The sequence below is a fragment of the Girardinichthys multiradiatus genome, chromosome Y, assembly GCF_021462225.1.
Source record: "Girardinichthys multiradiatus isolate DD_20200921_A chromosome Y, DD_fGirMul_XY1, whole genome shotgun sequence".
Lineage (NCBI taxonomy): Eukaryota > Metazoa > Chordata > Actinopteri > Cyprinodontiformes > Goodeidae > Girardinichthys > Girardinichthys multiradiatus.
Window position 1 is genome coordinate 20,068,434 of NC_061818.1, and position 144,179 is coordinate 20,212,612.

General features: G+C 40.5%; 5 protein-coding genes across 6 annotated transcripts; 1 reads left to right on the plus strand and 4 right to left on the minus strand.

Annotated features, from left to right (window-relative positions):
• Nucleotides 1-5,891: 5,891 nt before the first annotated feature.
• On the minus strand, nt 5,892-11,895 carry LOC124863900 (protein Njmu-R1-like). Of its 2 annotated transcripts, XM_047358454.1 has the most exons (10): nt 11,552-11,894; nt 11,280-11,354; nt 10,780-10,905; nt 9,714-9,842; nt 9,514-9,574; nt 9,305-9,424; nt 8,360-8,424; nt 8,136-8,275; nt 7,638-7,741; nt 5,892-7,064 (listed from the first exon to the last, which is right to left on the minus strand). In XM_047358454.1, the coding sequence occupies exons 1-10, from the start codon at nt 11,692-11,694 to the stop codon at nt 6,855-6,857; spliced, it is 1,173 nt and encodes a 390-aa protein (XP_047214410.1). In that variant the 5' UTR covers nt 11,695-11,894; the 3' UTR covers nt 5,892-6,854. The 2 variants fall into 2 exon arrangements, with proteins under 2 accessions (XP_047214410.1, XP_047214411.1); XM_047358455.1 differs by lacking the exon at nt 11,280-11,354 and having other exon boundaries at nt 11,552-11,895.
• A 3,039-nt stretch (nt 11,896-14,934) lies between these two features.
• LOC124864686 (sterile alpha motif domain-containing protein 9-like) lies at nt 14,935-18,815 on the minus strand. Its single transcript, XM_047359561.1, has one exon. It carries the CDS (start codon nt 18,554-18,556, stop codon nt 16,976-16,978), a length of 1,581 nt encoding a protein of 526 aa, XP_047215517.1. The 5' UTR covers nt 18,557-18,815; the 3' UTR covers nt 14,935-16,975.
• A 26,952-nt stretch (nt 18,816-45,767) lies between these two features.
• LOC124864532 (zona pellucida sperm-binding protein 3-like) lies at nt 45,768-48,152 on the minus strand. Its single transcript, XM_047359344.1, has 10 exons — nt 47,700-48,152; nt 47,510-47,625; nt 47,340-47,443; nt 47,100-47,274; nt 46,847-46,964; nt 46,700-46,782; nt 46,478-46,635; nt 46,204-46,359; nt 46,059-46,130; nt 45,768-45,989 (listed from the first exon to the last, which is right to left on the minus strand). Exons 1-10 carry the CDS (start codon nt 48,075-48,077, stop codon nt 45,796-45,798), a joined length of 1,554 nt encoding a protein of 517 aa, XP_047215300.1. The 5' UTR covers nt 48,078-48,152; the 3' UTR covers nt 45,768-45,795.
• A 1,520-nt stretch (nt 48,153-49,672) lies between these two features.
• LOC124864404 lies at nt 49,673-54,606 on the plus strand. The gene is made up of 4 exons (XM_047359180.1): nt 49,673-49,777; nt 50,407-50,763; nt 50,867-50,973; nt 52,324-54,606. Exons 1-4 carry the CDS (start codon nt 49,729-49,731, stop codon nt 52,534-52,536), a joined length of 726 nt encoding a protein of 241 aa, XP_047215136.1. The 5' UTR covers nt 49,673-49,728; the 3' UTR covers nt 52,537-54,606.
• On the minus strand, nt 52,607-102,698 carry LOC124864405 (trinucleotide repeat-containing gene 6C protein-like). Its single transcript, XM_047359181.1, has 20 exons — nt 102,555-102,698; nt 98,561-98,582; nt 85,033-85,383; nt 72,173-74,665; nt 70,563-70,757; nt 70,074-70,240; nt 69,807-69,884; nt 68,556-68,774; nt 68,296-68,445; nt 67,922-68,041; nt 67,708-67,791; nt 67,325-67,559; nt 67,077-67,241; nt 65,305-65,481; nt 65,008-65,157; nt 64,534-64,644; nt 61,803-62,021; nt 61,311-61,384; nt 61,081-61,220; nt 52,607-60,999 (listed from the first exon to the last, which is right to left on the minus strand). The coding sequence occupies exons 1-20, from the start codon at nt 102,615-102,617 to the stop codon at nt 60,612-60,614; spliced, it is 5,601 nt and encodes a 1,866-aa protein (XP_047215137.1). The 5' UTR covers nt 102,618-102,698; the 3' UTR covers nt 52,607-60,611.
• Nucleotides 102,699-144,179: the final 41,481 nt, after the last annotated feature.

The following is a 144,179-nucleotide window of genomic DNA, read 5'->3' on the forward strand; positions in this document are numbered from 1 at the left end:
GCCGCTTTAAGTGTTTTGTCATTTGTATTCTTTAAAGTCGGGATCAGAGCTTGGTGTTGCCACACATGCAGTTTCTTTGATAGCAGAAAACATTTCCTGACTTCTGTGTTGGAAGTTCCCACCATGCGGCTGATCTTTCCACTTTAGATGTCTAATGCACAAAAAAAGTAGCTAATCAAAGAAAAGTATTAAAAAGGAGCAATCCCGAAAAAGCAGAAATACTTCTGAAAGCACAGAAATGTTCAAAGAACTTCCTGACACTGCAATATAGAACCCGACGCAACAGTTTGCTGCGCACATAAAGTCTCCGCCAGAGAAAAGCAAAACAAGCAAAAGGGCTGGAAAAAACCAACTACACTGTAAAAAATATTTTCCATCCATCCATCCATCCATCCATCCATCCATCCTCAATAATAATAATAATAATAATAATTGTAATAATAATGCATGAGCCAACCTTCAGAGGAGTCAGCTGAGGTGCTTTGAGCCTCTGATCAAATTCCACATAGGAGGAGACCCCAAAAGATATCCAAAACTTGATAAGATATCTTCTGATAGGCAGAAGACAATGGATGGATGGATAATACTAACATAAAATGTACTACCATTTATTTTTGCTTCTCTGTTTTGTATCTTTTCTTGTTTTTTTCCTATTTAATCTATGCCATTGCACTTCAGGACAAACACAGTTTTAGTGTTGTAACAGAGATGATCGGTAATGGTCCAAACCTTTGGCCCAGTTTCACAGAAACATTTAGTAAAGTAAAAGGTGAAAGCATAACCTTTACTTCAGGCTGCAGCTCGCTGTGGTGTAGCAGTTTTTTTTTTTTGCATACTTCCTCTTCTGTCTGTGCTTTTCACCAATTTGGATTTCCTGGCATTTATTTACATCACTAATGGCCAAACTTTCCATCTCCAGTTACAGTCGGTGCGAGAGGTCCAGAAAGCTGACAAGAAGAACTTTTTATTTGAAATCATCATGACAAATGGGAAGACAAAGATGTTAGTGAGTCCTCCCTGTGGTTTGAACGGCCAAGTTTTTACTCTGAAAGCTGATATTGATAAATCTGAGTACCAGCCTTTGGTTGATTTGTATTTATTTGTGCGTTTGAAGGCAGCAGAGACAGCCACTCTTAGAAAAGAGTGGGTTGGACACCTTTGGCAGGCCATGCAGCTTTCTTCTTCGGGACATTTGGACTCTAGAGATCCAGAGTAAGTCCAGTAGTGTAAAAAATATATATAAGTGCTTTGCACATATATTCACATCCCGTAAACTTCAGTGTATCTTACCTGGATTTTATGTAACTGTCCAACACAAAGCAGTGTATAATTAAAAAGTGGAAGAAAAATGTTTTTTTTTTTTTTTTTTACTTTGACACCCCTCAATAAATCAAGCACAACCAATAGTCTTTAAAAAGTCACCAAACTAATAAACATAGTCCACCTATGAGTAATTTAATTTCTGTATAAATCCAGCTGCTATGTGAAAGCATCAAAGGTTTGTTAAAAAAGATTAATGAACAAACAGCATCATGAAGACCAACAGCAGATCTTCCAAGACACGGCCACCTAACTAAACTGACCAGAAAGGTAAAGCGTTATTCAGAGAAGCAGCCCATGGTAACTCTGGAGGACCTGCTAAGATGGCCTTTTTGGAAGAGTAGCAAGAAGAAAGCATTGCTGAAAGAAATTCTGTTTGAAGATTTCTAGCCATGCAGGGGGAACAGTAAACATGTGAAAGAAGGTGTTTTGGTCAGATTAGACCAACATTGAACTTTTTGACCTACATGCAAAATACTTGTGTGGTGGAGAGCTTTATACCAGACTGAAGCATATTCGGGTGTTAGAATGAATTTTTTTGTATTGTAATGTTTTTATAGACTGGGCTTTCAATTATCCCATAGATCTGATGATTTGTTTTTGTGCGTGTTGTGTCCTTACCATGAGTTTTTTTTTTCTGTGCTCCTCAGCCTTGAGATGTTTGATCAGCGAGGGAGGGTAGACAGCAGCAAGTCCATCTCCATGTGCAACGACAGCATGATGGAGTTGAAGCCATCTCGACCTCTCTCCACCTCCTCAGAGCACATCTACTCAGAGGCCCGGAGCCTCACTCCGTCCGTCTGTCGGCCTGAGGAGGAGGATAGTGACGAGGCAACATACCAGAACCTGCCAAGACACCTGAACTGCCATTATCCCACTGAAGATCCTGGTTGGTCCATTGAGATGAGCTATGAAGAACCACAATCAGATGGCCTCTATGATGTTTTACCAGTCAGAAAAAGTAGAAATATGCCTAAATTAACTCAGATGTTCTGGTGACAAATCATGAAGATGTGTGTAGCTGTCATGTTGTGTTTTTTTTCCTTCAGGTACATGTGAAGCTCTTCCAGCACAAACACATGATATTGTGTATGACTTTCCTTTGTCTTACAAGACATCTACTCAACAACAAGGTGATTTAACGTTTATTAAAGTGGCTTGCTTTCCATTAACTGCTCCATTCAAACATACACCTATTTATCAAACCCATTTTTGTGTAATTTTGTGTAAATACTTTATCTGTTTTTCACCCCTAAGATACAGTCTATGACATCCCAGCCCACCTGTTGAGGAAGAAGAGTGAGCACTCTGAAGGTAGTGTTCATCCCTTTTTCTTTTATCCTTGTCTTCTTAATGCATCGAGAAACCACACATGCATCAGCTGCAAACGCATTCTCGCTTCTGCTGTTTGCAGACAATCAGCCAGAGGAGGGAACCTACTGGAGGATATGAAGAGAAGCTGAAGAAGGACAGAAACAAGTCAGGAACACGTGCTTTATTACTTCCATCTACGTCTAACTTGCCGAACCAGAGATGCGCAATATCTTGTATTCTATTCGTATGAATGTCTGCAATATTGCAATTGCAAAAAACAGGTTGGATGCAATATTCGGTGGGAGGGTGTAATTTAATCACCCTGCATGCTGACAATGTTTTTGAACAGTTGGACTGACTTTTAAAGTTGAATGAACTTCAGTGACCTAGATTTTAAAGCTCACTGGTGATGATAGGGAAGAAAGATAAGATTGAGGAAAATGTGGGTTAATCACAATGTATATCGATAGGTCAATAGTCAACAAACAACATCATAACTTTATTGTTTTCCTAATGTCATGCATCCATAGTCAGTAATTGCCCTTTTAAGCATACAGCTGTGGTTAAAGGTTTGTGGAGGAACACAAATTAGTTTTGTGGATTAAAATTTTGTTTGTTTTGTGTGTCTTTGTGGTATACAGAACATTTAAAAACATTTCATATGTTTTCAGTGATTGGGACATGGAGAACGTCTCGATAAAGCTTACACCCCATGCATGGGTTGGACAAGTAATGGTGTATAACCCATAATTCTCTACACACACCAGTATGTAGAGAAGTCATAAACAGTGAATCATTTACTTCAGCAGTTCATTGTCTACTAAATCATATTGATGTATTAAAATCATATCAGCCTCTTTAAATAAAATGTATTATTTTTAATGAGTCTCACATCTTGAAAATGTCTTTTCAGAATCACAGTATTAACATCTAAATTGAAAATTGAATAATTATACTGGATGTAGACACTAAAAGAATCAGTATTGAACCTATCAGTAATTGCCCCACTATATTTTAATTCTACATTCAGAGTCAAAAACATAACATCCAAACATATCTAACTAAGAGGGGAAAGTATAAGGGGAACTGAGAATGATCATTTAGATTATCATTGGCTGATAAAAGATTTATTTTTATCAAATTTTCTCTCTCAGATTTTTGCACACAACATGGATTTTCTAAATACATGTCGTATCTCCTGGGAAAGTTTGGGAAAGGCATGAGGAATTCAACAGAGAGTCAAGTTTCGTAAGCAATTCTAAAAGTAAAAAAGAATATTATGGCAAATCAAAACCACACAATCAATTCTATGTACACTGCTCACAAAAATAAAGGGAACACTCAAATAACACATCCTAGATCTGAATGAATAAAATATTCTCATTAAATACTTTGTTCTGTACAAAGTTGAATGTGCTGACAACAAAATCACACAAAAATCATCAATGGAAATCAAATTTATTAACCAATGGAGGCCTGGATTTGGAGTCACACACTAAATTAAAGTGGAAAAACACACTACAGGCTGATCCAACTTTGATATAATGTCCTTAAAACAAGTCAAAATGAGGCTCAGTAATGTGTGTGGCCTCCATGTGCCTGTATGACCTCCCTACAACACCTGGTCATGCTCCTGATGAGACGGCGGATGATCTCCTGAGGGATCTCCTCCCAGACCTGGACTAAAGCATCCACCAACTCCTGGACAGTCTGTGGTGCAACGTGATGTTGGTGGATGGAGCGAGACATGATGTCCCAGATGTGCTCAACCAGATTCAGGTCTGGGGAACAGGCAGGCCAGTCCATAGCTTCAATGTCTTCATCTTGCAGGAACTGCTGACACACTCCAGCCACATGAGGTCTAGCATTGTCCTGCATTAGGAGGAACCCAGGGCCAACCGCACCAGCATATGGTCTCACAAGGAGTCTGAGGATCTCATCTCAGTACCTAATGGCAGTCAGGCTACCTCTGGCGAGGACATGGAGGGCCGTGCGAACCTCCAAAGAAATGCCACCCCACACCATTACTGACCCACTGCCAAACCGGTCATGCTGAAGGATGTTGCAGGCAGCAGATCACTCTCCACGGTGTCTCCAGACTCTGTCACGTCTGTCACATGTGTTCAGTGTGAACCTGCTTTCATCTGTGAAGAACACAGGGCGCCAGTGGCAAATTTGCCAATCCCGGTCTTCTCTGGCAAATGCCAAGCGTCCTGCACGGTGTTGGGCTGTGAGCACAATCCCCATTTGTGGTCGTCGGGCCCTCATACCATCCTCATGGAGTCGGTTTCTAACTGTTTGTGCAGACACATGCACATTTGTGGCCTGCTGGAGGTCATTTTGCAGGGCTCTAGCAGTGCTCCTCCTGTTCCTCCTTGCACAAAGGCAGAGGTAGCGGTCCTGCTGCTGGGTTGTTGTCCTCCTACGGCCTCCTCCACGTCTCCTGGTGTACTGGCCTGTCTCCTGGTAGCGCCTCCAGGCTCTGGACACTACGCTGACAGATGCAGCAAACATTCAAAAGTGACCAAAACATCAGCCAGAAAGCATAGGTACTGAGAAGTGGTCTGTGGTCCCCACCTGCAGAACCTCTCCTTTATTGAGTGTGTCTTGCTAATCGCCAAAGATTTCCCCCTGTTATCTTTTCCATTTGTACAACAGCTGTGAAATTGATTGTCAATCAGTGTTGCTTCCTAAGTGGACAGTTTGATTTCACAGAAGTTTGATCTACTTGGAGTTATATTGTGTTAAGTGTTCCCTTTATTTTTTTGAGCAGTGTATTTTCACCAAGTTTTATGGATTATGTTAGTTCCCATGGAGCAAAGGTGAGAACGGCTCCTTGGATAGTAAAGCTGGCAGACCCATGTTCTAATATGTCAACGTTAAGGATCAAGCGCTCATATGCTGCTTATTATATCCCTCCCACCAAGAACTGCCTTGATGAAGAGATAATATTCACTTCAGCTGTTAGTGGTCATAATGTTAGGCCTAATCAGTCTGACTGTTTTCAAATTAAGTTAGCTGACAATTTTGTAAGAAAACAATAATATTGAGTGTTTCGTGACAAAACAAAGCTATTTAAGCCTTTTTAAATGAATGATCATATGTCTGAACAAGATGAAACGTCGGCAAAAAGCCCGAAGCTTCAAAATGTGCAAAACAATCATGTGACCGTACTCTAACATCTGTATCTTTATTATAGAATTATTGATAACCCTTTATATGCTCTAAAACTAACATGACCAGACACACACCCACAATGCGTCTTCAATGTGTTTATTTTAATCATCATAGAGAGAACCATAAAAATATTTAGAACAGAGAACTGCATGTACAGAAATGTCTTCACAGATGCTGCATGGGTCAGTCACACTAAAACAAAACCAACTTATTTACGCACCAACAACAGTGATATTGCTCTATTACATGCTTTGGACAAGTCTTCATGGAAACTCTCTGAGCTTAATGTTCCAACTATTTATTGACTTTTAACCATTTAATTATTATCATTCTTCTTTTTTTTTTACATTTTCTATTTTTATTCATCTACATAAACTCAACAAATCTTGTGGCAGAGTCCATACACTTCACATAAACTCCAGGAAATAATCACATTTGACAACATTTGTAAAGACTACACCAGAATTACAACACAGCATTCCCAAAAAAGCTGATTTTATAAAACACAAAAATGAAAACAGTGTCAGAATTAATGAGAGGGTAAGGTAGTGCAGGGACTGGGCTGGCATATGTAATAAACAATGCTAGAAAGTGATGTGTGCATCATTCTCTAAAGAAAAACACAGTAAAATAACTTAGACGGCTATTACTAAAGTAATATGCAAGAGATCATTTTACCCTGGTTAGCATAATTTCCGATGTGTGTCAGTTCTTTTTAGTGGCCTTCTTGAGCACAATTAGTCATATTTACCCCTCAGCTTCTATATATACACACTCAACTCTTATATCTAGGATTTATTCCATTTTTTCTTATAAAATTCATTTTTACATCCTTTCCAAGTTTCAAAGCCATAATTGTTCTGGAGCCCATCCCAACTCTTCTGATCTGGAAGCAACAGTACCACCACCATCGATAGTTAATAAATTACATTTACTGTATTTCCTGCTGCCTTTTTTTTTTTTTTTTTTTTACATATTTAACAGCACATTTTTTCAACATATATCAGGAAATCTGGAGCCTTAGATGTGGCATTTACTGTGAGTCAGGCCTGAGCCTTTTCCCTGAGGAACTCATCCAGAACAGCGATGATGTTGCAGGCTTCAGGAAGGTCGCTGTGCTCCGCCCGGGCGTTTTGCAGCAGCACGTCCCCGTTCCCGCAACCCTGGAGGAACTGGCAGCAGCGGAACAGGGCGTAGTGACTCATCTCTGCCTGCCGCACGAAGCGCTTCAGGCTGTTCATGTCTTGGATGGCCTGCAGAGGTGGTTCAGAGGATGTAACGAGCAGGAGAAAAAAACAGCAGGAAACCATCAATGTTTATGGGAAGTAATAGAGGCTATGCAGAGGAAATGAAAGCAGCTAAATGTGGGATGTTTTTAAAAAAAATAATCTGAATTGATGCAGCATTTTCTCCTAACTGAAAAAAACATTCACATTTTGTATGTTTATTTTATTGGGGTTTTATTATGTAGAATAAGACAAAGTAGTGCATACTTGTTAAGGTCAAGGAGAATAATGCATTACTTAAAGGACTTAAAGGAAAAAATAAGAATCTATGTGTGTAGGCAAGAAGATCCCAGGTTCCAAATCCTGACTTGTCGTCTTTCTGCATAGTGTTTGCATGTCTTCCCTGTGCATGTGTGTGTTCCCTCCAGGTACTCTGGCTTCGCACCACAGCCCAAACACATGATCCATGAAAATGGATGAAAACCCTGTATGTGGTGTGAATTTCATTTCTTCTTCACAAAATAATTCAAACTCAAAAGTCAGATTTAATGGAGCATCTGTGAGGATTTTTAAAAAACCTACTGCATAATAATTTCTCACCTTGAGTTTGAAGTTCTCCAGAATCTGTCTGAGCAGGAACGGATTGCAGCGCTCTGCAGCATTTAGAAACGCCTGAATCCATCCGTCGCAGAAACGGTTACTCACTGAGAAAAAGACAACACCCGAATTAAGCTCATGGAGAGATGGTAGAAGTGGCCCTGGTTCTCTCCACTCTGTCTGGGTGAATGGTGCCAAAGCCTTTAACTGTGTGAATGTACTGTATCTGCACAATGCTTATAATGCTCTGGCATATAGTATCCATCTGCATTCTTAGTGGTTATTTTATTCTGAAGAGGTATTACACATGCATGTTGGGCATATGTAACATACATAGTTGCAAACTCTGTAAGCTGCATGCAGTCCTACCTCTGCATACTTATACAGATGACAAATATAACTCACATAAGCCACATCCCTGAGCAAGCACGGAAACAACAAACATGCTTTTGATCTGTGGTTATAAACAGTGAACGTGCATCTTCCTGGAACCCAACGCACTGGTGTTGGTGAGTGTGGGCGGGCAGGTGGAGCAGTCAATAATCAGGTCAGACTGCGTGTCCTCCGACAAGGCTTTGCACAGAGAGGCTGTGGTGGTGTCCTGCTGCGACAGGCCCTGCAAACTGGCTGCTTTGATGAACCTGGTACAGACAGACATTCATTACATACTGTACAGGCATTTATACATGTAATAGCTCTACTGAGAGGGCTGTCATGTGGCGCACCTGGATACATCAGCCTTTGTCCTCTCATCTGAATTGATGACTTCCACATGGGTGTGACTCAGAGCCTGCAGGAAGGAAGTTTTGCAGCTGAAATGTATTGTTCTCCAAAACATCATGTCTTGCAAAGAAGTACTGGGAGTAATTCAGGAAATTATGGTCAATGTACTGCAGCAGGTGGTAACATTCATCCTGGATTTGCAAGCTATGCAAGAGCAGGACTTAACTAAACATAACATGAAAGCAAAAACGTTTATGAATGTATTTAAATAAAGAAAGAGAGGGGAATTTAAAGAATGCAGCACCCCTGCAGACATGTAAGAAATGTAATCACGTAGCAATCAGCCTATTGCTTTAAAAAAATCATCTTTGTAAAACAATAGGCTCTCACACTGCAGTTCCAGAAGCCGTAATCCATATACGTCTAGGCTCTTTTTGTGTCAGAAAAGAGCATTTTAAAATTAATTAGCTGCTTTAAAAAATAGAAAGGATTAATTGTGATTAATTTAGATTTTCAAGATATTCACGTTTTATGGCTTAAGTATGACATCTGCCCTTTAAAGACAAACAGGGATGAACAACGGCAACCCAATTTATGTGTCAAAAAATGTTTTACTGTTTCAGTAAGTCTTAGGTTGTTATGATAGTATGTTTTAAATTATTCAAAGAGTTTAAATGACTTACAAATAATCACACCCTGCTAGAAGTCATTTGATTTTGGTGAGATCAATTCAGCAGCAACACTCTTCCTAACTTTGATGTAATATACTAGTAAGACAGCACTAAGAGGACTAAACAACTAATACTTCATGCATGTTAGAGGAATTTTTAGGAGATTCCACCTAATTCCACTAAGCTGTAATTCCAAATCTCAGCAATAAAGCCTTTCTTTTACCTTTTCATTTGATCACTTAATTTCACAGACTGATGATGAGAGAAATGACTCACAGCATGCAGCAAAAAGCCGATGCAGCTCTGAAAAAGCTGCACCACTCGATGAATGTGCATGACAGACTCCTCGTACCAGCGGCTCAGGTAGGGACGTACTTCCGTCTCAAGGTTCTGCAGCTACAACAGACACACACGCAGAGTAATATGTCTAAAAACAGCAATCTTAAAATACAGTCAGAAAGCTCTTTATTATCACTTGTTTTTACCTCTGGAGTTTGAAGGCTGCTGTGTAGGCCTTGGACGTATTTATCAAGCTCTAATCTAAATGTAAGTTGTGTCAAAGAATTTAAGAGGATTCAGAAGCAGTGCTGCAATTGAAACATATGGATGCTGGACTATATAAATACAGTCAAATCTTCTGAATTTGTTGTAACTTTTATTTATTCCATAAAAGAAACAAGGATATAAGTTCAGTCCCTTTTCAGAGCCCCCCATAAAGCAGATGACGTATCCATTTCCATCAGCATCCGGCTGCTCAGGAGACCTTTCCTGCTCCAGGAGACAGCAGTAGCAGCCGACTGCCTGCTCTGGAAGACTGCAGAGAACAGAAAGTGGTTTTCCGTGTGCCTTGTAAAAGTATTCATGGCTCTTTTGTCATGTTACAACCACAAACTTCAACTTTATTTATATGAGGAATGTTTATTCCTCATTTTAATTTATTCTCGCAATATTACGAGTTTATTCTTGTACTATTACAACTTTATTCTCGTAATATTCCGACTTTATTCTCGTAATATTACGACTTTATTCTCGTAATATTACTTTATTCTCGTACTAAGAAAAAATAAATAAAAATCTTTTAGCCTGACCCCAATACTTTGTTGTAAAAAAAACTCATAACAATATTAAAATTCGAAACAAACAACTGTCCAATCACAGCTTTAAAGACAGTCAAGGTGGGAAGATTATGTGTTATTAGGTCTTATTTATGCAAATCATCTATGTCAACACACTAAAAGGAAGAGAAATATCTTTCTCTTCTGTAAAACTTTCTCTGCAGCTGTCTGTGGCATGGTTTTGATTTACTTATCTCTGCAGTTTTTTTTCCTTTCAAATAGCATTGCTGTACTTGTTTCTGAATAGATTTTCATTTGTGTTAAGATTTCTCCCATAGCCCAATCACAAGCATGTCATTTGCAGTTTTTGAGGTAATGGTATGTAGGGTACATTGCAAAAATTGTCATATCCCTTTAAACGCATGTGCAATTCTGGCTGAGACAAACAGAAAAGACTTGAGAACTGTAATTTAAAAACTTTAATTTGTAAAAAATATGAAAACCATAAATAATACCCTTAAACTTAAAAGATTTGTATTAGTCTATTACATGAAATCTCAATAACATTCAATAAAGGTCATGATTTTAATGTCACAAAATCTAAAAAATACATCAAAGTGTATGTATACTTTAATAGGGCACTGAAGATCTAGGTTACTCCACATTAATCTTGTTGGACGTTTGATGAATAAATACCTGAGTTCCACGGTGGCAATGTTGCCCATGCCTCCAAGAAGAGCTCCCTTACTCAGTCTCCTTGAAATGTAGGTCCGCAGCTCCGGTTCTGCTTCTGATGGCAGGCTGCTGTCAATTAGTGTCAAGCTGTGGGCAAAACAAAAATAAAAACAGCCAAAATAAATCAGAAAGGAGGCGGGAAATATTCAAGCAGCCAGGAAAGACGATGAAGAATTTGGAAGCCGCTCAAATCGATGGAGAAAAGATGGAGAAAGTGAGATGACCATGACTACTCCCAGACAATCAGGGTCATCCATTCCTGAACACACTCTGAGGACACTGAGTGAGGAAAGCATTGTAACTCAGCAACACACTGATGAGAAATCAGAATAAATTCATGAGTGAAGTCAGCCATGACGAGTCCATGTTGACTGGATTTCCAGTGAAAACCCAAAGAAAAAAACAAAACAGTGACAGCCACTGAGGACAAGAAGAAGGTGGGCGGATGGCTCCTGTGTTACCTAAAGTCGTCGTGACTTGTTGTGGAGTCTGCCCGTCTCTCCTTCCACGCCACATTTTCTCCACAGGCCTCAGATCTAAGACGACCAACAGTTTACTCATCACCTGCTTACATGTTACATGCATGAATGACCCTATATCTGCATGGAGGGGACTGCTGCACAACAATAAATCCTGGTTTTATTTAAGTAGGAAAAAAGTAAAACACAGTTAAATAACCACAAATCGGTCCAATGCAGGAGCTGCAACAATATATATATATTTCAGTCTGTACCTTGTGCCCTGATAGAGATAGATGGTGTAGTAGCAGTTGAGCTGAATTTTCTGGCTGTATCCAGTAATGTCTTCGCTGTCAAAGTCATCTCTCTCTTCCACGTCAATTGAATCCTGGAAGGACGAGGTCTGGGAGGAAAACATGCTGCTGCTGCACGGAGGAAGCTAGCATCAGCGGAAACGAGCAAACAGAACGACCTGTTTTAGTGTTTGCTTCTGTTTTGTTGTTGATTGGGATCAAATATGTGTGAATCTGTAGTTAATTTTAAATAGAAGGGAAAAAATGAAGACTGAGCCAGTTCTCCTGACTAGATCCAACGTGTACTTTCAAAAATATGTCCGACGGAAAATGAAGGTCTGCTACAAAGGTTCCGGGACCACTAGTGCAATGAATACTGATCACAAATATTTTAATATTATTAAATGGTTAAAAAGCTTTGAATAAGAACTATTAGCTTATATATTCAACTGTACCTGCTTTTGTTAAATTTGTTTTTTGTTGTTCCTGCTGGCTGAAGGTCATTTAAATATTTGTCTTTTACTATATCTAGCCTTTGATTATTTTTGAAGCTACTTGCTGTTTTGGTGCTCCATTAATGAATTATGGAAGTTACATTTAGCATAATATCTTTCACAAAATGTACTTCTTGATTTTAATTTGTTTATTTCTTCAGTTGTAGCCACAGAACTGTGATATAAAATATCTCCTCCTCTCTTTGCTTTCTTTGCATTGTGGAAAGAATTGCAGGACTAGTTGATGAACTATACCTGATTGAAATCTTAAGATTTGCATTTTGTGCTGCTGGATTCTAACAAGGTCTAACAAGGTAGATTTACCTTCAAAAGAGAAATAGACAAAAAAATTTGGGCAATTTGATAAAGCCTGCATATAAATGCAAACAGGTTGTTCATCTGAAAAAAGCTTAATGTCACAGTGTTTAAAAGTCTAAAACAGAACTTAAAGTTCCACAAAAAATGACTTAGTTGTGAGTAGCCCTGCTGTTTTTGTTGATAACTTCATAAATGAACTAAGGCATGCTTGAAAAGTATTTCCAGGTGTCTGGTGGGAACATTGCTGCATGTGAAGGTAGTTCATGTTCACCCATATTCAAACATTTTCAATGGGATTTAAATAAGAGGAACATGCAGAATGGTTCAAAAAAGGAATGTTGATCTCCTAGAAGAAGTCCTTTTTCAGAAAGGTGTTGTGAACTGACCATCCAGGCACATTTGCTTCTCATCAGAGGATAAACATTTCTTAAACCTTTCAGTTTTAGTGCTTTCCAACGTCCAAATGATCAAGACTGTAGCATAGGAGGAGACATGGCCATTGAAGGCATTTTTTTCTTTAAGCTTTTTTCTTTCAGGTGCTATATTATTGTTACTGTGCTGCAGTCAGGATCAGAAAGGACCTTGATTTAGATCAAGGATCTGCTGCCTTCAGGGAAAAGCCACCACACCTCAGGTTCAGCACAAGTGAAACAACTGTCTTACTGTGTCCAACCTCATCAGTCATGAAGCAATTTTTCCCAACATTAATAATTTCTTTAAAGAAATTCAAGCAAAAATTGACTGAACATTAGATTTCTTGATTTAAAATTAATAAGAGACCAGATAAATGTCAATATCAGCAAATAAACCAAGTACTAAAAGTTTACCAGCAGATGGAGACAAAGAAACTCCTCAAATGAGTCTGAAAACGTTTCTCTAGTTTTCGCAAATTTCTAAAATGTTGATGGAAAAACCTGACAGCTGTGGCAAGTTTGCAGTTTTGTTAAGCAGAGCTGAATATTCGTAGCTTTTCCCTTTGAAAGCTTTTTATATACAAGAACCTTACTTAATTATTTAGTTCAGATTGCTGTTGGTAGCAAAGCAGAGAACACGAATTAGTGAAAACCAACATTTATCTATTTATTAATTTATGAAAAGGTCATTTTTAAACTTTTATAACAACCCACTTTTAAATGTGTTTCACTCAGTTCTAGTTGATCATTCACACTCTTCTTCAATTACTAGTATGACATCAGCTTAGTAAAACTCCTGAAATTCAGTTCTGGATTTTGGGTTTGGGGTGCCACTCTCACAGGGTGGCCCCCACCAGTCCACCCTCCGAAAGTGGCACACCATCTTTTGAAAACCATCTAATGGGGCCCCTTGTCTAAGAGTTCATCCAGTTTCTGGTGTCCGTGGCTTCAAGTGGGCGATGCTTTGCTGGTATTTTGTATGGACCACTGCCTATGTGTAGGAGACACCAAAACAGCAAAGTGAAGAGCTATGTAGTTTTAAGAAGGCCACTAAAACTAACCTCGAGCACACTTAAATCCCAGTGTTTTGATGTTGCTGGTATCACATGATCGTATGTAAAAATGCTTCTGCTTCCAGTTAAACGGTGAGGCCTTTTTTAACACACGTCGTTGATCTGATGTCCCTTAAGGTTAGTTTATGAGGGCTGCCAGCAACATTTACAAAGAACTGCCTCCTACAGATTTACTACTAAATAAAATGGTAAATGTATTCATATTTTGAAATAAGCTCTAATGTTGACTGAAGGCACCTTTTAATCAGTCAAGGCAGCTTTGTAAGTTCTGAATTATAACTTCTGTCATGTTTTTTGTGCTCTTATTCTACATGAAAACTGACCTATCTCAGAAATAAAGCCTTCCTTTTACCTTTTCATTTGATCACTTCTCCTTGGTCTATAGCACACATTAGTACAAATGCTAGATCATGTTGCTGGCTGCGTCTACTGTATAAGGTGAAATATCTGGATTACTAGATTCTGCATCACAAAACCACAGATTTATCTTCTCTCTGTGGCTCTTTCTCAGTATAACCATTATGAGTGGTGATGCTCACAGGTTTACACTCCACTAAACATCAGAGTCCCCAAATTTGCAGCAAGCGTAAGGAAGGTGTGTCACCCAATTTTACCAGGCTGTGATCGGTTATTAATGACCAGATTAAAATTACATCTAGGGGGAGGGAGTTGGGGAACAAAACAAAATGAAACTCAAACTAGGCTCCAATATTTAGCTGAACCTTCTATTTTCTGAGGGTATGCTGTTTCTTTTTAAGAACCATCTTTTATGATGTAAAGAATACAGAACCCCATTAGCAGAAAATATTTCATAGCTTTGAATCTTTAGAGGTCCTAAAAGAAAAATTGTATTCAGTATCTGTCCATAAAAGCACTTTGATGTTATAACTAACAATAATATAATCAGTTCACGGTGTTTGTTGGCCTGTATATATGTTAATCTGTAGATATGATAACCTCAGTGCAAATTATTGGATGTTTGAATTCAGGCTTTCCCTCCAGCAGCCATCTCACCATACATACACAAATGATGACAAACGGCTTCTCCTTTAAACAGTACTGAAACATTTATTAAAGTTAAAACAATAAATTATGCAAAACTTGATAAAAAACAGTGAAGACTGATGATCTTCATTTAAAGAGATGCACAATTACCATAAATGTTCTAATGTAAGTCACAACAAGGAGATAGCCGAGGCATAGGATTTCCCAAATAGGTGCTGATAACACGTGGTTAAGCTGATCTACAGCAAACTACAACAAAGGATACAAGATAGCAGATCTGGCTGACCCCATGTTGCTACATTTACATTTAGTTTCCTAAGAGCTATTCCCACTTTACAAGAAGGCAAAGGTGCAGTGTCTCAGATGAAATAAAGGAGGGTTTGTTATATCTTATATGTAGAATCTTATGCTGGTAATACAATAGAATGACTAAAAAGATACATTTCAAAAGCATTAAAATAGACGAAAACTAAACATATTTACTCCATATAAGATGTTTGCAAGACTTGCTTAGCTGCATGCTTAGAGCTAATTCTATGCTATGCTCAGTTTGTCTCTAGTCTGGACAATGTTTTACTGTTTGTTGCAGTCTCACTTTGCTTATGTAGGTAAAAAAAAATTGTTAACTTTCATTTTCCAGAACGTTTCTCCACAGTAGGTCATCTTTCTGAAAGAATATGGTTACTTATAATTTGAACACAAAGCAGGTTTCAGAAAATATTGCCACCATTTAAACATAATATGCACCAGTGAATTTATTCTGCATTATAAAACACACATTTAAAAGCTGAAGAATAAAATAAAATCTCATTGAACAAGACTGCTGTGCTGAACTTATCTATGCTGCTCACATTCACTCAAACTGATCAACAAATATATCTACAATAAAGTATTTTAATGTCGCTACACTTTTTTTGTTGCAGTTCATGTTTTTTCCAGATTAAGATCATTTAAGACAAAATAACTTCGAAGTTAATATTATTACATCACCTGAATGTCAAAAGCAACTATACCATCGAATGAAAAGCTTAAATAGAAAGTGACCTTTTCATTTCCGTGGGGCAAGGAGGCAGAGTAGCAAGGGATGACTCTAATTTTGCTGTCTTTATGCCTACATTGGACATACAAGTTTTCATTTTCTGTCCACCCTTCAATCCGCTTCAGTTGCTGCACAACTTCCTTGCTTTTCCACACTTCTCCTCCGAGCCATTTTAGCTTCTTCTCACTCAGAGTTCCTTTGATCTGCTTTTCAATAGCACTTCTATGGACAATCTTGTTTAGACCTCTGGCCTTTGCCAGGAAGAAGTGTGTGACTATTCTACTTTTTCTCTGAGACATGTATTGGATTTTTTGTTCACAGAGTCTCTGAAGAACATCAATGGCCAATAGAAGGATCTGGACATCAGCAGAACTCACTTCTTCACTGTTCTCAGGCCAAAACAGGAGAGGCAGAAGAAAGAGGGCACTTGCTGATGACATGTGTTTTCCTTTTGTCTTAAATCTCTTGCTGAGATCTTGTAGTTGTTTAAGGGATAAGAGCTTTGAGGAGCCAGGTAAGATACAGTTAAGAGCTATCTGACAAAAAAGGAAATTTATGAGTTCATTTTCATCAAGATCTTTACATGTCAGATTTCCTGAATACATACCTATGATGTCCTCAAGTTTTTTCCCTGCCCTTTGTGGTTTTTTGTCATAGAGTAACGAGAGGATGGATGTAACATTTCTTCCTCCAAGCTTGTACGAGGTGAGAGGATTTTTCCTTGATCCATCGTATCAGTGTTGGCATTTTCAGCTGCTTCATCACTCTCCTTTTGTGTACCACAGAAGAATCCCGCATATACAGCACTTTTCTTTGTCAACCATTTTCTTGGATTGTAAACTTGCTCTGGATCTCTTGCATCAAGTTCCTCATCCTCTTCACTAATGTCAGTCTGAAAGTAGCTCAGGTCTTCAGAAATGCATTACAGAGCCTGTCTCAAGCTCCTCTCCAGCCCTTTTAACTGCTGATGAAACTTCTGCCAGGGTGTCTTCACCTCTGATGGTATGTAGTCTGTTAGCAAGTACCTTAACATCTCTGAGTCTCCTGTGTTTTTTGAAAAAACATCAACTTCTGACAAGAACTTCAGCAGCCTGCAGCCAACATCCACCTCTCCATAGAATGAAGTGTTTAAGGATGAGTGTCTCTTTTTTTGGTGTTTGTTCAGAGACTCGAAAAGCAGATATTCCTTTAAGTGCAATGCTTATGATTTCAACTCCCATTTCTGGAGATGGCTGTTTTTCTTCAATGGTGTCATACAAATGGTAAAACCACCACTTGTAAACTTGGCCCAGTGTGTCAAGGATAAATGTGTCATATGGAGACAGTGATTTCGCTTGCTCTGCCCACTGAAGAGCCTCCTCAAATCTCTCATTTGTGTAAAGCAGCCGGGCAAGCTGTTGTGCCACATAAGCATCTTTTCCCAAAGCTATGAATGCAGCTTCCATCAGGTCAACGGCTTTCTGAACACCATCTCTTTCAGTCCTGACTTTCTGGATAAGTGGTGAAAACGTTGTGTCTTCTGGATCTCCTCTGCTTTTTTTATTGCGTCTAATGAAAAGAGCTGTTATAGTCTTCAGGAATTGATCTCTGTCAAACCTATGATTGATGAGTACGTCATCGTTGAGGAGCTCCATGGCAATAGAGCTTTGAGGCAAATTGACAGAGAGCTGACTCAGAATTTCTTTGGCCACTAGGGGATGAATGATGCGGATCAACTCGATGTGTGTTGAATTGTCTCTGATAAAAATAAGTTTAGCCTCATCACTGAGATTATCAACAAAGGCATGATACTTTGCTCCTCTCACAGTGGGAGCAATGCCAAGATATGCCTCGCAATGAGATACAGATATGTAGGAATCCTTGACGTAGCAATTTAAAAGAGCCCCAAATCTGATGAGTCGAGTGATCAGTGATGAATGATCAATTTTATCTAAAATATTTTTTATAAAATACTTTTTGTAACTTGGCTGGAACTCTTTACTCATGAGAACGAATGTTAGGATGAAATCAAAGTCTAAGTCTTTAAATTGGAATTTGAGTTGGTCGATTTTCTCCAGGAACAAGAATTTTTCTTGATCTGACAGTTTGTGGGTGACTGCAACAGTTTGAGACGGTGACGCCCAGCACATTTTTTCGGGATCATTTGATCTGTTGCAGATGAGCAGTATGAAGCACAACACTGAGGGATTAATCTTTTTGATTGCAATAACATTTTCAAGATGCCGTCGAAGATTATCAATGTAATCTGGGTTTTGGTCCTCCAGCAGGAGGAGCACAGGAAGACAGTTGTTTTTGTCATTCTCATTTTCTTCCCTCAGTTTCACTGCATGCTCACAGACAGTAGTGACTTCTTTTGACTGTTTCACAACTGCACATCGTACTTTTGTCCTCCTACTCCAGAGCATCTGTCGGGCCACTGTGCTTCCCCCACTGCTAAGATGATGATATATTTTCAAGCTTTCTATGGGACGTACAGCTTTGCGACGATGATTCACATTGTCCAGAATTCCGCTTGCTTCTTTGTAGGTGTCCCGCTCAATGATGACTCCACATTTATGCTTGTCAGCAAGCCAGAAGTTAATCCAGTTAATTTTTCCACCATGATAGAAGTAGAGTTCAGTTTCTTTGATTTCATCTTCACTCATGATTTCTAGGTTTGTGTCATCACATTAGTCAACACTGATGATTTCCAATGAGTCTAGCATTGCCTCGTCCACAGACTTTAGGAAACACAAACCTCCATTTGAAACCGGTAATTTCCTTTCTGGTTGGTTCTTGGAGAGCTGAATGCTTTGAACTGTTGCATCCACGTGACTCAGTGGCATGTCAACAATGCTAATTTCTTTGAGTGAAGAGATGGGACAAGAGAGCTGAGCAAGACTGGACCATTTTTTATAGTTTTCCTTTGACTGCAATAACTGCTAAGCAATCATGCCCATTCATTTCTGCATAAAACTCGTGGAAAGTCTCTACAAGTGGCTGTTGAACATCAAACATGAGTAGAAAGACTACAACAAATGAATGCCTTGGAAGGATTTCATTGCAGATTAGGGACACAGCTTTTTTCATCTTTTTCTTTCTTGTTTTAATCCAAGTGTTTTCATCACTGGGAACCTCCTGGCCATGAAAGTTATTTCGTCCATTGCAATAGATCCAACTAACTCGGTCAAAGAGCTTCAAAAAATCAATAAGATCAGAATTTCCCAGTCTTTTGTTGTTTTCATAGTCATCAAGAAAATGTGGGGTTACAGCCTTCTGCTCCTTGTATTTACTATAAAGGCCTTGTTTCAGAATCAGGGTCAAAGTCAAACACACAAAAAAGATTCATGTTGACCAAGAAGGTTATGCTGTCAAGATACTCTGGCTGTATTTTGTTTGTCACAATAATGTAATAGAGAGAATTGTCCATGTGTGATTTCCTCCTGTTAGAAGAATGGAGAGCTTTCTCTTCAGATCTTCTTTGAAATCCAGAGCTGTCTCATTACTTGAGGATTCTGCCTCCTCTCTTTGTTGGTCCTCCTCTCTCAGATCTTGAATGAAACGGATTAGCTCATCATCAGATATCCATGGCGTGTTGGCCCCACTCTGTAATAAGGGACCTGCTCTTCATATTTCACTTTGCCATCTTTCTCAGAAAACTTTGGGACACCAACAGAGTACAGTTTATCTTTAACAGTGCTGGCTTTTGGAACAATGTCATATTCGACGACCCAAGTTTTTTCAGCACTTTCCTTATCAAGAACCTCAATGAAGCAGGGGTTTCTGATGCATTTCCTTGAATCACATTGGTGATTTGATCCTTTAAAGCATTTTTCTATGTAATCTAATGCATCCACAAAATCTTCTTGACTTTGGACTGGTATCCCGATGATTTCACCATGCTGGTGAGTGCTTTTGACACTATCCATTATACCAAAATGAATGGTTCCATTGGCTCTCATATTCATACATGCACATGCAAATCTCAAGACTTCACTTGCTATTTTAGTTTTATGCCGTTTTGAGTCCAGTTTGTGTGCAGTTTCTAGTGACTTATATTCATGACATGGAACGATCATGTTTTCAGGTCCTGTCTCTGGATGAAGTATGTTATGCTTCACATATCTAAAGTTTGTTGGACGCTGGTCAAATTGCCGATGCTCACGGGAAGCCACACCAGACTTTACAATGTCTTTGCTTGCATTAGAGCTGCCCTTTTTCACCTCTCTGTCAAAGGTTTCTTCTGAAACGAAAACATTTTCAGTTTTGTCACGTCTTGTATTACCACTTGAGTCAGTCTATGTCCTTGTTTTGGACTGTCCTGTCTTTAATAGATCTTTTCTTTTCTTGAGTAAATTTGGCCACTTTTCATTCCAATGGTAATGCTGAGATAATCCTTCTGTAGAGTTGTGAGAACTGATCCGGTCACCTCCTCTTCTTTCAACTTTAGTATGTAGTTTTCTTTTATTCCAATAGATTCCAACCAGGAGCTCACATGATATTCTGTCCAGGAACTGTAAGGCAGTGAATGCCAGTCTGTTGGATAAAAGGGTTTAAATCAAGTGTTAAAAAAAGCTGTTCTTCAAAATTATTTTAAGTGCGTAGTTATTACAAGAACTCAAAAAGTAAAGACTGAGCATTGTGTACACCTTTTTACTTCAACTTAGGATAAACTCAGAGCACTGTACTTAAACTTTGAAAGAGATTCATGGACAATTAAACTATCAAGTTATCAAGTTATTTCTGTACTGACTGTATTAACTGGATTTCATTGTTTGTATTTTTAAATGTTGCATTTATCTTATCTTACTTACCCATATCTGCAGAGTGGCAATCCATTTTCATTGATGACTGTAAGAACAATAAGAGACAAACTATTAATTTCTATATTTCAACTATACAGGTCCTTCTCAAAATATTAGCATATTGTGATAAAGTTCATTATTTTCCATAATGTAATGATGAAAATTTAACATTCATATATTTTAGATTCATTGCACACTAACTGAAATATTTCAGGTCTTTTATTGTCTTAATACGGATGATTTTGGCATACAGCTCATGAAAACCCATGAGCTGTATGCCATGTGTGAGCATCAGGACCAGGTTTCAAGAAATGGTGGTCCCTAGGAACCGGAAGTGGTCCACAGTAGATAGTGTTGTTGGAGATGGTTAGGGCGGTAAGTGGAGGTGGTGTTCTCCAAACGTCCACCATCATCTCCATCCATCATCATAGCCCTGAGTGGGTATAGTTCAATGTGGTTCTGACCACCTCCTGTCTGTAAGCAGACTCATCACTGTCCTGGATCAATCCAATAACAGTGGTGTCATCTGTAAACTGCAAATTGAAAAGGAGTTTCACAGACGGGTCCGCTGAGGGGCAGTCATTTGTGTACAGGAAGAAGAGGAGTGGGGAGAGGACACACCCCTGGGGGCGCCGGTGCAGCTGGTTCTTGTGCAGGAGCAGATGCTCCCCAAATTTGGCAGACACGTCAGTCATGCGTAAAATTCATGTACATTGGGGGTTTTGCAATAGTCACATTAGAAATAGCTCCACAGTTTCAAAACACCCACTGCTTTTACCTTACTTTATCGTACAGGTATGACATTTGGTGCATTTGTAGACCTTCTCAAGACCCACACGAAACTCTCTTGCACCCATACTTTGCAACTGACAGGACGTCAGCAATCTTGGACTGAATTTGCGATTTTGCCATATAGCCTCTGTATTTGATCAAACTCCTACAGATTTTGATCGATTGGCTTGAAATTTGATCAGTTTGCTCAGATGTGATGGATGGGGGATCTAAAGTTATCAGAATCATGAGTTTTTGAGCATGTTGAAGAGGAGGAGCGAAACCTCGCCAAAAAAAAAAAAAAAATTGCTAAAGCTCCTACAAGGAAAGTTGCAGACACACGAAAACTTCTGGGATTGATCCACATCTGCCACTGAACAATATTCAATGATCAAATCCTGACATAATCGAAGTCCCGCCCCCCTGAGAACAAGAAGTGTAATGTTTTACTTTGGAAGGGCCGTATTTGATCCCCTTCACCTAATCAATATCAAACTGTTCCCAGTGACAGATAACAAGATGGTCTAAGTTGATCTCCATTACAGAGAGGTTTGGCTGGAGGTGTGTGGCCATGGCGGCATGGCGAAGTATGGCATCACGCCGTGAACATACGTTTGGCTCTAATTTCCATATTTCTCATCTGATCGCTACCAAAATCTATATGATCAATTCTAATCCCACCTCAAACAGGGAGGGATCCAGGACAACATTTGGTAGGTGTTGCCTAATTACTCCACAGTACCCCTTAGAAGCACTAAAACAGCCAGCCCCAAGCCATGCTTTGACCTAGGATTATGAAATTTGCTACACATATTCAACTTCTTAGGACCTATAAAACATCTCTTGGATCCATTGTTCAAACCCTACAGGAAGTCTGCCATTTTGGATCGAATCTGCAATTTTCTCCCTTTACACAGCTCGTATCTAAACAAACTCCTCCTACAGCTTTTGACTTACTGACTTCAAAATGACTCAGTTTACTCTGAAAATGTATCAAAACCTTTTTACTACATGAAAGCATGTGGGTGTTGTCAATGCTCAAAGTCTGCCTCAAGGCATTAAGGCAAGGTCCCCGCGTTATGCCTTGCTGTGGTGCTGTGTGGAGGGGGGCAGGATGTGGCAGCGTGCTTAAAGCGGGCTGTTTGAGGAGCTTGAGAAGTGTGGGTGTGGCTTCGTCAGCTTTTCAGGGATGGAACTCACCTGTGGGGTGTGTCTCCATGGGGAGGGGATTTATGGCGTTTGGGTTTGGGGGCATGTGTTCGATATTTGTGTCCTGGTTGGGGGTGGCCCCATGGGGAAATTCATGTTGGGGTTCATAGGGGGTGGGGGGCTCATGGGGTTGAGATCAGAATTCATTGAGGGGTTGGGACTGTTTCATCCTATGGTGGCTCTGGTTGGCAGGCTTGTTAGGACCATGTAGACCCGTCTTTTGTACATGGGCCCCCTCTCCGGATGAGGATGGGGGTTGTTGGGGACTGGAGTAGTGGCGGGGGTTGGTGTCTGGGCCTGGATCGCTCGGGTTCAGACAGTGCTGGCACCAGTCTGGGCTGGTGCTGGGGCAGTCTGCCTGTCTCCACCCCCGGAGGAAAGGGGACCACCTCCTGGGTCGGGGGCTGGTTGCCGCTATGGGGTATTGCCACCTGGACCAGGGAGTATAGAGTATGCATGGGGAGTGAATGAGTTTACAACGTCCATTGTTGTTTGTCTTCACATTGGGTGCGTGGGCTGTTTTTGGTGTCAGGTTAGGTCTTGGAATGCTGCCTCTCCTGGATCAGTTTAGGTTGCCCATCCAATGTGGGGCCTATTTCATCCCCGCCACACTACCTGCTGGTGGTTGGTGTCTCTGCCCACTGTGCTTGTGGTTCTCGGCGTCCGGGGCTGTTGGTGTGTGTCGACTCAGTCCTGGTGGCTGCTTGCCTGGACCCTGGGCTCTGTTGGGCCTGTGCTTGGGAAGTGATATATCCCGGGGTCTTGGTTCTCTGGGTCCATGGCTGGATCCGCTATGGTGTAGACACTGGCGGCGGGGCCTGTGGGCTTCTCGCTGCAGCTCCCTGGGGCTTCTGCACTGTGGCTGCTGGGTGATTCCCCTGGAACTCTCCCCTGCTCTTCTCTGGGGGGCTTGCGGTAATCCCGGCAATGGTTCTTCTGGGGTTCCTGTGCTCTGGGGGGCCTTTAGATGTCTATGGCTCGGATCTCCTCCGTATCTGTCCCAGGTCCAGGGGGGCAGGTCTGTGGCTTCTCACACTCGCTATTGCATATTTTTATGGAGAAACCTTGTATACACAAGCGCACTCACACTCAGACCCATTGGTGTTTAGATTCAGGTGTTAACAGATGCACAAATGTTCTTGTTGGATGGGTGCGAAAACTTGTTATCACTCATGTAAAAACTTTGTGCTGTAGTGCAGCTGCACTCTGCTTTGTATCATGCTCTGGTATGCAGTCCTCCCTGTGTGTGTGGGATCTCCGTTATCTATTTGTACACACACACACACACACACCAGAGGCTGAATCACATTCTGTGAGAACCAGCCTCTTCTCAGCCTCCCTCACACACACACACACACACACACACACACACACCCTGTCTGAACTGTCTGTTGAACTGTGCATATAAATAAAGAGATAAGGTGTCAAAACTTTGTAGTCTGCACTGCAAAGTGAGCTACCCTTGCTGCAAGTAAAACTGTCTCTGTATCGTTCTTGCCTCTGAGTTGACTTAATAATACCTAATATTATCTTGGTCCTCCGCAGCCAGAAAGATTGAATAACCTTATTTTCTTTGCTTTAACAGTGACTCTGGGATCTGTGGGGGAAGCCTGACGTCGAGCGAAGCACTGCTGCACAACCTCCATTAGCCGGAGTAGCTGAAAGTCCAGGTGTGTGAATTCACACCTGGCCAGTGGGTTACCGCCTTCCTCGGCGCGGGGTGACTCTCATAGGATCCAATCCAGAGAGTCACCAAGAAGTCAACTCCGAGGTGAGACAGTTTTAAAATACAGTACATAAGATAAGAAAAAGTCGTTGGTAGTGTGTCGCCGTTAAGGACACTGCATTGGGAAGGTTTTATTCCGCCGTGAAGGGAATAGCGAAAAAAAAGGTAGGACCCCGCCGGGAAGGGGGTCAAATAAAGCGACTAAGGGTTATTCCCCTGCGAGGGAATAGAATAAGCGCTATAAAAGTAAAAAGAACGGAATAAATTGAGCTCATAAAGTACACCAAGTTAACTTAGAAAAAATTACAAAGTACTTAAAATACTAACCGTATGACTGTGTTGTGTGTATATGGAGGACTAAGGATATTAAGAGAATCATAGAAGGATTCTGCTAGTCCTGTGTTTTCTTTTGCCCGAATAAAATTACATGCTGACGATCACTACGAGATACCAGACGGGTTTCATCCCTGAAAATTAACACCGCTGCGGGATAGCCGCAGTAGAAGGGCGTGTTAATGTCCTCTCTGTGATCTCATGTCAGTGAACTTCTATTCGGGACATTCATAGTTTGAAGAAAAATAACAAAGAACAATGGGGAAGAGACAGAGCAAAATCTCTGATTTAAAAGGAGATGTAAAGTTTATGGAAAATTATGTGAAGGGGGCCGAAGAAATATGTACACGATGGCATAAAAAATACGGATTTTCAGGTAACTTAATTATCACTGAAATCCTAAAACTACACGGGGATCTTAAACTGGAGATCATGCATTCAAAAGATTCAAGAAACAATAAAAAACCTTGCCAGATTATAATTTCAAAGGGGACCTTTCAGTCCCTGAGTGCTCACAGTTGATAAACAGATTAAAACAAAAAGATTAATTAAAAAAACAACAAGAGCAGCCTTTAATTGACATAGCCATAATACTGAGGCCTTAAGAAAAGCACAAAAAAACCAAAAAAACTTTCAGGTTAACTGAAAACAAATAAGGGGGGCGGACCGCCACCCATCCCAGTTTAGAATACCAAGGTAGCCCCAAATTATAATGGTGCTATACTACCAACAACACCATGATAAAATGCAAAAGATTCATTTTACAGGGAAATAATTCCATATTGTCTCAGATTGTGTGCATTCTTAATTTTTCCTCTTTGAGAGAAGTTAAATTTCAGCTCTGTGAAACGACCTTGACAAAGAGATGCAGCTGCCTGAAAACAAAGATAAAACTTCTGCAAGCAGCAAAAGCCTGTCTCTGCTGAGAAATGGGGATTGTAACTCTAACCTGCATGTGTCAAACTCAAGGTCCGCGGGCCAAAACCGGTCCCCAGAAGTTTAGTGATTCTCTAGAAGTAGAGCCTTTAATATGGTGATTGTGTGCTTGAATGTTATTTTGTCAATCAATAAGCAGTTTTGTTTACATTCTGCCACAATCTGCCTTTTGAAAATGTTTTGAATCTTGCTCTTTATGTAAAAAAAAAAAAAAAAAAAAAAAGAAATGAAAAATTGGCTAAAGTCTGCAGACACAAAATGAACCTGGATTGAAGCTCTAACTAACTTTATTTAATCTGAGATCTTCTCCAAATGCAACAGTATATGTCAGTCTACATGAGATACTAACAACTTAACCTACTGGTATAATATAAAGATCTGATTGAATATGTGAAACAAACAATGATGAAAGTTTTTCAACAGGTGATGCTCATCCAGGAGGAAGACAGTGTTCCTAGGAAATGCAGCTCATTCATTAACAATACATTTTTCTCCTATAGGTGGAAGTTTTGCTGACTAATCATAGGCTGGATCTATGAAACATTATGTGCACAGACCAAATGACCAAGGTTCTGACTGACCTATGAACCTCACTGACCTGACAATGATAACATGACACCCAACAGACAACACCTTTAAGGTGGACCCACTAAGAACACCTTATTGATTCTTGGTGAATAAAAAAGAATTGAAGCGTTCAAAACAGACCTTGTGGAAACAAAAAGGGTTATGAGGAAACTATGTGCATTTTAAGAATAATAGAAGTCAAATTATGTTCAAAGTTTTGCAAATAAAATTACTCTGACAGAGAAATAAGTAAGTAGTGTGTGAATGTGTGTGAATGGGAATGACTGATTTCATTGTAATGCATCTTTGAGGGACATTAAAAGCGCTAATAAAGGTCTGATGTTCTGATGATCTTTGCCAAATTTATATCTTAATAAGGTTTCCAGAATCTTTTCCGAAAAATCATATAAAGATATCAAAGGTTCTACCTGTATTGAAAATACTGATAACCATAAGAAAGTTCATAGACCCGTCTTCAATTTTTCATAATTCTTTTACAAACAGGGTATTTAAACTTTCATGTGGCCAAATGTCTGTGTTTGACTTTCTGTTTTTGTGAAATAAATGTCTGTTTCATGTTATGTAAAAATTAGAGTCCTCAACATTACCATAATAATATTAGGTCAGTTCTCTATGGTAAAACAAAAAGATTTTAACAGATGTTTAGACTTTTTCCAGTCAGGTTCAAAATGATTGAATTAGACTCAAACTTAACACAAGATGAAATTAACCTTAACAGAATTACTGAACTGGACTGAAATAGAGAAAACTTGAGTTAATTGAAACAAACTTTAGTTACTTGAACTAAATACAAAGCTGACTGAAACTGTATGTTGTATCTATAAAACTGGGTAAGACAAACTAAGATTATAAAATATAATATGCCCTTCATTTTTTGTGCTAATCAGTGAGTGAGTTTTTATTTTAAATAATCGCAACTACCAAAAATAGTGATCTCATTTTTAAATGTAATAAGGACTTACTTTATAAAAAATAAAATAAAGTCCCCAATAAAATAAAATATGATAAAAAAGAATAATAAGAATTTGGAAAAACAGAAGCTTTAAAACCTCTGCAGGAACAGCACTGACACTGTCGAAAGTAGATCCTAATACAGGAATCTAGAAGCTCACTCTAGGGTGGACAGTCAAAGTCCATCCAAGGACACATTTAGATGAGGCAGAGGGACAAATACAGGGTTTAGCTGAAAGCAAAGAGAGCAACATGCACCCTGCCTTAGCTGCTGTCCCACCTGAACTGTGGTCCCAATCATCAACTGATGTAGGGCTTATAAAGGGATTTCCACCATATAAGGTTAAACTAATATCTGAAAAACGACCATTGGTCCGCCAATACCCTTTAAAACCAGAAGCTGAAGAAGGTATCAAACCAGTAATACAAGATATGTTGAAGTCAGGAATATTAAGAGAAGCACCTGACGCTACATGCAACACACCTATTTTTCCTGTGCAGAAAGCAAGCACAGGAAAGTGGAGAAAGGTCCAAGACCTCCGACAAATAAATGATATTGTAGAGCATGCAGCTCCTGATGTCTCAAAACCCCCACACATTGTTGCATTCCTTAACTCCAGATAAGAAATGTTTTTCTGTAGTGGATCTCAGCAATGCTTTTTTCACTGTGTTATTACACGAGGAATCACAGCATCTATTTGGCTTCCAATTTAAAGGTAAAAAATATACCTACACCCAATTACCTCAAGGTTTCAGTGAGAGCCCTCATGTCTACACACAAGCATTGCAGCTGCAGAAGTTAAATCTTGGCTGAATAGAGGGGCCATAAAAAAAGATGACATCATTTGGAGAATAAACCAATATACCAAAGAATTTATACAAGACAGCAGCAGCCCATGTGACACATGGATTTTGCCATGTATCAAAAGGTGGAATGGTACACTTAGTAAATCATCGTTTCTACACGATACATTTTTCTGACTATGCAAATAACTTCTGTAGGTCATGCATCATCTGCTGTAAACACAATCCACAAGGGAACATGAGACCAAAAAGAGGCCAGTTTCCAGCAGCAGCACACCCCTTTCATACCATACATATGGATTTCATAGAATTATCATGGTCAGGGGGAAAGAAATATTGCTTAGTGGTCATAGATGCCTTTTCAAAGTGGGTCGAAATATACCCTGCCAAACACTGTGATGCACTCACAGTAGCCAAAAGCCTAGTGACACATTTCTTCCCCACGTATGGTATCCCACAGATTATAAGGTCAGATAAGGGAACTCATTTTGTAAATAGTGTAATAGAACTATGTTCTAAAGCATTAGGGTTTCAGTTAAAGATTAAGGAAAACAATGGAAGAAACAGGGAGGCCATGGCCCGAATGCCTATCCCTGGTTAAATTATGGATGAGAATAACTCCAAATCAAACTAGTCTTACTCCATTTGAATATGTCCCTGTTTGTGCGTTTGCTGTTTAACACGAGTCAAAACAAAATTTCTAAGAGTGTCACATAGATCTATTGCAGTTCTGTTTTCAGGATTGTCAATATGAATGTTTAAGTCTCTCACAATAATTAAACAGTCATAATCAACATATATCACAGCTAAAAGCTAATTAAAATCACTGAAAAAATGTGTTTTGGACCTATAAATATTCAAGAACATGGTTCGGACCGGGCTCTTTACCTGGAGAGCCATACATTCGAAAGAGTCAAATTTGCCCAGAAATACCTTTTTACACTTTAGTGAATCTTTAAACAAAGTGGTCACCCCTCCACCTTTTCTTTGCTGTCTGCTCTCACAAAGAAAATTGTAGTTCGGAGGCAGCAACTCTATCAGAATGGGAACTTCATTAAAGTCATGTAACCATGTTTCTGTTAAAAACATAACATCAAGATTATGGTCAGTAATTGAAGTCATTGATAAAAAATTATTTTCCTGACAGAGATCTAATGTTCAATAAGGCCAGTGTATATGCCTTAGTGGTTGATATTAACTCTGTGTCTGTCATGATTTGGGGTTGTTTGGTTTTTGGTTTTGGGGTTTTTCCTTATGTTTTTCACTGTTCAAGTTTTGAATCATGTTTCTGTATATTTTCCTGGTCATGCTTTTGTTTTGTCGTCTTGTTCATGTTTTGTCAAGTTTGGTTTTCGGATCTGGTTATGCTTTTGCTTCATGTTTTTCTAGTTTATGTTCAAGAGTCTCTGTTTTGCTCCAGTCACGTTTTGTTCTGTTAATTAAGTTTATTCAGTTCACCTGCTTCAAGTTAATCTGTCTCCTTGCTCCACCTGGTTTTCACTCCATATATTCACACCTGTTCTGTTAGTCGTCATGCTCATGTCTTGTTTTCATGCTCAAGTCTTGTCTTTTTGATCATGCCATGCCTGTCTTGCCAGCCCGTTTGTTTTGTTCCTGCCTCCTGTAGTGAGTGAGTTTTTTGTTATTAAATCTTTTGCACTTACTGTCATGCTGCCTGCTCGTCTGCATTCTGGGGTCCAATATCTCGCAAGCCCTAACAGAATGTCTCCGCCAACAATGGACCTCGCGGATGAGCATCAGGCTAGCTCCATGGACCTCTTTACCTTCCTGTCTGGGGAGGCGGAGAAGTCATTGTGCCGGTTTGCAGGGCTGTCAGTGCCGCAGTCGGCTTATGATGGATCCAGGTTGGCGATTCCATGTCCGGGGACAGGTCCCCTTCGTCGCCGTTCTCTGCCTGCTCCCCTGGCTGCGCACTCTGGTCCGGCAGTGAAGCCCTCGCCCTCCTCTCGCCGCAAGAAATGCCGGCGTCGAGCACCTTCCCGTGGTTCGGTTGGCGAGGAAGAGGTTTCCCAGCCAGCCTACGTGAGGGCTGCAGCAAGTGAGCCCGCATCTTCGTCTGCCATAGCACTGTCTCCCAGGCTCGCTGCACCTCCGCCCATGCCGTCTGCGCTCGCTCCAGCCCGGTGTTCTGAGGCAACACTTGATGAGCTGGAGCAGCGCTTGAGATTCTATGCACGCCAAATAAAGAGCCTCAGGACGACTGGTCTCCTGTATTCCTCTCCTGAGCTGATGGAGAGGATAAGGCAGATAGACATGGAGTATGAAACGGCAGTAAGGTTGTTTTACTGCCGTCCTCCTTCACCCACACCAAGCCACATGAGCGCTGCAGCAGAGCAGCCCACGTCAGGTCTCCAGAGCGCTGCAGCAGAGCAGCCCACGTCAGGTCTCCAGAGCGCTGCTGCAGAGCAGCCTGACTCCAGGCCAGACACACCACAGCCTGACATCAGAATCAGAATCAGAATCAGAAAAGCTTTATTGCCAAGTACGTTTTTGGACATACAAGGAATTTGTTTTGGCGTAGTCAGTGCAATACAATACAAATTAAACAGTATAAACATATCTACAATATAATATAAATATATGTGCACAGTTTTAAGTGAGTGAGAGTAAATATAGAGCAGTATAAGATGCAAGAGCAATACAACAGTGCAGGTGATCATTGTGCAAGTATGGCAGTGCAAGTAAAGCAGGAGTCCAAGCTGAGCGTCAATGTAACGCATAGAGTTACAGTTTACAAGTGTCCTGTCAGCAAAAAAAAGGGGGGGGGGAGAATGTCAGGGTGGTTTCCGGGCTTTGTTAACCAGGCTGGTGGCAGATGGGAAAAAACTGTTCTTGTGGCGTGAGGTTTTGGTCCGGATGGACCGCAGCCTCCTGCCAGAGGGGAGAGTCTCAAAGAGTCTGTGACCAGGGTGGGAGGGATCAGCCAGAATCTTCCCTGCCTGCTTCAGGGTCCTGGAGGTGTACAGTTCCTGGAGCAACAGTAGACTGCAGCCAATCACCTTCTCAGCAGACCGAATGACATGCTGCAGCCTGCCCTTATCCTTGGCTGTAGCAGCGGCGTACCAGATGGTGATGGAGGAGGTGAGGATGGACTCAATGATGGCTGTGTAGAAGTGCACCATCATAGTCTTTTGGCAGGTTGAATTTCTTCCGCAGGAAGAACATCCTCTGCTGGGCTTTCTTGATGAGGGAGCTGATGTTTGGCTCCCACTTGAGATCTTGGGAGATGATGGTTCCCAGGAAGCGGAAAGATTCCACAGTGTCAATTGTGGAGTCACAGAGGTTGATGGGGGCAGGTGGGGCTGGGTTCTGCCTGAAGTCCACAACCATCTCTACTGTCTTTAGAGCTCTGGTTGGACATTTAATAAACTGTCTATATCGGACCAACCCGATTACTAAGGAGTCCGGGTTGGTCCGCTCCACACTCAGTATCTGGTCGGCGAGCATGCGCTGTGCGACCTGCACGTTAGCGACATGACGCCTGACCCTAAGTCAGCCTCTGCTCACGCCACTGAGGGTCCGGCCGACGCCTCAGCTCCTGCTCACGTCACTGAGGGTCCGGACGACGCCTCAGCTCCTGGTCCTGGTCGTTCTGGCCGTGAACACTGGACCAGCTCTACACCCTCTACAGGGTACTCGAGGGTTCACAGGAGTTTGCCCAACCGGTTCACATGTGTTTTGTGGACCTGGAGAAAGCATTCGACTGTGTCCCTCGTGCTGCCCTGTAAAGGGGTGCTCCAGGAGTACGGAGTTGGGGGCCCTTTATTGGGGGCCATCCGGTTTCTGTACAAGCGGAGCAGGAGTTTGGTCCGCATTGCCGGCACTAATTCGGACCTGCTCTCGGTGCATGTTGGACTCCGGCAGGCCTGTCCTTTGTCACTGGCCTGTTCATAACTTTTATGGACAGGATTTCTAGGCATAGCCGAGGGCCGGAGGGGTTCTGGTTTGGGGACCAGTGGATTTCGTCTCTTCTTTTTGCAGATCATGTGATCCTGCTGGCCCCCTCTAGCCAAGACCTACAGCATGCACTGGAGTGGTTTGCAGCCAAGTGTGAAGTGGCTGGGATGAAGATCAGCTCCTCCAAGTTTGAGGCCATAGTTCTTGACTGGAAAAGGTTGGCTTGTCCTCTTCAGGTTGGAGGGGAGTTGCTGCCTCAAGTGGAGGAGTTCAAGTATCTTGGGGTCTTGTTCACGAGTGAGGGAAAAATGGAGCGGGAGATCGACAGATGGATCATTGCGGCTGCCCCAGTAATGGGGACACTGTGCCGATCCATTGTGGTGAAGAGAGAGCTGAGCCGAAAAGCGAAGCTCTCGATTTACCTGTCGGTCTACGTTCCTACCCTCACCTATGGCCATGAACTTTGGGTCATGACCGAAAGAACAAGATCCTGGATACAAGCAGCTGAAATGAGCTTCTTCCGTAGGGTGGCCGGGCACTCCCTTAGAGATAGGGTGAGGAGCTCGGCCATCTGGAAGGAGTTCGGAGTAGAGCCGCTGCTCCTCCACATCGAAATGAGCCAGTTGAGGTGGCTTGGGCATCTATACGGGATGCCTCCTGGATGCCTTCCTCGGGAGGTGTTCCAGGCACGTCGCACCAGGAGGAGGCCCAGGGGACGGCCCAGGACACGCTGGAGGGACTATGTCTCTCGGCTGGCCCGGGAATGCCTTGGGCTCTCCCCAGAGGAGCTGGAGGAGATGTCTGGGGAGAGGGACATCTAGTTGTCTCTACTGTCGAGGTAGGAAAACTTTACTGGCCCTCCGTTAACTCTTACATTACTCCTCACCTCTCATCGATTCTTTTTATTTGGCACCCCAAAGGACAATCCTCAGTCAGAGATCAGTTGTACGTTTCCACAAGTTTATTAAAACCAATCTGAATTCAGAGAGGAGACACACACTTACACGGGTACCTGGAAACGTCTGTGTGTTGTCTCCTTTGGAGGCGCGCCACAATACCTTTATATACCCCTCGCTGCTATGCAGTACACATACACAATCATTCTGTCTGTGGGTGTCTCCCAGCAACAATATAACCAATATAACCGTTCCTCATGTCCAAATAAGGAGTGCTTCTGGTTACATCCTTCTGGCAAACTCATCTTCTTTCTGCTTCACCCCCATCCTCCATCTATTTACGACCTTGCCCTCTCTCTGCCTTTTCTCCCCTGTCGTTCACCAATTTATGACCTTGCATTTTCTATGCTTCACTCCCTAAGCTTGACTCCCCTATATCTGCACACAGGTTACACACATAGATAGTTTATATTCTACACTACTGAGTCTGCTGCCCCCGCGACCCGGTCCCGGATGACGCGGAAGACAATGAGTACGAGTACGAGTAATTAACCTCTTAAACCCAGAGGGGTTTTGTGAAGTTTGAGCTCAAAATAACAAGCACAAATCTAACTGAATTTTTCTGTTAACTGTTTTCGGTGTTTGCAGAAATTGTTTTTATCAGCTTTTAGCCAAGATTCTATTATTTCTGTGGATACCACAAATGTTTATGTTTAACTGATGGAACTTGCAGTAAAGAAAGTAGAAGAAAACAAGAGTTAAATTCTTCTCCCAGTACTGGGGGTTGGGGCTTGAGAGGTTAAAACATATTGACAGGTGGGCTTAGGCTATAATTTGATCTATTACAACTTGTCTTGGAGTGGCTTTCCTTTTTTGAAATTTTGTTTTCTTTACGTAGTATTAATTTTAGTTTGTTTTCCATTTTTGTTAAAAGAAGAGATTTCAGAAAGGTGCTGCACACTCCATGCTCAATGTGTATTTAAACAACTTTATTCAAAAATCTGCATTCTTCACACTGAGAACGTTTTCCAAATCAACGCAAAGCATTTTTTTTTAAGTAGTTGATGCTTTACCTTCCCAACAATCCATACATTTGTATTTGAGTGGCCAAGGGCAGTTCTGTTCATCAACATGTTAATTCTTCCTGCCTTCTATCATTTCCTGCTTGGCTGTGTTATCTGGGTGTCTCCCTTGGAATAGCAAATTCTCTTCAAAATCAAACAACGTGCCGTTGTAGCATTTTTAGATTTAGACCCTTAAATACTTTTACTGTATGTTTTACAAAGACAGTCATGCTTTATAAGCTATTTAGAACTGGCAATTTGTTTATTACACAATTCTAAAAAGCTTTTAAACATGCAGTATTTAATAGCAGCAGCAAAGCCTTTATGTTATGATTATCTAGCTCACTGAACTCTATGCAGTTAATATTTTACTTGCATATTTCTCCTTGTGCTCAACAGTTCATGTGCTTTTACATAGAGGAAATACACGACCAGTATATAGTAAAACTGTATTAGGTCACAAGCTTCAAAAAAGGGAACTTTTTGCAAATAGTTTACACTTAGAAACTGAAGCAGGAATAAGAATAATCTATTGATTGCATTTCAAAAGTGTTTTGTTTTTTTCTGTATACATTCCCTGCCTCTACATACATACATACAACAAAAAGCCTAAACAAAGTGCTCACGATCTTTTTAGGTGTATAACTTAAATACATTAAAGCAGATTTTCTCTGCAGTATAATTAAAACATTTTTTGACAAATTTATTTTACTTACCAGTGTTAAACTTGTAGGCTAACTGTTTCCAACACCCCCACAGTTTAGCTTTGTCTGGTTTGCTTGACAAATAAACCTTTTCCTGTTCTTGTGCTCTCAGTGGGTGGGACTTTTGCTTGTCTTTGCAATTGGTTTCGATTGTGGAGCAATAGAAACTGAGCAGTAATTTTAACTGAAACGAAACAAGTAATGCAACTTGGTCAACTCTGCAGAACATTTGTTAATTTATCCATTGTTCTTTTGCATTTAATAGAATTATAAGTACTAAAAGCAGAAATAGCCCTATACGTAAGCTACGTAGTTAACTAATACTAATACTAATACACTAAAACTAATACACTCCTGTACAATATACTGTGTATTTCTGTGAAATAAACACTATTCTGACACTTTTCAAGCAGTTATTGGACTGGTTTATGAATAGATTACCTTGATCCGAAGTTGCTGAAGCACTATGATTTAGTGAACTGAGGGTCACAAGGCTTACAGTGTGTGTTATACCAAGAGGGAGGAAGCAACCCTGGATTTTAAGAATAGAAACTGGAAGAAACCGAATGCTTAAAACAGGTTTTATTCCCACTAAGATGTATAAATCAGGTATAAACAAGCCATTGTTCGAGCTCTAAAAAAAAAAAGCTTGGACAAGTCAAAGAAATTTAATGGAAATTTACAATGAAGAGTAAAACATAGAACTAGAAACAATTAGAAAGCCTTGAGCTAATTAATAACTTCACAGCTAACCTATCCAGTTTAAAATAAAATCAATGAACAGCCTTATTAAAATTGGACACTGCTGCTGGGTCATTAAAATGTTTAACCAGCTATCTGTAGAAAACATTCATAGACAGTTTTAATAAACTCCTTTTAGGAATTCTACTAAATTAAATAAGACATTTAGTCATACAATGCCTGGCCAAAAAAAAAGTCGCCACCAAAACAAAATAATATTTTGTTGGACCGCCTATAGCTTTGATTACAGCATGCATTCGCTGTGGTATTGTTTCGATAAGCTTCTGCAATGTCACAAGATTTATTTCCACCCATTGTTGCATTGATGTTTCACCAAGATCTTGCATTGATGATGGTAGAGTGTGACCGCTGCGCAAAGCCTTCCCCAGCAGATCCCAAAGATTGTCAATGGGGTTAAGGTCTGGACTCTGTGGTGGCCAATCCATGTGTGAGAATGATGTCTCATGCTCCCTGAACCACTCTTTCACAATTCGAGTCCGATGAATCCTGGCATTGTCATCTTGGAATATGCCCGTGGCATCAGGAAAGAAAAAATCCATCCATCCATTGATGAAATAACCTGGTCATTCAGTATATTCAGGTAGTCAGCTGACCTCATTCTTCGAACACATACTGTTGCTGAACCCAGACCTGACCAACTGCAGCAAGCCCAGATCATAGCGCTGCCCCCACAGGCTTGTACAGTAGACACTAGGCATGATGGGTGCATCACTTCACCTGCCTGTCTTCTTACCCTGATGCCTCCATCTCACTGGAACAGGGTAAATCTGGACTCATCAGACCATATGACCTTCTTCCATTGCTCCATCTTTATGCTCCCTAGCAAATTGAAACCTTTTTCTTTCGGTTAGCCTCACTGATTAGTGGTTTTCCTAAGGCTTTACAGCTGTTCAGTCCCAATCCCTTGAGTTCCCTTCGCCTTGTGCGTATGGAAATGCTCTTACTTTCACTATTAAACATATTGTAGCCCGGAGTTCTACTGTTGTTCTTCTTTGATTTGATTTCACCAAATGTTTAAGTGATCGCCGATCATAATCATTCGGGATTTTTTTCCGACCACATTTCTTCCTTGAAGACGATGGGTCCCCACTATCCTTCCAGTTTTTAATGCGTTGGACAGTTCTTAACCCAATTTTGGTAGTTTCTGCAATCTCCTTAGATGTTTCCTCTGCTTGATGCATGCCAATGATTTGACCCTTCTGAAACAGACTGACATCTTTTCCACAACCACTGGATGTGTCTTTTGACATGGTTGTTTAAGAAATGAGAAGCAACTCATTGCACCAGTTGGGGTTAAATAACTTGTTGCCAGGTGAAACATAACCACCCATGCAGTAATTATCCAATGGGAGGCTCCTACCTATTAGCTTAGTTAAATCCAGGTGGCGACTTTTTTTTTTGGCCAGGCAGTGGATATTGAGGGTTTTTTATTGATCATAGGACACCAGGACATGCTGGCTTGGTGAAAATCCTATGTAGTTTTAGCTGTTTATGGAGCTAAATGAGCACACTGGTGGTCACCTTGTTTTAAAGTGTAAGCTCTAAGGCAGCATGATACCTCAGTTACACAAAACCATCTGTGTATTAAATGTTTGTAGATGAGTTAAAGACTGTCAATAAACCATTAGGTGTTTGTCTTCATTAGCATGAATTTCAGTTAATGTCTGAATAATAATGTAGTTTATGTATTTGTGATCAGCAGACCTGTTCACATCCTGTTTGTTCCTCAGCTGACAGCCTGGTCTACTCCTTGTCATGTGGGTGTGTCTGCCCTCTTCCCTCACCCACAGTAACTCCTCTTATTACAACTGTTTCCAGCCCTAGCCTATCATGGCTTTTGTGCACAAAGATCTGTGCTTGCTTAGTGTAGACAAGCATGAAGTAACAAAAGGAATGCATTCATAGACTGTGTGAAAAGAAACTTTATTCTACTTGACCTAATCGTGGAAGCTCTTTACTGGAGCGTTTTTTTTGCAGGATTCTTTAAATTAAGAACAAATTCGCACTTTGCAAGCATTATATTTACCATCAGGCTAAAATAAATAAATAATAAATATAAAATGTAAGGCTAAACACACCAACAAACATACATACTTTGTAGATACACTTCACATTCTTTGGTTTAAAGCTGTTTAAAGATTACTTTTTTAACAGCATAGAAGTAGCCAATGTGTGTCAATCGCTACCCAGACAGCATGAGCGTGAAGGCACAATGAGAGAAGTATAAAATGTCTTAAAATCCACCAGCACATTCCTGGATCCAAGCCCAACAGTAACAGCTCATCAGTAAGCTGGTTTGATTAGACTGTGTTTACTGCCTTGCTGAAGTCAAATAACAAGTTTAATGGAGGTTTTTGGTCTCTAGTTGTGTCATCCTGGAGCAGGATGGAGATGGCATCAGCTGTAGACCGGTTTCCTTTCTCTGCAAACTGCAGCAAGTCTTGATTAGTTTAGATTTAGTGTAATGTTTCAAAATCTGCTCAAAACATTTGTCAGCTTTTGAAATCAGTGGTCCTGGATGGTAAATCTTCATGCATTTGTGAAGAAATAGTTAGGCTTTTGCATAAAGGAATTCTGGTGGTGTTCTTTTTGCGATGCTTATAAACTTTTGAGCCTCTTTAGTGAAAAAATCTATTTCTACGTATCACCAAAGCATCAGCTTTTAACAATAATCCATATTGGAAGAACCCAAACAAATCAGCAAATTACTGAAGTGTGTGAAATGCAAAGTAAAGGTGGAAATTTTGGCCTAAAACATTTAAGTTTCCATATTAGTAATTGACCCTACATCAAGAGAAGGGACTGACTCATGTTTTAATTGGCTTTGTTGTTAAGCAGTTTGGATTTTTTTTTAGCTGCCCTTTGTCACCAGGCTGTGTTAACATTGCATCCTAGATGCATTGTCAACACCCAGGTGCAGCTCTTTTCAAAATCTGTATTCTGTCTCAGCAGATTGACCCAGTCAAAGGTTTATTCCCCAAATGTCCTGATAGAGGTTCATGTTATAGATGAATTCTAGACAATCTGGAGGGAGTTAATTGTTTTCTATACTGTTTGAATCAGATTGTTAATTTTTCAGAATTCTTTATACATGCTTTAATATTTGAATTTGTGGAACTCACAATAACTACTAAAAAATAACTGGAATTGAATGATAACTAGGTTAAAAATAATGACAATGTAAGGTAGTAGAGCTTATGTAGCACAGTGGTACTGTGCATTTTTACATTGTAAGTTATATAAATGCTTTCTTCAAAAATCAAGATCATTAATTTCTTGCTAATTCATGAACACACAATTACAGAACATGATGTGTGTTTTTTTATTTCATTTATTTTCATGTGTCCTGTCTTGGCATTTCAGGCATACCATATAGAGAAGCTGGTTGCCGACATGTGCCAGGGCAGATTTGCTCTACATAAAGGATGTCTCAAGATGGAATCCTAATTGTGTGCCGTGAAATGCTGTTTGAACATTCAATCAATTTCTGTAGTTAAGAAATACAATATAATCGTGATTGCAGCATACTGATTACCATTTAAAGGGGGATTAAGCTGTGCATTAAAAAAGTATTTGCCCTTTTATAGATGTTTTTGCCACACCTAAATGATTCAAATCACCCAACAAATTATAAAATCAAACAACCCAAACTTGAAAAAATACGAAAAGCAATTTTTAAACAATTTCACCTGTTGAAGGCAAATATCTATCCAAACCAACCTACCCTGTATGAAAAAAAATATTGCCCCATAAAAACTGGTTGTGGCACCCTTAGTGAAACAACTGATTGATTGTGTGGACAGGTGTCTTTTATATAGGTAATGGGTGGAGGACAGGAGGCCTTCTTAAAGAAGAACCAACAGGCCTGTGAGAGCTGGGATTCTTACTGGTTGTAAGTTGATCAAATACTTATGTGAAGAAATGCAAATTTATGACTTAAAAATCACACAATGTGATTTTCTGGATTTTTGTTTTAGATTCCATCACTCAGAGTTGAAGAGTACCAATGATAAAAATTAAAGACTTGTACATGCTTTGCAAGTAAGAAAACCTGCAAAACTGGCAGTGAATCTAATACAGGTCCTTCTCAAAATATTAGCATATTGTGATAAAGTTCATTATTTTCCATAATGTCATGATGAAAATTTAACATTCATATATTTTAGATTCATTGCACACTAACTGAAATATTTCAGGTCTTTTATTGTCTTAATACGGATGATTTTGGCATACAGCTCATGAAAACCCAAAATTCCTATCTCACAAAATTAGCATATTATTAAAAGGGTCTCTAAACGAGCTATGAACCTAATCATCTGAATCAACAAGTTAACTCTAAACACCCGCAAAAGATTCCTGAGGCCTTTAAAACTCCCAGCCTGGTTCATCACTCAAAACCCCAATCATGGGTAAGACTGCCGACCTGACTGCTGTCCAGAAGGCCACTATTGACACCCTCAAGCAAGAGGGTAAGACACAGAAAGAAATTTCTGAATGAATAGACTGTTCCCAGAGTGCTGTATCAAGGCACCTCAGTGGGAAGTCTGTGGGAAGGAAAAAGTGTGGCAGAAAACGCTGCACAACGAGAAGAGGTGACCGGACCCTGAGGAAGATTGTGGAGAAGGGCCGATTCCAGACCTTGGGGGACCTGCGGAAGCAGTGGACTGAGTCTGGAGTAGAAACATCCAGAGCCACCGTGCACAGGCGTGTGCAGGAAATGGGCTACAGGTGCCGCATTCCCCAGACCTGGGCTACAGAGAAGCAGCACTGGACTGTTGCTCAGTGGTCCAAAGTACTTTTTTCGGATGAAAGCAAATTCTGCATGTCATTCGGAAATCAAGGTGCCAGAGTCTGGAGGAAGACTGGGGAGAAGGAAATGCCAAAATGCCAGAAGTCCAGTGTCAAGTACCCACAGTCAGTGATGGTCTGGGGTGCCGTGTCAGCTGCTGGTGTTGGTCCACTGTGTTTTATCAAAGGCAGGGTCAATGCAGCTAGCTATCAGGAGATTTTGGAGCACTTCATGCTTCCATCTGCTGAAAAGCTTTATGGAGATGAAGATTTCATTTTTCAGCACGACCTGGCACCTGCTCACAGTGCCAAAACCACTGGTAAATGGTTTACTGACCATGGTATCACTGTGCTCAATTGGCCTGCCAACTCTCCTGACCTGAACCCCATAGAGAATCTGTGGGATATTGTGAAGAGAACGTTGAGAGACTCAAGACCCAACACTCTGGATGAGCTAAAGGCCGCTATCGAAGTATCCTGGGCCTCCATAAGACCTCAGCAGTGCCACAGGCTGATTGCCTCCATGCCACGTTGCATTGAAGCAGTCATTTCTGCAAAAGGATTCCTGACCAAGTATTGAGTGCATAACTGTACATGATTATTTGAAGGTTGATGTTTTTTGTATTAAAAACACTTTTCTTTTATTGGTCGGATGAAATATGCTAATTTTGTGAGATAAGAATTTTGGGTTTTCATGAGCTGTATGCCAAAATCATCCGTATTAAGACAATAAAAGACCTGAAATATTTCAGTTAGTGTGCAATGAATCTAAAATATATGAATGTTAAATTTTCATCATGACATTATGGAAAATAATGAACTTTATCACAATATGCTAATATTTTGAGAAGGACCTGTACTTGTTCTCCCCACTGTATGTATTTTCATTGGATATTTTATAATAGTTTGATGATTTGAAACATCTAGCTGTGATGAAAATCATTGGCCACTTGGAGCACTAAACCCAAGTTTCTACATGATATTTAAACAAAAAATCTTGTATGTGTATTTTGTTAAATATATGTATTTGTAGACTTGTGTGAATTGGCTATTCTTCTACATTGTGTGTAGCTTTAATTTGGAATGGTAAATCTAAAAAAAAAAAGACCTAACAATTATCTGTGAGAATGATACAAATCCACTATTGGATTTAGTGGTTATTGAATTATTAGGAATCAGGAATGTGTAAAGCTCTGATTAACGTAAAGCATTGTTCACAAGAGTAAACATAACTCCCCTTTGGTGCAAATGGAGCATTTGACCAAAACCATTGTCCTAGAAATTTAGGTTAGTGAGGCACTGAGCAGGTTCCAGATCAAACAGACCTGGTTTAAATAAACCTGTTATTCTGAACTGGCCATACTTGTGGTTTTTAATGAGGTATATTCTGGGCACCTAAGAGGTTTCAGGTGTCCGATTAGTGACACCACTCTTAGGTTTAGATTAAGTTTTTGATGCATCTAGGTTCAGGGGGTGACTGAACCAGTTTGAAAACATCTAAATAAATCAGCCATTCATTTGTAACAAATAAAAAGTTACTAATTTTAATTAAGCTCTACAATAATTTAATTCAGTTGCTTTGAGACAACACATGTCTCAAGGCACTTCACAATAGTGGAACTTCTGATAGGCTCTCCAATGGCAAAATAAGCTGTGACCTGAGATGCTTGTGACAGGACACAGCACCTTCTGCTGGAATTTTGGAAAACTGCAGAAGGTAAAAACCTTAATTTTCAGTACAGTCAAAACTAAAGTTGGAATTAACCATGGTTTATAATACCCAACTTTCAGTGGTGTAATAAAACAAGTGTGCCATGTGCATGCATTACTAGCAATACCCACAAGGCTGTTTTAACCTTTTACATTAGGCTAAACATAAATACATTCCCACCAGCAGAAGCTTTAAATACAGGTCCTTCTCAAAATATTAGCATATTGTGATAAAGTTAATTATTTTCCATAATGTCATGATGAAAATTTAACATTCATATATTTTAGATTCATTGCACACTAACTGAAATATTTCAGGTCCTTCATTGTCTTAATACGGATGATTTTGGCATACAGCTCATGAAAACCCAAAATTCCTTTCTCACAAAATTAGCATATAATTAAAAGGGTCTCTAAACGAGCTATGAACCTAATCATCTGAATAAACAAGTTAACTCTAAACACCTGCAAAAGATTCCTGAGGCCTTTAAAACTCCCAGCCTGGTTCATCACTCAAAACCCGAATCATGGGTAAGACTGCCGACCTGACTGTTGTCCAGAAGGCCACTATTGACACCCTCAAGCAAGAGGGTAAGACACAGAAAGAAATTTGTGGACGAATAGGCTGTTCCCAGAGTGCTGTATCAAGGCACCTCAGTGGAAAGTCTGTGGGAAGGAAAAAGTGTGGCAGAAAACGCTGCACAACGAGAAGAGGTGACCGGACCCTGAGGAAGATTGTGGAGAAGGGCCGATTCCAGACCGTGGGGGACCTGCGGAAGCAGTGGACTGAGTCTGGAGTAGAAACATCCAGAGCCACCGTGCACAGGCGTGTGCAGGAAATGGGCTACAGGTGCCGCATTCCCCAGACCTGGGCTACAGAGAAGCAGCACTGGACTGTTGCTCAGTGGTCCAAAGTACTTTTTTTGGATGAAAACAAATTCTGCATGTCATTCGGAAATCAAGGTGCCAGAGTCTGGAGGAAGACTGGGGAGAAGGAAATGCCAAAATGCCAGAAGTCCAGTGTCAAGTACCCACAGTCAGTGATGGTCTGGGGTGCCGTGTCAGCTGCTGGTGTTGGTCCACTGTGTTTTATCAAGGGCAGGGTCAATGCAGCTAGCTATCAGGAGATTTTGGAGCACTTCATGCTTCCATCTGCTGAAAAGCTTTATGGAGATGAAGATTTCATTTTTCAACACGACCTGGCACCTGCTCACAGTGCCAAAACCACTGGTAAATGGTTTACTGACCATGGTATCACTGTGCTCAATTGGCCTGCCAACTCTCCTGACCTGAACCCCATAGAGAATCTGTGGGATATTGTGAAGAGAACATTGAGAGACTCAATACCCAACACTCTGGATGAGCTAAAGGCCGCTATCGAAGCATCCTGGGCCTCCATAAGACCTCAGCAGTGCCACAGGCTGATTGCCTCCATGCCACGCCGCATTGAAGCAGTCATTTCTGCCAAAGGATTCCCGACCAAGTATTGAGTGCATAACTGTACATGATTATTTGAAGGTTGACGTTTTTTGTATTAAAAACACTTTTCTTTTATTGGTCGGATAAAATATGCTAATTTTGTGAGATAGGAATTTTGGGTTTTCATGAGCTGTATGCCAAAATCATCCGTATTAAGACAATAAAAGACCTGAAATATTTCAGTTAGTGTGCAATGAATCTAAAATATATGAATGTTAAATTTTCATCATGACATTATGGAAAATAATGAACTTTATCACAATATGCTAATATTTTGAGAAGGACCTGTACAGCTCATGAAAACCCAAAATTCCTATCTCACAAAATTAGCATATTTCATCCGACCAATAAAAGAAAAGTGTTTCTAATACAAAAAATGTCAACCTTCAAATAATCATGTACAGTTATGCACTCAATACTTGGTCGGGAATCCTTTTGCAGAAATGACTGCTTCAATGCGGCGTGGCATGGAGGCAATCAGCCTGTGGCACTGCTGAGGTCTTATGGAGGCCCAGGATGCTTCGATAGCGGCCTTTAGCTCATCCAGAGTGTTGGGTCTTGAGTCTCTCAACGTTCTCTTCACAATATCCCACAGATTCTCTATGGGGTTCAGGTCAGGAGAGTTGGCAGGCCAATTGAGCATAGTGATACCATGGTCAGTAAACCATTTACCAGTGGTTTTGGCACTGTGAGCAGGTGTCAGGTCTTGCTGAAAAATGAAATCTTCATCTTCATAAAGCTTTTCAGCAGATGGAAGCATGAAGTGCTCCAAAATCTCCTGATAGCTAGCTGCATTGACCCTGCCCTTGATAAAACACAGTGGACCAACACCAGCAGCTGACACGGCACCCCAGACCATCACTGACTGTGGGTACTTGACACTGGACTTCTGGCATTTTGGCATTTCCTTCTCCCCAGTCTTCCTCCAGACTCTGGCACCTTGATTTCCGAATGACATGCAGAATTTGCTTTCATCTGAAAAAAGTACTTTGGACCACTGAGCAACAGTCCAGTGCTGCTTCTCTGTAGCCCAGGTCAGGCGCTTCTGCCGCTGTTTCTGGTTCAAAAGTGGCTTGACCTGGGGAACGCGACACCTGTAGTCCATTTCCTGCACACGCCTGTGCACGGTGGCTCTGGATGTTTCTACTCCAGACTCAGTCCACTGCTTCCGCAGGTCCCCCAAGGTCTGGAATCGGCCCTTCTCCACAATCTTCCTCAGGGTCCGGTCACCTCTTCTCGTTGTGCAGCGTTTTCTGCCACATTTTTTCCTTCCCACAGACTTCCCACTGAGGTGCCTTGATACAGCACTCTGGGAACAGCCTATTTGTTCAGAAATTTCTTTCTGTGTCTTACCCTCTTGCTTGAGGGTGTCAATAGTGGCCTTCTGGACAGCAGTCAGGTCTGCAGTCTTACCCATGATTGGGGTTTTGAGTGATGAACCAGGCTGGGAGTTTTAAAGGCCTCAGGAATCTTTTGCAGGTGTTTAGAGTTAACTCGTTGATTCAGATGATTAGGTTCATAGCTCGTTTAGAGACCCTTTTAATGAAATGCTAATTTTGTGAGATAGGAATTTTGGGTTTTCATGAGCTGTATGCCAAAATCATCCGTATTAAGACAATAAAAGACCTGAAATATTTCAGTTAGTGTGCAATGAATCTAAAATATATGTTACATTTTCATCATGACATTATGGAAAATTATGAACTTTATCACAATATGCTAATATTTTGAGAAGGACCTGTACAAATGCTGTCAGTACTCCAGGACAGAAAAGTAAAATTGCATAAGGCTTACCAACTTCCAGCTGCAGTTTTTAAAAAGCCTTCGGTTGTGTAATTTAATGAAAATTTACAATAAAGAGTAAAATATAGAGCTAGATTAGAAAACCCTTAGCTTAATCTAGCCAGTTAAAGACAGTTTAAAAAAAATAAAATAACCCTAGGGGCTTCTCCTTTAATTAACCTTTCAGCAGTATCATTTAGTTTCACCAAATCCCTGTACCACATTTTAATGAATTAGGGGTGCTGCTACATTCAAACAAAGATTAAAGTCAAAGTGACCTTTGTAGTACTTCAGTTTGGTAATTGTTCAGCAAGACGGTCTTCCCATCAATCAAAGTTACACTGTTTTAGACTTTGAAACAGGCAATTTTAGTACACAAGACCCAATGTAGATGGGTTTAAAGGCACATGGGCTTCCTTTACGCTTCAAATGGAAGCGACTAATCTTGTGGCATTTCATACAAGTCAGTTGTATTTCCCAGCTTAAGCGCTCATTAGCAGTGAGACAGAAGTGTCACTTTAGTGACACGAGTTTAGCTTTGAACTTAAACTGATCATTTAATTTCAAATTTTCTGCTGGATTTCACCTCATTAAAACTACAGCAACTCTTTCCTACATGGCATTGCCTCAGAAGTAACCAGTACGTGTCCATTGACAGAAACGTTGACTTTATTAGTGTTTATTTCTTTGGTTCAGTTAGATCAGAACGGCTAGTGTTGGTAGCAGTTGCATTCTTCACTGCAGGCTCCAACTGAAGAGGGGTGCTGCTGACATAACTGGAGTCAGTGGCATTCTTGTCCATTGGTATGTCTAAGGATTTCAGACTGAATTTACTGGCTGTGTCATAATTATGTTCAGCTTCCTCCAAGTCATCTGCAAATTGAGAAAATCATTTCAGGGTCAAAGTCAACTTTACAGGCTCATCAAGATAATTTAGAGTACCATTCAGTTCTGTTTCATTTTCAGCATCTAGTTCAGAGGTAGAGAGCTCAGGAAGCAGTCCTTTCTCCAGATCTGGAAGGTTAAGACAGCATTTAACCAAGATGTAAAGACTGAAAGCCTTTTAAATATTTTCTGTTAGACCCACCAGCTTTTTTTGATCCACTTCTCCAGTGACTGCCGTATAGAGCAGGTCTGTGAAGTTTTTGGAGAACACTAGGGAGCTCATCAAAAGGAGCAACTCCACTTTTACTTGATGGCAAAATTGTCAGGGGACCCACTCTAGCCTCATGGTCCCATGCAGCTGAGAATATAGGTCAGAAACCATTCAAGCAGAATGAGAATCAGTCAAGATTGTGAACAAACTATTAATTTGATCTCAGGCTGAAGCACTCTTAGCATACAGACAAAGGACATATTACCTTTATTAGTCTTCAGTCCAGTCCTCCACATGGATTCAGCAGCCAACATTCCAAATCCACGAGGACTGAGCACCCCAGGAATGCCAGCCTTGACATACATTTGATCTTTGGTTTTACAATAACCACACAAGTAGTCATTGCCATCAGCGGACCACCATCTGAAGAGAAGTCATTTCAGTCTCATTCCTACCTTCCACCATCTCATTTTATAATTTCACTTACCTTCCACCCATAAAGGTACAGGCTTTGTTTGGTGCTTCTGCATCATTTACTGGCACAGCAGTTAGGTGACATGTGATGTAGAGCTAAAAAGGAAAGAATGTGAGGACATGTCTTTAGCTGTACTTTGGTAGAGGAATGCATCCTCACCTGTCCTCGATCATCACTGTGGAACTTGAAGGCATCAATCGTTAACCGCAGCTCTTCATCCCGGGTTCTGGGTAAGAATTGTGCTTTTGAGTCTGGAAGCTGGGAGTCCACCAAGCATCTACAAAGGAGAAATACCAATTTCATGCATGGTGAAAAGATAACTGCCCTACATCCTGCTGGGTACACAGTGAATTCCTTGTCAAGTCAAACTTAATTTGCTCAAGATCAGGCCGTTTAACTCCTAGTTTCTCACCCATTTTCAATGAAGACATATTTGGGATCAGAGGTTATAGCTGGTTGAAGTGTGGCCACACAGCTGCTCAGAAACACCCTGAGACCCATGTGATGCCCTACCCTCACAGAGGCCTTAAGGTTGATGGGTTCACCGAGGTAAAACACATTGGCACCCTTTTCATTCATCCAGTCATCTGGGAAAGAAGATAAAGATAACCTGAAGCTTAAGCCAAGGAGTAGAGTAGAGAACTGAACTCACTGGTCATTAGCTTCAAGTTGAACTGCAGAGTTTCCACCCCAGCTTGGGTAGATGTGAAGGGAATCCAAGTTGGCATGATTGAAGAGCTGGATACACCATACTTCCTTTAAAGAGATTTTAAAAGGTTAAAAACCCCCAATAAAACCAATAGTCAATAGGAGAGGTCAGACCTTTCATAATGGCATTCAACTGGGATGACTGCCTCATCCATATAAACTATCCCACTAGGAGAGGCTAACGGATGGTACATGAGGAGGTTTGTGTAAACCAGGGAGTCCTTAGTCATCTGGACAACAAGCATAGACAAGCATTAGAAACAGGATGTACAGCATGAAAAGGCAGCAGAGAAGCCCAACTTACCCAATGTTTAGTGCCACAGTCATCCAGCCCAGCAACAATCCTGTATTCCTCTGCAGAAGTAGCCATAGCCCTGCAGAACTCATTGTCCTGCACTCCAAGACGCAGCTCCTGACTGTCCACTGGAGCTCCAACTGCAAACATATCAGCAGCAATCACCACCTCCAGAGAGTCAGAGTGGCAGATCACAGCAACTGTGTTGACCAGCTCTGGCTCATGCTGCTCCTGCTGAACCACAGGGGGCAGGAGGCTCTGCTGAGGCCGAGGTCTCAGAAGTGGAACATACTGCATATACTGCGAAGATGTAAAGGCAAGAGCTGCTTGAATGTAGAGCCCAGCAAACACAACCTCTAAAAGGAAGTTAAACCAAACAATCTCCATGAGGACTCCCAACAAACCAGATTAGCAAACAGGTTCAGACTACTAGTGCTTCTGACTGACCCACAAAACAGTGAACTAAATAGCTGAATGATGATATTTAAATTCCTACAGATCACACCTGAGCTGAATTACTCCCAATCTGCCACTAATTGGCTGGTTCCACACTTAACAAGCTGCTCGATGGCCCAGGCTAAATTTAAAACCAGAAAACAAATACATGCTTTGTCAACTCATCTAAAATTATGTGCACAACAAAACACAAAGTGTTCATCTGGATTCCAGCACATGTAGCAATAGTGGGAAATGAAAGGTCAGAGAAGATGGCAAAATTAGTTAATAAAATAAAAACAATGTAGACAGAAATTAGTTAAATTAGGAGTTAAAATTGTCCGAATTCGAAGGCAAAAGTATAGTTGGGAGGGAAACCCCCGAAAAGAAGTCAAGAAATTAATCCATTTAAGCTTAAGGTTTTGTGGTAAACATGGAAAAACTGCTTTATGAAAAAGGAAAAGATCACTAAAAACCCTGGTCACTTACTGATTTTGCCCTTTCTTTGGTCTATAATTTAATTTTGAATAACCTTAATTTGTGTGTTTTGAAAAGTCAGAAGTGATGTGTTATTTCAAGCTTTAAATGTAAAAACACAAAATTCTTACATAAAACAGAAGAAAAAATGTATCAAAGTCACCATTAAATACACAAAATCAGCTGAACTGATTAAATGGACTTATTTCTACACTGACGTTTAAAGCAAACATTTTTCCATAAGAAAGCAGGGCTGGCCCAAGGTACAAGCAGACTTTGGGACTCCAGAAGGTTTCCAGATGGCAGAGAAATACAGAGAAATAAGCCCTGAAATATGTGATTCTGTATGGGCTTATTTCAATACCAATGTCATATTTATTTATATAGCAGATTTTAAAGACCACTGAGGTTGACTCAGATACTTTAAAATTGAATAAATGTTTCATGTTCCAGGAGAAAATAAATGGTGAATAGATTAGATTTATGCAGCTCTGCGGTTTGAGCTGTTGCAACAAAAGCCAGGTCACCTTTTCATCTTAATCTGGACCCTAGAAAGTCTAATGTCAATGAGAAATTAGATACATATTAAAAACATAACAATAAAACGTAGCTATAAAATCTTTAAATCAGACTTTAAGCCAGTGAAAAAGATCAGGTATGTATTCATGCTTCTTTTCAGCAGTTAAACCACACTGCAGTGTTTTGTACTGTTTCATGCAAAGACAGCAGATCCAGACTTAGATACAGGGCGATACGATTTGTCAAATCTCAGAATGCCACAAGCATCAGAGGCAGTCTTGATGAACTACTCATATCTCTCCTTGATTGTTTAAATCAGTCAGTATTCTGAGATTTGGTTCCTGTTGAGGTGTTGTTTCTAAACTCTCTGGTTTTCCACCCTGTCTCTCTACATCATTTCAGACTTTATAGCTGCAGTCTCGGCGCATGCAGACCAACCGCTGTGTTCCAACAGCTGCTCTCGCTTTGAGGTTGTCTTCCTGTTCTTCAGGGTGAGGAACAATAAAAACTAAAGGTCTGTTCCAAAGTTTCACAGCAGACAGCAGAGCTAAAGACAGTATGACCTAACTCTGAAATACATGTCAAGCTCTCTTTAGAAGTAAACACCATGAAAACACATCTACAATTTATTTTCCTCTTTATTCGGTTCTTTGAAGGTAAGGCATTTTCCACTTTACTCATAGAAGTGCTCAAAAAAGTTGTTTAAATTTGTTTTTGATAAACAAATATGGGTTAGGACCTGTCTGTAGTGTTCGTTGGTCTTCATGATGCTGATTGTCCCTTAATGTTCTCTAACAAACCTCTGAGGCCTTCACAGAACAGTTGGATTTATACCGAGGTTAAAACACAAACAGGTGGACATGCATTACTAATAAGATGACTTCTGAAGGCAACTAGTTGCACTAGATTTTAATTAGGGCTGTCAGAAGAAGGGGGCTGAATACAAATGTTCTCCACATTTAGTTGGAGAAAATGTTAATGTAGTTTTCCTTTAATTTAGCAGTTATTTGCTGCTCTATCGCATGAGATCTTAACTAAATGATATTTGTAACATTTGCATTTTACTTAATTTGATATTACAACAAATAAAAATAATTTTAAGTGTTCATCAATCATGTTAAAATTTGATTTAATTTATGGAAGGATGTCAGGAAGCTCCATTTCATATTTCTCGACAAACATTGCGTTCCCGCAGGAACCTTTGGAACCACTCATCTAAATTAATGGACTAGCCTAATTTGTTTGTATTTTACCAGCAGCTGACAGTTATTGCTTTTTCTCCCAGCCTGTGTGGAGGTGGTCTTCAGGCGCCTTACAGAGGATCAGTCACTGGTACTCTCCTGCATCCCTCAGCAGGAACATGGTCACCTGGTGGGTCTCCACCTGTACCACCGCGGCCCCCAGAGCCAAACCACCCTGCTTTCTGTGGCTGAGGGCACCGCAGTCAGGGTGGACCCAGAGCGTGGGCCCCGCCTACATCTCAGTGGGGGACTCAACTCGCCAAGGATCAACGTTAGCATCTCTCACCTACACCTGAGTGACACTGGACTTTACATGTGGGAGCTGAGCTACAGACAGAAGAACAACTCAGATCAGATCATCCTCGGTGCGCAGAAGTACATCCTGCTGGTTGAAGGGGAAGGTGTGTAGCTTGACTACATCATAGATCAAATCACACAGCACCCTGCACCTTAAAATGAATACTTCGACAGATTTATTGTGAAGATGATGTGCTTCTGGTTTAGGGAGGTCATGCCAGTGCTCTCATGGTTACGTCCTTCTGCTCCTGATCATCTCTGCAGCAGTAGGACTTCTTCTGCTGACAATATGCTTGTTGGCCATGGAGAAATATGTGAGTATTTAATATTTTATTTCATTTAGATGCAGATTAATCAGAGAAAGCAACTTCTTTTGTATCTGAGCAACAACTGCTGTAGCTTTCTGTGTCAAATTTTCACCTTTATAGATTTTCTTTTGATCTTTTTGCGCTAAATTAAATGTTGATTGCAGCTGTGAGTTACAACTGAAAATCACTATTTAGGCCATAAGCTTATCATGAAGTTGTAAAAAAAACAAACTACAATCTATTATATTTTACATGAAGTAATATAATTTACAAATAGTTCAGATTAATGTTTTCTTTGATTTTTGGCTGCAGCTTCTCAGATAAAACTTGCTACAAAACGTATTTTGCAAGCCTCCCCCAACTGTTGACATTAGGACAAACATATCAAGAGAGAGAAGAAATTAGCGGTTTTTAAATACCACTCCAGATGCAAACCCCTGCAATTTCCAAGAAAGGGCAAAGAAGACAACTTCTATCAAGTCATTTTTTAATTTTAAAATCCAAAAACCTAAAAAGCAGCATATTTTTTAAAACAGCAAAATATCACATTATATTATGGTAAAGCTACAATGATCATGTTCTATTCTATAATCCAAACTGCAGTAACCTACTGATAGGTTGGAAAGGAGATATGATACAAAATAACAGTGACAGATGCAAACACATTTATGGGCATCCCTGGTTAAGATGTTCAAAACGCCATAAAATAAATTGCTAATTGTAGAATAATTTAACACCGCACAATTTAAATTAAGATAATTATTAAGATTATTCAGAGAGGTAAAAATCCCATTATAAGAAGGCCTACAGCTGCAGCATACAGAGAGAGGGATCTTTGGGCATTTCTCTTTACACAGTCTTTCCACATCATCCACAGCCCTGGGTCTCCTGTGGTCATTTCTCTTCAGCTCACCTCACAGGTCTGAGATCATCAATGAAAGAAGGTTGATTTAGTGTGTTGTGATTTTTTTTTCTGTGCTGATTTGGCCGTTTTTTACATCATTACCCTGTACCCAAATGACGACTCCTTTTCAGTTTCAATTTCAAAATGTTTTGGTTTCAAATTTGTAGTAGAAATCACTTATTTGAAACAGTTTGTAAATCTCTTCTGTCCCACTGCTGTACCTCTACTGTACTTAAAAGTGGGCACATATTCCTTCACTTTTTCAAACCCAGCCAAAATGAACCAAAAAAACTAAATTTTAGTCTGATCTGACCAAAGGACATGATTTTAGTTAAAGCCCCCAGACTCCATGTTTACATTTGTGATGGTAGGAAAAAACAGGCTTTTGTAATGGCATCTCTCCCAAAACATCTGTTTGGCATGTAGATTCTGAAAATATATTTGTGTTGTAGGTAAGGTTAAGGCACCATCGCCCACCGCAGCCTCATTCTCCTCTTTATGAGGAAATGAGCAGGAAGCAGCAGAGAGCAGGAAACCCCAAAATAAACCACGAGGCTTCCCCATGCCCGGATGAAGTCGACTTCCCAGTTTACGCCAACCCAAACATCCGGCAGCTGCAGGATAACTACTACGCCTGTCCCCGACAGCTGGCCCTCAGAGCCTGAACGCGCCTGTGGCATCCCGCCAACAGGAAGTGACATCAACATGCTCAATAAAAACAAGGACAGCTTAACAGACAAGAAAAAAATGCTGTTTTATTAATATTTGAAAGAAGCTCCATATTTCATGAAAACATTTGTTTCGGTGCATGTCATTTAACAATCACATTCTATGAGGAGAAAGAGATATACAGAGAAAACAAAAATAAAACATTACAAGCCACTGACTTCTCATTAACTCAGTAACAACATGTATACTAATAAAAAAGGCAAAAATCAAAAACAAAGCAGCCCTAATCCCACCTCCCACCCTTCATAACACAAAACTGAGGAAAGGAAACAAAGAAAAACCCGTGAGGGTGACAGGCTAGAATCCCACAGTGCTAAAGTGTGAGATGCTCATTGGTTTTAGGAATACACAGCATGGCGATGTAGCACTAGGACAATATGAAGAGAGACTGGGGGTGGAAAGGTGTAGGTGGTGGGCTTCACCCCATCCATCTGTTTGTCCCCTTAAAGAAAAACTAAAACACATAAAAACACATCAGAACCCCTGCAATAAAACAGCCACTTAGAAGAAGCAGGCCATAAAATTCCCCAACCCTTTTTACCTTCTGCCTCGCCCAACACTTGTGCATAGATTCATGATCCTTTTACAACCAGCTCATGTTTCACATAACATCCTCCGAAACCTTAAAAACAGAAATGAGCTAAAACAAGTCTGATTAATCTATTAATAATAATACCCGCCGCGGAAAAACAAAAGACAGAAAGATTAATGCACAATGTTCCTGATTCAGTCAGGGAGGGACCTCATTAAGAAAAACACAACAAAGATTCAAACATACAGAATTTGCATGTTATTTTTTTTTAAACAAACTCATTGACCACTTTTGTTTTTAAAAGTAAAGCAATTTTTAATATATAGATTTATATTATGAAGCACTCCATTTTTGTTTAAAAGTCCATTATTTGGTTATTATGTAACTGCTACGGATTTAGAAACAAAAAGTATTTTCTTCTGAAATCCATAACTTTCAGTGCTTAAAATTCTGTCTTTTTTTTTCTTTTTAAAACTCATCATACATAAGAAAATGTACATTAAAATGGCGTGGAGTTGGTACTCTGGAACCCTGGCTTTCCTGAGACAAGATCCACTTTAATCGTGTGTGTGCAAGATAGTGAGCCTCTTTTTTTTTTTCCTCTTTTCTTTTTCTACAAAGGAAAAAAAAAAAAACATAATACATAATCAACATAAAAACAAACAGATAAGTTCATGAAAATCAACATAAACAGAAGGAAGAAGGTTAAACAGAACAAGACAACACTGTTCAATCCCAGAGTTCTGAAAGTAGCACAGGAAATCTTCATTTTTGTGAAGTGTTTTTTTGTTTTTTAAATGGAAGCATTTGTCCTTTTGCTTTCTTTTTCCAACATTCGTGTTGTTTGATTCCTCCGTTGTTTTGCTGAAGAAATAAAACTGTAAACTGTCAGCGGCCTTGCAGGAAAACCCCCCCCAAAAAAACAATGACAGGACTTAAAATAATAAAAAAAACAAAAACAGAAAGGTAGGCACCTCTGAGGTGAGCCCTAGAAGCCAAGGCTCGGTCTGATGTCTCGTCCTTCACTCTCCGTTTGCTCAGATTAGGGAGAGTTAAAGTCCCTCTTACCCCCAATCTATGGCCACAGGTCTGAAAAATACTTTTTTTTTTTTGCTGTTTTTTTCTTTCCATATATAATTTTTTTTTCATTTTTTTTTTTTTAAGATTTACAGTCTGAAAAATGGTGCAATACTCAATTATGATCCATACTTTCTTGGATTATTCCACATTGAAAGCCACTAAGGTAGATAAAACATTACATTTAAAAAAAACCAAAAAAAAAAACAACACTTATTTTAGTCCTTGAGTAAACATTTACACGTGAACTGTCCCCCCGTTTCCCCCTCAGTACTTGTATCATGGTGTTCATGTAGCTGGGTGAGGGGCGAGGCCGACACTCAGTGCAGCGCTAGAGGCTAGTTACAACATTACAATATAGTTTCTGACAAGCAAAAAAAAAAAAAAAAAGCATACTGACACAAAATGAAATACGAGGCGGACGACGTTTTCCGCAGTAATCACGAGCTCTCGTACTGGTGCATCTCAATAAATGAGAAAAGCATCAAAAGTTTATTTCGGTAAACTATGAAACAGTAAAACTAACAGATTTATTGCATGCAGACTGATATTTTTTAAGTGATTATGTCTGGTAATTTTGATCGTTATGACAGGTAATAATCCCAATTGATTTTGTACCTTTTTCCTTCTACTACGATTCCATTAACGTCCCTGCATACAGCACTCTCAACAGCTACAGTGCAGTGAAAAAGTATTTGCAATCTCGCAGAATCTTGTTTTTTCTTTTCGTCTCTGAGGTTTTTCAAATAAACTAGTTTCACTGTCAGACAAAGGGAAAACTGAGGAAATACAAAAGAAGAAGGGGACAAAACCATCTAACAAAACCTGACTCAACTATGAAAAAGTAATCACCCCTCCTCTCACATTATGACTGTTAATAACCACCTTTTAGGAACATCGAGTTCAAATTCACCAAGAGATTACTCTAAAAGTAACTGTCAGAGCTAAAACAAATCTCATAAAGCAACACAACGTCCCCTAATCTAAAAAAATAATAAAATAAATACTTCAATCAGTCTGGAAAGAGGTACAAAGATATTTCTAAGGCTTTGGGAATAACTGGGAGCCATTATCCACAGAAGAGAAAAACATGGAGCAGTGGTGAAACTTCCCAAGCTGAATAACTAAAATATCCGGCCATCAGTTCAGGACCTTAATGTAAAGCGAGTTTGGGTTATTCAAGACACTGAACTGAAGCGCACAAGGTTCAAAACCCCCAAAAAGAAGAACCTTGAGGGGCCTAATTAAAGTCTGCACTTGAATCCAACTAGGATTATTATCAGAATTACCAGAAATAAACATCTGAAATACATCATTCTGTGTAATAAATCCAGGTTTGACTTTTTGTTTACGGAATTACTGCAATAGTTCAGTTTTGACGTCCTAACATAATGAGGTGCACCTGTACTTGGTTTTTTACACCTGACAGACATTCATTCATACAGTACAAGCAGCCTTGTGCAAACACACTGATACAAGATGTAAAATTTGCCTTTATAATCGATCTTTGCTTTCAAACATTTCAAATTTGAGTAACTCTCAACAGATGCTGTCAAAAATCTTTGAAGTGTATGAATCAGACAAAAAAAATACCTACAAAAAAAACTTTCACATTACATTGTTGGCGCTTCTTTTTTGATTCAAGTATTTGTTCTCATTATTCTGTATAACTCTGATATGTTTATGATCTCGTCTTCTGGGAAACATAAAATGGGGAGGGATGAAGCAAAGGGTGTAAGGGGGAAAACAGGTCAAGACTAGCTGAACACATCCATTATGTACTCTGGGTTGTATACTGTGTATGAGCTAGCATGTGCATATTCAACCCAGTCCTTTTGATTTCTTGGGTTCCTGCTAAAGACTCGTATCTGATCCGTGATTACGAAGCAGGCTTTACTCGAGCTCCAGTTGCCTTCAAAAGTAAAAATGTAAAAAGTAGGGAGAGCATTAGATTTCCGACACTTTACAGGTAGATAAGAGTGCAGATGAGGGTGTGGGAGAGGCTCTCAGTGCTGATGCCGCGCCAAGAAATCCACATATGAGAGTCGAACCTCTGGCCCCAACTTCCCACCCCCTCCTCAACTTCAACACCAGCTCCATGATTTAAGTCCAGTGTGGAGTTCATTAATGCAGGTTTTCAGGAACAATCTCACAAACAAACAGCACAGGCAAAAAGTGATTGTTTTTTTTTTTTTTTTGAACGATGTACGTCCAAGGCGACTCTGGAAGAGGGCAAGTCCCCAAAGTTTATTTACGTTTAAGACTTGGTACCAAACTTGAGGTGCGTCTCAGCTTCTGAGCGCGCAAATTTTTTTGTTGTTGTAGTTTCTAGTTTTTTGAAAATCTTGATGATAAAAAAAAAAATAATAATGTTTTTGGTTTTTAAAGAGATGTACCCGATGTGACCCATAAACAGTGCACAGACACATACAGGGACCTCCCTCCACCTCCTCCTACCGCAGCTGCTAAAAAATATCCCCGTCCACTGTTCCTCAGCATCATCTGTCCTGCCCTTCTGCTCCTCCAGTGCCCTGATGGGTACACCCCAGCAGCAATGACTTCTTTCATCGAACATAAAAGACATCGTGATCAAATGGAAGTAGACACCAGCAATCCAGTTGGCACGAGACTGAAGGTGCGACGGCCAACACGTAGCGTCTCCAGCAGGTTATTTAGTGTCAATCTAGGAGAGGCGGGAGTCTCTTTCAGTGTCCCCTACATTTAACCCAGTGAGGTTTCAGGAGAAGCTGCCTGGTAGTACAAGTTGTGAGATAATTGGAGACTGGCAGATGTAGAGGATGGCTGCGGGCAAACACCTCCTTTGTCGTTTGCATAGAAATGGAAGGCTTGCTGTCATTTGAGGTGGCTCTAAGTGTGACAGAGTGCTCCCAGAAATCAATGTGAGTGAAGCCCATCCACGCCAGAACAGGCCGACTGCATGCAGTTTTGATTACGCTGTTAAACATCTGCTGAGGCGGTTATCGCCGGTTCTGCTTCGGAGATGGCAGGAAGGACCAGGAAGGAAGCTGAACACTGCATAAAGACCAGTTTTTAAAAGCAATGAAATGATCCTCGTAGACAATCAGAAACTAGGTATGGACCGGTTTCCAGTATCAAGGTATACCAAAGTTTTGAAACAATACAAACCCACAAAGAAGTCCTTTTGATAAGATGCCAGAAGAAGTGCAGGAGTGACCTATGTTTTCACTGGCTGTATGGAGCATTGATTAACACAGCGTTGCCCCTCCCCTACCTGATGCTGCCCACTGCAAAGTTGTGTACTACATCTTCCTATTGCTTAGATAAATGAAACAATTTCTGGTTGCAGAAATTACAGATAGACAGTATGGAAATTAAAGGAAGTGCCACCCATCAGTCTTATTAAGGCTCAATTCATACTACCCAGTCTGCTGCACAGCAACATTTGGAGCAACCCAGACTTGTGGACCATGCTGGCTGTGCGTGTTGACAGCGTGAATAATACTATTAAAAGGATGGCGCCAAAACCGCAGGGAAGTGAACAATGATGCCTGTTTTTAAAAGAGTTGATCCTCTGATTCACTGCTGTTTTCCCCACTTTGAAAAGTTCCCTTCTACATGAATACAAAAAGTGGACTGATATCCTAGTGAGAAATCACTTAATTTTCTTCTTCTACTTCTCTTCTGAATAGAAAGTGTACAAACCAGTGCATTATCACCACTACTTCCTCCTGGATACAGTATTTCTCAGGTTCAGCATAGTATGAATATGGACACGTTCACTGACTCAGAGAGGTGTGTTATTGCTGTTAAACTACAGTTGACAAGCTAAAAGTTACTAAGGCAGCTGACTGCAAGCTGGCTACCAGAGCAGATAGCCTGACTAATACCAGCTTGTTACATTAGAGCAGTTTGTCACTTAAACAACTACAACTGAATTAGGTGGGTCAATATCACAACATTTAACAGTAAAAATCTAAATTTAATTTTTTCTAAATATTGCGTAGACCTAAATTATAATTATGACTACAAGATGTCATTTTGTTTTAGCAGCAGTAGGACTAATTGTTGCTTTTCTGTTTTAAATAAAACAATCTAGATCACGTTGTACATTTTTGTTCTAAAGGTTTTAGATAATACCTTGATACTGTGAAACCATGGGATTTTTCTCCAAAAAGAGAATCTCCCACAGACCTATGCCTATCAAAAACTATGTCATCAATAACTTCAGCAACAAAATAAATGCACAATGGCAATTCAGTAAATACAAACCCCTCGCCCTCCACCCTTAAAAACACACTCATCAAATGACTTGATCTTTGACTAAAGTGATGCTTGCATGAGAACGACAGACAGTGGAAGTGGTGCTTGCAGAAGACATGCTCTGACGTAGCAGTAGTAGTAATTTCTGAGCTCCTCTGGGCGCGAAGGTGGAGGAGGAAGAGGGATCCGCAGGGAGGAGGCGGGTTAATGAGACGGCGGCAGGGAGGGAAAGGTGAGGGCTGCTGCAGCTCAGCTCTCTGCAGCAGGCAGGCACTCAGTGGCCACACTATCACACCGGTTGGCAGGGCCTCCTAAAGAAAATCTAAATAAAAAGGGAAGGAGGAGATGGCGATCCTCCCTGCCGGATCCAGCTGAGCGTTCCCAGACACCAAGGCTAAAAAGTTCTCAAAGTTGCAATGTTAACAGTGATGTTTTACTTTGATGAAAGGAGGTGAGGATGAGCGCTTTGAGTTCTCTTTGCATTTCCCTTCACTTTGCTACCGTGTTTGACATCCTCTGGTCCCACTGACTTAAGAAGGAAAAACAAAGTTCCCATCCATCTCAAGTTAAAAAATAAGTACAGAGAGAAGCCACTGAACAGATTGCTTTGAAGTCTGTTGCTTTTGTAGTTATTATTTGCCAGTGTTGCTTCTCCTTTCTTCTGTTCGTTGGCATTGAGGGTACAAGGAGCAGCGGTGCTCTTGTTAAGTGCTATAACAGACCACCTATTCACAAGTCTTTGCCTCATTTTTTAACCTTTTAAACAAACATGGACAAAAAAAAGTGATCTTGTCTTCTGGATGAGGGGAAAAGATAACAAGCTCTTCTCAATTTGGTTTCTTGCCTTCTTCCCAAACACACACACACACAAAATCACACACGCACAATCTTATGGAGAGGTGGCTGGCTGAAGAAGTGCTTTGTATCGAAGTCCTTGTGTCTTGGACAGAAAATGAATGGTTGAAGACCAGCTTGCTACTCTCCTGAGTTCACACTCTCTCTGAGGGGAGATAAAGGGTAGTAGTGGCAGTTTTTTCCTCTCTTTCTGAGGGCAGATAAAGTGTTCGCAGTTCACTCTATCCTTACAGTCTGCTTTCAGTCATCGGGTGCTTGGACGGTCGAGTCTGTGGCTAATATTGCACGTCGCTTGAAATGGTGGGTTTGCAGGTGGAGTGGGCATGCGGAGGAGGGGAAGGAACAATTTGAGGTTTTCATTTCTTCCAAAATGTCACTGAGACAGTCTGAGACCAAACTGCAAAAAAGGAAAAGCCCAGGCTGAGGTGCATCAAAGTGTTTGTCTTTTACAGTTCCTTTGTATTAGCAGTGGTTCATATCATTATATGTACATCCTCCCACCAGATACGATTGACAGACACATTTGAATAACATAATTTCTAAGCTTTGTTTTCAAATGTTTCAAGAATACAAACCATAAAAAAAATCAAAATACTACAAAAATAAATGGCTTGAACAAGGCGAACAAAGTAGCATCATTCCCTTTGAGCGATGTGTTAGGGGAGCTCGATCCGACTGCAAAATAAAAAAAATAAAGATGCACTGAAGTTGTGAGCTGCAGCAGCATGTACTTTCCACTCAGGTTTCACTGGCTCAGAAATAAGGGTGTGCAAGTCCTCTGTAAGCTTCTTTACCGAGTAAAGAGTGAGCGTGGATAGCAGGGCAGGAAACAGTTTAAGGCTAATATTAGTGCTGAGAGAAATAAATGTCGGGTCTGGACCGGCTGACAGTGTGACAACCACTCTGATTGAAGGGTTTTTTGTTTACTTTGGGAATGATGCCTTTTCCATGGATCTCTGAGGTGCATTATGATTGCCTGAAAAGGCAGTGAGGGATCACACCAGTTTTAAGATGGCACTTTGTCGCCATGTCAGTTTAACTCAGGTTTGTTGAAAACAGCGACTTTCCCGTTTGTTTCTGTAAAATTCTTTCTTTGACAAAGGAAACACTGGGGTCCAAATTCACAAAAGAAGAACTGCAACTGAAATGTTGTTTAACACAAAAAGAGCAGAGGAGGTGGACAAAGCCAAGCAGCGAATATGAAGCCTTGTCCTCCTCTTGTCTCTCCTCCTCATCTTCACATCCACACTTGATTATCTCCACATTGATTTGCAAGGTTTTTGCTCCTCTTTGTCAGTTTTCCTCCTACATGGATTCTCCACTTAGCAGGTCGCCAGGCAGCAGCGTGTTGATTGGTGTGGGGCTTCCCATGACGCGTCCTTCCTCCCCACTCGGGGGTCCCCACAGGCTGGAATACTGCTGAACACCTCCCCAAAGCAACTCCCCTCCCGTTTTTGTTCCACCTGCTCCGAGCCCGCCGCCGCCACCTCCGCCGCCGTTGTTATTGTTGTTCCAATGGGGTGAGTGACCAATAGGATGAGCAACTCCGGATCCAGCCATCCTGGTCTGATTGGTTCCCGGGGTGGCCTGCCAACTCGTTGTTCCACCGAGCGACTGGCCTTGTGCAAAGAAGCGGTTCACCTCCTCTTCCCCGGCAAACTCTGCTAGAATGGTGGTGTTCCCCAGCACACACCTGGGTGGAGACACAGAGGATCAAGTGTTAAACCTCTTGAAATAAACTGTCTTTAAAGCTCTAAAGCTTCGGGGGACGTACATGTGCAGGGACTTCTGGGCTTTGGCGGCTTCGTCCTTGGAGCTGTACCGAACCACAGCGTTTCCCTGTGTCAGGTTGAGGTGGAATGTGATGAGGGGACCGTGCTGCATGCACAGTGTACGCAGAGTTGAACCGTCAATCTGGAAAAAAAGGTCACGCCCTTATGATTAGACAGACAGTTGATGTTCCTACAACAGGAGAAGAGTGAAGTCCTAAGAAGAAACCGTTACCTGTGGAGTTAGGTTCCTTAGAACCAGCCAGCTACTGGTCCTGGTGGAGCTGTCCGTACTCCATGTGGTACCTGCTGTGTATGAGGGTGATAGCAGCAGAAAGGAGGTCTGTTTACAGGGAGGTTCATACTTTCCAGGTCAAAAGTGAATCGGTAGTGTCAATAACATCGCTAAAAAGTCAGTTGACATGTTCAACCACATTAAGTCATCCTTATATTTTCAAGATTGCCACTCCCTCTAAGACCCGCCTGCTCTGAACTAAAGCCACATTAAAGTATCTTTTGCTCTTTGAGAAAATGAAGCACACACTTCATTACTATACAAAATTACCAGTACATCTCCATGATTTAACCTTTAGAGAGCCCACAGTTTGGAACAGAACAACACATCAACGCCAATTTAACTTCTTTTTTGATTTTCTATTAAAATCGAACAAAATTATTCATACTAGAACCAAACTTCGCTGGTAAGCACATTTCAGTGTAGCACTACCTGTGGTGTAAGAGCTGCTCCATCCTTGGGCCAGGCCCAGAGAGTTTCCGCCCCAGGTGGAGGAGGGCTTGGTATTTGTGAGGCCAGGCGGGGGGCGGGAAGGAGTTGTGGTGCTGCTCCGCGGACCCTGGGGGACCTTCCAAAGCTCGTGGGACAGAGACGCCTGGCTGTGAGAGATGGGACCTGAAGACCAGGTTGATTTCATCTCTGACAGCTTGCCTGGATGGAGAAGAGGAAGGGAGTTGTTGGTTTACAGAACCAGGTGGCTGAGAGACTGATGCTCCTGAAGGAGGGAAGACTCCTTTAAGTTCTTTAAAAGTTATTAAAGGACATTACAACCTCTGACTAAATATACACTCCATGCTGCTATACCTTCAAAACAATCTAGCAATCTAGCACTCTAGGTATAAGGAATAGAATGAGGAGAATATATTGTTTAAGACCACCAACGATCTTCTTATTATTTCCTATCACACAGAGCAGACAAAATGTATGGTTTGTTTGACAGAAAGATGGGAAAAAGGACAGGAAGGAAAGTATTTTAATGAAAACAGACTTGAAATGTAAAGAAGTGCCAGTTACACATAGGTATCAAAGCCATTTCATGGCTCCTATACAGTTGTTATATAAAAATTCATTACCTTTTCAGAATCAACTTTCCACACATCCTTTATTTCATTTTAAAATATAAAGAGTTTAAGTTCATTATAAATTTACTTCCATAACTGGCAGGCTTTGAATAATGAATCTGGAAAATCAAGATGCTGAAAAGAATGAAGAAAGGACAGAAGGGGACAAGGAAGTAAGAATGGACAGATAGGAGGAGAGACACAAGGAATGAAGTAACAACAGAAGGAAGGTCAGGTGGGAGGAGGGAGTGAAAGAGGCAAGGGTTAAAGAAAGGAAGGGAGGGAGTTAGGACACCAGAAAGGAAACAAAGAAAGCAAGGGCCAAAGCAAGGACATAAGGGAGAGAGGGAGCAAGGACACAAGGAAGAACAAATTGAAGAACAGAAGAACGAATGAGAGTAAATCAACAAGGAAAGAAGGACGGACAGAAGGAAGGAAGGGTCCAACCAAGGACAGGGGAGATAGGGAGGAAGGAAGGAAACAAGGAAGAACAAATAGAAGAAATGAAGAACACATAGGAGTAAAGCAATAAGAACAAATAGAAGAAATGAAGGAAGCAGGAAAGCAAGGAAGCAAGGTAGGGAGGAAGGAAGGAAGGAAAGAATTAAGGTCGAGGAAAAGGAAAAAACGAAGGACATAAGGAAGGAAAGGAGGGAGGACACATGGAAGGAAACAAAGGACAGTCATAAGCATGAATTGCAGGAAGAAACAAAATAAGAAATGAAGGGGAAGGACACAAGGAAGACCAGTTGGAAAGACACAACATTTAGACAAAGCACTGCGTAAGAACCCTGCCTTTTCCTGTGGGTAAATGTAGTTTATATCAGTCAGTCATAGCTTGCAATTTTTGACAGTGGTTCTGCATACTGGCAGGTTTATGAGAGGCAGTGACAGTACACTCAGGACAAAATTTTATAACTGCTGGTACTGCATACTGCTAAGTAGTGACCAACTCTGAACACTGATTTAGGAAAGACGACAATCTAAACAAGTTTCAAGCAACAGAAATCTGGATTAACACTGCAAGGGGAGTTTTCACTGGATAATATACAACAAGAAATCTCAAAGGAGCCATGTTTGATAAGGAGTGGTGATGTGAATGACATGCTTCTCCTGTTAACAGTCGTATTTTGCATGTTACAATGAAATATAGAGCCTTGCAGAAGCATTAAGACTGCTTTAACTTTTTCACATCTGTCTCATTACAATCTGACAGACAAACACAACGTAGTGAATAAATATGATGAGACAAGGAAAATCATACATGGTTTTCCAGATGGTGTGGTCAGCCCTCCTAAGTCAATACTTTATAGAAGCAAATTTTTCTGAAATAGCAGCTGCAAGACTTTTCGGGTACAGTATGTCTTCCTAGAGTTCCAAATCTCTGCCTATTCTTCTTTGCCAAATAGCTCGAGGTCATCAGAAGCATATGTGGAGATTGATTTTCAAGACTTGCCATAGATTTAAAGTTGGATTTAATTATGTACCTTGACTGGGCCAGCTCTAGCTATGTTTGGGTTCATTGTCCTGTTGAAAGGTGAATCTATGCTCCAATCATTTGCAGTCTCTGACAGATTTTCTGTCAGAATTGGCCTGCAACAAGCTTCACTGGTCCAGCTGAAGAGAAAGATCCCCACAGCATGATGCTGCCACCATTATGCTTCACAGCATGGACTTGTGTTCTGGGGTGCAGTGTTACTTTCCTAACACAGAGTTTGGCATGTAGGCCGAAAATTTCAACTTTAATCTCATCTGAGCAGAGCACCTTCTTCCAGATGTTTGTTTTCTCTGACATGAGTTATGGTAATGTCTTTCTTCTAAAGTGCATTAATAATACCCAACATTCTTTCACCTGAGCAGTGGATCTCTGCAACTCCTCCGGAGCTATCATTGGACTCTCAAATGCATCTGTGCAAATGCAAACTAAAAATGTCAGATTTCAAAAATCCCCCAAAACACATGGAAGTTTGTGGTTGTAATGTGACAAAATGTGAAAAAGTTCAGTGCTTTTGCAAGGCAATGCAAAGGAGGGAAGGATGCTTGACTGCAGGGATTCAGTCACTGCAATCTGAGAGGAAACGGGTGATGGGCAAACCATGTACCTGCATCGTCCATCTCCGGGGACGAAAGACTGAACGAGCTAGCATAGGCACTGACTGGCCAATCGGAGGACGGAGGCAGAGCCTCGCTCTGAGATGAGGTGGGAGAGGAGCCTAAGGCGATACCAGCAACACAAACAGAAAAACAAACACAAACAAAGAAAAAGTAGCAAATAGAGAAAATGGTATAAAGAAAAACACACACACACACACTAAAGATGGTGATCACTGAGAAAAGCGTCAACTTGTAAGTGACAATGGCAGAAGTTAAAAGTAGGAAAATGAAGAACACACAAAGAAGCAGGATTTCTGATAGCAGCTGCTGTACGCAATGTTTGAGTTTTCTTTGAGTTTACAGGATCCTGCTTGACAGGTACGAATGCTCTTTTAAAACTAAGACAAAAATACACCCAAATAAGGTGCCCTCAGACTCTAGCTTTAGTGAAACTATTTGTTTTCCTTATTTCTAATTCCTACCTCCACTCCTGTCCCGCAGCAGGTAACGGTTCACATCTTGGATGTTGGTGTTGATCGTAGGTCCGCTGGGGACGCTTCCTGGAGTCACGTTGGGGTCGGTCTCAGGGTCAATATTCTGCAGACCTTTCCAGGGTACACCAGGACAAAATTCTGAAATAAAAGAAACAATTTCATGCAGATATAATAGAAATTAAGCACAAAAAACATTTACAATGAGCTGTCATGTTTAACAATGCAAAACGCTTCCAAACTGGCTTGGAATATTAAACAGCACCACTAACAACCAGTGTTACCAACCTGGAGGCCAGTTGATATTGGTCCCATTGGCCATCTTGTCGCTGCTGTTCTTGCCCTGACCCCAGCTCTCTGGAGGAACCAAGGGGCTGGTCGGAGACTCCGAACTTGATATCAGATTGTAGGGGTTGTAAGAGTCGTCTATCTGAGGGGGCTTTCCGGGTGGGCCGAGGTTGGCACCTGAGAAGCCAGAAGTCAGAGGTCAGAGACTCTAATATAAGAAAAACAGGAAGGTTTGTTTCTTCTTTAAAGGAACTATACCTAATTTATTTTTGTCCGGTTAAGAAAAATGATTTTTACACAATGTATTATGAATTAAAACATGTACTTTGGGTTCAGGCTGCACGGTGGCGCAGTTGGTAGCACTGTTGCCTTGCAGCAAGAAGGTCCTGGGTTCAATTCCCAACCGGGGGTCTTTCTGCATGGAGTTTGCATGTTCTCCCCGTGCATGTGTGGGTTCTCACCGGGTACTCCGGCTTCCTCCCACAGTCCAAAGACATGCCTGTTAGGTAAATTGGTCACTCTAAATTGCCCTTAGGTGTATGAATGAGTGTGTGCATGGTTGTTTGTGTGTTGCCCTGCGATGGACTGGCGACCTGTCCGGGGTGTACCCTGCCTCTCGCCCATAGACTGCTGGAGATAGGCACCAGCTCCCCCGTGACCCACTATGGAATAAGCGGTAGAAAATGACTGACTGACTTTGATAATAACAATTGACTAACTGATTGCGCCATCGAACAAGTCCAGGCATTTATTAGGAATAAGCAGTGAACTGGGGACAACGGCACAACGAGGGGCGGAGCCTTTGCTAAGCAGCAGCTCCTCTAGCCGTGCTCGACAGGGTATATAAACAGAACAGCATGGCTGCCGTAGCACGAGGGAATGTAGGGATACCTCCACTGCCTGAAATATAATTTACCCGAGATGTAACCATTTTTATGTCAAAGAAAACGAAGTCCCTCGATGAAGCCTCGTTTCCTCCGGAGAACCGTGCATGAGCTTGAGGCGTGTGTTTAGTCTCGTGCATGTCGACTGGGAGGAGACCAGGAAGGCGAGAAGGAGGGTTTTTGGTGGGAAAAAACAGTTGGGGGCGGGGCTTACACCTCAAACTAAACTGTTTTTACTCATGGTTCAAATCTGTGTAGGATTAGAGATTGTTCCTTTAATAATAAGGGATCATCTTTTTACCCATTTTGATGCAAATCACTAATAGACTAGGGTTGAACTATATTTGAACTATTAGCATAAAATACCAGAATTTTGAAGAATTTAGCTTTCTTCTCTGAAGACATTGCAGGGTTACAACTTTATTTATGCTACAGGATGGTAAAAGAAAAAAATCTACCGCCTCATTTCAGAGACGAGTAGGAGAGTGGCTATTTTTAAATAATTCATGTCATATTTTCTACTAACTTAAATTACTTGTTTTAATTACAGCTCAGATTTGAATTTGTAGTCTGTAAATCAGCTGAACTCCAAAAATATATAAATTAAAATGTTTATTGTTAGTTCAGAAGATTATTTTGTCTCTTGAAGCTGAACTTCTAACATTATTTTTCCTTTGTCCAAGTCATAGTGAGACATCCAGAAAAGTATAAATAAATAAATAAATGCCTATATATAAAGCTGAAATAATAAATTAGAAGATTCACATAAACTGTTTAATTACTCTATATTTAAATGTATTCAATAATTCTATCAAATTAAGGCCAGCAGATGTCACTGTTTGTATCTGATCTTGTCATCTTTATTAGAGCTCGCTGTTTTCCTCTCACCATGCTTTCCCAGGTTGGGCTCAAGAGGAGACGAGTTTCCAGAAAGGCTATCAATGGAGTTTGGGTGTGTCCACTGTGACAGCCGGGACTGCGGTAGGGGTGGGTCCTTCAACGGAAGACTTCCCACATCGATACAGTTTGGATTCATGTTTGGATTCAGTCCAGCTGATGGCACAAACAGATAATATGAAGGATGCAGTAAAACACCACCCCTCTCAAAGTCCCAGAACAAGGTTTCAAACACTCACAGAGAGCATAGGGGCTGTAGGTGTTGGGAGATGACTGCGGCTCTTTGGTCTGCAGGTCAGGGAGGACTGGAGCCTGGGGGTGACCTGGATATGAATCCAGAGAGGTTTTGGTCCCACCAGGATGCAGGCCAGAGTGGGAGGGCTGCTGCTGTTGCTGTTTCATAAGCAGAGCCTGGGCCAGCTGACGCTGGTGCTGTTGGATCTGCTGCTGCATGTTATTGATTGTACGTGCAACCTGGGATAGAAATACGATGGAAACATAGTTAGGATCTAAAAGTATAGTGGAACATATACGCTCACACTGGATTTTTCTGTGATTAGACAAAGTGATTAGAGAAAATAGTGGGACATTGAAGAAAATAAAGGTTTAGAGCAAATCTTACTTGCTGCTCTTGTTGTCGAATAGGGCCAGAAACATTGCGCTGTGCCTGCAACATTTGCTGTTGAATTTGTAAACGCTGGTATGCCTGTGAAGGAGGTACAAACATGAATAAAAAAGATTTAACTAATATCAGAATAGAGGAATGCTTTAAGAAACATGGGTTTAAACTTTGATTTATCCAATGAAAGTGAGGCAGATGAAGCTAAAAGACTCACCAGCTGCAGCTGGTAAAGTTGATTCAGAAGGGTCATATGTTGAGGGTTTATTGGTGAGGTTAAAAGTGCAGGATTCAGTCCAATGTTTTTTGCTGCAAACTGTAAGAGCTGTGCTTGAACCTGTCAGAACACATTAGACATACAAGACTTCAATGAAATGTTTCTTAGTTTTCGGCCGGTTTTCATTCATTTTTATCCATGACTGTCACAGCTGAACACATTCTTAATTTCTATTTGATAATGCTATGAAGGCACCAATCCCAACTTAAAACATTTTCTATGCAAACACTTGGACGCTCAGCCTACATATAAGCTCATGTAGTGACGTGTGAATAAAGCCACATATAGATGTAAGTGATTTTTCACAAGTATACCTGAGGGGAGAGAAACTGAGGCACTTGAGCACGTAGACTAGGCTGAGAGGAGCTGAGAGGCGGCACTGGTGGCTGAGGAGGCGGCTGCGGCTGCTGCATGACCCTGGCTTGTGCTGCTCCACCGCCACCAAACATTCCACTCTGCATCTGCTGGAAAAAATTCACACAGCCAGTCAGTCTGCTCCTTACTTTCTTTCTGCAATTCTCTCCACCTATGTGACCTTCAGATTTACACAAATAATAATGGCAATAGTTATCACCTTATCAATGAAGGGCAGGCGAGGATCTGTTGAGGGGTCTTTGGATAGAAGTGGAGGCCGAGGGCAACTCATGCGCTTGTTGATGAGCCCGTTGTTGTAGTCGTGGCCGCCAATCCCGATCCCACGCTTGTCAAGCTCGGTCTTCTTCTCTAGCAGGGCACTCATGGCCTGATCCAAGTTCATGTTGTTGCTCTTCAAAGCCTCCTCTGCTGGATCCCTCTGAAAATAAAAGCAAAGAAACACAAATCTTATATATGATTTTAATTTTATGTGACAGACCAACACAAAGCAGTGTATAATTATGTAGAGGAAGGACAATAATATGTAGAGATTATCTTCAGACAGCTATATCCAAGTCTTGCTACAGAATTTCAGCTAGATTTAGGCCACGTGAATATGCTTTGATCTGAACTAGTGGTGTTCAGAGTCAGTCAGTCATTTTCTCTACCGCTTTTTCCATAGTGGGTCGCCGGGAAGCTGGTGCCTGTCTCCACCAGGTATCAGAGTTTTTAAACTAAATACCAGCTTAGTAAGAATAAAGTTTTCCAAGTACAACCAAAGCGACATGTTTTTGAAAAATAGCCATGCATTTCAAACATAGTTCAGCTGCAGTGATACACAAAGGTTAATATGTTGAACAGATCATGTTTTTGGCTGTTTGGGCTTACTAGCGTTGCATCACAACTAAGCCTGCATTGGTTATATGATCTTCTGAGTACAAGAGAACCTTCTTTATGTTTACTGTCTCTTACACAGCTACATGAAAACTGCAAACAGGACTCTTTCTGCCTTTTTTTTCATCATTGGTTTTGTCTTCAGACAGAGTTTTTTTAAGGTCAGCTTTATGGGGTGCACTACTTATAGTTGCCCTCTCAATAGATTCTCCCATTCGAGTTATGGACCTCTTGTAGCTGAGATTAAATTACAGGTGTACTCCATTTATTGACTAGCTGACTACTATTTAGATGTATCAGAGGAAGTGGAGCTGAATAAAAAGCATGCCACACTTTTAAGATTCTTACTAAAAGACCATGCATCATTTCCCTTCAACTACAGAATTATGCACAACCTTCTAGTAGTCCATCATGTAAAATCATAATACAACACATTGATTTAACGGGTATAATGTGACAAAATGTTAAAAAGTTAAATGTTACCATTATTTAAGCCACTGTATTAAACTTTTACAGTTTGTTTTGTACAGTGGTGAATATATTTAAACCCCTAAATGAGTAAAATGATTCAACTCACAGGGAAGCCCATGTCTGTGAGCTGTTTGATGAGCTGTTTAATGATCCAGTCATCTTCCTGTTTCCCTGGTATCTTCACCTGAAGGAAAAGATCAACAGGAAATTCTTATTCTTAGCATATGAACACTATGTAATAGGAATATAATAAAAGAGCATAAAAAAAGATTTAGACTACATGTGTACTAGATGTAAATTTATTAGTCTGCATAAAACGCTATGCATAAATGTAAAAACATCTACATTGAGTTTGTAATTAAGAGTTTCATACTTTCTGTGGGCCTTTTTTGGATGCATTGCCCCAGGAGTTACAGGAAGAGTTGCTCTCCTGGGAGGCTGTGCTGTTCCACATGTCTCCCTCCTCAGAATCCCACTGACCCCCTGAAAGGCTGAGCTCTTCACCTCCTCCTCCCCATCCATCTTGCATAGGTTTGGAGGCTGGAAAGCACACAACAGCAAAAAATGTAGATTATAAAACACATTAATATAAAAGAAAATGTAATGAAAATGTGAAATCTCTTGTAAAAAAAAATAATGCATTTGTAGAATGTAAGTTATACGATCATTTGAAATATATCAGCCACAAGGGGTCAGTGCAACTCTATGGGTGGAATCCAAAGGCCCGCTCCTATATCATACTCATGTCCTTGACTCGTCGCAAGAAAAACAAGAGTTTTTCTTGCAACGAGTCAGCAGTGGAGCAGATTATTCTTCAGAAATATTAAACAGTATAATAAACAGCTTTTCTTTTTTTTTTTACCAGGTTTGCCAGGTACTGTAGTCATCGCTGGGTTGCCCCTGCCGTAGTTGCCTGGGTTGCCATCTCCCCAACTTCTGGCGCTCCCACTCGATTTGCCCCAAGCAGATGTGCCATTATCCACGCTGACTGGAGAGGGTGCTGCTTCTCTCCAAGAGCTCTCAGACTTTGTGTGGGAGCTGGGAAGCTCTCCCCAACCTGGAGGTCACACAAGGACAGGAGCTAGTCCATGTAAAAAACTTCACAAAAGACCATTCGGATCCAGGAAACATAATTTTTACCACAGATACGTTGGTACTTCCTTTTAGCACTTCTCATGACTCTGAAAGCGTAGGTGACAAAAAACTTAAGACTTTGTATCGTTTTATACCAAACTATTAAGTGTCAAAGTATTTGAGACCTTGCAATGAGCCATTTTGTTGCCACCCTGACAAATCACCCCCTCCAACTTGTTGGACCATTATCTAAAGGTTAAAAACACAATTATTAGCTTCAGAGTTTTTATTGCAAACAGTTTTATCAAATTATTGAAAGAACAATGTTTGATTCTTTTGTCTATGTGCAGAGTTTAATTGTTTTACTGTTTGATTTAGATTTTTTAAGGTTTTATTTTGCATTTTATGTAAAGCACTTTGTATAGTATGTTCTGAAAAGTGTATTATTCATTTTAAGAAAACAGGATTGTCTGATGACGAATATCAGACATTTATCATATGTTTCGGTAAGTAGTGCCAGCCAGGCATGCAGGGAGGAAGAACACGTCTTGGCTGAGCAGGACTGTGGATAGAAGTAAGCGGGGCCCGTTTAGGATCTGGCTCATACCAGTGAGTTTTGGCATGAGAAGCACGACGCTGCTGCTACGCCTGCAGCACTGCCAGGCCCAACTTAGCTCTCCCACCAGGAAAAGGTCAGGTCCTAAAAGCTGCTCCAAAATTATAGTTAACATTGAACCTTCTGGTACGACTTGCCAGAAACTACACAGATCTAAAGAAATACAAGTTCTTATTATATCCTGACACTTGTGATGAACAAAATAATTATTGTTTGTTGTTTATAACCCACTTGGTATAAGAAACAAATAAAAATGCCTGTTCTGAGGTTTATTTACCAGCAGTAACAGCAGGTAGGTTCTAATGGAGAACAGCAGGGGGAATCTGCCCTTACTTGCTGCCTGAGGGCTTGTGCCACCACCTTCAACCCAATTATTGACAGATGGTGGCTTCGATATAACCACTTCTGATCTACCTCAAACTGTGGCATATTGTAAACCCTTTTTCTGCACAGTCTGATTTCCAGGGCTACCGATAAAGTTATATTCTCTGTTTTGAGGAGCAGGTTGGATGGCCGGAGCTGCCAGTGGCTCACTGATTAGGAGTAAATCCAAACAGAGCAAACTGGGTCAAGATTTACCTTAAGTGGATTAACAGATTGGAGCTTAAGGGTGCACTGTGCTAACTGCCTAAATAGCTTTAATGTTTGGCACCTCGAATAGTGAAAAAAGTAAAGATATTAAATCTGAAATGTCAGAGCAAATGCGTCTACACGGTGAGCAAATGAACCTAGCCAAGTCTCACTGTAGCAAATTGTAAAATTTCAATCTTATGTTACCTTACCTTGAGCTATCAGAGGACCCCTGATGTGAGACGTCCCAGACTGGTGTTGCACTGAAGGATCCACTGCCCCACTGGCAGGGCCTGGGTTTTGAGTGTTTTGGCTATGGTTCTGTAAGGGTGCAGGTGGCCCATGATAGGAGTGATTGTGAACGTGGGGATGGTTGTTGCTAGAACCTGGAGGGTTACTGCCCCCAGTCGTAGCCTTAGTCTGGACCAGCCCTGGGTTGTTCCTATCCCACAGGTTAACTGCCTTATTGTAGGCACCGGGGTCGCCCCAGGCCGAGGTCCCATCATCTATCTCCATCTTGCGACGGATTGAAGGCGGAGAGGGCTCTTCCCAGCCCGTTGGCTCATTTGAAGGATCTTTCTTACCACCACTCCATCCTGGACCTGGCTTTACAGAGCCTGGACCACCCCAAGAGCCTATAGTCCCTCCTCTGCTGTTACTGTTGGGCCCATCTTGGGGCTTGCCCATCCAGCCTTGAGGGGGACCACATGGGCGCTGTGGTGCAGAGTCACCCCAGCCCCCGCTGCTTCCAGCTGCAGAACCTCCATGTCCTGAAGTAGACATTCCCCAGTCTCGTTTGTTTTCCTTCCAGCTTCCCGATTCTCCTTCCCAGTCAGGGCCAGAGGAACTCTTTTTACTCTCTTCTGGTTCTCCCCAGTCCCCAGTGTTATTGCTTCCTCCACTGCTGCCCCAGGAGTTTGATGTTTTGGGTTGCTCTCCCCAGCCCTGGGATGTTGACTTGCCTTGTGAATCATCCCACCCAGATGATATCTCTTCTCCCCAAGACTGAGCACCATTCTTGGGTATGCTGTTGGAAGGACCTCCATTTGGAGGGTTACCCCATCCACTTGGCCCAACAGGGTGCTTTACATTGGTGGGTGGGTCTCCCCAACCAGAACTGGGTGTATGTGAAGCAGCCATGCTTCCACCCCAACCAGAAGGTCCCTGTGAACCAGGCACATCAGTTTTGTTTCCAGGGTCAGACCTCTGAGTAGGGCCCGTGTTAGTGTTTGAGGGTCCCTGGACATCGCTTGGAGTGGCAGGGCCAGGGCCCCATGATTCAGTACCAGCTTCATTCTTGCGTTTAGAATCCTCCATGACCCAGGTTGTGTGCTGGCGTACAGGGGTCTGTCCCCAGCCGGTGTTGCACAGCACCCTGGGGTCCAGATCCTGGGCAGGCAGCAGAGGAACTGTTTTTTCTCTGGTTGGGTCATCTCTCCGTCGGGGATATCCTTCCATGCTATCACTACTCCCTTCACTGGCACCCGTTGTGCTCACAGCTCTGCTCCAAGTATTGGCTTGTGAATCCTGGGGAGGAGAGCTGGGGGCATCCCAGCCTCCCTGGACCTCTTCACTGTGCTGTTTCCCCCTGTCTCCACTCGACGGTTTACCCCATCCTCCGGAGTTTCCAGCTCCACCCCCCACATGGCCCCAAGCAGAATCCCAGCCAGGTCCTTCCTTTGATGACGTTGGCTTTGAATTGCCACTGTTGCCCCACAAAGAGTTATCATCTTCTCCGTTGACCTGTAAACCCCCTGGTTGAGGCTGCCCCATAGGACTCAAGCCTACAGATGAGCTGCCCCAACCAGACAAGTTTTGGATCGGGCTAGGAGGTTCTTGTTTTTTAGTCTGATTTGGTCCATCAGTTTTAAGGTTTTGAGGTTCAGAACTGAAAGACACATTTGTGGATGGAGTGAGGTGTGACTCATCAGAAGTCATTATGGTACCCCATGCGCTGCCAATCCCAGAAGACTTGCTGTTATTGTTGGCTCCAGAACAGGCACTGGTTTGGGCTGGTGGGGGGCCAGGAGGGTTACAGAGATTAGGTGTAGGTTGAGGAGATGAAATGGTGTTGGCTCCACCTGAGCTGCCTCCCCCTGTGCCTCCTCCATCATGCCCCAACATGGGCCATGCAGATGGGTTGGCATTAGGGTTTAGGTTCAAGTTAAAGTTGGTGGTGGAGGACGACGAAGAGGAACCCCAGCCCCTGCTGCCTCCTCCTCCCACTGGGCTGTCACACTTCCCTTCATTACCCACTGAGGACTGAGCAGGGCAATGAGAAGATCCTGGCCCAGATCCCCAACTGCGATTGGTTGCAACCTGGCTAGAGAGCATGCTGGTTCCAGTATGATTGACAGGGCTAGGCCCACTGTTGGATTTGCTGTTAAGGTGGTTGGCAGGGAAGTGGCCTGTCTGACTATTGGCTCCCGTGGCCATACTCACTGCACTACAACTACTGCTTGAACTACTGCTGCTGGTGGTCAGGTGACCAGGGTCAGTGTCCAAAGGGCATCCTACTGGAGAAGCCTGGCTCTGACTGAGGGTAATAGAAGGCCAAGCCACTGAATCCTTCTGGTCAATTATCAGTTGATCCCAGCCACTGGGACTGGTGGAAGATGCAGCACTTGTGGCACTTCTGTTAGCTGGCAGGTGTCCCCAGGGGGGGTTATCATACTGGGTTCCTTGGCCACTATGCGGGGGCAGTACTGTAATTGGAGAAAAAAAAAAAAAATCACTAAGAAACAAGAACAGCAAGACATGATTTCATTACTTCAAATCACACTCAAAAGTCAAACTAATAGGCCATGTAGGCATCTAAGGTGCCTACTTACAAATGCAGGCATATTTGCTGGTTATCCTTGGTAAAGATGTGTAAAAAACGTATTAACTTAAAAATTAATTTTTCAATGCATTAGCATAATCTCAAACTGAAAAAGAAAAAAAGCTAACTTTTATTTTTTATTCAGTGTGTAACAAAATTCTGTGTTGAACAATTGATTTAAAAAAAAATCCAACTGCGGCACAATTATTGGTATCCCTTAGCAATCCTGAAGCATCTTTATTAATTCCTGGTTTGCATGGGAAGGAAGGTAAACATTTTATTCCAGAAGCTCATAGTTGGATATATATATATCCATACCATCCATTAGACACAATTTTCATGCCTGATTGTTAGGGAGGGATTCCAGGAAAAGTCTTTTCTGCTCTACCTTGACAAACGTAAAGAAAACATGCAGCGCTCTCTAAATTCTACTCTAAATATAACTAGAAGAGTGTGATATGGTCAGATGAATCCGACAGACGTTTTCGGCAACCATCTTTCCAGGTGGTTCTGGTGTGATGCAATAGGAGAAATAGAGAAAGCACTGTCAAGTATGTGGGCAGATCTGTCAGGCTGAAGGCCAGTTTATCTTCCAAAGATCCTGTAACCCTTGATACACTGCATGGTATCATGAACAACAAACTGAAAATAGATTGTCGTTGAGTTCTTAAGCAGGTAATTGATTAAAGGCATATGCCCAAATCAATACATAAATTCATCACTAGAACTAAAATCAACCTCCTTTCAGGGTAATTGCAATCCCCAAACCTAAATCTTGTAGAAAACCAGTGTGAAAAGATGAAAAGAGCTTAAGCGAGAATCAAGGACTCTGTATCTGAACTCTAGAAGCGAGATTGTGACCATTTCTTTTTGCACTGATTTCTTTTTATGTATTCAACTTTGTGAAATCTAGTAGGACAAGACTAAGAACTATCCTATAAACAAAAAAGGGGCCGTTCTAAGTATTGACAAGTACTGTGCCATCAGTGTTTTGTTAAAAAATAATTATTTCTTTACAGGATGTTTTCCCCACTGAATAAATATGCCCATATTAAAAGGCTGATTTGTTTAATGGTTATATTTTCCATAATTGAAAAGTTTTACAAATCATTAGTGAGCGTGCCAACAAATTTGTTCGTGCCTGTAGGTCTACAAAAACTGCAGAGAACTATTGGTTAAAATAAAAAAATCACATACATTGAAAATTCTCTCATTAAGATTGGCTGTCACAATGTTAAATACTGAGCAATTCCAGAAAATTGTTTTCAAATATGATACTTTATACTTCAAATTACAGTACATCAATTATTTTAAAGTCAGTTTTGCACATTATTACAAAGCAAAATAGGGTTGTATTTTAAATAACATAATGAACGTTTCAAACTGACCACACTGCAATTCTAGCATGATCAGATTTAATAAACATATATTATTTAGAAGCTTGAAATCAAATTTTTTAAACTATTTAAATCTTATGAGGTTAAAAAGGCAGTTTTTAAGCGTTGCACACAATCAACAGCTCTGGCATTCAAAAACCAGATTGGATTTATTCAAAGACAAGTTCTTACACCATGGTCATTTTTAGCTTATTAACTCAACAGCCATGACCTTTACTTAACCTGAAGCACAACTACTTTACTCCATCGCATCGACATCTGTGGAAACCCTGTTTTTTTTTAATCAGCCGCTAACCCTCAGTAAAACTGCTCCGACAAAGTCATGCTTATACTGTTTATTACAGAACATCAGAGACTATGATTATGAAGCTAATGCAGCCTTATTGCGTTATTACAGCTATCCCTCATGCTGCATTGCTTCTTGTTTACATACCCACTCACATGCTCACATAGTTTGCATGGAAATATGCTAATTATGTCACAAGTACATGAGGGAAGTGACAATATTTGTGTGGCACCTCCTGTTTTCAAGCTTACCACAATGCTCGCCACTACATAGGAGGGAGAGAAGATTTAGTGAGAGAGCAGAGAGGGGGGTAAGAGGGCAGTGTGTTTCTGACACACAACGCTGTCGTTCTGTGGTGTCTCTCTGCTGTAAAGTGCAGGGCCGCCATTTTCTCAGTGCTGAATGAGAGCCAAAAATCTCTGATCTACTGTCTGCAGCTCCGCTATTGCTTTGAAGGCACACATCTCGCTCGCAATGATAAACGTAGTATGCAGGAACTCAACACTGCACACACTCCAAATGCACTGTCGCTGCAGCTGAAATGGTGAACAGTACTCATCCAGACTGTATGTAGATACAAGCTGCCAAAACAATGCAGAGGAGACGGGCAGAAGCGAAATACACAGACAGGAAAGAAAAAAAGAGAGGAAAGAGAGAGCAATAAAATACCTGTGGAGAGGTGCCTCCCAACCATCCTGCACAGAGCTAGGTTTTGTGCAACGCAGTGACCATCCTTGCCTCAATATGTCTGCTCGGCTCACCAATCTTCTGAGGCTCATTTCTGAAATGCTGCCAAGAAGTTGCACAGCTCTTGCGCGGCATGAAACAACCCCCATCCCACCTCCTCCACACCTTCCTTCCTCCCTCACCTGTCTTGCTCCGTCCCTCCCACCAACACTGCTTTGGCTGGGTCTGTCCTCTTCTATCTATTGACTCCCTCTGGCTTTATTTATATTATGTTCTATTCCTGTCCTGACAGAGGATATTCTCCCTTTCTGGAAAAGCAATGAAACATGACTGGTTGGGGGAGGGAACAGGACCGTTAGAGAGAAATGGGTTAGACTGTAGACTTTCATTGAGCACTCTCAATCAAGTAAAACTAAACATAGGAGAGGACAATGCTACCACTCCAGGATTAACCTCATATCTTTCATCCATTCAAAACTGTCACTAAATACTTGGCTCTGTCTGCAATTAGCACCGCCGCCCACAATGGAGAGCCTCTTGTACAGCAGCGGCAGGCAAATGAGAGTAAGAGAAACTCCTAAAAAGCCCACTCCAGATTCGAGAAAGTAGTTTTCTTGCACAAGCTTACTTATGAAGAACATATGACCGGACTGTAAAATAGAAACAAAGTAATCCTATATTTATAAAGAAAAAATATGCTTTATTATGATTTAATCTGGAGATAGCTCACATTTAATTGCTAGATATATGTGATCTGATTACAAATAAGGCAATAGAGCTGCAATGAAGTAGACAACAGCGAGGGGTGCTAAAAAGATGGACAGTGTGGACAGACGTGGACATGGTAGTCATGTAGGCTGGAAAAAAAAAAGAGAGCAGGGACCCTTTGGATTAATGCCACAATTGTTTACAAATTATCCCGGCGTACTCACATCACAACAATAAGTCAATGTTAGATGGAAAACAGGGTCCTATTATGGCTGTGGTTCCATCCCTTCTCCCATCAACTGTGAAGACCAAAGGCAAAACTGGGTTAAGGCTAACCGGGCTTCCTGTCAATTCTAAACCCCATGGCCAGTCATTTCTGTGTGTTTCAGATCATTATAAGACTAAAAGAAACATCAATGCCTCATTTTCATGTTTTTCATAGAGTCCATAAGATTTTCATATCAAATGTCCTGGTATTTCAAAGAGATCACGATGCAATTTGCTCTAACAAGGATCCCAGGGCCTTTAGGAGAGAATCAGGCCTACAGCATCACAAATCCTCCACCATACTTAAGAGTAAGTATTAGAGGTTTTTCCACATAATTAATTTTTTCAAACCCACCTGGATTGCTTATTGCCAAAATGCTCGTTCTTATTTTTAACTCCAAACATTGACAAAAGTGATGGTGGGGCAGAAAAGAGCTTTTTCATAGCAACAACCAGTAGGTGTATGTAGATAGTATCTAATGGTTATTATGGAGACTTGGTGAACCCAAAGTGCCAGTGATTGCTGTAGTTCTTTAACAGTGATTTTTTTTTATTTCTTTGTACCTCCTTCGATTTCATCCTCAATGTTGATGACTTTAAGATAAACAGAAGTCCTTCTACAGCCTTATTAGTCACAGTTTGAGTCGTTTAAATTATTGTTGTAATTATTACTATATATAGTTTAGTTGAGAAGCTTTTTTATTGCAGAGGTTTCCTGATTTATGAAGATAAATACACATCTGGTTTACATGAAAGGAATATTCTCTTGTCTTTCCCATTTTAGGCAGTGGCTAAAAGATATAGGCCTTTTTGTCATGTTATATTTACAAGCCAGGGGAACAGGAAGTTGGTAACAACTAAAAGTAAAGTACAAACTACTAAAGAAGCTTCAGTTACATTTATTTTATAGGAATTTATAGTTGGCAATTGTAAAAGGTTCATGATAGATTTAAGTTTATTAGACTGATCTTGTGTTGGACTCTTCTGCACTGATTTATGCTTTCTTGTATAATTTAAAAACAAATTACTTTCCGGGAATGTTCTGGCTGAAATGATCAAATTTGTTTTGCAACAAGAGCTACATATAGTGCTAAGGGTAAATGGTGGTTAAGCATGGTAGAACGATGTGGAAGAAAGGAAATAAAAGAGAGATGGATGTCGGGAAACAGAAGTAGGAAGTGGTCTAGAGGGACAGTGTGGGCCTCAGCTGTACAGTTCCTGGCTTAATGAAGTCCCCAAGGGGCAGAGAGACTAGATGGTACAGAGCTGACAATGCATGCCGCCAGCCAGATGAACATCATCTTGGATGGGAACGTGCAAACCTCCCAAAAATGTATTACCTCTTTGATGATTAGAAAATTCACATTCTGTTGATGCATCATAAAAATCACCAACGAACCACAGTCAGTGCAAAAGAACAATGAAAATATGACTTTTCAGAATGACTTGATTGATTATTAAGTAACATCACAACACACAGCCCGCTTACTGAAATATTAAGTATAACAGCCTACATGCATGAATGGATTCAAATTACCATTGCTATTGAGTTTGGGAGCCCCAAAATGAATCCCATATATAATATAGAATTGCTGTTGTAGTTCTTTGAAACTGGCACATATCACATACAGGCTGGACACAAAATTTTGCATATCAGCAGATCCATTAGCTGCTCTGTGTGCAAGCACTTAGCATAATACTACAACATTTTTGCTTAACTGAAATAAAGAGGAGTGAGTGATGCAGGAAACATCCTGATTTCCAGACAATGTAGAGCTGTGCACATATAGCAAGCCATTGCTAATTAATAATGCTTTGGGAATGCATCCAAGTAGCAAAGATAGCATGTTTCTTTGGTAAACCCAGGGAAACTAAAAGAAGTAGAACATAGATTTTATAAAGATACAGTGCCTTCAATAAATATTTATACAAAACCAATTTGCTCAAACCAAGGTAGTGTATAGTTGGGAAGTTGAAGGAAAATGAATAAGAGTTTTCAAAATTTTTCATACTTACAAATCTGAAAGTAGTTATATTCATTAATACTTTTTTTTGGATAAATTGCACCTTTTGCTACAATTGCAACTGCAAGCCTATGGGGGTATGCCTTTACCAGCTTTGCGCATGCAGTGATTAAATTTTCTGCCCATTCCTCTTTGCAAAATTGGATTAAAAAAGCTTGTGAATGGCAATTTTCAAGGGTTACCACAGATTCTTAATTTGATTTATGTCTGGACTTAGACTGGACCAAATATTGTTTAAAAAAAAAAAAACGTTATCTATTTCCTTTCATCTAATATTTCTTTCTACTTTAAAAAAAAAAATTTTTTAATGTGACAAAACATAAAAAAAGTTCAAAACCGTATGAAGATTTTTACAATACATTCTATATAGTATAAACTGTTCCATAAGTTCAGTTTCTTTTGGTTTGGGCTAGGAGTGTCATCTACATATTATTACAAACGCCCGAGTAGGACAAACTGTCTTACAGAAGCTACACGACTAAGGAATTTCGACTTCATGTTTTCCCTCGCTGTCTCCCCTCTCTCCTCTTCCTCTGAAGGATAAACCAGGTCAAGGCAAGTCTTCAGCAAGCCAGACTAAAAAAAACTTCTTACATACCTTCATAACATAAAAGTGCCCTGGAATATGCATTGTTATCTTGCAAAAAAGGCAACATTAGAAAAGGTCTATAATCACAGGAAGATTGGCATAAATATAGAATGTGCAGTCTGACTAATGCCGCCCACCCTAAGGCTAGGTAGAAGGTGTGGAAGTTGGGTTTTTGATATATTGGAGATAGAGGAGGAGAACGCGTGCGTCACAGAAGACCGGGGTCTGCAGACCGAGTCAGAGGAGAAAAAGCAGAGAGAACATCAGCCAACATAGAAAAACAGAGCGGGCGAGTGTCGAACATTTGTGGTTAACACAGAGCTGATGCTTAATCACATCACAAGACATCCCAGCCCTCTTTCAGGGGATTCCCAGGGCTCTTTTACAGCATCATCAGCAGATTTAAAGAGCATATCAAGTCTATCGTGCATGTTCTCTCTCCTCCAGCAGACGAGCTATTAGCACATTAGCTGCACAGCTCCTACACACAACGAGACCTGTTTGCACTGAGAAGTCTTTTTGTTGTTCTGTTGTAGCGGGGGCTCCCTGCTGGTGTAGAAAACTCGTTAATTATTTTACAAGCTATAAACAAAAGCGTTTCACGCATGCAACAGGGGTTAGCTGTAAATATTTTTAGCAACCCCACAAACAGATTACGACAAGAATGTCAAAGTGAATGAGTCAAAGTGAAGCCAAGAAAGATGAATGCTTCTAAAAAATAGATGATTTGAGGAACAAAATTTTCTTATGTCACATTTTGGAAAAAAAAACAAATCTAAGTTTATTTATACCAGGAGAGACTGTGCATCATGTACAATAGGTTATCTGGAGCTTGAGGCTTTGGCCACCGGCTGCAAGGTGATCCAGAAGCCTCGAGTCTCGAGTCATTTGCAGCCTTATACAGCTTTTCTTTCCACCATACCCTGAATTTAGCTCCATTCATTGTCCCATCAAGTCTGATCAGCTTCCCTGTCCCTGCTGAAGAAAAGTATCCCCTCAGCATGATGCTGCCACTATCGTGTTCGTGCTCAGTGTGATGTGCAATGCAAGTATATTGCCACACAAAGTATTTTAAATGGAGGCCAAGTACCATAAATCATCCCAAACACATTTAAGACAAGAATTGAGAGCTCAACTAACCCATGAAAGGAGAATGCTTCATTGCAAAACACAGAGATGAGGCAAGAAACAAAATTATTTTGAATCTTAAAATTAAATCGAGTTAATAGGGCATATTTGAGCAAATTTAACATCTGAAACCTTAGCATAAACTTTCATTAAACAAACAAAAAAAAAAAACCCCACAAAGATTCTGCTGTTTTACAAGCCTTAATGACAGATTATTACTTTATGACACACAAATCACACTCATCTAGGGATCAGGATGGCTTTTCAAGAAAATCCCATGTAACCGGGTAATGAAATACCGAGCCAGGCAGATGGAGAGAAGAGCGGAAAGGAGGGCAATGAATGCAGCCAGTGTGTTAAATATCACCATTGGGTCAAGCAGAAGAGGGGACAATCATTCTTGTTGCTGTGTGGTTAGGATGTGAGTGAGGTGGGATTTACCTATAGGGCTAACGCTGCTTATTTTAAAAGACTGGTAACGAGCTTAAAAGGTTGTATTAGGAGAAGCAATGGGAGACACAGAATCAGGCTGATAGGTATTACTGGGGGGAAGCTGCCCACCGTCTGTCTTTAGTCAGGAAAGTAGACTTGTCTCTATCTTAATGCAACACATCGCTTCAAAGGCGCACAGAGAGCAAAAGCAGAGCCGAGCTGGGCTGCCAGAGAGGGGCGGAGAGAAGCAGCAGCTTTTACCGTAAGCCATGAGTCACTTCAGCCCACAGACCTGGACCTCTGCCACTTTTGCTCTCGACTTCTTTCTCTGCCTCTCTTGGTCTTAACAAGGCAGCGGGCCAACTAGCTCGTTCTGTATCGCTCCTCCTCCCAAACAGGAAACGCTGAAGCTCAGAGCACAGTACGAGAGTGTTAATCAGAGGAAGGAGGAGGAGGGGAAAGAGTCGACGACAGGGTAAACATCTCATCACCATGTAAATAAATGTACATTCACGCAGAAACAGAGGAGTGGAGTGATGCTCTGAGACACTGTTATGGTGAATCAAGTTTCACTACTCACATGATGCAAAATGCCCTGAAGAATCTTTATCAAGATCAGATAATTAATTATCTGTACATAATTGATCATTACCACTTGGAAACGCATAAAAGCAACACGAAGGAAAAATACACAGAGAAAAGATAGCCAGCTGTGTTTACTCTTCATCTACCTCAATCCCTGTTTCTAAATCCCAATCTGGCAAAGTGAAGAATAAACAGTAGCCAGCAGCACCTGTGATGCAAATGCTTCTGCAGAGCTTAACAAGAACAAAACCCAAGCATAAGACATACCATGGCAGATGTATTCCAAGAAAAAACAGCAAAGTTAAAAAAATAGACTACATATGGGTAGAGTTTCAATGTCAAAATGTTGAGTGTTTCATCTAAGGCACCATCAGGGGTGCAAAATTACCACCCAGCACTGCCCAAATGCAGGTAAATCTATGAAGTGGTGAGTAAAAGCTGATAAACCCCCAAGCCACAGTGTCTGCAGTACTGGGTCCAGCAATACGTCTGAGCAACGACTTTACTGCTCTAAATGCCATTATAAGCAGAAGAAAAACTAACTCATAAAGTGGCAATTAATATGATCAGCTAATATAAGGCTCCGCTCCGCTACAGACCAGCAGCCATGTGGGAGACACCTGTGTGCAGCGCAGCACCGTGCTATGATGCTACATATTGATCATGACGTTCAAAGCAAAGCGCTTGGTTTACACAGGAGTGGAACAACCCTCACTCTGACTTTTATTAACACGACAGAAACAAGCCACAAAGAAAACATGTTATGATGCCAAATGATCAAAACAGAGAGGAGGGGAGCTAGCATTAGCCTGCTGTGTGAATTTTGACTTCGAATTCATGTACTGGACAATCTTATGCTGTTGCTTTTGTTTCATAATAAATATGTGCTACTTTTAAAAAAATAAATATACTAACAGAATGGCAGATTTAAAAAACCTTCAAAAGAACATTTAATTATTAGATTATTTCCCTTGAAGTTGGGTTTTCTAACAAAATTAAGAACAGATGACCATGAGATTTTTAAAATACATTTTGAGTTCATTTGTTTTGTATTAAGGAAATATATTACGCATAAATGTGTTTTACAATCAATTATTTGTTTCAAAGTTTTAAGTACCTGGTATGTTTTTATTTTAAAGTTCATTAAAATTAATTCTACTGCTCAATTAAAAAAGTGAACATGTTCTTTTGTATCTTTTCCCCTAGAAACGTAAACATTTTAGATGCAAATTTAGATATCAATTTAAATATTTATTTAATTTAAAATCAAAATTTCCACACCTGAGTACCATATTTCCCATGCCAGTCTTCAGACACCAAGTTCAGTTATGGCAATAGGTCTGAAACACCATGAGCAAAAACTCCTTCAGTCGCTCCAGGTCAATGTTGCTTCTGATTAGCAGCAAGTTGCACCTCCATATTTTCCTTTATTCTTCTTATTAATGTTGCCTTCCTTTCATGTAGTCAGCCCAGTATGTGTATATTATGATATTTTTTACTTAGTGGAATAGTCAGTCAGTCATTTTCTACCGCTCATTCCATAGTGGGTCACGGGGGAGCTGGTGCCTATCTCCAGCAGTCTGTGGGTGAAAGGCGGGGTACACCCTGGACAGGTCGCCAGTCCATCACAGGACAAAACACAAACAACCATGCACACACTCATTCATACACCTAAGGGCAATTTAGAGAGACCAATTAACCTAACAGGCATGTCTTTGGACTGTGGGAGGAAGCCGGAGTATCCGGTGAGAACCCACGCATGCACGGGGAGAACATGCAAACTCCATGCATAAAGATCCCCGGCTGGGAATCGAACCCAGGACCTTCTTGCTGCAAGGCAACAGTGCTACCAACTGCGCCACCGTGCAGTCCACTTTGTGAAATACCGATTGCTAAATGTGCAAATTAACACAAAGGCTGAATAAAAAGTGAAATGTTGGCACGGTGTTCAAGATAAACGTTTTCAACAATAAAATAACATTTTTGAATTTGCATTATTTTAAGTCTAAAGACGTGCATTTATTCCATGTCCTCCCACAGATACAATAAGAAATATTTAAGCAATTCAGAGCAAACTTCCACCATACATAGTAAGCATCTGCAGTATTTATAGCAGAAGCAGTGATTTGCCAAGTGTCTAAGCCTGACCTGTGGGCAAGCTGGCCGAGGAGGAAGAGGTACAGGATGCAGAGGGGTTTATGGCTACTGTTAATGCTGCAGGTTCACTAGTGTAGGAATGTCCCGTGGTAAGGAGAGGCAGGGTCCCGGGTGGCAAAGGCTGGCCCCTCTTCAACAGCTGCTTCTGCTCCTGCTGACGGAAGCGAGGGGGCACCTCTCTGGGCAGGTAGCGCTGCTGCTGCTGGAGCAAGGTCTGCGGCTGCTGTGCTGTCTGCGGCTGGCATCCGGAGGAGGCGCGCTTCCCATTTCCACTGCTTTGGGGTACGGATGGGTTGGTGGGGAGAAGAGGAGGGGTGGGGTCGAGCTTAGCAGAGTCTGGCACTGTGGAAGTGGGGCAGGGAAAGGGCAAGTTAAGTTAAAACAAGGGAGTGCAAACACAGGATGAGGGGTTAAAGGAGCATTAGGCAAAAACAGAGCTGCTGAGCAAATTCTAGTGTCATAATATAGACTGATTATCTTTTAACATAAAAAACACAGTGGTTATAGCTCAAATGTGTTTAATATCATATCTGATAGTCAGAATTAAATAAAATATTAATAAAAAACGATTGTAATTGTTGGACATGAAAATTAGAGCATTACTGTTAGGTGGAAGGAAAAAACATGGCTTTCAAATCAAACAAATAAGTGTGGCTTGCATTTTCATTCAGTTACCTATTATCAACTTTATTAAATAACCTGCTGTAATTTTTGCATATTCTTCTTTTCATGGATAGGGGCCGTGAACATCAATTTTCAAGTCTTTCAAGCCACAGATTATCAGTTGGATATAGGTCTGGACTTTGACTGGGCCATTTTAACACAATAATATGCTTTGATTTGAACGATTTCACTTTAGTTTGGGCTGCATGTATAGTGTTGCTCTCCAGCTGGAACGTGAGCAGGATTTCTTAGCTCCATCCATATTCCCATCAACTCTTACCAGCAGCATCCCACAACATCATGCAGCCACCACCATGTTCACCATTGGGTTGGTGTATTCAGGATGATGTGCAGTGTTAGATTTCTACTACACTAAGCATTCTGCATCCATCTCCTTTCACTTTACAATTACATCGCCTAAAAGTAGTTTGTTTGGAATTTTATGTGATAGACCTCTATGTTGGTCTATCTCATAAAATCCCCTCAAATACATCGTTTGGTTTTGTAATGTGACAAGATGTGAAAAACGTCATTACAAGCTTTGTATTTACCAGCCTCTTTCTGTAAAACTTTTCAGTGGATCATTTCTTCACTGCTATTTTCATGCAAATCGTTGACGTTGAAGAAGCTAAATACAGAAATTAAGATCAGGAGACTACTTTAACTAAACAAAATTTCAGAAACCAGAGGACTGTAATAATCTCAGTGTGGCAGTGTAAAACATACACACATACAAGACTGCCTTTGGGGACGACCAAGAACTGTTATGTTGCCTGTTCACTGATTAAAAGTGATAAATAGGTCAAGTACCAGGTAATGGACTTAGAACTGCTTGCTTCATTATTGTAGGTTATTGTCTCCACCAGGGCAGAGTATTAAAGAGCGCCTAACTTCATCAACATAAGCTATTCATATTTGTGGCAGGTTATAGCCGCTGAAATGATTACCTCTCACTGTATGACAGAAGCTGTTAGGTATCAACTGCTGCCATAGCTGATGAAGTTAAAGTGCTCATGTCCCACTAGTTCAATTACCCCTGGCAACAGAGCTGGTCTTTCCGTCAGCTCTGACCAGCCATTTCTAATAGTCTGCACTCAGAATAGCTATGCTTATGAACAGCACTTCCCTTTCTGCTCTCTACAGAACCCCAAGGAAAATAAGTGCCTTTTAAACTTCTAAAACATCCATTATTTGGGCAAACTTACTCTGTCAACCTGTTATTGTGACTAAAGCAGGTAATGCAAGGTAGCATCTCAGAAAAGATGCTACAAAAAGTATTCACCGCACTGGACCTTTACCACATTTAATTATGCTACAGCCTTCTTCTATGCTACTCCTTCTACTCCTCCAATGGGGAAGAAGGGCCTTAACCAGGGAGGTGTCCAAGAACCCCATGGTCACTCTTTTAGAGCTCCAGCATTCCTCTGTGGAGAGTGGAGAACCTTCCAGAAGGACAACCATCTCTGCAACAATCCACCAATCAGGCCTGTATGGTAACGTGGCTAGACGAAAGCCAATCCTTAATAAAAAGGCACATGGTAGCCCATCTGGAGATTGCCAAAAGGCACCTGAAGGACTCTCGGACCATGAGCAACAAAATTCTCTGGCCTGATGAGACAAAGATTGAACTCTTTGATGTGAGTAACAGGCGTCATGTTTAAAGGAAACCAGACACTGCACATCACCAGGCCAATACCATCCCTACAGTGAAGCATGGTGGTGGCAGTATCATGCTATGGGGATGTTTTTCAGCAGCAGGAACTGGAAGACTAGCCACAATAGAAGGAAAGATGAATGCAGCAACGTACAAAGACATCCTGGATGAAAACCTGCTCCAGAGCGCTCTTGATCTCAGACTGGGGCGACAGTTCATTTTTCAAGAGGACAACGACCCAAAGTACACAGCCAAGATCTCAAAGGAGTGGCTTCAGAACCAGTCTGTAAATGTCCTGGAGCGGCCAAGCCAGAGTCTAGAGTGGAAATGTCTCCCATCCAACCTGATGGAGTTTGAGATGTACTGCAAAGAAGAGTGAGCCAAAATGCCATAAGATCAGTTTATTAAGCTTGTGGCGCTAATATTAAAAAAGACTTACGGCTGTAATTGCTGCCAAAGGTGGATCAACAAAGTATTAAGCAAAGGCTGTGAATACCTCTGTTAATGTAATTTCTTAGTTTCTATTTTTTTTTTTTTTTGCAACAATCTCAAACAAACTTCTTTTGCATTGTCATAATGGGGTATTGTGTGTGGAATTTTGAGGAAAGAGATTAATTTGATACCGTCTGGAATAAGGCTGTAACATAACAAAATGTGGAAAAAGTGCAGCGCCATTAATACTTTCCGGATGCGCTGTACATGGCGTGCAAAGCAAAGTCCACATCAAACCTGTAGCAGGACAGCTAAACATTTAAATTAACTTTAAAGACTCATAACCCTATAAACAGCAGCAGTAGTTTAACTACAGACAACCTATGCCCCCACGCCTGTGTACGTGCACACACAACATATATCCATGGACAATATTACAAAATACCACGGACACACAAGGAGCATGCAATATCTAAGAAATCAGCTGTTACAAGTGGCTTTCATATGGCTGTAGATGCACTAGACACATTTATGTGTTCTGTGTGTTTTATTACTTGTAGTGATATGAACCCTCAGATATCTGACTTTGTGAAGAATGTTTCACTCTCTGACCAAGACTTTATCAGAAGGCCTGCTCCTCAGATTGTCGAAACCATGCAATATTTAGAACATTGAAGTCAAACACTATTTAGATAAATGTCAGCACTTTTCAGAAAAAGAGCTCAGTAATGATCTTACCCTGCTAGTTCAGAGCTCTGTGACCTTTTTATATGAGTTCTATGCTTTAAATTCATGTCTCTGACCTTGAAGATTGGCGTAAGAAGCTCTAGCCATAGGTATATGGCACCTAGGGTTCCTAAACTGGGTTTGATGTAAATAGTAGAAGCAATTTTTTCTCAGTAGAGGTCTAACGCAAAATTACATGCAGGGAACAGACCTAAGGTTTCTGCCCTTTTTTCCTTCCAAATATTTCAATTATATTTAGGACAAGTAAAATTAATCCAAATCATGTGCAAAAACCCTGGATTTGAATTTCTAGAGAGCAACATCGGTAGAAATTCGATAATTAGCTGACCACAAATCAGCTAATTATGCTCTGATTGTTCCTTGTTTGTTCCCTTTTGGAGTCTGTCTTTATGCAGTAGATTATGGGCAAAAACCTGTGCCATCAGAAGCTGAATTTGAATTGCCAATACTGAATCTTCATTCATATACAGTACCTTGAAATTAAATGCATTTGTTTCAAAATGAATTTCACAAAACTGAAACTGAATTTAATGCTTTGAAACCGAACTGATTTGCTTTAAAAATTTATTTAATTTAATTGAAAATTCGGTTCACCTTCAGTTCTATAATTCAATTTCAGTTCCAAAATTCTGTTATTTTGTGTCACACATCCGGGTCCTTAAAGCCACAGATTAATCAAACACAGATTCATCGATTTAAGTTTCACATCTGGTTAAACTTCCTTTACTGCATTTTGAGCTGGAGCAGTGCTGCATACACGAGCTTGGCGGATGTCATTCCTTATGTCAAACATATCGATGGAAAAAACACAGACCGTGACACCGGTGGCACACTATGCTAAAATAGCATGTTTAGCTAATAGCTACAGGTAGCATTACTGTTACAGTCAGTTCATCATTGGTTTACATGACACGTCCTATAGATGATCATGTAGCTGCACTGCTCCAGCTCAAAATGCTGCAAAGGAAGTTTAACCTGATGTGAAATTTAAACTCTGTGAATAGGGTCTGGTTACTCTGTGGCTTAAATTCAGATTCAGTTTTGTGAAATTCATTTTTAAACCTATGTATTTAATTTCAAATTACATGAATCAAGATTCAGTCTGAGCAATTAAAATTCAGCTTTCGAGGGAAGTTTCTGCCCATAGTAATTAGATTTCATGTTTTATGTTGTTTTTGTTTCCTTAATTATTCCTTTCTGCAAAGTATGCAAGTAGAGCACAACTGAGAAGAAAAAAAAATTACCCCTCAAATTGATGATCAATTTGGGACTGATGAGATAAATATTTCAACATTTTTACCTTTATTTTTCTAAATATTTAGATATCATTATAATCTGGTTCCCAGCTACCACTATTGTCATGTTCTTTGTAATTTGCTGTTCGTAAACATGTAATTGTTTCTTGATCCCCGTTTATTAGGGCAAATCTGCTGCTGAGATTGCAAGGGAAACAGTAGCACCATGAAATATTTCCTGTAGGCTCAACACAAGCACCATCTCACATTAGACAGTTACTTTAAAGAGTATTTTTAAAAATGAACAACACCTCTTTAAGTCCAAGTTCCAAATTAAAAATGCAGTGAAGCATTAGGTTGGTTTAAAGTCCACTGGGAGCTAATTTAAAGTAGAATAATGCGTAGCTATGAGGTTAGGGGTCGGCATTAAATAATTCACGTGGATCAACTCGGGGTTATGGAGCTAGCCCTGGATGGAACATGTTATAGGACACAAAGCACAGAGGATAATCGCCTCAAAGCATTTCATTACATAACACGGCAATCTGGCAAACTAAAATCTAAAAAGGATGCGAAAAATCTGTTTCAAACCTACGCAGACTGTACTTGTGTAAACCCAAACACCAGCTGATTGGACTTAAGGTGCACTGAGCCAAATGGTGCTGGTCGAGGAGGGAGGGTGGCAGCCTCGTGAAACCAACAAGCAAAAAAGGAAAGAAAAAAATCTTCCTGGGGCCTAAATGAGTTACAAAGAGCAGCAATTGGCCATTGGCTGCCATCCCGAGTCTGTGTAGCTCAAGAAGTTGTGCACATGCAGCCAGCCAGTCACATACAAAAGCAAAGTGTTATGTAATGCTGGGGCCCACATTGAGGGGAGAGGGCAACATGGTGCAGTGAAACATGCAAACAGAGAGAGATATGTTTACCGACACACGAGGCCAAACTCCACTTTTTCTCTTCACTTTTGCTGGTGCCCATCATGCTTATGTACTTTTTAAATGTGGGGATTCCTATGCATCTGTGATGCATGTCATTTCTTGCATTCCCATCTGTATCTATCTGTCTCTCCCTGCAGCTCAGCGAATAATCAGAAACGCTTCTGCTTCATCCCTCCCCACCTTTCTGTGCTCCCCTCTCTCTCTCGCTCCTTCTTTCCCAAAGACTATTATCCTCTTGCCATCATTGCTGCATTAAGGGCAGCAGATGGCCGCAGTAATTCCAGGTCAATTTGCTGGCTTTAAGAGGTGATATCCTTATAAAACAAGGGGGCTCCGGGATTGCGCCACAACGTATCAGTTATGGAGTCGACTGTTATACAGCTGGAATTCTCTGATGTATGACGTAGGTCCTTCTGGAGGCTGGGAGGACGGGTGGGGGTGGGGGACTGACTGCTCTGTTGGCCAATCATGGAAAAGAAACGGTGAGGGACAGGGAGTGTGAACGAAAGAGAAAGCTGGCGTACAGGAGGAATGGAAGGAGTCAGAGGAGGGAGGATAAGCGATGAAGAGAACAGTGTGTGCATGAAAGTCTCCACCCCCCTCGTGTGCTCCTCTGAGAGCTCCTGTCTCGCTGCCTGAAACCAGCTTGGCTCCAAATCCGCTTACAATTAGACCACCATTTGTCCCGTAGCATGTTCCACTGCTTCAGTTGCTTCATTTCAAAGAACAAAGCACACATCTTGCCCATTTAGAAAACACTAATACAATCAAACTGAGTGTATTAGCCAGCGCTGGGTCACTAATGAAAGTGGAAGATCAGTCAGAGAAAAAACAAACACCTCTTGCAGCTGTAACGTGTGAAGCAGGAGTCCCCCAAAACCACACTTTGCTTTAAAAATAAAAACTGGAATGGAGTAAAGCGAGAGATCAGAGTGATCTCTATGACAGCCTATTTGGAAAAACACGGTCCTCAGCTGTGAGGCTGCACAGGAGAATTCCCAGTTCATCAAAGATGCACATCAAACGTTGGCCTCGGGGCTGTGTGTGCTTCGCGCACAGGAAGACATCTCATTTTAAACTCTTAAAGGGATCCTAATTTTCTGAAAGAAAAGATGACAGCATGCTTGCCTGAGTGTTTAAGACTTTGTAGTGAGCTGGGGGTGCGGGGTGTCTGAAAAGACATCAAAGAGCCGAAGGTAGAGGGAAGAGAAAAGAGGGGTGGGAAGCATGAACGGTCCCACAATCTCCTGAGTAGACGCCACGAACAGGCCACACGACCTTCAAGATGAAGGATGCCCTCTGTGGATGGGTTTTATGAATGTGCAACAGAAGGCAGCATTCATAATTTACTTGAACAGATACAGTAGATTTGGCAAGCTCTTGTTATGCGTAGGCCAGTTACATCTACAATATTCCTCAAAACACAAACTAGTATAAACGGTTAAAACAAAGACGGTACTGTAAAAAATGGCATGGCAGAATTAAATTACATTCTATGTGGATCTTTAAATATTTTCAAAGGTAAATGATAAACTGAAAGTACAGCTATCATTTAGCCCAAAACTATCCATACCCCTGACAAATTTAGACTCAAAATGATTTTCATTCATCCAACAAGTTTGTCTCTGATAGGAAATGAGGAAGATAATAAACAATAACAACAATAAATCAAAGGATAATCATACAATGTAAAAGGAGTACCAATAAAAAAAAAAAAACATGTTTTATTTTCATTTATAAAAAAAAAATGCCACGTTATCTAAACCCTTCTCATTTATCAATGGAAAAATTGGCATTAAGCAATCATGTCATCATTTCTGACCAGCTTTCTCCATGTTTCCACTCGTATTTTGACAATTTATCTTTGGTGAAAAGCTCCAAGTCTGAGGTTGGAAGGCCTCCTTGCCATCACCCTAATCTTTAGCTCCCTTCACAAATTAAAGACAAGACAGTAATATTACTTCCACTCAGAATAAATATGTTGGTAAAACAAAAAACTTACTCTAAACCCGTGGCAGCTGCATTGAGGACTGTGGCCTCCAAACATGGGCTGTACGCTTTACCCCTGCACCACCGCTGCGCCCCAGAAAGGCATCTTTAGTCACAAAGTGTCCATAACCATTAGAAATTACCCACATGCCAAAGGGCTGTTTCAGATTAATGTCAGAAAAAATGTATTTTCCTACCTTCAAAAACATGCAGTTTGCTAAACTCTACTGGAACTCTAAATAGGACAGTGTGTTTTAATCATATGCAAGAGACAGTATAGTTGGGTTTGACACAAAACAAATAACTAGTATGTGGAAAAGACTCTCTTGCCAAGTATGGTGGACGACCCATGAGGCTGTGGGCTTGTTTCTTTTCCAAAGGCCATGGGAACTTTGTTAGAGTGCATCATGAGTTCAAATCAACATCAAGTGGTTGCAATAGGAAAACTGAAAATGGGCCAAATCAACAAAGAAATGGCTTTTCTGTGGCCATCTCAGTCCCCACACCTACATCCTATAGAAAGCCTGACGGGTGAACTAAAGATAAGAGCATAAGAGAATAACCAGGCCTCTGAGAGATCCTGGGGATCACCCAATCACCATAGATCCCTCATCTCTGAGTAATAAAACATTGAGAAATGTTATAGTAAAAGACCAAATCCTCAAAGCTAACAATAAAATCTTCCAAATAAAAGAAGGAGAATATCCTTCTGCAATAAATGCTGAATTTATTTTAGGGCTCCTTCACATTTATAGCACATGTATATCACACATTTGCTGTCAAGCTGCAACAGTAGATCAAGATAATTGAAGATAACAAGGAAATATAGACATATCCTTATCAAATGTCTCATTAAAAAGTAGCGGAAAAGCATCAGAAATTAACGAGGTATTTAGAAGTTTTCATCTCCATCTACCATAGGACTTTAAATATGAGCAGCAAACCTCACAAGAGAGCAGACTGAAAGTTCTAATTACAAGTTAATAAATGTGACACAGTGCGTCAAATGGACCCTCCCCTCATTATACTTCCCAAAGTGACTGACGCTATTCAAAGCAATTAAAATCTACCAGCACAGTTAATGTAACTAACCGTTATATAGGTCAGTCTATAGTCCTAACTATATACCTGAATACTTCGGCACCATCAATTAAATTCTCTCTCTACTTCTAAGATGTGTGTCTGGCTAAAGATCAAGTTTTCTCAACCTCTGGGGGTTTACTGGTCAAAGAGGGTTGTTTCAAAGACCCCTGCTTACAAAAGTCAGATGCAGGACAGAAACAAAGAACTTTCCTGGAGTCATCACTCCCCTGCTCGTGCCCTTTGTGCCAACAGCTGTGGGCAGCACGGATTCCTCCGTGTTATGATTGAGGAGAAGCGACGCGTGAAAGAGGCTGGAACGTCCTGTCCTCCTGACCTGAGCAGCACCTGCTGAGGACTCAGGATGAAATAGGAAGTTCACACAGGAACGGCAAGAAGCTCACAATTTTAAACCGGGGAGAAATCTTATTTGTCGTTTACTACACTGTATATTTATGAATTTAAAAATAATACATTTTTCATTTTGGTTGAAGAGAATCTGATTTTCAAAGTTTAAAGATTAAATGGTCAACATATAGCAATATGGTTCGCATATGTTTAAAATCGTATTTATTCAATGCAACAATCCGCCATGAAAAATAACATCTTCATACAAAAGAAGAATTGAGCCTTTTGACATTTTGCATTTGTTAAAAAAGACAAAAACTAAATATGAATAATAAAAACAAATAAAATAAATTGACAGTATGCAGAACAAGGAAATAGGTGCAGAACTGCAGCTCAAACCATTCATTGCTTCAATTCTATGAATATAACATTTATTATACAACTGCTGCTTTCATTTAAGCTGGGATAATACATGGGGCAGTGATGATAACAAAAGACACTCTGGTATAAATCCCATTTTGATCACAACACTCTGTAGTGTCAAACACAAATAACTGGGTGTGACTAAGGTAATGGTAAATTAATTGCTTACGAAATGAAGGCTGTAGCTTTACTTTCTAATAATACTATCTTTTATTGCAATATGTAAATGTCCGCCTTGATGTGTATGTGCGCTTTGCTCTTCCTTTTGATAGGATTGCACTCTATAATAAAAAGAAGCAGAGCAGCTCATTAAAACAAGCTGTAGTGTAGCCTGTTGACACCAGGATGCCTGAGGTGTAATTTACAGGGATGCTTAAAACTACTTCCCTCACACACACCCTGCCCAAAGCTACTAGGATGCTGACCTATAACCCACACAACAGAAGACAGATGGATCAAATACACCTTACTGTTATCACAACGGTCGACCTTTTCATTTAGAGCATCTTGTCGTCACCCAGCAGTAAACAATGAAATTTAATTTCGGGACCAAATGTTGTAAATGTAATATAAGCCAAAAAAGAAAAAAACAATTTGGGTGTTTACCGGCAAGCTGTGGGATTGTATGTGATAGACGAGCATAAGGTAGTGCTTATGTAGGTAGCGGATTTTGGTTTTTTAAACTAAAAATCTGAAAGGGTTGTGTGGGCATTTGTATTCAGTCTCTCAAGTAACTAGTATTGCACCTGCAGGTTTTTTGGGTTATGCCTCTCCCAGTTTTGCACATCTACAGAGAGACATTTCTGCCCATTCTTCTTTGCAAAATAGGTCATGTTCTGTCAGATTGGATGGAGATCAGCTGAAACAAAGCCGTTTTCAAGTCTCATCTGACCAGAGCCCCTTCTTTTACATAACTACAACTGCACTCCTTCCTAAGGCACTCCTTACCTGCTCTGTCAGTGAAGGTATATATAGCCTAGGGCGGCAAAGAACAATTATTTGCTAATCGATTAATCTGTCAATTGTTTTTTGATTATCAATTAATAATCAGAGAGCAAAATGTGCTTAATAGGAGATTTTGTTTACAGAATTTAAATCAGGTAAAGCTAAAACTTTGCCACTTGAGGAGTTCTGGATGGAGCGTATTTATAGACAAAGATGGTTTTTCATCTTAAAGACAAAATATATAGTTTTATATATAGTGTATATAGTTTTTGTACACATTTGGACTAATTATTGCTCTAAGTAGGTTGTTCTTTCAACAAATGGCATGTTTTAGAGTCTGTAAACTCCAGTTAGAGATTATTTAATTACTAAATTAGTTGATGATTACTTCACTAATAGATTAATCACAATTAATCTGATTAATTGTTTCAGCCCAAAATAGTCATTGGTTAGTAGGTTACCACTTGTGCAAGAGTCTTTCCACTTTAGGGTGATGGATAAAACAGACCTCTGTGAGATGTTCAATGTTTGGGATATTATTTTATAACTGAATCCCTCCTGAAACTTGTTTGTGACTTTATCCGTAACCTGTCTGCTGTGTTTCTTGGTCTTCATGATTTCTTATTAGGGGGAATTCTGAAGGCAATCAATTGGATTGGATTTTATTTTACGGAGTAAAGAAGGCAAAATACAAATGCACATCACAATGTTCACATTTTTATTTGTAAACCCCCCCCCTCCAAAAAAGGTTGAAAATCATGCATCATCTTCCTTATGTGCTGCGTTGTGTTGGTCTTTCACATAAAATTCCAGTATAAAAAAATATCAAAAACTTAAAAAGGATATAAATAGTTTAGCAAGACACAACACCACTTCCTCATATTTAGCTGTTTATAATCAGAAGAACGCCTTTTAAACTATATCATAGCATAGATCATGTGATTTCCATGCTGCAGTTGACTGAATAACCTCCTCAGCTTGTCGACAAGGTGTGCAGAAGCCTGTTAGTGTTGCATTGATTTAAAAATGGTGTGTGGATGTGTTTCAGGGTTTGCGAAAACACAGCAAGTAAAAACTGATATTAGACTGTTACATTAGGGGACTGGGACAGAGAAAGAGACAGCATGTGTTTGCATGCGTCTGTTTTAGAACTGGGCCAGTAGAAACAACCCACAACGGGCCCCTCAGCTGTGTCAGCAAACAGGAAACTGGAGTTCAGTCTCACAGTTTCACGCAGCTCCAACTGTTTCTTTTACTCTGCAGTTTTCCGGCTCCCTCGGATCAGCCTGGGCCCCCACAGTTTAGCAGTCACCTTCTCTTTGCTTCAAGCAAAACAGCAAAAATTAATTTAAACCTTTTTCTTGCAGCCCCTGCCTTTCTTCTGCTGGAAGGAGGCAGAAGAAATTACATTATTAAGATGCTTCAGGAGCTCCTGAAAACCTCCTGAGAATGGATGTATGTTTATTCCTCACTCACACTTTCTCTATTGTCCTGATGAGGTCGAAGTCTACCTTAAATTACTATGATAAACAATCTGGATTTTAAATTGCGAAGCCAAAAACAAAATAGCTCATCCTATAGAAATAAATTTTTCATCAAGATTTACTGTTTTCCTGATTATTGTTATAATTATTATTGTTGTTGTGTTAACTGTAACAATTAAACATGGTCTTGCATGACTGGCTTAATTCATCTTTCTGAAGCAGCTTAAACAGTTTCATGGACTAATCATTGGAAGAAATGCTATAATTAATCTGGCATTGTAAGTTTTTTTTTTTTTTACATCGTGTATACTGGAGAACATTGTGTAAATTACAGCTGAAAGTAGAAAATGCATCAAACAGTATTAAAATATCATGATTATTGGATGCAAATTCATCAGGGCTATTATATATATGTAAATATTTGAAGTAGGATTACAGTCTTCCTGCTGAAAAAAGTGATAAAAAATCAGTATTATTCTAATTATTACTAATATTCTTCATTTCACTTGGTCATACTTAGTTTCTCTCACCAACAGACACACAAACGTCTTCCGTTTTATCTAATGATATCTTTTTATCTGTATGGTTTTGTCTTCAGAAGGTGACCCAGCTTCTCGGTAAGATGAATAACTACATGGACAGATCTTTTTTATGATAGCGTGGATTTAAAAAAAAGTGTTTCAATTATCCTTTGCTTTATTTTCTCATGGTAAGTTGTTAAAACCGGTAATCATTGCCTAATGTCGTCTAACATGAAAACAGTTTGGAAATGAGGTCACGGCATGTTGCTGCCGTGTTAGTCTCAGCCTGTTTGGTCATGGTTATTAGCGGTAGGCCTTTCTTTGCTTCGAGTTGTAATATGATGTGATAAGGCACAAATCAACTTTCTCCTACTTACATAACTAGACCTTTAATCAGTAAGATAAACATTTGCCTGAACGTAGCAAAAAAAAAATAACACATTCACCAATTATTTTATTTTATAAGTGCCTTGCTGTTAACGTCTGCCTGAAGGTGTAATCAGATTTCTTCCCCTTGTCCGTCCTTGGAGGGAAACGGCATCCTGCTCCAAACATGCTCGCTCTGCCTAATAAAAAGATCTGCTTCTCGGCTGACAGACCATCACAGTACTATTTGTTGTAAGAACACTGGCCTGAGGAGGCTAAACTGAACAATGCAGCTTCAACAGAAGCAGAGTTCAAAACCTGCCAGCTAGGCCCACTCTTCACAACATCTTCTCAGGCAACTCCCTTTATGCATTGTATTGTTTGTTTGTTATCTGGCTTATTTTTCTTTTATTCTGAGATTCCTTCCCACCTCCATCCTCCTAGGTATGCCCGAGGAGCCCACAGAGAGACCTGAGGAGGAGCTGCATCATCCCTACGCTCCTTATTAGTGTTGTATGGGCACCTGGCTTCCATTTTCTGCTCAGGTGGTTCAGACCACCTGGCTCCAGATGTTTTCGTTTTCAACATGGCTTGATGCGTTTTGTTTGTGCCAAATAGAGAAATTCGACTATAAAATGGAACAAAATAAGTGTATGAAACAAAAAAAGAAATAAAGTCCAATTTAAAAACGTACCTTTGGTTATCTGTTCTGTGGTCTGTAATAAAAGAGAAAAAGATGAAAAAGATCAATGAAAATTTCAAGGAAATCCCAATCAACATATAGTACATTTTTAAACATCTGTACAAATTTACTGCTGCTGAAGAAAAACGATATTGTTTTCTTCTTAGGGCGAAAGAACACACCTATTTAAGTCTTAATGTAAGGCTGCACCGTGCAGATGGACACACGAGGACCAGGGAAGAGAACATGGAGAAACGCCAGTGTTCCCCTGGTAGTTTTATAAGACGGACGAAGCAGCCGCCTTTCCTCAGACAGTCAAGTTAATTCTGTATGAAAGTTTGTGAGGCCAAAACTCAAATTTAAAGCTATCAATTTATTTAAATTCAAATAAATATTTTCAGAAGAACAGAGAACAAAAGAACAGTCTTGGAATATCAACAAGCACGTTGTTGCCCTGAGTTTTAGGTTATTCTCCCTCTACATACCTGTTGGAGACTGCTGCACCTCATGATAATAAACCAAAGGGTTTAGCTTGGTGCTACATAAAAGATGGAAAATATCTTCTGTGGATGACAGTATTTAAGACTAAGAAAAAGTATTAATTTACAAGGCTGAATAGATGGTAGAGTAGATGGTGGGCTGGTATAACTGAAACTAGGTATCTACATGGACTGTATTAAAAAAAAGACATAATCCTTTTTTCCCTCACTGTCTGACTAAACATTTCCTATTTTGGTCATTTTGGAATACCAAAATTATTTATACAGTATTTACTAATTACCAGTATAAAAAGAGAGATAATAGTTTTAGATGTTTTTATAACCTTCATAAAATTCTTAATTTAATACATGCATTAAGATTATGATGCCTTGTCAAAATTTGGCTTTCTAGCCTCTGATTGATTAATTCAAATCCTTTGGGCTAAATAGTGGATGTATTTTAAGGCAATATCTCATCCCACTGCTTCCCTGTGTGTAATCACAGGGGGGAAATAAAAGAAATCAAGATATCAGGAAGATAATTGTGGACCTCCACAAGTCTTGTTCAACCTTCGGTAAAATTTACAGATACCTGTATGTGTCACAATAAATTGCTTAAACAATTTTATACAAGTATAATCAATTAAAATGGAAGGAGATGGGATCTGTGTCCCAGAGAGTAGTGTGTTTTGGTGTGAAATGTGCAAATCAACCCCAGAACAAAAGCATGATGACCTTATGAAGATGGTGGTTGAAGTTTCTAAGAGCCCATTTTCCATTCCAGGGGCTTTCAGTCATTATAAAGGGATTTTGAAAGCCCTCAGCAAGTTTTAACACAATTTTACTTATTTCAATTTCCCGGGTCCACACTTTCCTGAATAAAAAGCTCCAAGTCTGGGTGCAGGACTTTCAGATTACCCTGGGATTGTTAAGGGGCGGAGATATGTACTGAGCAAAGGTGATTGGTGGATCCTTTCTAGCAGTGTTCTGACTTTTGCTCCCTGGCTTTAACCCCAGGTATTTTAACCCCAGGTATTTAAACCCTAGGACTTTCAGTGGAAAAGGAGCCATTATCAGCAGCGAAGGAGTCGTGTACTTTATGGACAGAAAGTACACACAGTGAGGAATAAGTGATTAGTCCAAAAGCAACATAAAAAGCCAGATTAGTTTGCAAATGCACTCAGCAACAAACACCTTCACTTCTGGAAACATGTCCTCTGGTCTGATAAATCTAAAATTGAAGCGTTTGGCCATAATGACCAGTGTTACATTTGGAGGAAAAAGGGGGAAACTCGCAAGCCTAAGAACATCATTCTACTGTCAAGTACGGGATTGACAGCATCATGCTGTATTTGTATTTTTGCAACAGGATGGAGTGACAGACTTCACAAACGACATCATGAGGAAAGCACGTTACGTGGAAATACTGAAGCAACAACTCAGGACATCAACAAAGCTTGGACACAAATGGGATTTCCAAATGGACAATGACTCTAAGCATACCACCCAATTAGTTACAAAGTGGTTTAAGGAGAACAAGTCAATGTTTTGGAGGATCCATCTCAAAGCCCTGATATCAGCCACCATGGAAAATTGGATGGCAGAACTAAAAAGGTGTGTGGGAGAAAGGCAGCCAACAAGTCTGACTCATTTACACCAGTTCTGTCAAAAAGAATGAACCAAAACCAAAACAGCAAAGTAGGAGTAGTGCATTTATAGGCTGCTGGAAAAACAACCAAAATGTTGGAAGTTATTCAGTTCAAAAGGTAATTCTACCAAATACTAAGGAAAAGTATGCAAACTATAGAATTTAAAGAAAAAAAAAATCTAAAATATGTCTGGCTAACGATTCTAGCATTTGCAAATAGAAATAATTTTAGTGCTCCTAACTGATAAAAAACAGGAAAAGCTGAGTCTAGTTTAATGTCAGGCAGTGAGGGAAATAAATAGTTATGTGCCTTGTACAGTCTATGTAAATATTTGGTTTCACTCGTATATGCGTGAGCATGCATCGTAGTACAGGTGGAAACGAAAGGTACAGCTCCAGTAGTACATGTACATCTGATTATCTGACTGGGATTATTCAGTGAAGTCCTCAGTCATGAAAATCTGAAGTCTTTAACCATAAATACAAGTCTTAACAACAAGTCGAGGGTCAGGATTTTTTTTTTTTTTTTTCAAATACCTAAAACATGTTTAAATTTATTCTTACTGCCTAAAGAGAGGAAAGCGTTTACTGGGCTGACCTTTGACGATTGCCAGTATCAAGGTATGAAACGGCTCCAAGAAAATCAGGTTTCAAAACTGCAAAACAATTCTGTCATACCCTTCCATGTATTTAAAGTCCTTTTAATCGGATGCAATAAACAGTTTTCTCCAGCCGTTTGGAGCAGAGAATAACGCAACATTTCTACTATCCCGACCTGCTGCTGCACAGCAGGCTGAAACATAGCTACTATATTTTTCTCCACACTTACTAGACAGACAAATTTGGTGGCTTGGAAGTCTTTCTGTTCATGAAAACCATGAACAGTCGTGGCGGGGAAACTGCAGATTATTTGAGAGCAAAAAGGTTAAATATTCTGGACAAATAAGCACCGTCTTTATGCATCAAACCTAGCAGCTTTACTAAAGAATCTCAAATCAGCTCACGTCTATTCACAAATTCTGTTATTAACATCAAAATACAAGCAAACTTTGACTAAGACCAGTCCTACTTAGTGAGTTACAGCAGAAACAGCAACCCCTCTGAAGAATAAAGCAAAGACTAAATCAAGTTAAAGATAGATTAAATGTCTGCATATTGTAATGTACTTAATATGCACGTGTTACACATTATGTACCTGTAGTAAACGTGAGTGAACCCAAGACTTGAGCAGTTAATGTATAAATAAATAAAAACAGGCACCAACACTGCGAAACGAGATGATTTAAGTTTAATTAAACTACAGTTTTGCAATAGAAAACACATTTTAGTTCACCTTTATTAATTAAAACTGTCGTAACTTAGCTCTCTGCAGAAATATTTAATCAACTGATCACGGGAAACTTATCTCAAATTGCCTGATAAGGCAGTGAAGCTACAATGGCCTGACCCTGCACTGAACCGGGGTCTACCATGGCTTATCATATCAGGTTTTATTAAACAACAGGCAGCAACAATTAAACTTGAATACATTAAGGGATTGTGTGCTGGTACAGTTATTAAAACTGGGGCTTTAAAACATGAAGCTTTCCTGTTTGAGTCTGGGCTTCTCAGGCTGTCGATGGTGGAGTTTGCACGTTTGTGGGACTTCTCTGTTTGTCAGGAGATATGGCGACTTATAATTGACCTCAGGAGAAGCTGCGTGCATGCTTGGATGTTTTTCAGCCCTGCAATGGCCTGATGATGTGTCAAGGTTATACCCTGCCTCTCACCAGATGGGATAAAGCCCAGCTTCACTGAACAAGATTAGGTGAGCATAGAAAACCGATGAATGAACATATGAAGGGACGAGCTTTTTCAAAACAAAACTTTGAGCGTTTACCTTTTTCTGTGTAGCTTCGTTCTTTTTCTTCTCTTCTTGTTTTTTCTTTTTCTTATCTTCCATCAAATGTGTTTCTTCTTGTGTTTTTGCTTCTTTTCACAGCTAAAATATAAAAAGACAGGAAAGGACAGAGCTTTATTTTAACCTCCTGCTGAGTTAGGTACATTGCAGGTCACCAGACTAACTTTTTGCACTGGTCATAGTGTAGTGCCCAACTTCTTTCTTACAAGCTGAAATCAACACGCTGAACAAAGTTCACTACCCGTTAGAAGTTGATAACAATCAGTGGCACAAACACTCAACCCAACCAGCTGAGAGATAGCTGTGCTTTTACCACTAGTGAAGATCCTCTAAGCTATTTTTGTCTGTCCTAAAAGTCGGCATTTGAAATTGAGCGCACGTTTTGAGGCTCTTCTTGTGAATAGTTGATGGAACTTATGTGTTGGTACAGTTTGTCACCAGACAAGGCAAGCACTGCGCCAGTTAGCCCTGGTTTGCACATCATTTTGAATGGGCACATTAGCCAGGTCAACCCCCGGCTGACTGACTCAGCTCATCTGCTTTGAGAACATACAAACGCAAAAGGCTGCAGATTCTGGGTGAAAAGTTAAACTACGGAGTACTAGCTGCAGGCGCAGCGACTGAGGACTTAACTTGGGCTGTGTTCATTCTTTCTACATGTTGTAGTGGAGTGGAGCCATGCGGTGCTGGAACCGTGAATGGAAAAGAAGCAATAGTTGCCCCCCCCGGAGATGATACTTCCAGTTTTTAGTCTACATTCATCCTGGGAAATGGATCCCATCACAAGCAATGTTCAGGATCTACCACAGGAACACGACCCATAGCACCATTTAGGGTTACTGACATGTTTTAACCTATGACCTCTATGAGCAGCTCTAAAGAAAAAAGCTTTCTCAACAATCAAACACCCAAAAGCCACGTCTTGTTTCACATGGAAAGAGATCTAGAGCCTTATGACATATCCATCCCAGAGTCTATAATGGAAAAATGGAAAAATAGGGATTATTAATATAATTAATCAAATTTTTAAGCATAAAGCACATATTAAAAAGGCAAACATGAATGGGAAGACACTTATTTTTAACCCTGAAATGTGACATTGTTTGTGAAACCATTAGCCAGTTCTCCTGCCAATGTGCTGCTGCAGGCGATGGTGACGTGTGCCACTGCCTGGCAACAGGCGCTCCCAGAGGTCCCAGTGGGCAGTCAGGTGGAGACAGACAGCACCCTTTAGCGTAGCGCTGAAGTCGGTTTTGTCTAATCATGGAACTGGGAAACTAAGGTGGCTGAAACTGAGAAAAGGTCTTGAGCTGAAGCTTAAATCTGATTTCTGAAGTTAGGGAGCTGAAGATGTCATGAGAGTTTGTACTAACATTTTTATTCCATTTCCAGATCAACTTTTATTGGCCTTTGAGGCAAATGTTAGCAAATTCTGGGAAAACATTTGTTTTAATGCATTTAGTGAATATATAAACAACTAATTTGATACTGTGTTGAAACACAGGTTAGCTGAGATCTGGAATCAGGTTTCCATCCAACATGCCAGCGTATATTTCAATAAGTTGCCAGGGAGACAATCACATAAAATGTCATCATGTCATGTCATCTCATAACTTTTTACTAATACTAATAAAGAAAAGCAGCGGGATTGTAACAATAGGGAAATTTGATGGCCATGCATGTATTTTTTCCACTTTGGTCACAAACGAAGCCTCTTTTTACTGTTTTTCTTAGACCTCACTTTATATTATGTTTGTGAAAAGAAACCACAATTATATTCGAGACTGAATTAAACAGACCTTTGTTTCCGTATTATGTACAATTGGCCACCAATAAAAAGGAAATGACCCCCACCCCCTGACTCTGAACTCTGACCCTGTGGCTATTGACCAGCTTTTACTAACCACAACCCAAAATACAGATACAACTTGTTTGTTCAGCAGTATCAAATAGAATATCAAATATTACCAGCAGATTTGAGAACAAAAATACAAAAAAAGTTAAAATTAAGATTAAAAATTCAGATGAAACTGCTTAGAACTCAGTTGTTTAAGATACAGGTAAAGACATACTTTTGAAGCGATCATCCCACAAGCAGCAGCAATAATGTAAGCTGCGTTGTAAATTTTGTTGCCAGTAATAGGAAGAGGGCTGCTACTCATACCCATCAACACATTATTTTTAAAGCACCAACAGGCTGATTTAGAACCTGCAGCTGCAATATTAAATATAAATGGTGTTGCATCAGTGAGGCTTTTGTCATGTAGGCAATAAGTGAGATGCTCTAGTTAATGTGAGCTGCTGTCCTCCGTTGACCTGAGAGGTTGGCAGAGTCAAAATGGCTGCGGTTGCAAACATTTGCTCGCCAAGCACAGCTGAAAGCTTAACGTATAAAGTCCTAAACATGTGCATCCCTTGGACAACTGAGCATACTGATCGATTGTTTTACAGCATCTTTTCTACCTTTTGTCAAGTTACAACGGCAGGTTATTTGGATTTTACACGACAGACTCAGTCAAAGTAGTGCATAATTGTAAAGTGCAAGGGAAAACATAGATTTTCAATGTTTATTTTACAATTAAATGTCTATAAATTGTAGCATGCTTTTGTATTCCATCCCCTTTACTTTGATCCTCCAAAACACAGCACTACCATGTGGTGGTCTATCACATAAAATAAAACATGAAAGTTTAAAATATTAACATGGCAAAGTGTAAAAAGGTAAAGATCTGTGAATGCTTTTGCAAGGCCCTGAATGTACAGGTCCTTCTCAAAATATTAGCATATTGTGATAAAGTTCATTATTTTCCATAATGTCATGATGAAAATTTAACATTCATATATTTTAGATTCATTGCACACTAACTGAAATATTTCAGGTCTTTTATTGTCTTAATACGGATGATTTTGGCATACAGCTCATGAAAACCCAAAATTCCTATCTCACAAAATTAGCATATCATTAAAAGGGTCTCTAAACGAGCTATGAACCTAATCATCTGAATCAACGAGTTAACTCTAAACACCTGCAAAAGATTCCTGAGGCCTTTAAAACTCCCAGCCTGGTTCATCGCTCAAAACCCCAATCATGGGTAAGACTGCCGACCTGACTGCTGTCCAGAAGGCCACTATTGACACCCTCAAGCAAGAGGGTAAGACACAGAAAGACATTTCTGAACGAATAGACTGTTCCCAGAGTGCTGTATCAAGGCACCTCAGTAGGAAGTCTGTGGGAAGGAAAAAGTGTGGCAGAAAACGCTGCACAACGAGAAGAGCAGACCTGAGGAAGATTGTGGAGAAGGGCCGATTCCAGACCTCGGGGGACCTGCGGAAGCAGTGGACTGAGTCTGGAGTAGAAACATCCAGAGCCACCGTGCACAGGCGTGTGCAGGAAATGGGCTACAGGTGCCGCATTCCCCAGGTCAAGCCACTTTTGAACCAGAAACAGCGGCAGAAGCGCCTGACCTGGGCTACAGAGAAGCAGCACTGGACTGTTGCTCAGTGGTCCAAAGAACTTTTTTCGGATGAAAGCAAATTCTGCATGTCATTCGGAAATCAAGGTGCCAGAGTCTGGAGGAAGACTGGGGAGAAGGAAATGCCAAAATGCCAGAAGTCCAGTGTCAAGTACCCAGTCAGTTATGGTCTGGGGTGCCATGTCAGCTGCTGGTGTTGGTCCACTGTGTTTTATCAAGGGCAGGGTCAATGCAGCTAGCTATCAGGAGATTTTGGAGCACTTCATGCTTCCATCTGCTGAAAAGCTTTATGGAGATGAAGATTTCATTTTTCAGCACGACCTGGCACCTGCTCACAGTGCCAAAACCACTGGTAAATGGTTTACTGACCATGGTATCACTGTGCTCAATTGGCCTGCCAACTCTCCTGACCTGAACCCCACAGATTCTCTGTGGGATATTGTGAAGAGAACGTTGAGAGACTCAAGACCCAACACTCTGGATGAGCTAAAGGCCGCTATCGAAGCATCCTGGGCCTCCATAAGACCTCAGCAGTGCCACAGGCTGATTGCCTCCATGCCACGCCGCATTGAAGCAGTCATTTCTGCCAAAGGATTCCCGACCAAGTATTGAGTGCATAACTGTACATGATTATTTGAAGGTTGACGTTTTTTTGTATTAAAAACACTTTTCTTTTATTGGTCGGATGAAATATGCTAATTTTGTGAGATAGGAATTTTGGGTTTTCATGAGCTGTATGCCAAAATCATCCGTATTAAGACAATAAAAGACCTGAAATATTTCAGTTAGTGTGCGATTAATCTAAAATATATGAATGTTAAATTTTCATCATGACATTATGGAAAATAATGAACTTTATCACAATATGCTAATATTTTGAGAAGGACCTGTAATGTCAAAATGTCAATCGAAAATATACCAGGAACTTGTACTACCAACTCAACCACACTGAAGCAGAAAACAAAAAAATCACACATATTTGAACTCATATGTAGTAGCAGTAGATGATGCATTATGAGTTTTTAACATTGAAGCACTTTTCATGCGAATTTAAAGGTCAAAAGCCAACAAACTGAAGTCTGCTGTGGAATTATACTCTCCTGTCAGCTCATCAGGATTAGAGCTTGGTGTTCCCCTTTAAACTAGACACTCACTGCAATGATAAAGGCTGCATAAAAAAGGACAGAAAAGAGACTAAGGAGAGATCAAGGTGAGTCAATTATAAGCAAGTGCAAAACTGGTAAAACAAATTATGCAGAAATTGAGAGTAAATGTGTGAACAAGTAAATGGCTTGCTGCTGCACACTTGAGCAATAAAGATGGGGGGGGTGAAGTCTACCAACAATGAAGCTGGTAAGTGTGGACATGTTAGAGATCGGGGGGAGGGGTGGCAGACCATTGCCGACAGTAGCTGGGCACGGAGCCAGGAATGCCTTCGCATGCCTTGCCAACAACGATAGCAACAGCCGCTGCAGCTAATGGAGATCATGCAAAGCATCGTCTGCACTTTTGGAACTCGAAGGCTCTTTCACCTTTCTGGTTTTCAAATGCAAAACCTCAGACACAGGAAAAAAAAAAGGCAAATGTGTTGCTCGTGCCTTCAGGTTGCATGAAGGTTTAGAAGAAAACTGCACAGTAAGCACTGACAAAGTCCCAATGCTCTGCAAAGAGGATTGCACTCTGTAAACTACTTGGAGCTATTCACAGAGTAGCCATCATAATGCCTAATGGCGTAGAAAAGAGAAGTGTAGGCTTCAGTTCTGCCTGTTCTGTGAAGAGGCACTTGAATACTTTGTATTGATGCAATGCAAAAGCCTAATCTGAAGCAGGTTCTATCCCATGGGTGATGATGGGGAAAAAAAACTATAAAAAAGTTAGATGACAATTTATTGGTACAACAGATTAGAGAACAACAAATATAAACAATGTATAAGCAAAAACATCTAGCTGCTGAGCAGTAGGACTGCACGGTGGTTGGTGATCAAAACTTTTGATTTACAGTTCTGGGTTCAAACATATTCTGGCTGAGTTTGCATGTTCTTCCACTGTATACATGGGATTTCTCCTAGTACTCCAGTTTTGTCCCACTATCAAAAAAAAAACATTCATGTGAGTTTAATTAGATTCTAAAACTCAGCCAACTCGCTCTGAAGCAGGAACATCTGCAGGAACTGTTGTTTGTGTCGCTCAGGGTTTCTGCTGAATTTCTAGTTAGTAATTCCTCACATTTTCAGACTCCATTTTTTTCATGTCTTACTGTGTATTTGCAGTGAGTGCTTGGACTGTGATCAGACCTTTATTATTTGTATCTTTTCAAATGCAAACTGGATTATGATATAAGGATATTGGAATGATGGCTGTAAACACCAGCAAAACAAAAAGGTTTCTGATAATTTTCCTTTAACCTTTAGGTTTGTCGTTACAGCGTTTAAGTCTTCTTCTACAACAATTGAGTTTGGTAAATTAAACGATGTTACTACTCAGACCAGAGGTTTGAGCTGGCACTAAAAAAGGCTCGATTTGGATCCAGATTGTTGATAAATTCTTGAACACTGACATTGTGAAAGACCAAAATGTAGATTTTTGGTAAGTCCATCCATCCATCCATTGTCTTCCGGTTATCCGGGGTCGGGTCGCGGGGGCAGCAGCCTAAGCAGAGAGACCCAGACTTCCCTCTCCCCAGCCACTTGGGCGAGCTCGTCCGGGGGAATCCCAAGGCGTTCCCAGGCTAGCCAAGAAACATAGTCCCTCCAGCGGTCCTGGGTCTTCCTCTGGGCCTCCTCCTGGTGGGACGTGCCAGGAACACCTCACCTGGGAGGCGTCCAGGAGGCATCCTAACCAGATGCCTGAGCCACCTCAACTGGCTCCTCTCAACGTTGAGAAGCAGTGGCTCTACTCTGAGTCCCTCCCGGATGACCGAGCTTTTCACCCTATCTCTAAGGAAGAGCTCAGACACCGTGCGGAGGAAACTCCTTTCGGCCGCTTGTATCTGTGATCTTGTTCTTTCGGTCATGACCCAAAGCTCATGACCATAATGATATAGAAACGTAGATCTAGCGGTAAATCGAGAGCTTCTCTTGTTGACTCTCTCTTCACCATGACAGACCGGTAGAGCGCACGCATCACTACTGATGCAGCACCAATCCGTCTATCGATCTCCCGCTCCATTTTTCCCTCATTCGTGGAGCCAATGATTCTCATCCCAGCCGCTTCACACTCGGCTGCGAACTGCTCCAATGAGAGCTGTAGATCACAAGCTGATGAAGCCAATAGGACCACATCACCCGCAAAAAGCAGGGACGCAATCCTAAGGCCACCAAAACGGATCCCCTCAACACCTTGTCTGCGCCTAGAAATTCTGTTCATAAAAGTTATGAACAGAATCGGTGACAAAGGACAGCCCTGCCGGAGTCCAACATGCACTGAGAACAGGTTCAACTTAGTGCCGGCAATGCGGACCAAACTCCTACTCCGCTTGTACAGAGACCGGATGGCCCGTATCAAAGGGCAACCTTGCCGGGTTCCAATCCTTACCGGAAACGAGACCGACTTACTGCCGGCAATGCGGACCAAGCTCAGACGCCGGTCATACAGGGACCTAATAGCCTGTATCAAAGGGCCAGGTACCCCATACTCCCAGAGTACCCCCCACAGGACTCCCTCGAACGCCTTCTCCAAGTCCACAAAGCACAAGTAGACTGGTTGGGCGAACTCCCATGCACCCTCCAGGACCCTGCTGAGGGTGTAGAGCTGGTCCAGTGTTCCACGGCCAGGACAAAAACCACACTGCTCTTCCTGAATCTGAGGTTCGACTATCCGATGGACCCTCCTCTCAAGAACCCCAGAATTGACCTTACCAGGGAGGCTTAAGAGTGTGACTCCCCTATAGTTGGAACACACTCTACGGCCCCCCTTTTTGAATAGGGGGACCACAACCGGCCTGCCAATCCAGTGGAACTGCCCCTGATGTCCATGCAATGCTGCAGAGTCACGTTAGCCAACACAACCCTACAACATCCAGAGCCTTTTTTTTAAACACCTTGGTTACCTCAGCACCAGAGATTTTTGGTAAGTATTCAACTTAAATATGGAGCTAAAGAGTGTTAGGCCTTTTCACATTTAAGATTCCTACACATATTTAATGGATGGATGGAAATTCAGATATTTCTTGTTCTATATTAATCCAGACTTGGAGAATAGTGGTAAACCAAGCATCATACTTCCCCAGACTGTGTACCTCCCCTGTACCTCCCCTCTGCCTGGGTCTCCTGTATCTGTGAGCAGGATTAGGTCAGAAAACGCATGCATGAATATCCGCATTAATATTCTCCATGCAAGTGAACTCACATAGCACTAATATGAGATCTGACATATAAACAAATAGTCTGAACCATATTTATACAGACTGTGACACATGCATTTATAAACAGACTTTTTAGCCAATCAATGAGTAATGACAACTAATAGCATCTGTAAATTTATTCAAGTTTTAAGTTAAAGGATTCTCATTTCATTCAAAGCAAGATCATCATTTTCATACAGAATTATGGATGTTGAGAACCAGCCAAACCAAATAATACAATCTGGCGAAATATCCCTCAGTTATTCAAGCAAAAGGACATCAAGAGTTGTAAAGTGAAAATTATGCTATGACCTAATCTGTATAATAATCACAGCATTTAGCGGTCTGGTTTTGTTATCAACCCCCTTACCCCCATTCTTTTTATGCCTCTCTGTGAATAGACACTGCCTCTTTTCACAGGCTTTGGTTCCTGAGTGGGGCCCCCTAACCCAGCAGCGAGAGAAATAACCCTGGTGACCCCTTCTCTTAACCACCACCTCCTCAAGACCAAATTTAGGCATCATAGCACATTAATAAAACCAGCAGGAATTAAAGTCTACATTAGTTTGCCCTCCTAATGCGTCAGAGTAGCGGCATCCCCCAGCAGGTATGTTACTATCAGCGAGTCTGTAGCTGCCATATTTGCTCCAGTTGCTTGATTGATAACGCTATTGCTGCGACATCCCCTAAAAGTCTGTTTTGTGGTTTGCATTTTGCACAAGTTTCATTAATAACCTACTCAGAAAATCACTCATTCAATGCCTTCAATGACATCTACACCAAAGGCCTATTGATTTGATACAGGACCACAAACTTAACCATCATATGCCACTTTCACTAGAGACAGCTGGCTTAAATGGCTATAGGAATTGCAATAAATTAAAATGTATTGTGATACAAAATCTTCTGAAAATAATTTAAAATTACATAAAACTGATGATATGAAAGTGTCAAGGTAATTAGTTTTCTCCAGCTCTACTGAGGGTGGAATGTCGCGGTGCTGCCCCTCTCCCTTCACTTGCTAGGTACTGCTGGTTAGCAGGCTGAAAAATAGACTAGTGCACATGACCCCACCTAACAAGAAAAACAAATTTGATTGCTTGGAAACATTTTCCAACGGTCATTGAAACTGATGGACGATCACCCATTCCCATTCTTAAGCTATCGCTGTCACAAAACTACAGTTGGCGAGCTACATATCTGCTCATTAGTCGACTGCACAGTCCACTTGAGCAGACTGACTAATCGACAAGCTAACACCAGCTTGTTAGACTTTGGTTACTATCTAACGGGAGTGTCACACTCCAGTCCTCATAGGCCAGTGTCTTGCAACTATTACCTCCTCATGCACTCAGGTTCTACAGAGTCCTGCTGATGACCTAATTATAGGTCCTTCTCAAAATATTAGCATATTGTGATAAAGTTCATTATTTTCCATAATGTCATGAGGAAAATTTAACATTCATATATTTTAGATTCATTGCACACTAACTGAAATATTTCAGGTCTTTTATTGTCTTAATACAGATGATTTTGGCATACAGCTCATGAAAACCCAAAATTCCTATCTCACAAAATTAGCATATTTCCTCCGACCAATAAAAGAAAAGTGTTTTTAATACAAAAAACGTCAACCTTCAAATAATCATGTACAGTTATGCACTCAATACTTGGTCGGGAATCCTTTTGCAGAAATGACTGCTTCAATGCGGCGTGGCATGGAGGCAATCAGCCTGTGGCACTGCTGAGGTCTTATGGAGGCCCAGGATGCTTCGATAGCGGCCTTTAGCTCATCCAGAGTGTTGGGTCTTGAGTCTCTCAACGTTCTCTTCACAATATCCCACAGATTCTCTATGGGGTTCAGGTCAGGAGAGTTGGCAGGCCAATTGAGCACAGTGATACCATGGTCAGTAAACCATTTACCAGTGGTTTTGGCACTGTGAGCAGGTGCCAGGTCGTGCTGAAAAATGAAATCTTCATCTCCATAAAGCTTTTCAGCAGATGGAAGCATGAAGTGCTCCAAAATCTCCTGATAGCTAGCTGCATTGACCCTGCCCTTGATAAAACACAGTGGACCAACACCAGCAGCTGACAAGGCACCCAGACCATCACTGACTGTGGGTACTTGACACTGGACTTCTGGCATTTTGGCATTTCCTTCTCCCCAGTCTTCCTCCAGACTCTGGCACCTTGATTTCCGAATGACATGCAGAATTTGCTTTCATCCGAAAAAAGTACTTTGGACCACTGAGCAACAGTCCAGTGCTGCTTCTCTGTAGCCCAGGTCAGGCACTTCTGCCGCTGTTTCTGGTTCAAAAGTGGCTTGACCTGGGGAATGCGGCACCTGTAGCCCATTTCCTGCACACGCCTGTGCACGGTGGCTCTGGATGTTTCTACTCCAGACTCAGTCCACTGCTTGCGCAGGTCCCCCAAGGTCTGGAATCGGCCCTTCTCCACAATCTTCCTCAGGGTCCGGTCACCTCTTCTCGCTGTGCAGCGTTTTCTGCCACACTTTTTCCTTCCCACAGACTTCCCACTGAGGTGCCTTGATACAGCACTCTGGGAACAGCCTATTCGTTCAGAAATTTCTTTCTGTGTCTTACCCTCTTGCTTGAGGGTGTCAATAGTGGCCTTCTGGACAGCAGTCAGGTCGGCAGTCTTACCCATGATTGGGGTTTTGAGTGATGAACCAGGCTGGGAGTTTTAAAGGCCTCAGGAATCTTTTGCAGGTGTTTAGAGTTAACTGGTTGATTCAGATGATTAGGTTCATAGCTTGTTTAGAGACCCTTTTAATGATATGCTAATTTTGTGAGATAGGAATTTTGGGTTTTCATGAGCTGTATGCCAAAATCATCCGTATTAAGACAATAAAAGACCTGAAATATTTCAGTTAGTGTGCAATGAATCTAAAATATATGAATGTTAAATTTTCATCATGACATTATGGAAAATAATAAACTTTATCACAATATGCTAATATTTTGAGAAGGACCTGTATGTGATTCAGGCTTGTTGACACAGAGAAACACATCTAAAAGGCACTGGACACCAAGAGGACTGGGGTTTGACACGTGTAATATTCTGCACAATATGCACATTTATTTAAAAAATAACTAACTTTGCAGGTTGTTAATTGAAATTTTAGTTTAAGTCTATGTCAAAATAGTAAGCACATGTTATAGTATTCAAACCTTTACCATTTTTTGCCGCAGAAGGAATGTTTGTGACTGTTTTCTTTTAAACATTAAAATATATCCCATTTTTCATTATTTTTAAAGTTTTTTTAAGTATCATAATTCAGTGAAATCTGGGTGTTATTACTCAGGGCTATAACACATAAATAAACTAGGCTCACACCTAATTGTTAGAATCTCATTTAAAGAATTAAGAATAGATAACCATTAGACAAACATTACCCAAAAGGCTTTGAAATGGCTTTTAAATTCAAGTGGCTGATACAGATTTTTTTCAATCAGCCACAATGGCAAGTTCCATTTTTTTATCCCTTTTCTGGATAAAGCCAAGCTGCAGGACGTGCAGGGTTTACGGGTATGGATGCATCCTTTCTCAGGGATTACTCTAACGCTCACACTGACAACACAAAGAACTAACAAGGCAGATTTCAAACAAACGCAAAATCAAACCATCCTACTGCAATGCATGTTTATACTAAAGACAGAAATAACATATTTTTTGGTACTTCCCTGCAATTAAAGTAAGAGCTGGTAGCTATCAATTTACAAAGTGTGGAGCGGTGAAGGATGCACGGGCAACGGTTCTTGGTGAATGAAACTGGCAGAGATGTGTTGACATAAAAACAAGATAAATCGGGGCTGGATGGGTTTAAAACCCATCACGTGATGCACAAAGAGCATTTTGTGCGAATGAGCGGCGATAATATTGTCCATGTCAGGTCTCCCGCAACGCAACGCAACGCAACGGAGGGGGTCCCGCCGACATTTGCCGGGCATCAGCAACAACACAGCCCCTTTATTGTTCGGTTCATTAGCAAGAAGATATGCGACTTTCTGAACTCAGAAGCCGAATGCAAAGCAAACAAACACCAATGGCATCGTCAAACTTCGTAAAAACTGAGCACCCGGTGCAAAGACAACAGTGATGTCACAGTGGGCTGAACCGAAAATATCTCCATATACACTCCGTCTAAAACGATAAACGTCATAATCGTGCACCTTTGCGCATTTAGAAAGCGAAAACAAGGCGAGGTGTTTCTACTAACACGGAAAGAGGGTAAATAAATCCTACCATGAAGCGTTCAGTTGGTTCTCATCGGCGGCGGAGCTTCTGCAGCCATTTTGTAGTAACTAACCGGAGCAAGGAGACTGTTGAATCCGTGATAACGGGGGGAGGTGGGCGTGCCTCACCGCGCCACGTGATCTTCAATAACAAAACAAACTGGTCTCGCTTTACAACGCTCCTCCCTCCCCGTCGTTTCCATGGCAACTGCAGTCCCCTTCACCACTAGCTGCCGACGCTCTGCAGCTTGAATCTGCCTTCCCACGATATATATGACCAATGAGGAAAATATGCGAGAGTTGAACGTCTAAAAATGTCGTGTCGAGTAGATATAAAAGCGATATATGAGTGTTTTAACTGCGTTTGCAGTTTGTGCAATGAGGAATTTGTATGTTTGCTGTGAGACCAACAGAGGGCACAATTTGAATTCTGCTGTGAACCAATGTGTTGTAGCATCTTACTCATCCATTGAGTGTTGCCCCCATGGCTTCTTTGCAGCAGGGTATAGGCTACTACATTAAAGAGAAATTAGTTACGGGAGATTAATTTCATATGAGCTGTGTGTTGCTCTGACACATTAAAAGATGCATAAGAGCTAGATGTATTACAGCCAATGAAAGCATTTTCTCACATTTTTATCCACAGTGTTTTAGTCAGGAGTACGGAAGATTGACGAAAAATTGTTACACATATTACTTAGTTTCTTTTGACAGACGTGCAATAAAAAGCATAAAATTGTGACTTTTCTGGCATTTCATTCAAATGTCAGGTTTAGACAGAGTAGTTACAAAGCAGTGCTTTCACAAAAAGAAGCCTTCTCAGGTTGTTATTATTACTGGCCTATCATTACTCACAAAATGTTTTGTTCATATCAATTATGATGAATTTTACGCTTCAGTATAATTGGTAAATAGGCACTAAATCTGTCCCAAGTTTTCCCAAGTTTGCAAAATAAACTTTAAAAATGTTTAATGCAAAATGCAAAATCTCAAGTCATGCAATTATGAAATACTCAGATGTTTCTCAACTAGATTAGACAGATTTCTTTATTCCAAAACAAAGAACACTGCTGCGACATTACCAATTCAGTGGGAATAAACCAATCATTCAAAACAAAAGTCATGTTTCACAAATGTTTTTAAATGTAATTCTTTTGATTGTTTTGAAATGTAAACTTATTTCTAATCTTTATCTGAATTTGAAAAAAAAAATTAGTTTTTATACTAATAACGAGATTACGTTTATGGACCTGACTGTATTTTGTTCAGTTCAGTTTAGGTGTATAGCACAAAAACACAACAGATTTAATCTTACAACACTTTAAAGGGTCCAGTTCATATCAAGTTCTACTCAACTAGTTTGGTTTAAACTCGTCATATTCCACTTAATCCAATTCAATGTAGAGGTTTGTAAAACTAATCATATCAGTTGAGAATCAATTCTTTTTACAGCTGTTGGAGTTTGGGCTATTTTGCAAAATTTCCATCTTAAAATGTGCAAAACTGGTAAAGGATTAGTAGCGGTAATTATAGCAAAACTGATTGTATAAACTGTTGACTCAAAGGAACTTAATACAAATGTATGGTGCACTTTTTGGATTTTTAATTTAGTAATTACTGATTTAGTAATTACTGATCATAACTAAAAACATACATATGCTTATAGGTTTTCATATGTTAAATATCATATATTTTTACATTTTAATTCAATATTGTATAAATACTTCATGAAACCCTGTAAACACATGAATTCAGTTAAGTGATTTAAAGTTTGTTGGAAAACAAGCTTTATTTAACTTTTCTATTCAAACTAATTGACACTGATGGAAAGTAATAACAAAACAAAAACCTGTATACCAAATGTTTTATCGTGCACACTTTTCTGAGACATTTATACTAGCTTTAGGTACAATTAAAAAAATAAATCCTTATTCTGACCCATTCAGGTGTCTATTTATTCCCTAAGCACCTAACTGAAGTGAAATCTAATATTCTCAGCTGAACTGAGAACAGACACGAGGTGAAAGGTGTGCTATGACTGGTTATCACCACTCAGTATCTCTCTATTAGCCGCAGAAGCCCACTTCTGTGAAACATTTTTTGATTGCGGCATCAAATTATGAACGCCCACAAGAACCCAGGAGTGAATCTCTTTACAATGCAGACTGATCCCCACCATGTGCTTGCAGTTACTGAACCATCTGTAGTTGCTTTCACTCGCATATACAGGGGTTGGACAATAAAACTGAAACACCTGGTTTTAGACCACAATAATTTATTAATATGGTACAGGGCCTCCTTTTGCGCCCAATACAGCGTCAATTCGTCTTGACAATGACATATACAAGTCCTGCACAGTGGTCAGAGGGATTTTAAGCCATTCTTCTTGCAGGATAGTGGCCAGGTGTCTACGTGATACTGGTGGAGGAAAATGTTTCCTGACTCGCTCCTCCAAAACACCCCAAAGTGGCTCAATAATATTTAGATCTGGTGACTGTGCAGGCCATGGGAGATGTTCAACTTCACTTTCATGTTCATCAAACCAATCTTTCACCAGTCTTGCTGTGTGTATTGGTGCATTGTCATCCTGATACACGGCACCGCCTTCAGGATACAATGTTTGAACCATTGGATGCACATGGTCCTTAAGAATGGTTCGGTAGTCCTTGGCAGTGACGCACCCATCTAGCACAAGTATTGGGCCAAGGGAATGCCATGATATGGCAGCCCAAACCATCACTGATCCACCCCCATGTTTCACTCTGGGCATGCAACAGTCTGGGTGGTACGCTTCTTTGGGGCTTCTCTACACCGTAACTCTCCTGGATGTGGGGAAAACAGTAAAGGTGGACTCATCAGAGAACAATACATGTTTCACATTGTCCACAGCCCAAGATTTGCGCTCCTTGCACCATTGAAACCGACGTTTGGCATTGGCATGAGTGACTAAAGGTTTGACTGTAGCAGCCCGGCCGTGTATATTGACCCTGTGGAGCTCCTGACGGACAGTTCTGGTGGAAACAGGAGAGTTGAGGTGCACATTTAATTCTGCCGTCGTTTTATGTTTTTTGGATACAATCCAGGTTAGCACCCGAACATCCCTTTCAGACAGCTTCCTCTTGCGTCCACAGTTAATCCTGTTGGATGTGGTTCGTCCTTCTTGGTGGTATGCTGACATTACCCTGGATACCGTGCCTCTTGATACATCACAAAGACTTGCTGTCTTGGTCACAGATGCACCAGCAAGACGTGCACCAACAATTTGTCCTCTTTTGAACTCTGGTATGTCACCCATAATGTTGTGTGCATTTCAATATTTTGAGCAAAACTGTGCTCTTACCCTGCTAATTGAACCTTCACACTCTGCTCTTACTGGTGCAATGTGCAATCAATGAAGACTGGCTACCAGGCTGGTCCAATTTAGCCATGAAACCTCCCACACTAAAATGACAGGTGTTTCAGTTTCATTGTCCAATCCCTGTAGATCACAGTGAAGACCACATCTGTTGGATCGCAAAACTATGCATCACAGTGATGGTGGCAGAACACAGTTTGTCAGTCTAGTCAGTAATAACAGAATCATGATGATAGATTTTGTTTGTGTCATATCAGTAGGGATTCATTTGTAAATCAGTAAATTAATCTTTAATAGTTAGTGCTTGTTTGAACATGACAGACATCTCAATAATGAAAATCAAGGTATGATTTGCACATCTCAAAGTGGTTTCTAAGTATGTTTCATTCAAGCCAAGATTTTTTTCTTTACAAATTTCCTTCAAGAGCAAGATCATTAGATTTTTCATAGTTTTTTTCTATATTAAAGCTATTTTCTTCTGTAGGCTGCCATCATCCTTATATTTCAGTTTGTATTTGACTCCTCAACTCAACCATACTTCATGGCTGTCAGTTTGTAACCACCCTGCTGCTGTGGAGAATTTGAATTAATTAAACATGTAACTCATGTAATATATCTAATTGATTCAGTTAGATGTATTACATAAACTTGCAGCAGAACCCAAAACACCCACATAGCTTGAGATGCAATCGTTAGAGCTTGCTTCTTTGTGTTTTACAAAGGGATTTGGAAAAAAAAACAAACAAGTGATATTCGTGTTTTTTGCATTAACACATAACCTATACATCAAATATTACAGCTTTTTAAATTAAATAAATATGAAGGATAATAACTTTCCACCTTCAATAATAGTAACTGAAATTTATACTTTCTAAATGCGGTGCTGTTAATCTTCCCTCTGTCTGTTCTTTTTTCAAATAATTTCAAATAATGATTTAATTTACTACGGAAAAAAGGTTATCCTTGCAATGTTCTGTCAGTTACTGTTTTACTTATCACTGTTTTTTTTTAATTCATTAATGTAATTCCCCAGCCCATCCCGTCAATTACATTTAGTTCATTGCCTTCCCCTCAAAGCCGAATAATCAGACACGCCTGTTTTGCGTCCAGTAAACAACCATAGCAATATTTAGCTCCCTGTTTTCAGTCACTCTTTGTTAGATCCATCCCATCATGCTTCTGTTTTTCTCATGTTGTATCTAATGTATTATGAAGCATTTCCAGTATTTGTGCTCCACCTGAGATTAGCGGTGGTTTCTTCAGTAATTTCATAGCAGCACAATTCCTGATAACATCAGGAAGGTGCTGTCCGAAATATAGTGAACGCATCCCAGTGGAATACATTATAATATAATGTCTCTGTTAATTAATTTCAATAACAAGCCTCGATGAGGATTTTAGAAAACGTTGCAAATAGGTTCCTCATGTGACCACGCTGCCATGTGGCCAGTGGTGTTTTTTTTAATAGCAGATAAGATTAGAATATTCAATTAATTTGAGGTACATGTTATCACACATTGTAATTGAAAGATGAGTGGTTGTGTGTTGTTGATAATCAGGGAGAGATATTTTGGTGGGCATCTCCAACCCCCTTCTAATACAACCGCCATTCAGAGTGCACTGAAGATGCCCCTAATCAGATTTATTGCATGCATAAGCATAATTGTGAGTCTATATCAGATTATTAAATTAAACAATTAAGGTAGGGAACACACTTTATTGGCTTGTCAATGTTTTTTCTGCATATTCTGTCACATCTATCTTCATCTTGGTAGCTTCTTATATTAGTTCAGTTGTGTGCATACCAAAAAACACACACATAGGAGACAGAGGAAGGAGCTGGTAGTTATATGCAAATAAGCCTTCCTGTTCACACCCATTCAAAGTCAGTGTATCCTCTTCTGTTGCTGCACCTGCAGTAGTCACTGTACTGCTGTTTTGTGTGTCTGTATGCAGAGGAGAGGGTTGGATGGAATAGTGAATAGGGGTGGCTTCACCAGCAGCTATAATTGTCTATTTTCATTTGGGATTAAGTCCTCAGGGCAGAAAAATCAATCTGTTTTGATATAATGAATCTTTTCAAGGCAGCAAACTGTCACTTGGGCAAACAATGGCCACGATCGATATTTCTCTGCTGCTCATGATAATGTGTACAGAAAAACATACAGTAGTTAATAAGGGAATACAGGCACTGAGAAAAAGGATTGGTGTGTAACCTGTCTCTAACAAGAGAAAAATGAATATAAATGCTTATAAGTTACAGGAAAACTCAATTCAATTTAAAGTTTGGGGTGCATTTGTATTAACCCCTGTCTTTACTGTAACATGCCTAAGTAAAATCCAACCAATTGCCTGCAGAGTGCATCTAACTAGTAAATAGAGCAGATCTGCATATAATTTCATCTCAGTACAATTACAGCTGTTTTGTGGTGTAGAGGTTTGACAGAGGGGCTGCACGGTGGTGCAGTTGGTAGCACTGTTGCCTTGCAGCAAGAAGGTCCTGGGTTCAATTCCCAACCAGGGATCTTTCTGCATGGAGTTTGCATGTTCTCCCCGTGCATGCGTGGGTTCTCACCGGGTACTTTGGCTTCCTCCCACAGTCCAAAGACATGCCGGTTAGGTTAATTGGTCACTCTAAATTGCCCGTAGGAGTATGAATGAGTGTGTGCCTGGTTGTATGTGTGTTGCCCTGCGATGGACTGGCGACCTGTCCAGGGTGTACCCTGCCTCTTGCCCATAGACTGCTGGAGATAGGCACCAGCTCCCCCACGACCCACTATGGAATAAGTGGTAGAAAATGACTGACTGACTGAGGTTTGACAGAGAACATTAGTGAACAAACGGCATCATGAAGACCAAGGAACCCAGCAGACAAGTCAGGGAGAAAATTGAGGAGATGTTTGAAGCAGAGGTACGTTATAAAACAATATTACAAGCTTTGAACATGTTATAGGAATTTTTCAAACAAGCTTTCAAAATAAAGTATTGCACAGCTAATCTACGAAGACATACACATCCACCGAAACTGATGGCTGGGCATGGAGATCATTATTCAGATTGGCAGCCGGAAGGACCAAAATAACTATAGAGGAGCTTCAGAGATCCCCAGCTCAGGTGGGAGAATCTGAGGACAGGGGAACCATAAGTCATGGGCACTATAAGTTTTACCTTTGTGGAGTGCCAAAAAAAAAAGTCCTGTTTTCAATTTCCTACAAGCTATGTAGGGGACACAGCCAAGAAATGTTGTAACATATGGTATAAAACAGTATTCAGCTTTGGAGATGTCATTGAGCACTTTTCAGTCCATCATATGAAAATGGAAACATTATAGTGAAACTGCAAACCTACCAACTAATGGTTGACACAAACTGACAGAGCAGGCAAGAAGAGGATTAGGGAGATACAAGAAGAAAGCCATTGTTGAAAACAAACAACCGACATATAGAAGAAAGTGCTCTGATCAAATGAGACCAAAACAGAACTTTCAGGCAATGTGTACAATGCTACCTGTGACAGAAAACTAACACTGCACATCACAGTGAAAACATCATCCCCACCGTAAACCAAGGTGGTGGCAGCATCATGCTATGGGGATGCTTTTCTTTAGCTGCTCAAAATTGATAGAAAAATTGATGAATATGAAGGTTTACCTTCAAGCAGGATGACATCAATAAACAAACAACCAGCGCTATGATAGAATGATGTAAATCAAAGCTTATTCATGTGCTAGAATGGCCCATTCAAAGCATTGCTGACCTAAATATATCAGGGAATCTTTTGCAGGACATGAAAAATGATACTAACATACACTCCCTATCCCATCTGACTGAGCTTTTTTGCAAAGAAGAATGGGCCAAAGTTTCAGTGTCAGGATGTGCAAAGTTGGTAGAGACAAATTTCTGAAAACAATGTATTATTTTCCTTCCACTTTTCAGTTATGCCCTACCTTCTGTTGGCCTATCACATAAAATCCCTCTAAATAAGTCTGTGGTTTAGGGTAACAAATGTAGAAAGGTTCAAAGGGTATTAAAACTTTTGCAAAGCACTCTGCTAATTCCTTGGTGAACAAAATAACATGTTTAGCTTTATCTACATGAACAAAGTGTTAGTTAAATCATAATGCAGAGCCTTGAACCTTTTAAAGTAAGGAAAGTGAACACATTGAACTCCAAATGGAATAAAACTGAATTAGAATCTCAAATTCACTCTTATTTATTTGCTCTTATTTATTTAAACACACAGAAATTGTTCATATTTCTGGAAGAAACCATTTCTGGAAGGCAACAATTTACTTTGACAGCTCATCTGACAGGAGAGAATGGTTACTCTGCATGTCTGCAGCTTGGGCTTTGTTACCACAGGGCGCAAGAATGTGGTAAATTAATACTGTAACAGTACAAGCTCTCTCTTTGCCGAAACACACACAAAAACACAATTTTTTCTTTCCCCCCACAGCATGCACACGTCAGAGTGATGAATGTCTCCTTCATGGGAGTGACCTCTAAGGATAGCGGCAGTGGGGAAAATACAGCCTTGCCTCCTCGCTCTGCCCAGCAAGGTAACAGCACAGACATAACTCAGGATTGCTCGGCCTGCAGCTTGAATCTCAAACGTAATGAAACTGAGTGGAGCTCTGCAGACTCTGCTGAGCTGTGCAGGACTATTCCAGGGGAGAAGTGGGTGGAAAATTATGGGGGTTCCATTTGTGCTAAAAATATGTTCACCAGCACATTAATTAACATGTGACAAAACATTTGTCTGTGTTTACGTCACATTGAATAGAACTCCATTTAGGGGAAAACCATGAATGAATTATTTTTTAAGCTGGAGCCTGGAATTTCTAAAAAAGAAGTGCCTGCAAGTTAATCAAATTTGCATATTAGGAGGCCTAACCCACACATGAGCTGAAGATTAGTGAACTTTATCACAGCATCGAGATACACGCTGATATTACTGCCATCTGCTTATGTGTCACACCACACTGAAGCAGATGCTAGCATAAATTTACATATAAAATCATACTGGACATACACATTACTTGAATAACAAGGATTTCTTCTCTTTTACAGAAAAAACAAACACAACATGGAGCATAAAACAGATCAGAGAGAGCAAATAAGGAACATTTTGAAGCACAAATTCCTCCTCAGCCTCTGGATGTGCCTGCAAATTAAACATAAGTATGTCATTAAGCACAGAGGCCAATAAATATGGGCAGCATTTAGCAGCTTCTTCTAATGCTGGAGAGCTCCTAGGCCATTGCATCAATCTTCCTGTCAAAGCCACTGCAGCTAATGTCCACGCCTTGCCTTCATAAACAGATTTATTATTCATGAATTAGCGTTATTGTCCACTTAATTATTCATCAGGTCTTAAATACCAATTTCCATCAGATAATCTACGCAGAGATGAGCAAGAGAAGAAAAAAAAAGGTGCTATTTACAGGTTCTCAGCATCACTTTAATTCTTTTTTTTAATGATTATTATTATGATTTTATGGAGGTGATGGAATGCAAAACAAGGGTAGAATTGTGAAGAACCAAAGATGTATTCAAAATAATGAGACAATTTAAGTTTGATGAATTGCAGTTAAAACCCAGAGGACTGTGTAAAGACAAACGATTACCGATTTTAGAAATACCTTGTTAATGAAATAAAAAAAACTGTCTACATGAGGTGAAAGGTGCACCAAGGTGCAAAAACCAACAAAAACTCTTTATTCAAATTATTATCAATGCTGCTATTCCGTTTATGTTCTGTCTCCTGTCACCTTCTGCGTCTACCTACTGTTCCCTCTCCTTCCCAAGTTGTTTTCCAGTCCACACACACACACACACACACACACACACACACACACACACACACACACACACACACACACACACACACACACACTTATTTTGCTATTTGTAGTGAGGACCATGTGTTGACTCCCATTGACTTCCATTGATTTTTTGTCATTTTTAACCCTTTCTATGCCCTAACCCTGACAATAAACCTAAACCTAACCATTATCAGTGCATGTCTGACCCTAACCTTAACCTAAACTCAATTTACACCTTAGTCCTAAACCTAACGGTTAGCAAAATAGGTCGTGAGGACCAGCAAAATGTCCTCACTTTGGTACAAATGGTCCTCAATTTGATGGAAAATTGGTTCTCACTGTGATGCCAAAACAGGAACACACACACACACCAGAGATGGGGATGAATCATTCATAGCTGCACATAATGCCCTCAACCCTTTCACCAGGGAGAGAAAGACAAAGAGGCAGACAGAAGAGCACTTGTAACAGGCAGAGAAAAAAGCTGATGGAAAAGGATGAGAGCTGCTATAATGGATAGAGAAATGAAATAGGCTGAGATGTAATACAAAACTTTGAGCAGTATTAGAAACACAAATCAGATTAAAACCATCAACAGGATGGCTTAAACATATGACATGGTAAAACCTGACTGGTTCTTCTATGTCAGAACATTGCAATATTTTGCTTGTGATATCTCAAATAAAGCTTTGTTTCATGCCTTTGTAATCGATATGCCTCAATTAATGAATCCAATGATCATGATCATTTAGAGATACTGATTATTAAATACAATAAATATAAACTGGAAGGAATCAGATCAAAACATGGTTGTAACACACAGTTTATAGTAGTTTAAATAAAAGAAAATTACAGTCCAACATCTTGTTTAATAATTTAATTAATCCTCATGACCAATAGGTCAGGTGGTTATAGCTTTAAATCCGATCCTATAGAGGTTTTCTGAACTTGGACCTTTAGTTTAGGCACCGGCTGTTAGAAATCCCAGAACTGAATGACAGTAAGGGTTGGTTTTCAATTTAAGGCAGCAGTTCAATAATTTGGACACCAAAGGAGTCTGAAGGAGAAAGAAAATGTTTTTTTACTAATATAAATTTAAAAAACTGAGTGATGCATTTGTATTCAGCCCCAAGCACTACAATTACAGCTGCATGTATCTATTAGCTCTGGACATAGAGCAACCAACATTTTTGTCCATCCTTCTTTGTGACATAGCCCACTCTCAGTTAGCTTGAATGGCAGATGTGTGTGAACTGCAGTCTTGAAGTCTTGCCACAGATTCTGAATTTGACTTGAATCTGGACTTTAATAGTGACAGTTTCCCTGTTCCTACTGAAGAAAAGCTGCCACCGCCATCCTTTAACCTGAGAGCAGTGTTAGTTTTCTGCAACATGCACCATTCTGCATCTAGTCTTATTTTGGTCTCATCTGTCCAGAGTACCTTTAATCCACATGTTTGCTGTGTCTCTCCATGGCTGGTGGCAAACTTATAGATAGGAGTTCTCATGGCTTTCTTCTCAGCAGAAATGTTGCATGCAGGTCCTACACCTTTTTCGGCATGCTGGAGGAGAAACAAAACCAAAAACCTCATGTTTATCCATTTCTTTTCATACGTTTTCTTGGAGTTCCTAGCAGTGCACACTTCCCTGGTCACCAGCTGGCAGTATTGTCACAAGCAGCATCAATAAAAACATTATCAAGTTGTCCTCTCTTTCTTTCTCTTTTGAACGAGTTCCATTCAAATAAGCAATAACAATATGAGATCCAAGAATGAACCTTCAAGTGTACTGAAAGAATGATGTGACCATCAACCAGTCACATGTTATGAAAACAGAAATAATAAAACCAACATTTTGGGAATTTCAGAAAGTAATTATGGAAATATAAAACAATATTTTGAAGTAATTGCAAATTGGATTTAGTAGTTTTAAAATCTTCCAACAGACAAAGTCAAGCTTTTCTCCAAATAATCACAGTGATGTCAGTGTCCGTATCTGAAACCACCTGGAGAAAAATCACATGTAATAATGTTTCTTACACTGACTGTGGGCTGCAAGGCCTTTTAAATCACACCACTTGTGGTCTTCTGAGAACGCTTTATGAGATGCAGCGAGGGAGGAAAGCAGCACACATGAAAACATTGAGATCTTGATTTAGAGCTGGTCGGAAAGATGATCGTCATCATCAAGTTTGAATAATGACCCAAGAAAAGAAGGAGAGTACTAAAATCTGTTTTTCATAAAGAGTGTGTGTTGATTTATCCTTGTATGAAAAATCTCTTGTTTTTCACTTGCTGCTCCATTTTGTTACCTAAATCTCAATGGAATGTAAAAGTGGTGAAGTAAAAGTTCCCTGTTTGCCATAAAAGATTTTCATTAAAACAATATTAAAAGCAATAGAGATCTCTTTGCAAAAGCAACAAATGCTCCAAATAAAAACAACCCCAGAAGATCCAAACAGAAAGAGCAATTATAGAGTCACTCATTCCTGAGGAAAATATTGGAGAACCTAAAAACACCACGATTAGTACTTTCTTGCCTTCTTGAAACATGAATCGTGGATTTGCCGAATTAAAACTAATGATCTTCATCAGTCATATTTCAGTACAGTCATAAAGCAGCTGACAGAGCAGTGTTGCAGGATGGAGACTGGTCATGAACCCTTTTAATCAGTTTCCACCATTAATTTTCCCTTCGATTGAGATCCAAACTGCTTTCTTTCCATGTCCTTAAGCTGGTCTGCTTTTCTTGAAGAATGTTTTTGCCTCAACAAGATTAATTTTCATCTAGAAAAACGACTTTATCATCATATAATCTATATTAAAAATAATGGTGTGACAAAGAGCATTTACAATTTTAATGTGTACCTGTGTGTTTCCTGCAGAGTGTCCTGCTCCTATGTCTGACATGAGGTCTCCAATCATCAATGGGAATTGGCTTTTGTTCTGGCAGTCAGCTTTCAATGTTTCATTTGGATGTTCCTGAACAAACATTTCCATATCATCTGGAAGACGATGGTTGATAAAGATTCAGAAATCACCACTGAACATCACTGCAACTTTGTTCCTTGTGTTTCGATGTTAGTGACGGTTTAGGTTTGGCTTTTTTGTACATAAATCTTATCTCCTTCAGACAGTTTCTCACATTTTGAACTCAACCACTGACTCATGCTTGCATTTCAGTTTTTAAAATGTATTTCTTGTTTTTAAGGCAATTCTTTGAGCTTCGAACTCTCAAGTTGACATGCATTTTTTGGTTTTACAACCTTATTTGTCAATCAGCCGGGTTCAACAGCTTGTCAAAGCCACCATCCAAACTTCTCAGTCAAACTCATTTCATATTTAGATATAGTTTTCCACCTACAGAAAAGCATGTTAGTTTGTTTTTCTTTTCTTTCTTTGCTATTTTGTTGTAATATCAAGACTAAATCAGCCCGCCTAAAACATGCCTCGGGTGACATCACTTTTATTGATTAGGTCTGTTTGTGTCTTTCTTTTTGTTTGCATCAAATTCCTCCTTCAGATGTTACCTTTGCATTTGATTATGTTTTGGTCATGATCATTTTGCAACTTTAATGTCATCAAATTCATCTAAATCTGTGAAAAAGTTACTTGTCTGCAACAGTGTTCACCAAAGTCAGCTGATCAGCTCAAATCTGGTGCCTTGTGATGTCATTGACCCAAATATACATTAAACAGATTTAGCAGGAGGTGTTCTTTCCTAATTGTGCATTTTATTCCTACTTGGCTGTGGTATTAAAAAAATAAAACAGAATTTAAAAAAATACCATTGGAAAGTATAGTTAAAGTTTGCAAGCACTCTCTCTTACCTGCAGACTCATTTGTATAAATTGCAAACATTCAAAGATTTCATATTTTTTCTTCTTCTTTATGATAAAAATATTTCATTAATTATCATTAATTTATTTTTTATGTAGGTTTTAAAAGGGCAGAATGTTCAACTGTTAAATAAAATCCTAAAAGTAAAACAACTGATTCAACATCCTCCAAAATTAGTGACTCTATATTATCACTAAAGGTTGTACTATCCAGAAGCAACAGAATCAGAATCAGCTTTTGGGCCAAGATTGTGTCCACAAAAAAATAAATAAATAAATAAATAAGGATTGTGTGCACAGACAAGGAAGTTGACTCAAGTTTCAGGCACTAACAGTGTACAGGTATTAAGCATAAATATATGAGCATGCCATATCATGTGGTGCAGAGCCATTGGTGAACCAACAATTAGTATATCACTTTCAGTAAGGCACAGGTTTCAACATTCTTTGTTTATTTGTGCAAAGCACAGAAGGAAAACTAAGTGACCTGTGCCATGGGTCGGCGAATGCTGGAAAGTACCGGAGAATTGCAAGAAACAATCCAAAGATGTTCCATCTTTAGTAGCACTGGTGACACATTAATAATGTGTTCATGTTCATTCAGAGATGATCACACCACAGCCATTTCTGTCACCGCCCATAACATGTTTAATGCTTTCCACAATGGTAACCACAATTTAACAACTGTTTTTTTACGCCATTCATTACATTGACTTGAACATGCACACACACAGAGGTGCTGAATTGTTTTATTGTATTCTGCTGAGACAATGGCAGTGAAGTGAAACTGATTTAGCCATTGCAGCACCACCACATGTCAAGCCTTGGCACGTATCAGAAAAGAAACAAGTGCTGTTAAGTCCATTCTATTATCCTCCAGCCTTTATGACCTACAAAAGCATACTTTTCTATCTCAAGGAGCCAAGAGTGTTTTCCTGTCAACAGAGGCCTCAACGCCTCCTCTGCCACCCTCCCCTTTCTTTCTTATTAAAAATGCCTTTGATGTCTTCATTGAGAGTCAGGGGTAATACTTCTCTCTCTCTCTCTCTCTCTCTCTCTGTGTGTGTGTGTGTGTGTGTGTGTGTGTGTGTGTGTGTGTGTGTGTGTGTGTGTGTGTGTGAGAGAGCAATTAGGAGATAGTAAGGACACTCCAGCTCCTAATAGCTGCACTGGTAGGGGAGCTGTGAGGACAAGCCCTCTAAACCCTCAAAACCTCAGCACTATTCATATTTAAAATAAAATCAGAGGGAGGTAGAACAGATGAGCAGCGTGATCAAAAGTGTGAAGAAATAGAATAGAGAGGCAAATCTCCAACTCCAGTCCTCAAGAGCCACTGTCCTGCAGCTGTCAAATGCATCCCTATTTCAAAACAGAAAAGGCATAAAATGGCATCAGGAGAGGAACTATATGGTGCTGGAGCATCTGATAGGAAGTCAAAACAGTGAATGGGGTCATGAGACAGTCAAACATGGTGTTGGTTGTATGATGGGTTGGTTCAGCTTTGCTTTTTCAGGAACTGGGCAACTTGATGTTAACCAATGGAACCATCAGTTCTGCTCTCTACAAGAAAATCCTATAGCAGGATATCTGGCCATCAGTTTGGGATCTTATTCTTACAAACAATTACATCATACAACAGGACAATGATCATAAGGGCCATTCATAGGCTCAACAAAACTAAACTGGATATTTTGGAGTGGCTTAGTGAAAGTCAGACCTCAAAGTCACTTGTCTGCTGTGGCATCACTCAGGCTGTTTATGCTGAAAACCTTCCAATGTGATTGAATTAAAACAATTCTATAAAACAGAGTCGGCCAAAATGTCTCCACAGCCACGTAAAGCACTTACTGGCTGTTACTGTAAATGTTTGATTGCGGTTTCTGCCGAAAAGATGCCACAGAGATGGGGATTCAAGCTTCATACTCGCACTCCAATCTTAAAAACACATACGTCTAACTGGAGCTTTCATCTCTTTTAATCAGGAGTGAAGTTTGGCTGTTATGTAAGCTACAGACCAAGGGAAGTTACGTTTTACACACCATAGAGTTCACACCATTTTCAGTTCTTAGAAGAAAGCCGGTGTTTAGACCGCTTGGTTTAGCATGTTGGTCGACATTACAGGCACAAAACTCATTGGTGGTTCCTACATGAATGGCATCCTGGGCATGCCATTTGCCTCCCAGGTTGGATGTAGCTAAAAGAAGACATTCAAAAGAAGCAGAGTCACAGAATACTTGATACTCACCCTATATGGGTACAGTGTGACACCACAAACACAACCTGATCTCCATTTTCTCAGCAAGCAGGGGAACATTAACTTCCTGTTGACTTCTGCTGCATAAAAAACATCTGACTGAAAATTAAATGCTCTTTTTTTTTTTTTATATGGCGCTCGTGAGCCCTACCCCCTTTTTAATTACACCCTGAGCAGCTGTCCATAAGGCCCATTTTATAAAATCGCCACCGGTGAAACTACAATATGGGAAATTATGGCCGGACTATAAAGAAAATATGGGCTTGGAGAGGTGGTTAGATGAGGTAGATGAGAAGGGGTTGATGGTGGGAGGATAAGAAGTGGCTGAGAAAGGGCAACATCTGTCGAACAAAGCAAGCAAGAAATAAATGTGGGTCTTTGTCCTTTTATTTATCCTTGCTACACACATTTGGTGGTAAAAAGGTGTTAGGGACCTTAGGAGGTTTTAGGAGCTGCACCGAGGAATTAACTCCCTCCGTTAATCCGCATATTGATCCCTTTACACAGCCCCAACATTAATCAATAGAGGCAATAAAACCAAACATCGCTGCCTCCATGGGGTACGGTGACACACACCCTTAAGGAGAGATGTGTAGTGTGTATCTTCTCTCTTTGTATGGTGTATCTACAGAGTGTGTATATTTGTCCCATCACAAACCAGTCAACTGGACAGCCCTTAGTGGACGTCGAGCAGGCGTCCCCGGAGAGACAAAGACAACATTCAAAATGACAAAACAATCAGTGGACAGCATAAGTGATAGGAGACCTGCTGGGGTGGCAGCCAGAGAGAAGTCGAATAACAGCATATGATATGATCGCTCAGACATTCACACCTTTTGCACATATATATACGGTAGTTACACGACTCCAATAGAGTTACAGTGCCTTGCAAAAGTATTGGGCCCCCTTTAACTTGTCAACCTCTTGCCACATTTCAGGCTTCAAACATAAAGATATAAAATACAAATTTTTTGTGAAGAATCAACAACAAGTGGGACACAGTCGTGAAGTGGAATGAAATTTATTGGATGTGTCAAACGTTTTTAGCAAATAAATAAGTGAAAAGTGTTGTGTGCAATATTAATGCGTTAATACTTTGTAGCGCCACCTTTGCTGCAATTACAGCTGCAAGTCGCTTGGGGTATGTCTCTATCAGTTTTGCACATCGAGAGACTGAAATTCTTGCCCATTCTTCCTTGCAAAACAGCTGGAGCTCAGTGAGGTTGGATGGAGAGCGTTCGTGAACAGCAGTCTTCAGCTTTTTCCACAGATTCTCGATTGGATTCAGGTCTGGACTTTGACTTGGCCATTTCAACACCTGGATACGTTTATTTGTGAACCATTCCATTGTAGATTTGGCTTTATGTTTAGGATCATTGTCTTGTTGGAAGATAAATCTCCGTCCCAGTCTCAGGTCTCTTGCAGACTCCAACAGGTTTTCTTCCAGAATGGTCCTGTATTTGGCCCCATCCATCTTCCCATCAATTTTGACCATCTTCTCTGTCCCTGCTGACGAAAAGCAGGCCCAAACCATGATGCGGCCACCACCATGTTTGACAGTGGGGATGGTGTGTTCAGGGTGATGAGCTGTGTTGCTTTTACGCCAAACATATCATTTTGCATTGTGACCAAACAGTTTGATTTTGGTTTCATCTGACCAGAGGACCTTCTTCCACATGTTTGGTGTGTCTCCCAGGTGGCTTGTGGCAAACTTTAAACAAGACGTTTTATGGATATCTTTGAGAAATGGCTTTCTTCTTGCCACTCTTCCGTAAAGGCCAGATTTGTGCAGTGTACGACTGATTGTTGTCCTATGGACAGACTCTCCCACCTTAGCTGTAGATCTCTGCAGTTCATCCAGAGTGATCATGGGCCTCTTGGCTGCATCTCTGATCAGTCTTCTCCTTGTTCCAGATGAAAGTTTAGAGGGACGGCCGGGTCTTGGTAGATTTGCAGTGGTCTGATACTCCTTCCATTTCATTATGATTGCTTGCACGATGCTCCTTGGGATGTTTAAAGCTTGGGAAATCTTTTTGTATCCAAATCCAGCTTCAAACTTCTCCACAACAGTATCTCAGACCTGCCTGTTGTGTTCCTTGGTCTTCATGATGCTCTCTGCGCTTTGAACAGAACCCTGAAACTATCACAGAGCAGGTGCATTTATACGGAGACTTGGTTACACACAGGTGGATTCTATTTATCATCATCAGTCATTTGGGACAACATCGGATCATTCAAAGATCCTCACTGAACTTCTGGAGTGAGTTTGCTGCACTAAAAGTAAAGGGGCCGAATAATATTGCATGCCCCACTTTTCAGTTTTTTATTTGTTACAAAAGTTTGACACATCCAATAAATTTCATTCCACTTCACGATAGTGTCCCACTTGTTGTTGATTCTTCACAAAAAACTGGCATTTTATATCTTTATGTTTGAAGCCTGAAATGTGGCAAAAGGTTGAAAAGTTCAAGGGGGGCGAATACTTTCACAAGGCACTGTATAGGCAGACATGCAAAAAACAAAATGAGTTGCATTGCCCCCTATGGGAGAGTAAAATTAATAAACTTCAACTTCACATTTTGGGTTTCTCATTTTATTAATATTTGAAGTACGTATATGTATAAATATATATATATTATTGTATATATTATTGGAGACATAAAACGTTTTAAGGAAAATTATATAGAGGTTTGCTATTGTTGCTTGGCTCATCACCTTGGCAGTCATCATTACTTTTACTGTGGCAGCATCATTAGCATACATACGGCCACTAGGGTGAGGTGGAAAGTATGCTCATAATGTGGGCCATGCAATGAAATGACACAATTAGCATCTTTAAACATCTTACTGAAATCACACTTTTCAAGTTTCACCTTTATGAGGTGCAAATATTATGTGAATGAAATTATCAGAATACTTCCTGCTATTCATAGCAAATATCCATCCATCCATCCATCCATCATCTATACCCGCTTGTCCTTGCAGGATCGCTGAGGGGGGTTGGTGGCTATTTCCACCCTAGACAGGTAGCCACTCCATCACAGCACAGTAAGAAACATTATAATAAAAAAAATAATATCTGTCTGAGACTCTGGCTGAGGCTTCAAAACAAACAATAAAAAAAACACTAAAAAATGTGCTGTAATATCTTGACAGAGGGAAGCATGACGGCCACATTAAAGAGTGGCAGATCCTTGAAACAGGTAGTTGAATTAAGCCTGGGATAATGTGACAAACCCCAGAGCTGGTCCTCTTCCGTGGATTGTGCTTCATTGAAAGATAAAAACTGGAGGAGATAGAAAAGGTAGATGGGTTTTCTCCTTGTTCCATAATTCCTCACACATTTATTGTTCTCTGCTCCAGAGAGAGCTTTATTTGATGACCTTTAGGCTGCAGCACTGTGAAAAAATAAAAATATCTCTCTGACCGAGTCTACTTGTGCTTCATATTGGACTATGATACTTTCTATGATCCTATCTGATGCTCAGTGGAGACACTGACCACTGCCGTTGAACACAAATGTAAACAAGACTTCAAATATATAGTTCAAAAATTTGGAAAATATGAAGAAGGGATTTAAATCACCATCAGTATACAGTTAAAATGAAGTATATACATACCCTGTGTAGTGATACTAATGACCTACAAATGACCACTAAACATTTCCTGTTTTATAGGAGTCATCAAAATAATGGCTCCTTCTGGAAGAAAACCAAAGTTTTCAAATGGATTAAGCCCAGAATGAAATCTGACAGAAAATCTGTGGGTTCGGCTGAAGGGGACTGTGAACAAGAGATATCCTCACAGCCTGAGAGATTCCGCAAATCTGTGCAAAGTAGAGTGGACAGATATTATCAACTCAAGACGTGGGATGCTCGAGGTTGGAGGTCAAGGTTCCAGACAGACTACCCCAGACACAATCCTCAAAATAAAAATCTTACCAACAGCTTTCCAATAATCAATAGAGCTACTATAAGCTTTGACCCCTTCCAAAACCAGCATATTGAACAACTAATCTAGAAAAACAAAATACAAAGGGTTTATCTTTATAAACCTAAAAATATGCGTTAAATTGGCGAATATGACTTGGCTGAAGTTTTCTATAAGCAGTGACATCAAGCAGCAGCTTTCTAAAAGCAGATTAAACATGCAGCTCCACATAGTGCTTCTGTGTGGTGACTGAAGACACTCGAGGGCAGAGGGGTGCTAACAGGATGATCAAGGAGTTATTAATACACCACAGATCAATAACCATCAGCATTTTAATACCAGTGGAACAATGGCTGTAAAAAGTCTGTGACTGTGTGTGTGTGTGTGTGTGTGTAAAAGGCAGAGATGAGATAGGAGAAAATATTCAGACCTTTATTTTCTTAAGACCATACTTCTAAGCTCACAGACACAAATGCAAACATGAATCAATCTTTAGTTGTGTCTACGTCCTCCCTCCTGGTGATAAATGGAAGGACAAAGTCCCAGTATTCCATTAGGTCTCTCTCATAGAATTTCAATTACATCTTAAGGTCGATATCAGCACCAACCATGTCAAATAGATAATAATAAAAAAAAAACACAATCTATATTCAACAACAAAAAATGTCAACTAAAAATTATTCTGTGGGATTTATTCCAACAATGTTTGTGCTGATAAACCTTTCCAAGTTTCATCCTTTTTGAATCTCTTTCACCTTGTGTACCAGTCTGGTTCATTTTATGATCAATTGGAGATTTTATTGCATTTTATATACTGCATGGTTATGATATTGTCAGGAAGGGCTCTTGGAACTGGACCCAAATTCAGAAAGGCAGAAGCCAGACATTGAAATGGCAGAACAATGGATGGCCGCAGCATTAACAGTAGCAGCAGTAACACATTATAAACCAGCGAGAAGCAGTGAGAAATGGGAAGCATAAATAGCAGGGGAAGCATGACTCTGATGAGCAGGTAGCAGGTGGACTGAATGAGCTTGATTGCAGAGTGGTTGAGAGAGACTAATAAACATGAATAAAACAGCACGGAAGTAAAACAAAATATCTAACAAAGAACTAGCAGAAAAACCAAAAACAGAGAACATTGTATGAACAGGAAACTAAATACAGGTCCTTCTCAAAATATTAGCATATTGTGATAAAGTTCATTATTTTCCATAATGTCATGATGAAAATTTAACATTCATATATTTTAGATTCATTGCACACTAACTGAAATATTTCAGGTCTTTTATTGTCTTAATACGGATGATTGTGGCATACAGCTCATGAAAACCCAAATTCCTATCTCACAAAATTAGCATATTTCATCCGACCAATAAAAGAAAAGTGTTTTTAATACAAAAAACGTCAACCTTCAAATAATCATGTACAGTTATGCACTCAATACTTGGTCGGGAATCCTTTTGCAGAAATGACTGCTTCAATGCGGCGTGGCATGGAGGCAATCAGCCTGTGGCACTGCTGAGGTCTTATGGAGGCCCAGGATGCTTCGATAGCGGCCTTTAGCTCATCCAGAGTGTTGGGTCTTGAGTCTCTCAACGTTCTCTTCACAATATCCCACAGATTCTCTATGGGGTTCAGGTCAGGAGAGTTGGCAGGCCAATTAAGCACAGTGATACCATGGTCAGTAAACCATTTACCAGTGGTTTTGGCACTGTGAGCAGGTGCCAGGTCGTGCTGAAAAATGAAATCTTCATCTCCATAAAGCTTTTCAGCAGATGGAAGCATGAAGTGCTCCAAAATCTCCTGATAGCTAGCTGCATTGACCCTGCCCTTGATAAAACACAGTGGACCAACACCAGCAGCTGACACGGCACCCCAGACCATCACTGACTGTGGGTACTTGACACTGGACTTCTGGCATTTTGGCATTTCCTTCTCCCCAGTCTTCCTCCAGACTCTGGCACCTTGATTTCCGAATGACATGCAGAATTTGCTTTCATCCGAAAAAAGTACTTTGGGCCACTGAGCCAGTGCTGCTTCTCTGTAGCCCAGGTCAGGCGCTTCTGCCGCTGTTTCTGGTTCAAAAGTGGCTTGACCTGGGGACTGCGGCACCTGTAGCCCATTTCCTGCACACGCCTGTGCACGGTGACTCTGGATGTTTCTACTCCAGACTCAGTCCACTGCTTGCGCAGGTCCCCCAAGGTCTGGAATCGGCCCTTCTCCACAATCTTCCTCAGGGTCCGGTCACCTCTTCTCGTTGTGCAGCGTTTTCTGCCACACTTTTTCCTTCCCACAGACTTCCCACTGAGGTGCCTTGATACAGCACTCTGGGAACAGCCTATTCGTTCAGAAATTTCTTTCTGTGTCTTACCTTCTTGCTTGAGGGTGTCAATAGTGGCCTTCTGGACAGCAGTCAGGTCGGCAGTCTTACCCATGATTGGGGTTTTGAGTGATGAACCAGGCTGGGAGTTTTAAAGGCCTCAGGAATCTTTTGCAGGTGTTTAGAGTTAACTCGTTGATTCAGATGATTAGGTTCATAGCTCGTTTAGAGACCCTTTTAATGATATGCTAATTTTGTAAGATAGGAATTTTGGGTTTTCATGAGCTGTATGCCAAAATCATCCGTATTAAGACAATAAAATACCTGAAATATTTCAGTTAGTGTGCAATGAATCTAAAATATATGAATGTTAAATTGTCATCATGACATTATGGAAAATAATGAACTTTATCACAATATGCTAATATTTTGAGAAGGACCTGTAATCTGAAAATAAAAACTCCAACCAATAATAAACAGTGGGAAGTGAACTACAGAAAACATTATTTAAAGAGTACATAAACTGGCAGGGAAAAAAATCTAAATAAACTGTGTTTAGGGTTCTGTTTACTCTCTCCTGGCAGTCCATCTCATTAGATTCCCTCAGTTGTCCTGGTTTCCAGCTTCCAACTGAGCACACCAGCCACTTATCCAAAAAACATAAACCACGGCTGCCCAAATAACAGCAGAATTAAATGTACACCTCAACGCTCCTGTTTCCACCAGAACTGTCCGTCAGGAGCTCCACAGGGTCAATATACACGGCTGGGCTGCTATAGCCAAACCTTTGGTCACTCATGCCAATGCCAAACGTCGGTTTCAATGGTGCAAGGAGCGCAAATCTTGGGCTGTGGACAATGTGAAACATGTATTGTTCTCTGATGAGTTCACCTTTACTATTTTCCCCACATCCAGGAGAGTTACGGTGTGGAGAAGCCCCAAAGAAGCGTACCACCCAGACTGTTGCATGCCCAGAGTGAAGCATGGGGGTGGATCAGTGATGGTTTGGGCTGCCATATCATGGCATTCCCTTGGCCCAATACTTGTGCTAGATGGGCGCGTCACTGCCAAGGACTACCGAACCATTCTTGAGGACCATGTGCATCCAATGGTTCAAACATTGTATCCTGAAGGTGGTGCCGTTTATCAGGATGACAATGCACCAATACACACAGCAAGACTGGTGAAAGATTGGTTTGATGAACATGGAAGTGAAGTTGAACATCTGCCATGGCCTGCACAGTCACCAGATCTAAATATTATTGAGTCACTTTGGGGTGTTTTGGAGGAGCGAGTCAGGAAACGTTTTCCTCCACCAGTATCACGTAGTGACCTGGCCACTATCCTGCAAGAAGAATGGCTTAAAATCCCTCTGACCACTGTGCAGGACTTGTATATGTCATTCCCAAGACGAATTGAAGCTGTATTGGCCGCAAAAGGAGGCCCTACACCATACTGATAAATTATTGTGGTCTAAAACCAGGTGTTTCAGTTTCATTGTCCAACCCCTGTAGATCCATCCATTGTCTCTACCCACGTATCCTTGCAGTGTTGTAGAGGGTCTGGTGCCTATCTCCCGCGTCTTTGGATGAGAGGTGGGGTTCTCCTGGACAGATTAATAGTCGCAGGACCCGTGTGGGGGGCTCTATGTTGCCTTCATGTCTAAGAACAATTTAGTGTAACCAATTAACCAAACAGCCACATTTTTCAATTCAGTTTATTTATATAGCGCAAATTCACAACACATGTTGTCTCAAGGCACTTCACAAAAGTCAGGTTCATACATTCCAATTAATCGTAATCATTGAACAGTGCAGTCAGATTCAGTTTTTTATTCAAATTGGATAAAAAGTTTTTCTGTCTAAGGAAATCCAGCAGATTGCATCCAGTCAGTGACTTGCAGCATTCACTCCTCCCAGATGAGCATGTAGAGACAGTGAACAGTCACCGGCGTTGACCTTGCAGCAATCCCTCATACTGAGCATGCATGTAGCAACAGTGGAGAGGAAAAACTCCCTTTTAACAGGAGGAAACCTCCAGCAGAACCAGGCTCATTGTGAGCGGCCATCTGCCACGACCTACTGGGGGTTTGAGAGAACAGAGCGGAGACACAAAGAGAACCAAGAAGCACTGATCCAGGAGTCCTTTCTATGGGAAGGAAAAGTAAATGTTAATGGATGTAGCTCCTTTAGTCGTTTCATCTAGAAAGAAAGAACAGATAAACTCTGAGCCAGTTTTAAAGGTTAGAGTCTGAAAGACAGCACATATAATTAGTTACAGTAAATGCTCAGTCAATTGCCATGTCTAGGAGAGAGAAAGGGTTAAACACTGAAGGACAGGGCCAAGTGGATCATCGGTAGAGGGTGAGCATTAAGTTGTTGCCAGCAGAAGCTTGGACGATGCCCCTCTCCAGAAAGGTGTCACAGGTAGACACGGAGCCAGGCCAGGTGTAACTTCTAGGAAGAGAAAAGAGAGAACAAGGTTAAAAGCTGAAATAACAGCAAATAATGCAAAATTGGAGAGTAGTGTGAGAATGTAGCGAAGAGGGTGAAAGTGGTCATTATGTCCTCCAGCAGCCTAAGCCTATAGCAGCATAACTATAGAGATAGCTCAGTATAACCTAAGCCACTCTAACTATAAGCTTTATCAAAATGAAAGTTTTAAGCCTAGCCTTAAAAGTAGACAGGGTGTCTGCCTCACGGACTAAAACTGGGAGCTGGTTCCATAGGAGAGGAGCCTGATAACTAAAGGATCTGCCTCCCATTCTACTTCTAGAGACTCTAGCAACCACCAGTTAACCTGCAGCCTGAGAACAAAGAGCTCTGTTAGGAACATATGGAACAATCAGATCTCTGATGTATGATGGAGCTAAATCATTAAGGGCTTTATATGTGAGGAGGAGAATTTTAAATTCTATTCTGGACTTAACAGGGAACCAATGAAGGGAAACTGACTGTGGGAGAAAGCCGGAGTACCTGGAGAGACCCGGACTCTCTCATTTCATTTTAGAAATCCACAAAGCCTTATTGTGGGCTAACGATTTATCAGTTTCACAAATGAACATTTTCATTCATTTACATTATCTGGTGTTAGTTGTGAGGTTTTTTTCTGCTGGGTATTAAGATGTTTCTGTAAGCTTCCTTTAAAGCTGCATCAATCAGCAGAATCTATGTTTACTAAGTCTTCTCAGCCTCAATAACTGCAGCCTTCACTCATTTAGAAACCCTAATACACTGAGATCTGAGATGGCTGCAAGTTAATTGCCATTTTATGTAGTACTACAATGAAGACTGCATGCAAAACAGAGACGTACACAGTAAGCGTTATGGCTCTAATCTGCTGCCACATGTTCGATGGTGAAAGTTAAATAAAATGTCAGATATAGGATGTGAATTTCCTCAGTGAGCTGTGAAACATCTGGAAAACACAGAGCAGCCCTGAAACCTGATATCAATTGAGGAAGTTGTGGTTTGGGTGAAACTCTGCCGCCAGACAGAATGCATACCTGGTGAGGGAGTTTTCTCCTTCTTCACTCTCTCATTCTGCCACTGATCAAACATTAACTTCACAGGGGAACTGGTGGAGGCATGCTGAGCCCACCTGCTCTCCTCATCACACACACACACACAAACACACACACACACACACACACACACACACACACACACAGCAGAAGTGTCTGAACGAGTGGATGATTAAAGATGCTAGATTTCAGTTTGCCTCTGCAATCAACGAAGCAGAGGGAAACAAACCAACTATAAAAAACAAGAAAAATGGCACGCATGTCAATTTTCCTGTCTGTCCAGGTACAAGAGAGCGAAGAACCAATCCACCGTGGCACAGATCACAGATAGAGAGGAGGATTACAGCCTGAATGTCCTATTCTACTCTTCAGGTTAGATGAGCTCTATTCACCATTCCTATCTCGTAGCTGCAGCCCCACAGGCTCATCCATCTCCATTTCCAGCTCCCTGTCATTGTGTCTCCAGCAGCAGCTCAGCCTTAATCAATCTAATTACCAACTGCAGAGTAAACCCTGCAGCCATCTACCTTTCCAGTGTTAAACCTTCCAGTCTTAAATGCTGCTCTTATTCTTCAACATCCCACACTACCACTGCCTGTGTCCTCCTAATTTATTTTAATGATTAGTACAAGTAATAGAAGTAAAAAAATACAATTTACATCTCTGTGAAATTTAAATTTCAAAACATTAATGGGATCTGATCCATTAATTAGGACCACAGTACTAAAACAGTTCAATTTAGTAGGAGTTGAGTTATATTGGATCCTATAAATGAGGCAAATCTGAGTAATTCACATGTGGAAAAGTAAGTTACTCACAATGTGCATATCCTAGGAATTTCTCCGGATTCTGTGTTGTAACAGCCGGTTGTGTTTTTTTTTTTTTTTACAAATTTAAATCTAAAATGTGTGTTGTGTCTTTGTTTTCTGTCCCCTGTACTCTGGTCCCCTTAAATGTTCTATGAAGGTTATCAGATGTTTTGGTAGAGAACATCTGTAAACCAACAGCTTCATTAAGACCAAGGAGCAAAACATGTAGAAGAAGCTCCAGTCAGATGTTACCACTGTCATGGCGGTATCATGCTGTCGAAATGCTTTTTGTTTCCACATCCTGCTCCCATAATCCCCGGCTCATCTGGGGTTTGTTTACATTTTCTGAACACTTGTATAATTGTGGCGATTTGTTATTTTAGGCCCTTTAGTGAGTAGTTTTTTTCTACTTTTAAAATGATTTTAAGAGATTAAAGATCTAAAAAATTAAAAATTATTATTATTACAAAACATCCCATATGTTTATAGCTTAACTAATTGTTTGCAGTAAAAAAACCATAAAATGTTCTTTTTCAAATTCTTTAAAAAATGAAACGAGAGCTCATGTGACTTAAATTGAAAACAAACAATTATTTGGTGCCCAACAATGACTTTATAGCTACAAAAGCTTTCAATGTGAAACAACCAACCCCAGAATTAGATGTGAGAATAAATTACAACTCACCAATGACTACAGAGTAATCAAATCCCATTTCTACCTAGTTTGTAAAATATAAAGTGTGGCCAAACGAGTGGAGAAAATTAGTCTGATGTTTCCCCATCTCCCTCTCTGACAATGGCGGACTAATTAAAAATCTGCCATTTCATATTCATGACTAATTAGCTAAACGAGATGGCAGCAGGAATCTGGCCCTTTCCTAATTAAGCTGGAGAAATCAACTTACACCTCGGTGTAGAGCTGTGTGGGTGTCTATAGTAACATTTGGGTAATATTCAAGCTGCCCTGGCAACTTTCCAGTCGCTGACCCCTGTTTTAGTGAAGGCATAAGGCGGAAGTTGTCCAGTGTTCTCCTGTGTGCCAAATGTGTGCTAAAACGCACTTGGATCATATTGTCTGCAGCCTTATGTAATGGCTGGCTAATTATCAAAGTGTTATTAGACTTTAACTTGGTGAACAACAGCTGAGGTGTTAAAATGTAGAAAGTTTTTGGCATCTTTACTAATAGAGTAGACTTAAAATATCGCCATAAACCATTTATGGAGGAAAGTAAAATTTACACCTTTATTATCGGAAGAAAAAAGTAAGTTAAAGATTAAAACTTTCAGAAACTGTTTCTGTTCTTTTGATGTTTGTATAAATATTGTGTACATTACTTCTAACCCAGTGGTGTCCAAACTTAATGCCATGTGAGCCAAAATCTTGAAGATGAAATACTCACAGGTCTCAAACATAAAATTTGATTAGAATTAAAAACTCAAAGATGTCAAATATTTTAATCAAATAAACAAACTAATTTCAATTTTGTACAAAAGGAATGTGAAAATTATTACATATCTAAACAAAAGCGTACAATTTGCTAACTTCGTTTGTGTTGAATGTTTTCTAATTTCTTGGTCTAGAAAATTTCTTATGTATTTTTGGCAACAGCAACAGGATGTGAGTCACACTCTTCGAAACGCCTGGTACAGGTAAAAACAAGGAGGCTGATTGGCATGACACAGGTGGACAGAATAAAGCCGATTATGGTAGCAAAGGAAGACAGTGGAACCAAAACAGAAATACACAGGAGAACACAATCCTAACCAACGGAATTGTCTTATAGAAATAACAGAATAAAAAATAAACCATGAACAGAATACAAGAAAAAATAAGAAACTAAACCTAATGGAATAAACTAAAAAAGCACCACCTGGAGAACATAGCCAATAATGATAGGCAAGACCAGAGAAGTAAGAGATGCTGAAAAAGAGAAACAAAACCTAAACATTTCAAAATCATGACAAAGTTTACTGAATAATCCAAGTTTGCTTCTAGTTGCTATGAAATATTTTATGTTGTGCAAACATTTTCCATTTTAAGAAGAACATTTTGGCATAATTTATTTTAAGCATTAAATACTTCTGCTGGTTGGCCAAATTTGTATCATTTTTGAATTTGAGTCGAGAAACCACGCAAAATCATTACAAGTCCCTTAAATGACCCTCAGGCAGCACCTTGGACACTCCTGTCCTAACTGATCCTAAACTTTGGACATCATTTTCTAGTTTAGCTTTCTTGCTTACAGTTGTTGTTCAATGTTTAAAGACATGTAACCCTGTATCATTGCTCAGCTTAGTCTGTTTTTTCCCTTTTGTTCTCCAGTTTATCTTCATCTGAGTAAAGCATAACTCCTAAATCAGCATCATGACTAAAATGTGTTCCGCTAAATTTCTTATTACTTGAATTTTGCTTATGCTTCACATATACAGCCAGATTAGCAGCCCACTACAGTAAAAAGAAGATAAAGTCATGAGGGATGAGAAGACAAAAGATAGTTTTTAAATTTTTCTCTTTTTACTGCTGATTCCAGTATTCCTCGCTGGAAAATCCTCTTTCATTTGTTACAAGGTTCCCGAATCTTGGTTAAAGCCACAGAGGACATAAGAGAACTGCAGATCCCCCTCTGCCTTCGTGGAGATTTGTACCCTTTAAAATCTTCCAGAGCCTGATTTACTTTCATGCGGTTCTGTTGGACAGGAGCAGGAAAGCAATGATTAGAGAATATGAGACAGCTTCCAGAAGTACTGCCATGTCAATTAAAACCGTTTTTTTTTCATGAAACAGTCCCAGCTTTTTAGCCTAGCCCAATAATTGAAAGTTGGGTTGAGTTCGGAGGTCATTCAGGAAGTTTATTGTTAGCTTGCTTTATCCATTCCACAGCAATTGTTGATGTCTGTTTGTGATCATCTGGGAACACTCTGTTATGTCCATGTATCAACTATTTAATCCAAACTGTCGCCACCTGATGAAAGGCAGTTGGTTAGGAAATTCAAGACCAACCCAGAAACCAGAAGTCCAGGCCTTAAACTGCTGGAACATCAGCTTCACGATCCACCATCTAGATCCACTAGATTTATTGACATTTGTAGCTAAACTCATGTCACAATAAAAAGAAAAATTATGGAATCAAGGTAAAACCTTTAATAATGTAGCAACTATTAAGTGTGGGGTTGGTAGCATTATGCTGGGAGGCTGTTTTGATGCCAGTGTTACTGGTGTATTACACAAAATGGAAGGAATAATAATAATAATAATAATCAAAACTGATTTTGAAAGTGATCAGGCATAACATGAAGCTTCTTAAAAGTCCTGATCTCTGGATGGAAAATTTGTGGACTATGTTTAAAAAAATCTGGTGAGTGCCAGAAACCCACTCTGTGTTAATGAGCTCTACCATTTCTGCCAAGAAGAGGAGCCAAACATCCACCCAGAATTATGCCAGAAGTTTGTTGATGGCAACAAAAAGTCTGCAGTTCCTCTACAACATGCTAAGAGATATTTAACAAGTGTATGTCCAATATCCCTTATGTTGATTAGAAAAAACAATTACAATAGATTCAAAACTGCATTTTTTCATTGTTTCTAAATGTTTCTTATATTATTTGCTGTGTGATCATTTAACTCTGGAAGAAGAACAGCTTAAAAGATTCAGATGGAGTTCATGTAAACTCAACATT

Bases quoted from the DNA above. Each gene is read 5' to 3' on its own strand.
- LOC124864404 (XM_047359180.1), top strand. From the start codon at position 49,729: ATGAAAACACATCTACAATTTATTTTCCTCTTTATTCGGTTCTTTGAA. The intron at 49,778-50,406 runs GTAAGGCATTTT...TTTTTCTCCCAG, and splicing joins CTTTATTCGGTTCTTTGAAG to CCTGTGTGGAGGTGGTCTTC. The intron at 50,974-52,323 runs GTGAGTATTTAA...TTTGTGTTGTAG, and splicing joins TGTTGGCCATGGAGAAATAT to GTAAGGTTAAGGCACCATCG.
- LOC124864405 (XM_047359181.1), bottom strand. From the start codon at position 102,617: ATGGAAGATAAGAAAAAGAAAAAACAAGAAGAGAAGAAAAAGAACGAA. The intron at 68,775-69,806 runs GTGAGTTGAATC...TTTTATTTTCAG, and splicing joins TCACAGACATGGGCTTCCCT to AGGGATCCAGCAGAGGAGGC. The intron at 68,042-68,295 runs GTATACTTGTGA...GTGTTCTGACAG, and splicing joins CTCAGTTTCTCTCCCCTCAG to GTTCAAGCACAGCTCTTACA.
- LOC124864532 (XM_047359344.1), bottom strand. From the start codon at position 48,077: ATGGAGATTGTTTGGTTTAACTTCCTTTTAGAGGTTGTGTTTGCTGGG. The intron at 47,444-47,509 runs GTCTGACCTCTC...ATCTCTTTAAAG, and splicing joins GTTGAATGCCATTATGAAAG to GAAGTATGGTGTATCCAGCT. The intron at 47,275-47,339 runs GTGAGTTCAGTT...CTTCTTTCCCAG, and splicing joins CAACTTGAAGCTAATGACCA to ATGACTGGATGAATGAAAAG.
- LOC124863900 (XM_047358454.1), bottom strand. From the start codon at position 11,694: ATGTTTTCCTCCCAGACCTCGTCCTTCCAGGATTCAATTGACGTGGAA. The intron at 11,355-11,551 runs GTACAGACTGAA...TGGTCGTCTTAG, and splicing joins TATCTCTATCAGGGCACAAG to ATCTGAGGCCTGTGGAGAAA. The intron at 9,425-9,513 runs GTAAAAACAAGT...TGTCTGTTGTAG, and splicing joins GCAGCCTTCAAACTCCAGAG to CTGCAGAACCTTGAGACGGA.
- LOC124864686 (XM_047359561.1), bottom strand. From the start codon at position 18,556: ATGAGTGAAGATGAAATCAAAGAAACTGAACTCTACTTCTATCATGGT.